This window comes from Blennius ocellaris, assembly GCF_963422515.1.
Source record: "Blennius ocellaris genome assembly, chromosome: 21".
Classification (NCBI taxonomy): domain Eukaryota; kingdom Metazoa; phylum Chordata; class Actinopteri; order Blenniiformes; family Blenniidae; genus Blennius; species Blennius ocellaris.
This window is the reverse complement of record NC_137670.1, coordinates 12565924-12688221: the sequence shown is the minus strand read 5'-3', so window position 1 is coordinate 12688221 and position 122298 is coordinate 12565924. Positions and strand designations below refer to the sequence as shown.

General features: G+C 40.3%; 9 protein-coding genes across 16 annotated transcripts in view; 5 read left to right on the top strand and 4 right to left on the bottom strand.

Annotated features, from left to right (window-relative positions):
* Positions 1 to 1085: 1085 nt before the first annotated feature.
* LOC308145937 (testicular acid phosphatase homolog) lies at positions 1086 to 9994 on the top strand (the record flags this gene model as incomplete). The annotated part of the gene is made up of 11 exons (XM_080517537.1): positions 1086 to 1175; positions 2843 to 2938; positions 4007 to 4093; positions 5937 to 6092; positions 6362 to 6460; positions 7307 to 7402; positions 7863 to 7995; positions 8300 to 8382; positions 8496 to 8602; positions 8887 to 9068; positions 9885 to 9994. The coding sequence occupies 11 exons, from the start codon at positions 1086 to 1088 to the stop codon at positions 9992 to 9994; spliced, it is 1239 nt and encodes a 412-aa protein (XP_080373663.1).
* A 169-nt stretch (positions 9995 to 10163) lies between these two features.
* On the bottom strand, positions 10164 to 32096 carry LOC308145613 (myosin-binding protein C, fast-type-like). Of its 3 annotated transcripts, XM_080517079.1 has the most exons (29): positions 31941 to 32096; positions 25534 to 25554; positions 24666 to 24683; positions 19859 to 19927; positions 19627 to 19775; positions 19392 to 19509; positions 19232 to 19280; positions 18979 to 19035; positions 18711 to 18880; positions 18349 to 18481; positions 17466 to 17590; positions 17235 to 17340; positions 16379 to 16548; positions 15941 to 16106; positions 15713 to 15819; positions 15578 to 15607; positions 15335 to 15477; positions 14957 to 15116; positions 13762 to 13866; positions 13467 to 13655; positions 13238 to 13372; positions 12934 to 13101; positions 12742 to 12830; positions 12319 to 12514; positions 12093 to 12232; positions 11760 to 11919; positions 11514 to 11650; positions 10678 to 10864; positions 10164 to 10353 (listed from the first exon to the last, which is right to left on the bottom strand). In XM_080517079.1, the coding sequence occupies exons 1-29, from the start codon at positions 31960 to 31962 to the stop codon at positions 10328 to 10330; spliced, it is 3345 nt and encodes a 1114-aa protein (XP_080373205.1). In that variant the 5' UTR covers positions 31963 to 32096; the 3' UTR covers positions 10164 to 10327. The 3 variants fall into 3 exon arrangements, with proteins under 3 accessions (XP_080373205.1, XP_080373206.1, XP_080373207.1); XM_080517080.1 differs by lacking the exon at positions 24666 to 24683; XM_080517081.1 differs by lacking the exons at positions 24666 to 24683; positions 25534 to 25554 and having other exon boundaries at positions 31941 to 32090.
* Positions 32097 to 41455: 9359 nt separating this feature from the next.
* On the bottom strand, positions 41456 to 42815 carry LOC308145869 (tripartite motif-containing protein 16-like protein; the record flags this gene model as incomplete). The annotated part of the gene is made up of 5 exons (XM_080517460.1): positions 42717 to 42815; positions 42409 to 42441; positions 42229 to 42291; positions 41965 to 42107; positions 41456 to 41878 (listed from the first exon to the last, which is right to left on the bottom strand). The coding sequence occupies exons 1-5, from the start codon at positions 42766 to 42768 to the stop codon at positions 41456 to 41458; spliced, it is 714 nt and encodes a 237-aa protein (XP_080373586.1). The 5' UTR covers positions 42769 to 42815.
* Positions 42816 to 45765: 2950 nt separating this feature from the next.
* Positions 45766 to 49942, top strand: LOC308145863 (stonustoxin subunit beta-like). Its single transcript, XM_080517450.1, has 5 exons — positions 45766 to 46096; positions 48057 to 48089; positions 48262 to 48324; positions 48420 to 48562; positions 48887 to 49942. Exons 1-5 carry the CDS (start codon positions 46048 to 46050, stop codon positions 49313 to 49315), a joined length of 717 nt encoding a protein of 238 aa, XP_080373576.1. The 5' UTR covers positions 45766 to 46047; the 3' UTR covers positions 49316 to 49942.
* Positions 49943 to 60123: 10181 nt separating this feature from the next.
* plekha4 (pleckstrin homology domain containing A4) lies at positions 60124 to 75023 on the top strand. 6 transcript variants are annotated; one of them, XM_080516793.1, is made up of 24 exons: positions 60124 to 60333; positions 62779 to 62848; positions 62964 to 63062; positions 63185 to 63257; positions 63370 to 63470; positions 63582 to 63700; positions 63792 to 64004; positions 64126 to 64435; positions 65035 to 65094; positions 65278 to 65418; positions 66100 to 66159; positions 66269 to 66349; positions 67724 to 67876; positions 67988 to 68086; positions 68230 to 68338; positions 69205 to 69278; positions 70149 to 70253; positions 70336 to 70423; positions 70677 to 70732; positions 71198 to 71338; positions 71427 to 71828; positions 72886 to 73007; positions 73099 to 73203; positions 73362 to 73497. In XM_080516793.1, exons 1-23 carry the CDS (start codon positions 60293 to 60295, stop codon positions 73172 to 73174), a joined length of 2793 nt encoding a protein of 930 aa, XP_080372919.1. In that variant the 5' UTR covers positions 60124 to 60292; the 3' UTR covers positions 73175 to 73203; positions 73362 to 73497. The 6 variants fall into 6 exon arrangements, with proteins under 6 accessions (XP_080372919.1, XP_080372915.1, XP_080372914.1 ...); XM_080516789.1 differs by having other exon boundaries at positions 60126 to 60333; positions 71201 to 71338; positions 73094 to 73203; positions 73362 to 75023; XM_080516788.1 differs by having other exon boundaries at positions 60128 to 60333; positions 73094 to 73203; positions 73362 to 75023.
* Positions 75024 to 84439: 9416 nt separating this feature from the next.
* Positions 84440 to 101202, top strand: LOC308146059 (liprin-alpha-3-like; the record flags this gene model as incomplete). The annotated part of the gene is made up of 31 exons (XM_080517702.1): positions 84440 to 84775; positions 86699 to 86800; positions 87296 to 87460; positions 88926 to 89000; positions 89106 to 89165; positions 89375 to 89503; positions 90345 to 90437; positions 90789 to 90841; positions 91373 to 91466; positions 91584 to 91718; positions 91859 to 91942; positions 92038 to 92169; positions 92254 to 92316; positions 92449 to 92528; positions 92949 to 93117; positions 93196 to 93371; positions 93462 to 93705; positions 93802 to 93941; positions 94036 to 94184; positions 94815 to 94911; positions 95220 to 95301; positions 95489 to 95689; positions 95797 to 95859; positions 96284 to 96310; positions 97754 to 97929; positions 98074 to 98171; positions 98435 to 98610; positions 98721 to 98789; positions 99249 to 99411; positions 100928 to 100996; positions 101132 to 101202. The coding sequence occupies 30 exons, from the start codon at positions 84440 to 84442 to the stop codon at positions 100978 to 100980; spliced, it is 3684 nt and encodes a 1227-aa protein (XP_080373828.1). The 3' UTR covers positions 100981 to 100996; positions 101132 to 101202.
* A 4806-nt stretch (positions 101203 to 106008) lies between these two features.
* On the top strand, positions 106009 to 106859 carry fgf21 (fibroblast growth factor 21; the record flags this gene model as incomplete). Its single annotated transcript, XM_080517066.1, has 4 exons — positions 106009 to 106147; positions 106226 to 106303; positions 106395 to 106498; positions 106569 to 106859. 4 exons carry the CDS (start codon positions 106009 to 106011, stop codon positions 106857 to 106859), a joined length of 612 nt encoding a protein of 203 aa, XP_080373192.1.
* A 1881-nt stretch (positions 106860 to 108740) lies between these two features.
* LOC308146070 (potassium voltage-gated channel subfamily A member 7-like) lies at positions 108741 to 113758 on the bottom strand. The gene is made up of 3 exons (XM_080517717.1): positions 113543 to 113758; positions 112660 to 113418; positions 108741 to 110130 (listed from the first exon to the last, which is right to left on the bottom strand). Exons 2-3 carry the CDS (start codon positions 113335 to 113337, stop codon positions 109231 to 109233), a joined length of 1578 nt encoding a protein of 525 aa, XP_080373843.1. The 5' UTR covers positions 113338 to 113418; positions 113543 to 113758; the 3' UTR covers positions 108741 to 109230.
* A 4696-nt stretch (positions 113759 to 118454) lies between these two features.
* Positions 118455 to 122298, bottom strand: part of LOC308146068 (voltage-gated potassium channel KCNC1-like) — a 51060-nt gene continuing 47216 nt past the window's right edge. The window contains 1 exon segment of the mRNA XM_080517715.1: positions 118455 to 122298. This exon segment is cut by the window's right edge and continues 1353 nt beyond it. The gene's annotated coding sequence lies outside the window, so the exon portion shown is untranslated.

Here is a 122298-nt window from a genome sequence, read left to right as displayed (position 1 = left end):
ATTATATATTTAAAACATTTATGTTCTTTTGACAAGCCACCTCTGTGAATACTGTAAATGACTTTGTACAATAGATCCTATCTCATGCTTATCAAATATGATGTCAAGGCTGTATAGCTCTGAATCTTCACACTCGCTAATCCCATTGTATCCCATAAAGCTGCTTTGATACTAACAGATACTTACATGTGTGCCAAGTAAGGGAAAACACTCCAGGCCCTGTAATTTTGGGGCCAAACCCACGGCAGATGACATAGCATGTTATAATGAGTGTTTGTGGCCGTGGGCCAGTGCCTAAGTGTGTGGATGTGTGTTTATGCACGTAGGAGTACAATTTGAGAAGCCAGGTGGCCACATCTACACTTAACCCATTTTCTTTGTCATATTGTCGCTGCGAAGCCACCGACTGTGGCTTGAAAGTGGAGTCGTCCATTTTTTGAGGGGGCCAAGCATGTATTGTTGAGATCATGAGCTGAGACAAAAACATCTGCCACGGTGGGCCGTCATGTCATGAACACAGCGGCCGAATTGGCAGAGACAGTGATTTGGACTAACGTCGACGACCGAGGAGATTGAGACCAGAAGAGAGAGAGAGAGAGAGAGAGAGAGAGAGAGAGGGAGGGAGAGGGGGAGAGGTCAGGTAGTAGGTCTATAAAAGCCCTACATACCTTCACTGATCCATACACTTAATGCCAGTCTGGGTGTGACAGAGGATTTGGGATGCACAGCCGCCCGCATGAGTCCGTAAAGTATTTTGACTTTAAAAGCAAAATGTGCAAACAAGCATGCTGAGGTAAGTGCAAGTGTTCATTCACACCATTTTCTATTTTTTCCCCCATTTGTGATAATTTAGTTTGCTTTTTGTGACTGTATTTACAATGCTTCAAATCATGATTTCATACATCTTGAATTGTTTTAAACTAAAAAAAACAAAACACATTTGTTCAACAGATCTATCCAACACAACCATTGCTTCGCGAAAAGGTATTAATGTAGCCCTTTTTATAATTTACATTTCTGTAGGTTTTCCTCTTCTGCCAACAGAGAAGCTTTTTAAAGCAGGTAGAAATCAAGAAATCAAAAAGATGGAGAAGATGCAGAGGAGCTTGTGCTGTTTGTTCCTCCTCTGGTGCGTCTGCTTGACTGAGTGCCGAGTGCTGAAGTTTGTTGTAGCGGTAAGTTTTCCCCGGTGCTTGTAACCAATAACACTTGGAGATTTTATTGCACTTATGTTCTCCTTCTATGTTCTGGAGCAGCAACACAAGGCGATCACACGCAAGATGTTTGTACAACTTTTATTTCTTGAATGCCACCGTTTGAAGCTGCTTTTGCTATTTTGTTGCTTATTCCGCTTTTTTCTGCGTAGTGGATATTATTTATACACACTTCTGTGTGAGACAGGATTACCTTGGGCCTAAATTTCAACATATCCCTCCCAGACACTGCAGCTTTGTTCATAAACCTCTTTACATAACACCTCATTAGACAATTGAATTATATAAGTGAAGAAAACATATATTCTAGTTGTGTAACGCTTAAAAAAAGAAATAAATGTGCTTGATATTAATTTTTAACTGTGACTTCACAATTACATAAACATGTTTATCTCTGATTGTGGATCATATAACATGTTTGGCGCATTGCCACTTTGGATTGCGGCTTGATAGAAGAAGATTATACTTCAGTGAGTGAAGAAAATTCAGTACAACACAAAGCAGGTGCAGACTTTTTTGATAAATACCACAGCAAAGGTGTTTATGTTTTGAGTTGCGTCACAGTTTAGATTCTCTTTAAACACTCACTTGAGAGAATATTTAGAAAAAGAGACCATTGAAACCAAAGTTGGAACATTTAGTCTGAGAGGTGACCATCACAGGAAGAATGTGAGGCTCTGGTAGCCTCAGTCTGATGGACACGCTCATAGATTCTATTGATATTCCTATTTTAACAAGTAAATCCGTTCATTATGTGTAATGTGTCACATTTGTGAATTTGTGAAAATTCAGATAACTCAAATTATGTTTGTTGTTCCATACAGGTAGACAATTATGAATAGGTTGATAGAAAGACAGGCATGGCGATAAATCAATAATCAAAATGAAATATTAAATTCCTGTAAAAATAAAGACACATTGTCTTTGACAATATTTTCATTCAGTTTTATCTTATTCAAATGATTTGATTTTGTCGATATGTAATTCTGATGAGCTCCACTCTATAAATATGAGATTTAATCTATTTGAAGTGCTTAAAGTTTTATTCCTGCATATGTTCTTGTAATTTGGGTCCTTATTGGTTAAAAATATTCGGCTTTCTGAATAATTTCTCAGCCATGCTCTGTTTTACTTTAGATGATTAAAGTTCAGTATGATTACCTTTGCATCTTGGGAAGGTGGCTTGAATCCAAGGACGATCCATGTTGGAAAAGTAACGTTTAATTATGGAAACCATAACAGGTGATCTTACTCTGGTGTTTGGTTGTTTCTTGAGGTTTGACAGCAACATGGTTTGTAAAATGAGCTCTAATTATTGAGTTGTTAGCAGGAGTGATTCAGATGCGTCCATAATCTAGTTAAATCCACCTCTGAGTTGTGTCACCACTCAGAAAGTCTGCAGGTTAATGATACCAATGAAGCGGCTCTGGGTTTTGTGACCTGATGACATCAGTAAAATGACTCCTGTGTGCTTCAAATCCGCTGAAGTTTCCTCCAGCACAGGTTTCTGTTTGCGGCCTCTGTCTCAGGAGGAATTGCTCACTGAAGCTCACAGTTTAAGAGCAAACTCGGCTGCAGCATCACGTTTGAAATCAAATCATGTGACATTTTCTGCTCTGACTTATTAGGTGTTTCGACACGGCGATCGATCGCCCATTGAGTCCTATCCCACAGATCCCCATGGGGAGGAAGTGTGGGCCCAGGGCTTCGGACAACTTACCGAGGTACTTGATGTTACTGTGTGTGTGTGTGTGTGTGTGTGTGTGTGTGTGTGTGTGTGTGTGTGTGTGTGTGTGTGTGTGTGTGTGTGTGTAAATTATACTGATTAACAAACTGGCATTCATCCTGGCTGTTAATCTAGAAAAAGAAAATACAATGTTTTGGTATTATTTGGCAAATTTGTATCTGTTTCATCTGGTGGTTTGAGCAGGAATTCCACATTGATCAGTTATTTCTATAACAGTTTGTATTATCAAAGATGCCCCCCCTGGTGCTGCAGTGGGTTAAGTCTTCACATTGAGTGTGTAGAACCTGAGTTTGAATCCTCGAAAACCAGTAAGAAAGAAATCTACAGTTCAAGTTGCAATGACTTGCAGTGGTGACCCCTGTAAAATAGAAAAGAGAAATAGATTGGTTTTCAGTTTATTATATCAAAAGTGATTTTAAATTCATATTAAAATGTAATAATCTTGTTAATGTCAATTTTCTGTTATTTGTCTTTGCATTACTATTTTCTTGTTTTTACTGTAGTTTGTGAATCAATCATAGTTGTGGTAGAAAGTACATCCAGTTTAAAAAGTGTACATTTTAATGTCTTGCAATGACGACTCCTGTAAAGAAAGAAAGAAAGAAGAAGCAGCTGTAGAGACACACTGACACACAAAGCAAAAAACTAGTTGGTCAGATTTAACCAGAAATCCAGACGTTTGAGCTTATTGCCCTCTAAAAAATATGCACGTTATGTTTTTTTATGTGTGCGGTTTGCATGCTTTCCCTGTGCATGCATGGGTTTTCTCTCCATCTCGTGACAGGAGCAAAGCTATATTTGGAGGTTTGATTCCAATTCTGGCTGACATTGTTCTGCTCTTGGACGATTGGCTGGTTTATAGTGGATAAATGTAGTATTTAGTGTTCTTGGAAGCTGAGTAGAAGGGTTAAAATGTGTGATTTTTATGCAAATAAGATAAATTATGCCAAGTGTTCAGAAAAAAGAGGTCAGTTTTCTTAAAAAAACAACAACAACAAAAAAATCCAATAACAACCAAAAACATCTCTGGCAACTCTCCTTTCAGATGGGCATGAAGCAGCAGTTTGAGCTGGGCAGATTCCTGAGGAGGCGTTATAGAAACTTCCTCGGTGACGATTACAACACAAAAGAGGTAAATGCATTGAGGAGATGAATACAGCATTTGTTTATAAGTATGTGTCTGCATGCATGTGCATGTGCGTGTTTTTCCTGACGTTGTTGTCATGTGTGCCCTAGTTTTAACATGTGAAATCAAGTTCATATGGTCAGTCACCATCTCTAATAGCTCTAACTACAGACAATAAGTTAATGAGCATGAGTCATGTTGGCGATATCACTGCAGTGGCCTCGTAATATGCTGAAACATGTGGGGTAGTGTAGCCCCTGGGCTCCATGCACAGTTGGCAGCATGCATGTAGATTCAATGTGGCCCTGGGCTGCATGCTCAGCATACTGTCATGATGAAGATAGCTTTCTTGTCTTGCCCCTGTTTTTACACTCACCGCCTTCCTTTATGCTCTCACTGGCTCTCATCCTCCCCAGCTCTCCATCCTCGCTTTCACTCCTCTTTTGCCTCCCTTGACTAACACGCAATTACCACAAAAATAACAACTCTTCTCAGTACCTGTCACTGACAATTTGTCTCAGTCAACTTGTGCCGTACCTTTCCCTGTGCCGCCATGTCTGTTCTAATTTCACAAAAGGAGGGAAAAAGAAGCATTCTTGGTTTCACAGGAACATCCAACCTTATCAGCGTGATTTACTGTGTGCAAAAGCCTGACACAGAGTGACAGAGAGATATAGACAAGTGAAGGCTGATGTCAGAAGAGATCACAGCAAGACAGATCTTTTGTCCCCCTCCCCCCTCTCAGTCATTTGGATCTTTCCTGCCTCCCCTCCTCTTTATGTTAACCTTAGTTGACTTGGGATAAATGGTGCTCATTCATGGCACACTTCTGCTTTGGAGAACACATTTATTTTGCATTTTTCATCTTGAAAAAAAAGAAAAGAAACCGAAGGAATAAAAAAATTACTGCTTTGAGATTGCAGATGCAATTTCTTTCCCGATTCCCAGTGCAGGTCATTTTCTTTTTTCATGAACAGCAAACTAAGCCTTATTTATAATTTTGGAATAATATAAAACCAGCTTCAGACACATTTTCAATATGAACATACACATCCCCAGTGAATGTCGTCATCCAAGGATAATGCATGACAATTAAAAATAGTTAATAAAAATGAAAATAGATAGTATAAAAATAAGTATTTTGATAATGAAAATGGCCAATAAATCACACACAACAGCAATAATATCACTATTACTAGGATTGTTTGTGATCATAATATTATACTTACAGGTAAAGTGAATAACACTTTATCTGGCACCTGTCAGTGGCTGGCACACGCCACGCAGCAAGTGAACATTTTATACTCAAAGTGAATGCGTTGGGAGCAGACAAGTGGGATGGGCAAAATGGGAAATGTGAGGATCAGAGTGATTTTGACAAGGACCAAATAATGATGGCTGGGGTCAGAGCATTCCCTCCAAAACTGCAACCCATGTTGTGTGTTTCCAGTCTGCAGTAGTCAGTTTCTATCAAACATGGTCCAGAGACGGAAAAGAAGTGAAGCAGTGACAAGGTCGTGGACTGACAAAGCTCACAGATGTCAAACTGCTGGTTCTGTTTTTTTTTTTTTTTAACGTGTCCAAATATAAAATTGAATACAGTTTGTTTTATTTGAGAACAAAAGGAGGACCGACACGCTCTTGTTATGGACGATTGATGTGGTATATTGGGTTAACTTTACTCTACTCATCCACAACTTCGCTTGTGTTTGTCACTACTTCGTTTAAAAAAAAAAGAAAAAGCTTTTACTGAGATACAGCTCTGAGGAAATGTAACACTCAGATCTATTTAACATTATGTACATGCTTTATAATTCCTTTCCCCCCTCCCCACTCGTGTTTACATCAGTTGTACGTACGGAGTACTGACTATGACCGTACTCTGATGAGCGCCCAGGCCTGCCTTGCTGGGATGTTCCCCCCCACCAGACGCCCACCTCCCATCATGCCCCAGTTAATGTGGCGGCCAATTCCAGTGCACACCATCCCCAAGGTCCAGGACAAGGTGGGTTGCCGCGCCACATAAATATTTTCTTTCCACACAGCCATCACACACACACTTGAATGCATACTTTTAAAAGTTCATGTGAGTCTCTCGCTCTGTCGCTCCGTGTTGCTTTGTGTCCATCTCAGCCGTGAACCTGGCGGCCTGAAATTCCCCACAGTTTTTAAAGTGCGAAGTGAACACATAATTGTGCCCTGTAGACTTGCACTACCTGCAGTGGACATGCATTATGTCTTCTGATGTTTTGCTGCTGTTTTCGATTTGTCAAGCTGCTGAAGTCTACGGGAAAAGACTGTCCAAGGTTCAGGACTCTGATGACAGAGACCTTTGAGAGCGGGTCTTACCAGAGATTCCTCAGGAGTCACCAGGTGAGATGGACCACGGCAGAAGGCAGGTCTTTAAATACACTGCACCGAAGCTCAAGCTCAGCATCTGTTCCTCTCACTGCTCACTTCTTCTGTGAGTCACAAGCCTGATGACGAGAGAAAACTTGCCTGTCACTCCGTTGTTTTGTGTCTTCAGATTTATATAATTGAAATTACTCTGAACAATTGGTTTCCTCACGCCAGCCATTTCTGTTTTACCTATCCATGCCTCCATTTCTAAATTAACCAACACTGCAAAATGCACATTTCGGGGAAATATATATTTCACAGTCGTCGTTGCCAACATAATCAGCACCTCCAGTGGACGTGTTAGATATGCTGTAGACATTATGTCCTCTCAGTGATTTTCTCAGGCACGGTGACTCCGTTGCCTGCGAAAAAACTGCACAGTACAATTTCTCTCACATTCTCTGAAACGCTAATTAACGGTTGGATTGAATTAGATTGAGAATTACAATAAAAAGGTTTTAATTAAACCGAGTCCCAGTGCTGCCTATCAAGGTGGTGTTTGAGATCAAGCCAGGGCCTCCCGCATTGAATTTTAACACCCTCTGCTGGAGGCAGAGTACCTGCAAGGTGTATGCCAGAGTCAGATTGGTGCCATTTGTCACTGTGATGTCTGAGCAAAAGTTAAACTCGCAACAATCGTTACTTAAAGTAACAACTTTAGTCCATTAAATGAATGCAAGTTGCACTGCAGACACCTGAAAATAGACATTTTATCTCTGTGAATGGAAAAACCACCCCAGAAATGTCTATTGTTCATCATGAAATGGTTTTTAACATGTATTCCCTGGATAACTTAATGTCATTTTCTTTGTTATTCAGCATTTTGTGGAAGGATTGTCCAACCATACTGGCTACCCCGTGTCCAAACTGGTTGGTAAAAAAATATGGAGGGTCTACGACACACTCACCTGTCAGGTATGTTTTGTGATTCAAAGCAAATAGATGTGAAACCTGGATGACGCTGATTACAAATTGTCTTGCAAACAAGAGCTGCTGTGTCAAGAGTGAAACAGAAAGCTGGGAGAAAAGAAAAAATCTGCTTTCTTTGACACATGTGCAGAGAAATAGATCATTTGAGAGTGGTGGGATCGGTATATATAGTAAATCTTGACAAGAGTAACATATTGAGATGATAATTAAAGCATTGTGATGGGTGGATTCTAGGCCAGGTTGAATATCCTCATTCACACCAGCAAAATGAGCATCTGTTCTCCTCAGACTGGTGCTAAAAATAGCCGGGATAGCAGAGACTATGAAATAGAGCCTTTTTAAACCTCATTTGTTGCCATTCATTTGTTGTGTAATGTGATTATTAGCACAATGTGGGGCAATGAATAGTCTTTTTTTCTTTTTTCTTTTTTTTCTTCTTGTGCAGAGGATCCATAACTTGACTCTCCCACGCTGGGCCACCCAAGACGTCCTGGGCACTCTGAAGAGAATCGCATCCTTCGAGGTCAAGTACAGCATCCTCAGCCACAAGCGGAAAGAGAAGGCCCGGCTCTCCGGAGGTGGGAATTCACATTAGAGGCAATTAATTTAAAATGCAATTTGAGAGAGAGAGAGAGAAAAAAAAAACTGTCATTAGAGAGAAAATAGGGAGAAATAAGTATCTAGTATGTGACTGCTGGCTGAGGCTTTGTTTATGTTTCTGATGGTGCAAAGCGCCAGGTCTTTCCCAAAAGAATATTAGCACGCATGAGCTAATGGGACAAAGATGATTACAACGCCAAGATGCTCGATAAGGTCAAAGAGGGTGTGTGGATATTTGAAAGAAAATTCATTAGCGCTGTTGACACTGAATTAATTTACTAGGGGTCCTATTGAACGGCATCCTGAAGAATTTCTCCAAGGCTGTGGAACAAGGGAGCCCTCTCAAATTCATTATGTACTCAGCTGTAAGTTCACTGCTCGGATGCACACACATTGGTAATCTCTTTCACAAACTGCTGTTTTCGCATACTGTATCACTTCATCTCCTCTTTGCTGCGATGCTTGTTCCTCATTCCAGCACGACTCCACACTCATCACCCTCCAGGCAGCTCTGGACGTGTACAACGGCCTTCTCCCTCCTTACGCCGCCTGTCAGCTCTTCGAGTTCTACCAGGAGTATGATGGGTAATGACTTCCTTCCAGTTTTCCTCGGTGCACATTTCTCTTTGCATAGCCAAGTATCCAATCTAGGTCAGATGCCCCCCAAAAATTGCAGGACATTTTGAGTTATTGCACTCCAATGTTTATCTGCAAAAACCATTCTAATGCATTTCTCTTCTCCACTCGATGGGGATTTGGCAGCAGGCCAGGGCTGCAGTGGCCAAATTAGCACATGATATAAATCCATTTACATAACATGAACCACATCTGTGTTTCAGCTCATTGTATGTGTGTTAATAATTACCTAGATCCTATTCTGTGGAGCTGCATTACCGCAATGACTCCTGGCGTGACCCGTATCCCAACCCCGTGCCAGGATGCGACGGGCTGAACCCCTGTCCCTTGTCTATGTTCACTGAGCTGGTGAGGGAGGTGACGGCAGAAGACTGGGAGGCTGAATGCGGCCACAAGAGAAAATGGTCGAGCGCAGGTGAAGAAGATACATTGTGTTTGCATGGTAACACTGGGGATTGCACAGCATTGTATTGATGAGCACTCTCGGATCTTGAGATTCCCAGTCTGAGTCGAGGTTGGGCTTCGGAGTCTCAAAGTGCAAAGTTTGCATTTTCCCCCTCTGTGTGTGTGTGTGTGTGTGTGTGTGTGTGTGTGTGTGTGTGTGTGTGTGTGTGTGTGTGTGTGTGTGTGTGTGTGTGTGTGTGTGTGTGTGTGTGTGTGTTTGTAGGTGTGAAAGTGAGTGTCTGTCTCTCTTTGTTTGCTGTGTGATGGACTGGCGTCCTGTTCAGGGTGTACCTGCCTTCACACATAGTCAGATGGGATCAACTCCAGCATCCTGCGACCTTGAGTTGGATAAATCATGAGGATGGATGGATGTTGTTTCTGGCTTCTATATTTTGTGGCCTCCTGTATCGATGTATATTTTGACAGTGCTGTGAGGTTTCACAGAAATTACTGGGCTTGCTGCTTGGTGAGGGCTTTTTGTGTGGCATTTGCTGTAAATGTTCTTCCTGTGCATGCAATAGTTCTTTCTGAGCCCTACAGTTTCCTCTCACAGTCTAAAAAACGTGCCATAGCCAAATGGGAATAGTTTCAGCACCATGTGACCTAAAGCTGGATAAAACACTAAAGAAGATGGCGAAACAGATACTTGTTCCTACATTTACTTGTTGGCTAGTATGGGGATTCATTAAAAGAAAACAGGCTGCCTGAGATAAAAATGCTGAATGGGAATGTTCCAAATGCTCCATATGTGCATGTGTCTAAACAGAATCATTGTCCCCCCCCACAGGTGTCATAACAGCTCTTGCAGTGGCAGTGGGACTCCTGGCAGTGGCGCTGTTGTTCAGTATAGGGATGGCTATCCACAGGCGCAGAGCTCACTACTCCAGGGAGGTGTAGTGCTGAAGACCGATGTGCCAAACACACTCCCCTATCCGTGGACAAAACTCTAATGATTGTGTTTATAATTCTCATTTAAGCTCTTTACTCCCTCCAAGAGATTTTTTTTTTTTTTTTTTGTGAATAAAAGAAAAAACACAGTGCACATAAATTATCACAGAAAGAATTTTTGACAGAGAAGAAAACTGTATTCCACATAAGCAACATCTATGGCAGTCATTGCTAAAGTTTTATTTAATCCACTCTTGTCGGTGTGTAGTCTGCATAGTGACAGTTTTCTGTTCATTCACTGTTTTGGTTTGTATGATTTCACATTCTTTGCCGTTCGGTTTCTCACTTCTTCTCCGGGTCTGTGGCAACTGTGGGATATAACAGGACAGATGATGAGTGTTAGGCTGTTTTGGAATCAGCCCAGACGTAATGACAAGTATTGCCTTGCAGTTTATCTTATAACAACAATCATGACATTATTTTCAAAGTCATATTCAGACTATGTCTTGAGTTGCAACTGTCATTGTAAACAGAGAACTAATTTTGTTAGCGCATCTATTTCATAATAAGACTAAGGCCTGGTCTGTGTAATCCAACGAGCCTTATCTTGTACTAAAGCAACTAGAGCGTTGTCTCCTCCTTAATCCGCCCCCTTCTCATTTGTGGGGTCTTCTCCTCTCCTTTGGTCTTACCTCTGACATCCAGTTTGCACTCCACTTCAGCTTGACCCAGCTCATTAACAGCCCGGCAGGAGTATTTGCCGCCATCAAAGGGGCTCGGCTTACGGATATTGAGGGTCAGCACACCTTGGTTGTTCTGCATCAGGAACTTGGGATCCTCACCAATGATCATTTTGTTCTTCATCCAAACGATCTTGGGCTAAAATGCAGACACGTAAAGTGAGGATATATTCTAAGTAGTGCATCATTTGCATTTTCTTCTAAATTAACACTGGTAAAAAAATTTTTGTAGTATTTCTTATAATAGTTTAAACACTATAGTGATTTCCACTTTGCTCTAGCATTTCCCTAAATTTACCTAATTGAGGCTTTTTTTTTTTTAATAAAATGAAAAACTTACATACAAATTATATTGCTTTGATAGCACTGTACACAGGGAAGCATCTGGTTTCAAACATACACCCAATAAGTCTAGTAAGTCATATTTAGTTAACCTTTTCACAGATATTACATTGTATTGTGATACCATAGCATCAATAATATATAAATATATGGTGAAATATGAGTGCTATGAGGTTAATGCTATGATGAGTTATGATGATTCTAATCGACATGTTCTGTATATTTACACTGACTTGGAAGTCTTGAGGTGAAGAAATATCTGACACTTTAAGGTTAAAATATTTGCTTTACACATATTCTGACTGCTACATAAAGGGTTAAACATGACCTTTGATGAAAAAATAAAATAAAATAAAGCTATCATCGGCACAAGTCCGGTTTACAGTGAAATGTCTGCCTCCTCAAGTGAATCTCAATCTGAAAGGTGGTTCAGAATGCACATTTACCTTTGGGTAACCTTTAACAGAGCAGCTGATGGCAGTGCTGTAACCAGCTACTACAGATCTGTCTAACAGCGGCTGAGTAAACTTGGGCATACAGGACATGTCTTTCTCCTTGTAGGGGTTCGGTTTGTAGTCCAGACCTAAGAATGGATGTGCAGGGAAAACTTAGGCAACTTCCTTGAAATGTTTACATTACAACTCTAAATCTGCAGCCTATGCATACCGTCAAGTCTGCATACACACACACACCTGTCTTTGAAATTGTAGCCGTGTTCTTGCCCTGGCCTGGTTCCTCGCTCAGGCCGCATAGGTTTTCACTGTAGATCCGGAACATGTACTCGTTGCCCATGATGAGATCTGAAGATGTGCAGTTTGTCCGCCTGTTGTGCTCATAAATGGTGAACCACTCCTAGAGAGAGAGAGAGAGAGAGAGAGAGAGAGAGCGATAGAGAGAGAGAAATGACATCAGTAAATATATCACCAAGAACAAGCAGCAAACAGGCGTTGTTTGAGAGACACGTCGTGACAAGATATTGAGTAGATTACTGGAGGGGGAAATACAAAGTGTTTTTCTTTTCAAACCTTGGTCTTCATGTCTGCCTTTTGGATGGTGTATCCAGTGATCTCACTGTTACCGTCGTCTCTGGGGGGCTCCCACTCCAGGGCCGCATTGAAACCCCAAACGTCTGTCACCCTCACCTTCATAGGAGGTCCAGGCCGTTCTGTGATGGATAAAATATATTTCTGTGTATTTCCAGTTATTTTATTTGCCTATTTTATTTGATATTTCCAATGTGGTGATTTTTACCAATAATCCTGATGATAATGGTGGCCCTGTCCTCCATATTCTCAATCTTTAGAACCAACTCGTACGTTCCCGAGTGTTCTCGTTCTGCCGCGCGAATGAAGAGGATGGTGTCCACGTTTGAGTTACGGACATTGGCCATCTTGGGGTCGATGGGCTGACCGTCCTTGTACCAGGTTGCAACGGGGCGTGGTTTACCCTGTGACACAAAAGTAATGAGCCGGTGAGACGATAGATCTGCTTCAGGCTGCTTGTTTCTGTGACTTTTCCACACAAATGGAGCTTTTCTTTCCTGCAGCTGACGATCAATTCTGTGCTGAGTGTGATGGTTTAAGACAACAATGGCACAGAGCCATAGTAAGATATGCTTCATGTTCCAAATCACTCAATGATCTTAGCAGCAAATTGAAAACAGCCTCTACAAACCTGGAAGGGGATGGTCAGGTTGATCTTTTCTCCTACTTTCCTGATGTACTTTGTTCTCAGCTCACGGGGAAGTCTGATCTTTGGATGTTCTAAAGCAGAAATACACATTCCATTAAAATGAGGCACCTTAGGTATCAATTCAGTGACATAGTCTGCATGAGCCATTACAAGTAAAGAACCTGAGTGACTCACCGACGATCTCTCGGATGGTGACCGGCTGTCCCAGTGTAGCAGGAAGACTGTGTCCGGCGATGTTTACTGCCACCACCCTGAAGTTGATCTTCTCTCCCACAGGGAGGTCACGCACCACATATCCCTGCCTCTCACAAAGTTCCTTGTTTGCTACAACCCACTCAGTGCCTAAAATAAAGAAAAGTATAATACGCTGTAAATCATAGCCTCTTCCTACCACTTATGTTTGTGTTCTCTTCTACATTTGTGCCAGCATCATAGCCTAAATCATTATGATGCTTGTAGCATTGTGTGGTCTTATCACCTCCTTCCTTGCAGTACTCGATAATGTAGCCATCCAGACCCCCAGCTCCAATCCTCTCCGGGGGGAGCCACTTCAAGCTGCATGTGGTGTCTGTCACGTCGTGGACTGACAAGCGTGTTGGCTCACTAGTTGGGGCTGGTGGTGACAGAAAGAGAGACTCCTGAGAATCTCTGACTGGCTTTGGACGAGGAGTAACTTGGTAAGGGGAAGTAAATGTGCTGCGACGTACCAATGGGCATGAAGGGTTTAGAGTTGAGGCTTGGCTGAGAGAGGCCGATGCTGTTAACAGCAAACACCCTCATCTCATACAGAACTCCCTCAATCATCCTCTTGGCCTCGTATGTAGTTGACTCATAAACGTCAAAGTTGAGTTTTGTCCATCTGGAGGAGCCTTTCTTCTTCCTCTCCATGAGGTAACCTGATGGCAATAGCATACACACATTTTGACATGTTTTTCATGAATAGTAAGTGGAAGCGTAACACGGTAAGTGAGGTGAACCGGTAGAGACAGATCCATTATTTACCTTTGATCGGGGCGCCACCATCAAATTTAGGAGGCTCCCAAACAATGGAGGCACAGTCTTCTCCCACCGAAGTGCACTTCACATGCTCAGGGGGGTCAGGCACGTCTGGAATAGGAATGAGTCGAGAAAAGCTCAAATACAAGGTGAATTGCAAGAACAGCATCAAGCATTCATTTTACTCATACCACCTACATAAAAATCTGCCTCACCTCTTTACATTCATACTGGCTATTTATGTGGTTGGACGTCGACAGATGTAGGGAAAAAAAGTTAACTGTGAGAGAAGGCGTCTTGCTGACTATGTTCGTGATATTCAAAATACAGCATATTGATTTGAATTAAGATGTCTTCACCACGGTTACTATGATCTATGCAGATCTCATCCCACCTGTTTCACTGAAAAGCCTCACTTCTTGGCCTTTGACCCAGAGGCAGGCCAGAATGTATAATAAGAAGACATATTACTCTAAATCTGAAGCATTCAGGGCATCTTAATATTGACAGTATGAGTAATTATGTGTTAAATGTTTGCAATTGTTTTCCCTGTTACAGTTTAAGATAGTGTATTTCACAGTAATTAACTTTTATTCATCACATTTATTCCATTATGTTATGTTTTAATAAGGCTCTCATTTCTGAAATGTCTGTGTAACTAAAAATAAATATAAATAAACAGTTTTACCCTTCTCTTAACAGTCAAGGTTGCAGATTCAAATCTACGATACATGTTAATTTATGATCTGTCTCATCGCTGACAATTATAAACTGGTGATAAGCACAGTTTCACAAGCAACACTGTTCATCCATCATTATTTTAAAATAAAGAAATCACTTCACTTTTTTTCTTATGTAATCAGAAATTGAAAGTGGTAAAATATGGCTATTGTTGGAGGTTATTACTTTAAAGTTTGAATAAAGAAAAACAATTTTATGTCAATTATATCCCAAAAAGATAGAAAATGGCAAATGGACTAAATTCACATTTTTCTCCTCAATCAATTCACGATTGAAATGTTACTTAATTTAGTATATATTTTTCTGGAAATATGTAAAGTGTTCATTTATTTGTGTCCACAACCTATACCTTAAAGAGTCCTACATTATAATGTCTCCGGTGCCTTAACCTCAACCTGTGGAGACTAAAATTCCATCTGCGACTTCTGAACCGATACTATTCTATAAGGCCTTAACGCACCCACAATCTTGACGAACAGCATAGCCTTGTCCTCTCCAGATGGGTTGGTGACACAGATGGTGTAGTTGCCCTCATCCTCCCTCTCTGCCCCCTCAATGACGAAGCAGCTGAGATCCTTCCTGGCTTCCACCCTCACACGCCCCTCAGAGTCTGTGATGGGCTAACACAGGGATATAATGGAGGCTGAGCAGCTTGAATAGACGAGTTATAGACAAACAAGGACAAATTAATGCATCACATCCTGGTGAAGAGAAAAGAAAGAAATTCTCACAGGGTGACAGTGTTTTGCAATCTTCCCTAAAACTATCTACAGATGAGGACGTTTCCTCCTCTTCTCAGTCCTCTGTGGTCATTAGTATTTGTACAGTAGATCTTTACCTGATCTCCTTTGGACCAAACAACAGTGGGTGCTGGCTCTCCTGTGATCTCCACATCCAGACGAAGCTTGTTCCCTGCCACCACAATGATGGTGTTTTGGGAGACCATGTTTCCACTGGTGTCCAGGTGGATCTTTGGAGGCTCTGATTAATAGAAGGGGTTTATTTTAGGGGGGAAATAAACTCATTGTAAAGCAAATGGTTTTTGATTATTTGTGACCTGTGGCAAAGCAAGCCAACCTACCTTGTCTGGGCACATAGTCAATCTTAATTTCTGTTTTGAAATGGGAAGAAAAGAAAACGGTTGATAATGTTATGCAGGCGGATGATGATTAATGTATTTAGAAAAGCAGCTTTAAAATCATTCTGTCATTCTCACCCAAGAAGTTCAGTTTGGCGGAAAGTGACAGAGCATATCCATCTGGGACAAATGTGTAGTCTCCTGCATCCTCTGGCTTCACATCATTAATAATGAGTCTGTGAAACCTGAAACAAGCATCAGAGGAGGGATGATGCAAAGAAAAAAAAATTCAAACAATAACCAATTTTGTTGTGCTCACGTTTTAGCTTCAACAACAACAAAGAATGACTTCTGTTGTCTTCGTACCTTCCTATGTGGGTCATCTTAATGCGCTCGCTTGGGAGAACCTCCACTCCATCTTTGAACCACTTTCCTGTGACCTTATCATCAGACACCTCACATTTGAACATGGCCTGATCTGTAGCACGGACAGTCAGGTCGGCGATGTCCTGCAACACCTCCAGTTCCTTTTCTGGACGAGACATTGAAAAACAAAAAAAGTCAGTGAAGCGACACTGACAGGAACAATGAGGTTCGTCATGGTGACATCTTGACATCCACTGCTATCAATTGTAACTTTCTTCATAGTGAGAGATTAATGGAATTTCATTGTTTAACAAAAAATATTTAAGACATTTCAACTCGTTTAAAGGTAAAGGTTAGAAATAATCCTCAATCGCAATGTACTGAAATATACACTGTATGGAGTTCTGATGGGTTTTTTTGGTTGTTTTTTAATGGTACCTTCCACCTCCAGCTCTCCCTTGGTGTGACCCCCGTTCGTCCATGCGTGGTACATTCCAATGTCATCCAGAGTGGCCTCCAGGATGATAAGTGTATGTTTCCTTCCATCCTTTTTGAAGCGAAATTTTGAGGACTCCATGTCTTTATGGAGCTCCACATCCTCAAAGAACCTGGAGATCAACATAAAATACAAATCTTTTTGAAAACTGTCAATGCTGATTATTATAATAAGATAATCAGACAACAAAACAAGGAAAAGTTCATAAAATTCCCAGTATTCACTGACCAATAGACAATGATTAATAAAAACTAAACCATAATTTTATTTCTCATTATTTGGCAGTAACACTTCATTTATACTTTATCTACAACATGTGTGTATTTCTAGCTATTAAATTATTCCTCTTCATAAGACAGTTCAAAAGATGATGGTTTAATTTGCCAAGATCATTTTAAAACAATCAATTAACAAATCCTGACATAGAAAAAAACATTGAAACTCACAAAAAGAAAATGGAAAGGCTTTGCCTAGTTTTTATCAGATTTCATTATCATTTAATAACACTATATTTCTATTAAAATTTAAATGTATCTTTTGCAGGGGCATAAAGTATGCAACTCACTCATGGTTGCAAAAACATTAAATTATAAACGCAGAGCTTTTCTTTAATGACCAGAAAGAAATGAATATTTATCATATATTAATAATGTCAATTACATTAATTCCAAAAACTACACTTCACATGCTTTTGTTTAAAGATGTATGTGGCCTTCATCTGTGTGTTAAATAAAACATGTGCATCAAAACAGCCTATGTGTTTATTTCAGTACATGGTATCTTCTGAAATATACTGACCACATGACATGAGCCCCCTCTTCTGACACCTCGACCTCAAACTCCACCCTTTCACCCACAACCACGTGGTAGTCGTCCATTAGTTTGGTGATAGTCACAGGGGGTTCTGGGGACAGGAGACGGAGATATAAAGATTTGCACGCAGTGGACATTTCAGTATTTACAATCGCACAGTTTAAACAGCTTGTCATGGCTGCCGGCGACAAATTGTCAAAGAAAGAGACGCTCCACCTTTGACAAACACTTCTGTGAAACACTTGTCCTCTCCAACCACACACTCATATGCAGCGTCATCAGCCAGGTTGGTCTTGTTGATGGTGAGGGTTCTGATATTTCCGTTTGCCTCCATGATGTACCTTGAAAAGAGTGACAACGTTACCTCAAATAAAGGCACTATAAATTGAAATGATTGAAATGTTATTTATTCATATGTATATGGTGTCTGCAGATATTCCAATTTACTCCCGCCATCTAAAAACACAAATTTTTACGAGTTATTCTAAATTGTTACAACTTGTTAATGTGAGAATGTCACTGTCTGTCTCTGAGAGTATGCCCTGTGACCCTTCCAAAGAAAGCTCGTCTTCAATCATAGTCAGCTGCAGCTACAGTGCCCTCTGACCCTGAGCTCAAAAAAGTGGTCTAAAAATGTTTGGTTGAGTGGTACAATTTAAAAAACACAATCACAATTTTAAAGGATTGCATGGAGCAGATTGAGATTTGGTTTTCTACAGGGCAACACTGCTTCATGCTGAAGTCTTCAAAACAACCAAGATCTTTGTCCTGGAGCGGGGTCTGCACAAGGGATTGTGGGAAAGAAGATGTCTTGGCTTGCTTGACTTGCTTAATATCCTGGGGGGCTCCTTATGACCATCTAAAAATAAAACATGTTGAGGACAGCATGGTTTCCGAGTGACTGTGGCACTGATACTTTTAGCCTGATATTTTTACAGCACTGCCGATCAGGCCCATCTCAGCTTGAATCCTGATACCATACTGAGAATGGTTTAATTAACTCACATCTTACGTGGAACCTAATTCTATGGAAGTACAGTGATAGGAAATCATAAAGCCAATCTGAGTATTTGTGTGTTAATGCTTTTAAACATTGTACTTGGCTGATGGTTTGATCTCCTGGCCGTTCTTCAACCATTTGACTTGGACATTGGGGTCAACCACTTCACACTTCAGGACGATTCTCTTGCCCTTCTCCACTGAGTAGCAAGAGTCAAGCTTCTTCAGGAAAGCTGGGGTTTGCAGACAAAGAAGACAAAAATGTAATTAACTCATCACTTTGACTCATTTTCATCTGTTCAGCGTCGCAGTTCTTCCACCTGCCTCCTCTCCGCTCTCCCCTGCTGTGACTCCCTCTGCCTACAACGTCTTTAATGTGAATTCTCACCACCTAATTCATTTCGTCTGTACTTCAAATACTACTTCTTACCCTCCTCTCACCTCTGAGCTGACCAAACTTACCCTCGCTGTGCTTGGGCTCGGGGGCCGTCATCTTTTTCAGACGTTTCAGCATGCCCCTCAGGTCGGTGATGCCATACTGAAATGCGATTTTCTCATACTCGCTTGGATGGGCACTCTTAAGCAATTCCCACACATCTATCTCAGGTTCTTCTTTTTGAGGTCTCTTCTTCCTGCCAGTCACAGAAAAAAAAAAGAAAAGTATTAGATTTTAAAGAGAAACAATATTTTCTCCTTTAATATATTTCAAAGCAGATATTCTGCTCCTCACTTGGTGGCTTTCAGCAGGGCGCTGAAATCCAGATCTCCATCATCCTCTCCAGCATCCCTGGGTGCAAGATTAACACCGTAAGCAAGAGCTGACAGCTTTTCCAACATGGGATAGGATTAAATATAGTGTCATGTGCCTGTGCGCTGAAAGACACTCTCACATGCATTGGAAAGGATCTAGAGTCGTTCATACATGCATTTTCACTGTCACACTATCGTTACGGACTGAAAAACAAACCCTCTGAAGTACTTACGCCCTCTTGAAGGCAGAAAAAATATCAGCCTGCTCTTCCTGCTGTGCAGCTGTAACACGATAAGTTGCAGAGAAAGCACATAATTACCGGGTCGGATCTAAACATCAGCATGTATAGAATCTTTGGCAGCTTCAGCAGGCCAGAGTCTGTTTTCACTCACCCTCCACAGAAATCTCGAAGGTGGAGCTGTCACACTTGTCTTTTGCCGTCACTTCACACCTGTAGCCACCGGCGTCTCCGGCAACCACTTTGATGACCTTCATTTCATAAGTATAGATCTGCGAGAGAAAGTATTTATTTATCCCAAATCTTAAATAACTATGCATTCCAAAAAGGACACGGATCAAAGCACATTGCTCATAAAACACACGCCACTCTGTCACATGCTCACACACCTTCGTATTTCTGTCGTAGGTTTCTTTGAACTGCATGTGTTTTCCAGCTTTGCTGCCGAGGTCCAGCCACTTGCCCTTCAGCCACTTCATGGTTGGCTTCCTGGTCAGGGTGGTGGAGTCAACCCGAGCAATGAAAATGGCGTCCGTTCCTGCCATTCACAAACAATAATCAATTCTGGAAAGGCGTTACATAAAAAAAATTAACTGCCACAAATTTGTTTGTGTGTCGAACCTGCGACCACGACCACACTATCTGGTGGCTTCTCCACAAAGAGCCCAGTAAGCTCCGTCTTCTCAGGCTCTGAGAAAGGGGGGGAAATGAAATTAGGTCGCGTATTCACTAAGGTTTATTTATCATTCTGAAGGACTGATCAAACCCAAACTTTATATACTCAAGCCCTTACATGCCAGGGCAAAGAATTCCATGTCATTGTTCGGGGACAATAAAACATAAAAAGTGCTCAAGACAAACTGTCTGGGGGTTCACCAAGAGATAATTCGATTTTTTAAAGTAAGAAAAGTGCAGAACTCCCTTGCCCACACACGCTTTCCACTTACAAGGCACTGGACATCCACAGTGTGCAACAATGCAAAATGCAAAGGAACAGTGAAATGATTTGACATAACATATAGAAATAACCACAACTACTAGTGCACACACAGGCTGTGCACATACGGTAGAACATAAATATTACATTCACAGATATAATAAAGCAACAAGAACAAGTTCATTGACACCCAAGTGTCACAAGTACAAAAAGGATATGGTTTCGGCCCAACATGTACAGCATGCTAACATAAACAAACCTACCTTGAATTCATAACAACAAATGTTAAATCAAATCCACAGATTATTATGAGTTAATGGATCAAATTAATTAATAATTATTCATATTTTATTTTTATAAAATTCTTGCTTACCAAAAACATTTAGACATGACTTTCTGAATAAATGATTTAAAGCTGTTAAAGCTGTGAATAACTTATTTAAATCAGTGCTCTGCTTTGTTTAACTACCAACATTCACAATGTTTCAAATCTTAATTCATTCATTTCGTTTGTCCTTTTCCCTACATTGCATCCATTCACAGTAGCACTTAAAAAAAAAAAAAAGTCGAAGTAGCTGGTGGTTTCTCAGATTGTTTGCTATGAGAAACAGAGGATCGTTTTCCATAGTTGGACCACATTCAGTGTTTATATGTTCAGGCAAACCAGATTTACACACTGACATTGAATTCCCCCCCCCCCCCCCCCTCCATGGACGGCCCACTGCGGTTCGGTTTAACAAATACGGACTGTGCCAAATATAAAAGCAAGTCCATCTGTTGACCTTTATACATCAACACTTGTTACTCAGTCCCAGATCTAACTTTACAAACAATGCACAGTCATATCTTGAAACTGAGCTCTGAATATTTTTGTTGCTATGACGATACTTGAAAGAAACTAAATCAGTCGTGTTTATGGCTGGAAATACCATAATCAGAAAGAAGAATGGTCGGCGGCTCTCAAACATTTATTGAGCATGCCACTTGACTGACACATGTGACGCACACGAATGCCTCTCATGACACATTTTCATGCACTAAGTTGTCTCAGTCCTAATCTGTACGTCTTAACGTGCCCTTACCCTCCCCTGCAGCACTTTCGGTTGCTGGGAAAAACAAACATTCCCATTTACCATATGTGTGTACAGCACACAGTCGTATTGTACTATTAGTTAGTGTTAACTCAGGAGTTAAACAGAAGGGAGTGAACATCAATCACAGAATGGCTGTTCTGTAGATTTATCACATTAGCACACCACACAATGAAATACAACCCGTTTTATTCATGATGGTAAGATCATGACTGCTATTAATCAAATCAGAAGGTAATCAAATATATTGATTACTCTACATGTATTCATCAAACTTGGGAAAAAATATTTTGAAATAACTTTGACTACTTCTGTTGGACTGGTTTGTAAGGCTACTTTGTTTTCCCTGTACCACTGAGGTGGGGCTCTTTCTACTATTCATTGTTCATATTACTCAATACAATATGAATATTAACTGTTTTGTTTTGCATTCCTCTCTTACGATAACATTGAAATAAATCCAGTTCAAAGGAAGCTGTCAAGTCAAATGAATTCCAAGACTGGATTTTTTTTTCTTTTTCTTTAAGAAAATGCCAGCAACTTCCTGCTGACATTCATTAGCGATGCTGGTACGAGTGCCCGAAAACAGACTGCAGTTGGCCAAGTGATGATAATCCCCCCACATACTATACCCCCGTGGGTATGACTTTAAACAGACTTGGTATGATAAGCACTTCCCACACAGAAATTCCACATTTAATCGACGCACTAACGGAAAAGTCAATGTGGTGCAATACCCGCTCTGGCGTCAGGACAAGGGATCAAACAAATTGCAGACGTGAAGAATAAAAATTAACTGATGGTTCCTGTGTTTGAAGGACACTTGTCCTCCCACACTGTTTGCGTAAGACTCATTGTAATTAAACTAAGATCCCCATGGTGGATTTCTGCACAGCAAATATAACCTCTATTCAACCACCAGGAGACAATGTTTGGATATCCATCAGGTCAAAAATGTGATTTTTCAAAAGCAGAATACACAAACTGCTTTTCTGTTTGGGACCTCAGCCACTTCTCAAGTTCACAAAGCCATTAATGTCGTTACGCAAGAAATACCATGTAAACAGTCTGTCTTCAATAAATCAAAGCTTCGTCCTCCAGCAGAGCGACATTTTTAAAAAATGGCTTGGAGGAATGAAAATTGTCTCTGTGAATTTTATGGCAACTGGATTGGGGGCAACGCACTTTCTCACCAGGTTAAGTGATGCATTAAGTCTATTCCCCTCCTCAGGTTTCCTTTTGAACTTCTCCAAGTTGTAATCTTGGGCTGGGTGTGACTTGAAAGTCATGCTTCCACTTAGCTAAATGTAGCTTCCTGGATGCTTTATGAGAACCATGGGTACCAGTGTCAGAATAACTACAGCTGAAAGTGACAACCCCAAAGTGTTCCAGTTCCCACTCAGAAAATCCTTGCACTTGCTCAGCCTTTATTTCCCCCTTCCTTTGTCCAGTTTTCTTCCTGGTCATGCTGTGCCCCTGTGCCGATGTTTTTTCACACTCTCACAGTTCCTGCTGGGTTACTTCTGGATCATCTGCAGCACAGTATATGTGTCACTCCCTGTGGGTGAATGTTGCCGCCGCAGGAAAAGCTTGCTGATGCCCAGATTAGGTGATGAGCATTAAGGGCTGGAAATGCTGCTGCAGTGCCTGTTTCGCTTCTAAATCGAATTCATAGAGGTGATATTGGGGGCAGTATGACCTCTGATGTTTAATGATATCTGGTTGACCCTTCTTTTTTTGTTCGGAAGGTCATCCTTTGGGCTCGACTCTTCCTCTACGTTTCCACGACAGCAGCAGTCTTGATGTGAGGCCAAGTCACCTTAGAAGGAAGCAGGGACTCTACTCACACTTCCTCTGCATACTCCTGGGTGCATCAGCTGGCTCTCATCAAGGAGTCCAGAGAGGAACACGTTGGCCATCACACTGGTTTTCTTTACCAAGTTCCTTTGACACTGATAAACATGTGACAACTGACTGATGGAACAAGTGTCCATGTGCTTCAGGAAAGATCTAAAAAAGTGTATTTACACTGTAGCGTGAGCGAGGGGATGCCATTTCACACAAAACTGAAAGGAATTAGTGGCCCCCAGCTCCCGGAGGCCTTGGCACTTCCATAACCCCTCTCCGCCCAATCATCTACGAGTAAGTCGAGCAGACACGCAGTCATCACTCAGGAAGCAGTGGCCCTGAAAGACTGTGGCACACGGGGACAGCTTTATAACAGCAGTGCTTGAATTTCACTTGTAAAATCTGAACTGCAGTGCAGCCGAAACATTTTTCAGACATTTGACTTGGGACTCATATACTGCATGGCTGCGGTGCACAACAACACTGGTGAGTTGTGTTGACCATCTCGGGACCTTCAAGCTGACAAGATGTGACACTGCACACAGAACTTGGCGTTTGGCCGCACCGAGTTTGACAATTTCTCGGATGACTTCACTGTTTGACCCCCTCCATGGCCTTCCTTAGTGCAGCATAATGTTAAGATGAGAAGGAACCACAACAGAGTGTCATCACATCAGATGACACTTGGTATGTTAACAGCAGCAGCTGCCATTGTTGCCCAACGAATGTTGCACATGAACCACAGCTGTGTTTCCACTCTCGCTGTTTAAAGTGCCTGAGGGACAGAAGCAAGAGCGAGCTGGTATCATAGGTCACAGATGGAAAGGACAGGACTCTTCACACAGAGAAACAAATTCTCAACTGCTGAAAGAGCATTAACAGCATAATTTGTCGGGAAGGTGTCCGGCAGCTTGGGAGGATACCAGCAGTAAGACACAAAGAGGGAAGGAGACATGAATAGCATCACGCCTCTTTGTGTTTTCTGTTTGACACCAGCCATGGAGCTCGTGGTTTACAGGCCTGAGGTGCATCTTATTCTGAGGGGAGCTGCTACTGAGCTGCAACAAGCTGCTCGCTCCACGTGGGACTTGTGCTACAGGGATTTTTTTTCTTTTTTTTTTCCGAATCTATAAAATAGAAGCGCAAAGGCAAGCAGAACCTATTTGAATACTTTATATATTGCTCTAAGGCAGATAAAAGTTTTGTTCAGTTTTACATCTTGGTCAAGCAGTGTCATAAACATTTTAAGACCACTGCGATAAGACCTAAATTGCCTTGACAGATGACACATAATGTGAAATTTGTTTTCATCGAATTTTGTAGAATTGGGAAAAATAGCCTTCAATCAGTCCAAACGATAGTACTCAAAATAATTTAAAATAAAATAGACCATGGACCACTTAACACTTGATATATTATGTGGCATCTTGACTAGCACATAATACCAAAAATCATCATCAAAGTAATGTTATCAACACTCGAAGTGAACTTTTGGAGGGACAAAAGTAGAACTTCAACAGACACGTCAATATGAATGTCGCTCTTTTCTTACCATCCCCATCGTCTGTATCTGCGGCAGACAAGGAAGCAAACAACACTGAAAAAAGCAGCTTGGAAGCAAATGCTTGTTGCAAAAGTAATAAGCAAACAGCTGTAACAAATGCACCATCAACCATCATTTCATTAAAGAATTCTATCAATATTAATCATAAATATTTCTATTTTGATACGTTTGGGGTTAGAACATGCAGAAATAAAATGTTTAAACTACACACAAAAATGGTTGTGAGACTTTTTTTTGTAACGCATTCCTCAGATCTTAACTCATTTCATTCTGAATGCTGCCACATGCATTCATTTGTGGGATGTGCAGCAGGTGATTTGAGTATAGAAAATGTGTCAAGAAGATTTGTTACAACAAAACAGCCACCAAACCAATTTTTTGTGTGTAGCTTAGAAATATGCCGGAGGGGAAACTTTCAAATAAATGTATTGTTGTGCATTGTACTTTTAAACAGAACTGTAAAATGATCTGTATGCAGAAAGCAAGACCAAGCAAGAATATAGCCCATACATAGTACATTATAAGGTACAGTGAAGAAATAAAACATAAACCATTCATTGCAAAAATGAATGTCCTTTAACAGCCATAAGCCTATCCATTAGTTTTACCAGTCATTCTAATACATTCATTCAGTTTAATCCACATAATTACACAATGGCAAATTATGCAGGTCTCCCGTGACCAATCTGAAAAGATGAAGGTAAAACATACAAGAGTCATGCAGATACTGTGAATTTCACACTATACGGTTTGATGTATACACATGTATGTGAATACATTGAGTGGATTACATAGATGCATATATTAGATCAGTTCAGAAACTGCATGTCATTTCAAACCCAGGATTCATCCTTACCTCCATCGGCAGGGGGAGCATCTAAACGAAATGAACGGAAATTAGTGTTGAGTTTGGATATGCATGCAGTTGTTGACTAGCTCTGGTCACTATTGTAGAGTCTGTTTTATGTCCCAAAAGTAGGAGGTGCCTACCCTGTTGTTCAGACTGTGGCTCAGCTGGACAAATAAAAGGCAAAGTTAAGCGACAGAAAACATAATAATGATGAGACCTGGAACACATCACATTTGACAATATCAGGGAGAACAACGGGGGGAACAGAGGCATCCAATCCTTCACATGCGTAACCCGGAGGTCACTGTGAGAAACGGTCACAGATGTGGAAAATGCAATCCAGGAGTTGCAGTCATTTGTTGTACATGAACCTCCACTGAAGGCATGAACTGCCTGGTTTCAAACGAACACGATTCTTTCACAATCCAGAGGTAGACATGCTGCAAAAACCCCAAAATCCTTCAGGTTGTTTGTGACAAGGAAACAAGAGGATCAATTCTTATTAAACAGGTTATCAACACACAACCAAACAGAGGGCGAACTATTGAGACGACACAGTGCATACGTGCACAGAGAACATCAACAACTTCTCTGCGTTCCGGTATGGGATTATCGGGATTGTGGCAATAAAGACGTCTCCCACTCACTTGGGGAAGTAGCTAACACATGGGTGCATGCTGCAGGTTTGCTGGGAAATGTAAACATGCCGAATAAGAGTGGCATAATAATTACATTTTCCTCTTCAGCAGCTTCATGTTGTCTCATGATGTGATTGACTTATAGGCCTATCTTCTTGACTCAGTAATTGCTCGACTTATTATCTATAGCAAAACCACTTGTTCTGTATTATTCAGATAATTACCCTGACTGATTAGTTCAAATGCATTTTCCAACACTCGGTTCAAGTCAAACCCACTCCATGTCACTTATTAACAATGTGTAAATGCACCGAATCACTCAAAGTCATAGAGGATGAAACAAAAGAAAATCAATGTCCCCTCACCCACTTCAGCTTCCTCCGCCGGGGCTAAAATTAGAGAATCTTAGTTAGGCACAGCAAATGAAAAGTAATACCCTGGTAAGCCCCGCTGGAAAACGAACATTATTGACAGCTAGCAGGTGGAGAAATAGATTTCAGTGTGTAACACGCAGAATCTAGACCAGCGTCACATGGTCACCCAAGACTGCAAGTGGTTTACTTGGACAGTTGTTGCAGACCTTTCTGGTGATCTCGTAATGTACCGTGTAACAGATTCAAAGCCTGAAGGTAAAGACCATATACAGACGAGTAGTATGCTGGCATACATGAAAAAATAAAGAAGCTCTCCCCACGAGAAATGTATGAATAAATAATAGAGTGCATGCTGATCGCAAAGCGTGAAAAGAGAAAAACCTGTGCAGGCTTCGCACAGGCGCTTGACGTGACGTGTGAGCGAAAAGTGAAAATGTGAGAGCTATAATCATGTCACCGTGTGATAATGTAAGGCACACAAAAGGTCAGTATGCAAAGGCAGCGAAGCAGCTGACTTACCCTCCCCCTCTGGCGTCGCCGTGTCGTCTGAAGGAGAAAATGATTAGAAACGTGTTTGCACATTCTCTGTTTGAAGCAGTTTGGTGCATGCATGCATGCATGCGTAGGCACTTAATCTTTCCTTATTTAAATGAAGAAAAAAAAATGCTTGAAGGAATGTTTGTCAGAAACTGATGGCCATCTATAAAATGGCTATTTGAGCAACGAGTAATGTGCATCTGCTTGTGTGGCGATGTGATTAATCTATGATCATATGTCTGAAATATGAACTGTCAAGTAAGATGATATAATTTATAAATTGGCTATCTTAGATTTTCTATTACGGTGCACCAACCTCTGGCACTTACAGTATCTCTGAAATTAATACCTTATCTTAATCCATTTGACGAGGTTCTGCGGCTAAACTAAAGCTTCAGAGGGTGACAGACAATTTTTATTTTCACAAAGCGGATGCGGGTCATTTTTCAAGCCTAAATCTGGTGAATGAAAACGGTCAACTGAAATGGAGGCATTCAAGACACCCAAGTGTCTCTCCCGTGGAGAGGGGTCACTGGCGTGAGCTGGAAAAGGCCAGGGACGGTGTCTTGTGACCTCCCTGAAGTGGTGCCACGTTGCACGCAGCTTCCTTGAATAGTCATCTCTGCCTCTTATATTTTACTGGTCACTTGGGGTTTGTTATAAATGTCTGACTAAAAACAAGTGCTTGATAAAGAAATGATCTTTTTTTGTTTTTTGTTCAGAAAAATTGAAAATTCTATGCTTGTTCATTTATTTATTTTGTTGTTGTTGTATTGTGAGAAATAATTATGCTTAACTGGCTACTTAAGAAAAGAGCTAGAATCCTAGTGGTGTTGTATTTATTTCTCCAAGTGACATGTGCACACATCCCACATGAGCTCTTGTTTATGGTCAGAATATGCACATGAGCCCCTTGTATGTTTGTTACAAAAAGGAAAATTATCCAGCACACTCACAAAACTGGAATGCTTATGAGCGCAAAAAGTCTGCTGCATAAATACTTCACACTGTACACCCCGTTTGAAGATTTAACACCTGCATTGAGTGTAAATCTGCACCAACATCTGCTAAGTCAGTCCTCTTGAGGTGAGAATCTTGATCATCTTCAACAAGTTTGTGATAAAACAGCGTAATGAACTTCTGAACAGCTGCTCCTCACAGTTTAAATGTTCCCCTCAGAGACCGTCTGTGGTTTCATATGCAGAGGCTGCGCTAGACGTATAATTAGTATGGTTTTGTAAAAAAAGAAAGAAAAAAAAACCTCTTTGGGTGTATGTATGAATAAAAAGGAAAACCTGTCAGAAAATAATTTTTTTTACTTGCTCAATGGAGACTCCTCTCTTTAATTTATGTTTGAAAAACAGTAAATGTTCTCCCCCTGTGGTGCTATATGTTGTAAATCTTTGTCTTCTCTTATCTTCGGTTTGTTTTTGAAGCCACAATAACTTAAAAATACATTTGGTTTGAGTTCCTCTATCTTGAATGAGTTTCTGCTTTCAGTTTAGACTCTTCAGGTCTTCACCTCACTGTTTATCTATGTCTGCATAACTCCATCTGACAGCCTGATTTATTGGGTGTACGAGTCAGACTTGAGGACAGGTACAGTTCCTCCCAGTGCTGGGCCTGACAAATTCCCAAAGATCCCCTGTGGTCACAAGACAAGCATGTAACTGTATGCACATTGACGAGGCATTTTAGAAGATATCTGATTAACACATCATTGCACCAACGCTACTTTAGAACGACCATAAGCAAAACATATGGATACATATTCACTTCTATTAGGTTACAGGTATTTGCAAGATCAGCTTCAAAGTCACGCTACGACGACAATGCTGAGAGAGTCAGAAGATTTGAAGCTATCTATTTCTTTAACTCTTCCCAACATTATAAAAATGCCATTTCCCGGCAAAAGTAGCTGACTGGATATTGTGAAGGACATTTTATGGGTTTAGCTGTTGATTAAAAGCCCAAAGATGTATTATTATTACTATCCTATCCCATATATCCAGCCTTAGAGAGGATTATTCATATACAAAATTAATGTCGTCTCATGGTACTTACTGCCACAATGCTGCAGAAAAGCCTCATATTTACTAGAGCTTGTACAGTGAAGAAACGGCTTCGATCCAATTCTATTTGAACCCTTTTACAGTTTCAACATAGAGCCTGTGTTTTTGTTACCATCGGACTCATTACACAGTCTACAAGTATTTGGTAAAGCCATAAAACTCACAGCATACGTGTTTTTTGACAAACTAACAGCCGCTGACTGTTATGAATGCTACCTCCCAGTGTGGCAGCAGGTTTTGTTGTTGCTGTAGAGATTATGGATTACAGAATGTGCCTTCAGGAGTGATTTAAAGAAAACATGATTCACGCACTGACTGGAGATGAATCATCCCATCATCTCATGTCAAGGTTTTTGTATCCTGGAGAATTTAAACAGAGCTGATGGACTGTAGAAACTTCACAGAGCTGTTTTGGTGCAGCTATGGCCCTCACAGTGTTTCAGTGGGACACGGCGATGAACAGAATTACGATCATGAATCATTGCATCCCATCCAGCCACTGACTCGAAAACTGTCACGAGCATGATTGAAAACACTGGAGTAGCGCCACATTCGGGAGGGAGACCGGGGCCTGCTGACCAAGACAGAACTTTCTGGATGGAAGTGACAGATTACATAATGATTTATCTCATCTCGGACTGGAAAAGTGTTACAGTGAAACCCGATACAATAGGGTGTGTGGAACTTCATGGACTTTGAATGCTGATGAAAAGCAAAGTGGAAAAGGTCAAGGCTTAATGCAGAGTATTTTTAGCTGTTGGCTGAGAGCGGGATCCGGCAGATATCAAGAGAGGAAGGATGAAAAATCTTGTCAAAATAAATGTTGTGGGTAAAAGAAAAGTATGATTACAGTGCAAGAGACAAATGTGGTCTCTCTTCTCTCATGAAGTTACAATCATAAACGTAAAAAAAAAAGAAGAAACAATTTACCCGCAGGAAATGCAGAGCACACCTAAAAACTAAAAGTTGGCGGGTTATCTGACCCTCAAGCTTTGCAGCTCGGTTTAGCTTGAAGCGGCAGAGCAGTGGGTGGAGCAGACGGAGCGTAAGCACAGTGGAAACGTATCCATATTACTCAGATAAACTCTGTGGCTGTATATGGTCATTAAAGAACAGTGCCTGGTTATGCTTCAGGGATAAAAATAAAAAGAGCCGAGCACAGAAGTTTGAAAAGACGGCGTGCAAGGTTTTATCCGCTGAGAAATCAAAGGAGAATCGACTACTGCGAGGTGGAATTACGGACAATGTGCTAACAACTCCAGCAAAGCCTGTCACATTCACGACATAACGTGGCCGGTTGGTGACGGTGGAGGATCGGGTTTGAGAGGCTCAACAAGTCCTCTTTGCAATCTTGGCTTAAGAAAACTTAACTGCACAGAATCCCTGTAGGGGGAATGTTGATGCTGTTCACCGACTTACACTGACACTGGGAGTGTTGGAAACCAAAATTCCGGTAACATGATATGCAGTTTTAGCATACAAGAGTGGGGAGAATCTTTTTTTTTTTTTTTTTTTTTTTAATGAACTGATGTGTTTACACTTTGAAGTGAGCCACTTACAGTAATGTTGCCTGGCCTTCTCTTCAGCATGCACATGCTGCAGCACTTACATCGCTACTATTACTGCTTTACGACAACTGCTACTGGAGACTTTCCAATTTAGCTAACTCGACGGTCCTGTCTGCACTGATGTCATGAATTTACTAACACCGATGATGTAATTACAGCCGGCTATGAGATTATCCAAGGCCTTTCACACATTCTTTATGAGCAGGCAACAATGAGCGGGGCAATGGTGGAAAATGCCGCCTGATCTCCCCAGCAACTGCGGTAATGGCAATGAATCATCAGATTTAAAAATTGGCAATGTTATAATTTCTAATGGTATTATGGAGTGTGCAGTGAGCTGGTGGCCTGTCCGGGGTGGAACCAGCCTCTCGACCAGTGTCAGCAGGGATAGGCTCCCTGTGAGTCAGGAAAAGTAGAGTTAGTATGATGACTGGATGAATGGATGGCATAAACGTTATCACTGGATATATATTATTTCAATACTCGTCAGTGTTTTCCTGACGGCATTATCACTAGAACTTCTCCAAAATAGGAAGAGACTGTAGGAAAAACAAACATGCATATTATTTGCAAAGATCCTCCAGGTCACGTGATGTACCTTCACTACGCCGCTCCTACTGCCGTTGGGGAGGGGGGGGGGGGGTCACCTGGGGTTTTGAATCGTGAATTTACACCCTGTTAAACTAATCACTGCTCCAAAACACAATGTCTGACTTAACATTAACAACCAAATTACTCCATGGCTATAGAATGTTATGTTGTGCTTGTTAATTAAGGCCGTAAAAGTCGACATCGAAAAGCACAATTCACCAGTTAAATATATGTATATATGTCAAATCTGTGTTCACCTCAACAAATTCACCCTTATATTAAAAAAAAAAAAAGTATGGAAAGGATGTATGTTTTCAAACATAGTATATTTATTGATACAATTATCATGTTTAAACTATGTTTCATGCACAAAGAAGTGATGGATGACTTCAATATATATCCAAAGAAATGTTGAAAAACAATTAGAAAATAACAGTCATACAATTTATTACCCTCTACAAACATGCTATGGTAAGATTATTACCTCTATACTATACTCACTATATATTTCAAGTCAATAAACTTCTAACTAAAAACCAAGCTATATAAATTCAAGCATCAACATCGCCAATGAAAGTCAGTCTCAATGCTAATTAAAATGAATTATGCTGTTACAAAAAAGTATCTGCATACCTGCAGGGACTGGCTCAGGCATGGTTATTCCTGTGTCTTCTCTATGCTGCTGGGAGACTGAGAGCTGGTGGGGCTTATTCCTTTTATTTCTCCCCTCTCTCTCTCTCTTGTTATTCAAAGCTCTCCTGGCACTCAAGACACCCACACCCTCCAGTGAGCGAGGGGCTCTGGAGAGACTGATGACACCCTTGAGGAGTTCAAGAAGGGAAGCACTTTGGGTAACAGTTTGTTAAGGTGGAGTGGAAAGAGGGTCAGGTGAGGCTAAAATAGGGACTTGGATGTTTACATAGGATGAGATTAATGACCTGAGGTGTTGCGCTTCGACATGCATCGTACAACACAAAACGCACGGAGATGATCAACAACCCATCCTGTTTTTTGACACCACATCCAGGGTCCTGTGGTCTCAGTCGAGTCTTTCAATTATCACTCCATATGGCCGAATCAAGAGATCAACAAGTGTTTACAAACTAGATAAAAATAGTTGGCTTCTTTTCATTGCACTTAACTTAATACTGAGGTGGATGTATTGCAGTGGCGAGGGAGAGCGAATTAAGAAGAAAATGCAAACCGGGACGACTGAGCTTGAAAGTTAATTTACCACACCGCTAATGCTCGAGACACTTAACACTGGTGTAATTGTATTATCTGATCCGACCTGCAATGTCACAACAATTTTTTTTCAGTGGCTCTTTCCAAGTAAATACATATACCGTAGTATCACCCATCTTTTTTCTTTTTTCATGTGAATGTCACAGTGGCTTTAAAACAAGATGGGAAGTTCTTATTAATGCAAATTAAAGTACAGAGATGCTATGAAACGTCTAACAATAGTGTGAATTACTTCAAAAACATTGCATTCTGTGGTAATTGTCACTGTAACGTGTAAACATTTTTTGCATCATATAGTCTAAATATGTCATGTCTTTAAGAGTTTCTGTATTTTTATGTTATCACAAATAGTAGCTGCTCTCAACTGCAGGCAAGAAAGTATCATCTCCTAATACTTGTGGAACAAATGAGACCTTAAAGCCAAAGGCAGAACTCAAATCAGACTCAGACTGAAAATGGTGGGTTGGTCACACCCAGTGGGAGTGCACTCTTATTATGCTACCCCCATGCTGCAGCGTCAGTCTGTTGCTCGCCAGTCACCACCACCTCATGGCCCGGGTTCAGGTCTTAGGCATGTCTTCATTACTTGTCGTCATCTCCCTCTTCGTCGAGCAGAAATGTGCATGCATCAGCCGGAGCCGCTGTGGAGACAAGTATCCTGCAGACGGGGTCAAAGTGTGAATCCGTGAAGGGGCAGCGATGTCAGTCGACAGACACCACCACACAGGGCTGTCGGCTATCTATAGCATGAATGTTATACCTCGAGTGAAATGCACGGCGATAAATAAAGCAAGTGGGGCTGAGAGCAGGACAGATGTCATTGTTTAGACGGCAAGCAAGCGGGCTCCATTGATCCAGTCTAAAAGTAACAACCTGCAGGTGCAGTATGTTTATACAAGGGGTATTGATCTTCACGTCTCATGTAAGAAAGCAACAAAAAATAATAATGTTCCTGTAATGTCTGCCTGTCATCCTTGGAGAAGTTAAAAAACAACTACATCATGCTCGACTGTAGCTGTGAGTGGATTTTCTTGCGCAGTGATAGTGACAGAGCAGTGAAGTGGTGAACCGTTAAGCACCTACATGACAAGTAGAGTGAGTCATTTAAAATAACCTTGATGCAAAAAATAAAACCACAAAGCATTTCAGAGTGTGGCATTGGTGAGGGAGACCGCGCACGCGCGGTAAGAAAGACAGATGGGGAAGAGAAACAGGTATATTAAGTTTCTCAGAGAGCATTTTGTGCAGTTTAGCTCCTTAGAAGAGATGAAATGGAAATTCAACATGGACATAAATCTTCTCCAGTCACCATGGCATGTATGTAATGTGATTAGTCCAGAATATGCAAGGATGCAGATAAATGGAGCCCCCGCAAGAACATTTGATATAATTTTTTGCTTTACATGGTGTAATTTCCAAGTAAAAAAATCCTGAATGTGTGTACTTGTATTTCCTATTATCACTCCTGTTTAGTATGACAGCATGAGGATTCCCCCTCATGTTGTCATTGACCAATGCCCACACCTGAATACCTCACCTATGACACAACAACAACACCCCTGATGCCCATCAATCTTTAGGAGAATGCTGACTTCCTGGTAATGAAACATGGTGATGATTGCATGTTCATGCGTATGGATTGCAATTTCAGTTTCCGTTTGTTTTGCGGCGGATCAATAAGTATAACATGATTACCAATATTGACGTGAGGGAGCATTAAAGCCCATTGACACAGGAAACAATCCGCAGAAAACTCTATCGTTTCTGTGTTTGTTTGGTTGCGTTCGCGACAAGAGGAAACTGAGGAAATGCACTTCCTGTAAATACATCAGATACCAAAATGTGTGCATACAATATCAGGTTTGTGGCCATTTTTTTTGTACAAAAGAGACTTTTTGCTACATTGTATTTATATCAAAAATGCTATAGGTATTAAGGCAGTTAAATAAATTACAGATATTATTATTAACTGCTGTTGCGATCTAAAGAGAGTTTACTTCTGTACAGTCTTTATAATTAGTGTTCATGTTTCTGTCCAATGTCTACTTCTCCTGCAGTGTCTCCATTCGTATGCACGTCTGCCACAGCCAACATTTGGGCATCATGTTTCTACATGATTCTGGCAGTTTTAGTGGATCACAGAAGGAGACTCGACTGTGTTGTTGGTGACTTTGTGTCATGGTGCAATAAATTTTTTCGAAGTTTACAGGCTGCTCCAAAACCCACTCAACAATCTGATAAGAGAATTGGATCTGAGGCCAACTATAAATATCAGGGGACTCTTACAGATAGCTCACTTCAGAAACAGATATAATTTGGAATTTGCTTTTCATTTTCCCAGCAGAAAATGAAATCTTATAACATCTGCTAACATTATGACCTTGTTTTACCAGATTTTATTGCTCTCGCTGTGTGTACTGCAGGTGTTGACGGGAGTTGTTTGTATGGCTGCTGTTCAGAGCTTCACATTAACAGCTGAAATCTGTGAGAGTCTTGTGCAAGAAAAAAATAAATGTGTTTTTTTTTTTTCATTGGGGGGGGGGGGGGGGGGGTTAACAGAGAAAATGATGCTGTCTGGCTGGTCATGCACACTGAATTCATTTTATAGCAAAGAGACCAGAATAATTTTTTAGCTGTGCTGGATGGTTTAATTTAAACATGAAATCCAGCAGCAGTGTCTTTACACTGCAACAGCTTGGCAATTTACACTAAAGACTGACCAATTATTTCACTGTCTGGTGGGCAATATGGGTATATTACATTGATTTGTGTACTATGGTGCTTTTACATTAATTACTATCACTATCCTGTGCTTTGTGTGTAATTTTATTGTACTATGTATTTTTAATAGGGTCTTGGCTTGTTAAAGTGCTACACAAACCACAGATGCTGTCAGAACAGTGTGGCTGCGGTTATTAAGCTACAAATGTGGTCAACTACAAGAATTTGCACAATACAACTGAAAAAGATAAAAAAATAAATAAAAAAAAAGGTTTGGAGGCTTTTTCTTTTCATTTCACGACTAATCTTTCAGTTAAGAGGATTTTAAATCCCACACATGCATACATGTATAGTGAAATAAAACTACAAATATTGTTATTCTATTACATACAATATGAATTGTATTATTATCATTATTATTATTATTATTATTATTATTATTATTATTATTATTATTATTATTATTATTATTTAAATAATCCACACAAGAAGTCTAAATTTGAAGAAAGACAAATTAATTAACACGAGTTGTAGGCCTTGTTGCAGTTGTGCTCTGAGACAATGGCTCCATCTTGTGGACACGTGAGTAAATGTCATATAAACAATTACCAGAACTAAACGACTACCAAACTGTCAACCACTACTCTATTTACAATGTCTCCTTAAAGGTTCTCATTTAACGTGATTTTATCAACCTGACGTTTTTGTTGTGAAATCATTTCCGTGTCCACTGTGTCAATCAGACACAGAGATACAGGCACACGCACACTCAAGCTCGCACCATTATTCAATTAAGAGTCAGCATTTAATCACAAATGTATGTTTTTGAGAGCAATTTCAAAATTCAGGTATTTGAAGAGAGAAAATGTAATCCCACACCTCTGTGAAGTCCTATAATATTTATAATAGCAAAAATCACCATGAGTAGCACAGCTAATAAAAACTTGTTTCATATCAGGGTGCATGCAAACTTGAGCTCTTTTAAATTGATGACAATTAAAAGAAAATAAATAAAAATGCCACAAAATATAATTGAAGTGATGTAGTGGTTAAAATATTTGCTAAATAATGCCGTCATTCCCTGGTTTGACACTGGAATTATCGAGTCTGTGTGGGGTGTGCATGTTCTCCCCAGGGTTGGGACGTCAACTAGTGGGTGCTATTAGTCGTCAACAAGTTGATTTGTTGTCGACTGAGCTGTGAAGCTTGAAAATTGACTTTACGTAAGGAGAGGACATGGTATGGACACAATGGACTATATGGAAACGTTGGTGGCATTATAAGACATCATGCAAGACCTTAAATTGTAAATCAGTTCCATGATGGAAATATAGTATGCATTAACTTCTCTCTGTAAAACAAACATGGAACCCATACACATACATCACCTGAATAGTTATTAAACAGGTTTTTGGGAATTGCTTGACCTTAAATTGTAGGGAAAAAAAACATGCTAGTTAAATTACCTAGCCAGGCTATTAGTGGAAAAAATGAGTCGTCCCAACCCAAGCTCTCCTTGATTGTGGATTTCCTGTGGGTTCAGTCCAAAAAATATATAAAAGGTAAACTGGTGATTTTAATACATAGGTGGTAATGTGTTTGCCACGTGATGGACTGGGAACCTGTCCAGGGTGTATTGTTTCTTCAGCAGGGATCAGCCCCAGTGCCCTGCAGCCCTGGATATGACCAATCAGTATATAAATTGGATGGATGGATGGATGAAAAGTCATAGAAAATACAACCCTGCAGAGGAAACAAACACCTGCAACACCTCATTGAAGTAGCCACTCACACAAACTGACTATTCAAGTGTACACATGTTAGCAGAAGCAAATGACATCATGTCAAAGTGGAGCGGACAGGAAATACTTCAAGTCACTCTGACTGTCATGAGAAGATACTGAGGCAAAGTTGCATAAGGCGTTGCTGTAAAACTCACTTTGACAGAATTCCATCAGTTGTTCATTATATGCTTGAAGCATCATTGGAAATGTTTAAACATGATTATACCTTTGCTTTACAATAGACTGCATTGTTGCGTTAAATTAAGAGCGAGTTGTGAGACACCTGGTGGTGGTTTGATGAAATTATAGCAGCAACAACAGTTTATTGAGATAAAAAGGCAAAGTTCAAAAATGGTAATATTAATTAGCCAACGATAATGGTATTGGCAAGTAACATACAGATCATTGGGGGATTGTATCTTAATCATGTCAACTGGATTGAAGGTAAATGGTAAATTAATTTCTACCTATGTGCTGCTTAGCATTAGCCTCAGCGGTTGACTCCACCAAATAATTACTCAACTAAACTCATGTTTACTGGTGGAGAAGTGCCTTAATAATCTGAATAAACCTTCCTGACAGCAACAAGATGGATAAATCTGCTTTGTCAGCATCAATTTGAGCTCACCTTTCTATGAGTTGTTGGTTTCAATTCCTTTTTAGAGGCTGACAAATTATATATAGATGAGGTGCGTTTTTGTTTGTTTGTTTGTTTGTTTTTTTAAACTTATTTCTGTAACAAATGTTACAGGTGTTTTATGGTCATGCAAAACTTTTAAAAGTAGCTGGAATTTAAAGTTATCGTGCTTGTAGGTTTATGGCATCTCTCTCTCGCTCTCTCTCTCTCTCTCTCTCTCTCTCTCTGTGTCTCTGTCTCTCTCAGCCTGGGATCATTGGGTGACATTCCTGTTTAAATTCTGTACCAATATATACATATTTGGCCCCAAAATCAGTCTCAATGGACTAACAGTTGTCGCTGGTCCTTTTGTATTTCCCAGTCTGCTAAAACAATAATTTGATCAAATAAACTCTCTGTTTTAATAGGGCCCTTCCATGCATTTTGCATGCTTCTCTTGACTTTTTAAATGAAGATAATAACTTTTCTTAATATGTCCCCTGGGTTCTGAGGACATCAAACCAAACCGAAAGCCAGAACTGAACTGCATGATGGCAGCCAAACTCAGACTAGTTATGTAGCAGTGACAGCTGCCTCATTGCTGGCCAAATAGCATTAGCAGGAAAGCCATACCGCGAAGGAGAGTTTGTGAAAACACACTGAACGGGAGCTTTTTAAAAATCAATTACTTTGCACTTAAACTAATCTATCTGACTCCCCTGGTCTACACAAACAAATCCCACATCTTTTGTTTGCATTTTTAGAATTTGAATATAAACATTCAAGAATTTTGAGACTATGACATGTTGATATTATTAAAAAGTGTAATTGGTTGCACAGTGCATAGAGAGACAATAGGCTTCTGAATGCATCTGTATAGAGTCTGCGTCCTTTCCCTGTGCATGTGTGAGCTTTCTTCTCAGAAGAATCAGAGGCGGGTTTAATTGCCAGGAATAGTTTACGACAATATGAGGCATGTGTTCAGGTGGGATTGGTGCAAAACAGTAAATACCATAAATAATGCAATCACGAAAGTGTAAAACAAAAGTCGATGAAATATCAAAATGAATTCAAGAATTAAAGCGTCGAAAGAAAAGTGATATTTACATTGTAGATTACTGTAACATATTTTGTTACAGCAGTTTCCCTCAACAGTCCAAAACATGCAGCTGGAGCTAATTGGTTGATACTAAATTGACCATAGTTGTGTGTGAGTGATTATGTGTGTCTCTGTTTCTCCTGTGTTGGACTGACCATCTGTTCAGGGTGTATCCTGCCTCGTGACTCTGACGACACAAGACAGAAGATGGATGGATACTAAAATACACACAAACATGATACGTCAGGAAACACTGACAATTTCAGGCCTGTTGTTTCCAGTGATAGTCAGAGGGGGGAGACACAGACAGTTTGTTTTTGCAACCCATTGAATAAGCTTGGCTTCCATCTCCTGAAAATAAATACTCAGTTAAGTGCACAGACACTTGTCTAATCCCATTCAACCTCCCACTATGAAGTCATACAGGATTCATAAGAAAACAGAAAGACAATTTACTCATCTGTTTTTAATTGCATTTATATATATTCTCACCTTTACGTCTCACCTTTCTTAATTATTCTGCCTTTGTTGTGTTTTATTTAATTTTGTCTTGTTTTTTTATGTTGGTTTTAACTTTTGTGAGGTGACCTTGACATTATTATTATTTTTTATTATTATTATTATTATTATTATTATTATTATTATTACTACATTACATACATTTTTTGGGAACTTTTGTGTGGGGGGGTTCAGCCAATCTAATGTAATTGTTCAATGTCTTTATAGAGGATGCTTTTAGTGTGCTGGTGTATGTTTTGTTTCACTTGGTCTTCTGGGCTTCAATTTGTTGTTTTAATAAAAAAAATTTCAGGGGGTTTTCCGGATGTGAGCATTCGCCTCCCGGCACTGCTTCCACAATGTCCTCACAGCCATCATTGTCACTAACCATGTTGAATATTTACAATAGGCTTTTTTAGAGTTTCATTACAAAGTGCTACTTTCAGACACATTAATAATACATGTACCAACTAGTTTAATCTGTAGGACAACATCTCATAAAAGGCTAAACATCTGCTTTACTTTAGCTGCTGAAACAAGGTTTTTTTTATATGTTTAAAGTCACAGATTTGAGGACCTTTGTGGGATCCAGTGCAGAAATATATCAGTAACACACTGAAATTCATTTTCAATGTTTGATTTTCTTCTGCAAATAAAATTGGCTTTGGGAGTTTAGGATCTTCATGTTTTTATTGAGCGTATTTTCAGAGTGTGATGCCATTAATGTGGCTTCCACTGAGGAAATAGAACTTAATATAGAACTTCAACTTCATGATTGGCTTTTTTCGTGAATTGATTTTGCTTGTGAGAAAGACCGTACAGGTATATTGTAAAAAGCCACAAGCTTGGAGAGTGTTTGTATTTTGCCTTCAACCTCCCCGGTTTACTGAGTGCTTTCTTTTGCTGCCTGTTCACTGGGGGAATTGATGTTTGTCTGAGAGGTAACGAGGCATCTAACACCAATTCTGAGGTAGTTCGCTCATGGTCCAGTTACCCAGCTCCATGTCTGCAGGAATTACACTTGGCACGGATGCATGTTGCATAAGTGCAGTTGTTGAGTCTCATTCTCTTCTCTGGAGCCACCAAAGGTTTTACTGTTCTTGGTAAAATGAGACAGGTAGATAACACCATGGACAACTGTCATCTGTTTTAGTTGGCATAATGAGAATAAAAGCATTAAGTTTAGTCCACCATCTTTGTGGAGCTCATCGCCTCCATGAACACTCTCTCACTGACCCTGTTTCTTCTAGTCACATGTTGCCTTGTTTGCGGCTTTTCAGGATCTCCTTTTACGTCACCGTTGTAATCCTCCCGCTCTCGGTGTTAACAGGAGGAAGGTGAAGAATGAAAGTTCCACAGCAGCTGAAGTTATGGTATAGTTCAAATGCTTGACTTGACATTGATGGATGGATGTTCCACTACTGTAAACTTGTATTTATACATCATGACTTAGCGTTCCACGGAGGATGGATTCTCCCTTCATATTCTGCTGAAACACAGTAGCATAGCTCCTGTGGAGACGGTTATGTGTGTACCCATGTACATATATAGATATGTATTTATACTTTTCATGTCAACGGTTTTCAATGAACAGGTCATTATTGCTTTAAATCATTTGAAAACCTATGAAAGCCTAAATAATTAATATTTATCCAGGACATAATAGCCATTTCATATTATTAAAAGGCAGAAAAAAAATCTATGTACTTAATAAAAATAACACATGCCATTAATATATATTTTTTCTTGTAAATGTTTCATAATGACCGATGGTCCAGAGGTTAAACTTCAAAATGAGTTTAATTCAGATGAAGGGTTGCAAATAAATATTTCTTTATTTATAAAATACAGATTCCAACATGCCTGTCATGCCAGAATAAACAGTGGACAGTGCTTCAAAAATGTACTATGTGACAAGACTACACTATAAAGCATATAACATTCAACTTTGATCAAACAAGCTGTGGATACAGAAACACTCAAACAACAAACAGTGCAATAAAATAGCTAATTTTCCAGCAACAGATTTTGCATATATGATCTGCAAATCTTTTTTTTAATATATATATATGTATATATATATATATATATATATATAAAACCCCCAAACAAACAAACATGATATGTTAAATATACCTTAATGGAAATGTATGAAAATGGTTCTGCAATAGACCAATGCCTCTCTTTACTGATCTTTCTTCACCAACAAACATGAGGATTTCTGTCCAACCCAGAAACCGGGCAACATTTTGCCCTGAAAGGAGCTCTTGATGTTCCGCAGCAGACGGATCTCCTTGTGCACGTCGGCTCCGTCTTCCACTTCTTCAACGGCGTAGAAATTGAGGACGCCGGCTGGCTGGTCGAGGTACACCCCCATCGTGGTGGATTGGGGAATATCCCAGATTTCTTTGCTGAGGCCGTTGTACCAGACTTGATAGTGCGACCCCCCCCACCCGAGACCCCAGGACTGCTCATTCTCCCCCAGCCCACACTGCCCGTCGCCTCCCCTCCTTCCTGCACCTTCATAGGCCGCTCCGGCAACAACCCATCCTGTATATTTCACTTCCCAGTAAGCTCTGAAGCCCAATATGCCTTCTTTGCAAAGAACCTTGAAGAGAAACATGAGCTTATTAGTTTAGGCCTTGCAATAATTAATAATTAATAGGTCATTCAAGAGGACTGTTCCAGACGTACCTGTGGGACATGCTCATATCGCTCTGGTCTGTCCAGCACAGGACAGGTGACAGTATCCGTCATACGTGACACCTTGGATCCTTCCTCTGTGATCCATAGCATCTTATTGGCTGTCTTGTCATCCAGGGAGAGGTTGAACCAGTCTGTAGGGTGTAGACATTTTACAAGCAAAGCCAGACAGAGAGAGGGGAAATAGTTATTCTTAGAGTGAGGACATAGAAATGTGGCTGAGTGCTGCAACACGAGGGAAATGATTCATTTTACATTTCAGAAGATCAGCCCGGCAGGTAGGCTCGGGGGCGTTGGGATCGTAGTCGGGGGTCTTCTCTGAGTATTTAAAAAAAAAAGAAAGAAAGAAAGTTAGCAGAGGTGAGTGTGGTGCAGTGTGTTTAAAGAGTATATAGAAGTGTTTTACTTTGCTTGTTCCATGCAAATGAAACTAACCTGAAAGAGAATCCACTTGCTTGTTTTTTTTCCCTGTGAACATAACGGAAGCATGAATGTCATTGTTTTGCATTACTTTGATCTTGATATGAAAAATAAAACAACAAACGCAATCAATTCTGCAAAAGCTTTTAGTGCCAGTGAATCAAACATAGAAATTCCATCGCCCCAAAAAATGAAGATACATTCAATGATTTAACTTCAGACTCTGTATTAGCTGCAGCTCTCTGAGCTCCACTTTGTATTTTAAACCTCCCTCATAATCATTATTATCTAATGATAATTGTGCTGAAGGGAGGTTCACTCACCAACTCTGCCTGCTGCAGGCATGATCCTCGTCGTCGGAGCACTTGTCGGCATCTTTATTGCTACTTGCCCTATAGAGGTTTCCTGAATGTCTGCGTCTGTCAGTGGTGCTGTGTTGCGATGATGCAAACTGCCTCTTTATATACCCCCAGGAAAGGGTAATAAGGTATTGGAGGCCCCTGGGACTTCCTTGTAGAAATTTTGGTCAGGTATGCAGTCATAATGTGCTCGCGAATGGGCGTGCTACAGACACTGGCAAACCAGCACATGAGCGTCAGCACCAACACCTGACCCCCTGACCCACATTTTATTCAAGTATCCCTACATTTCTTTGTACAATTAGCCTGTCATCTCTTTGTGGGCTCAGAAATCGATGCCTGTTCAGGAATGCTGTTGTCTTGGGGGAACAGGAGGGTTACATGCTCGAGGGTGTACAATTCAACCACATAGTGATGGACAAAGGTTCATTGGAAGAGCAGTTCATTGGTGAAGATCACTTCAGTGCAAGTTCATAATCCTATTCCAAACTATTTTACCTTGCAAATGAGTTCTTTTGAATATCTTTAATTGTATTTTTGTTGCATTTTTCAATTCTTAATGCTTGTTTTAAAAAAAAAAACACATAAGTTTTTATGGTAATTTAACTTTATGCATTTATAGCAATTACATTAATATTTGCTACATTCAAGTCTTCTCCAGACACCGCCATTCAGAGCTGCTTATACACATATATATTTGCTTAATGTCTCTTCAAAGAGCACATTATATTAAGATAAGATAATCCTTAATTCATCTCACATTACATTGGAGTTCTACACATTAATAAGCATCTGACATGCTTCACCCATTGACAAGCAAGTTCACACAATCTTCATTAAGCCCGTCACCATCAGACACGTCTTCATTTATTTCACATGATACAAAGTTTTGAAATCAGTGTTGCGGTGCAACATTCCCATGATGGGCAGAATAAAGCACACTGGGAGCGCTCTGGGAGCACCACATGCAAACTATAAAGTAAAAGGAGCTATTTCGTGGTGGCTGTGGCACTCCAAACAGTTTGTGGAAGCCACAGAGGAGCTTGTGACCTGCCACAGTCAACAGCTGTTTTGCAATTGACTTCACAGACAGAAGGGGGAGACAAAAGTTTCCCACTTCAGACCTAAATGACCAATTGGGACGTTTAATATTAGCTGCAATCAGCTTGATAATTAGAGAAATTTGCTGTTTTTTTGGGGGAAGACGTGCTGGTGAACCTCCAAAGAGAACAGCTGGTGAAGCTCAGTGACACAGACAAACCCATTAACTTCTTGACCTTAACCCTTCTCTTTTTACTGTCAAAGTACACTGTAAGGGATGGTTTGGACATTACAGTGCCTGGTATGTTCGGTTCAGTGACTTGGCTGCACTGCAATAAGTGCCTCAGTGGGTCATTTGCTTGGACAGGCAGGAACACAAGAAGGACGAGAGATCCTTGACATGAAGTTTGGCATTAAGCCTCAGACAGTAAACACCTCATATTCACAGAGGGTGGTGGGGACCTGATCACGACAAGCAGTTTACAACCAGCGACATGCTTTTTCTCTTAACCCAGGTACATGTGCATTAGGGCATTTATGGTTGGACATGCTGGATGTGATAATGCAGGGCACGAGTGTAGTTAAGCCTGGTATGGTGAACCTAGGAACCTCCTCCTTCCTTGCAGTATTTAGGTTAAGCTATGACGTGAACCTATATGTGTCTGTAGCCTCAGATCCTGTCGTGGAAGCCTTGTGGCCGTCTCAAAGTGGAGGCTGCAATCCAAAGATGATCCCGCATTTTCCTTCACGGCCTGTTTCCTGCCTGAGCACTTCACCTCAATCTCTGAGTGGCTCTTGTTTTTGTTTTCTGTTTGTTGTCTGCTTTAATATTGTTGTTTGTCCAAGCACTTTGTAGATATACCCTTTAATGCATCCTTGATAAAATTATGTAACAGTTTATTTAATAGCAATTTAACTGAATTTTGTGCACACAAAAATATTTACAGTACTAATTGTTTTCGTTGTAGTTCACAGTAGTTTAAGGGAAAACTAATTTAAAAATGCCTTTCTATTCTTGGTTGTGGCTTTTATGTGATTGCAGTCCCCAGCTTGTCTTTTCCCCACCATCAATTTTTACACCTGCTTTGAATCACTTCCCATAATCTTCTTGGGTTGTTTTTCCGGCCGTGACATTTCCACATCACTCTCTGCAAGCTAGCAATATCGAGGAGAGAGTGATGTGTAAATGAGTGAGTCATCTCATCACTTTCTGGTGTATCGTATCTCTCCTGTGTTTCCTCAGGACATCAGTGATGATGTGGATGTTATTGACAGATGACAGAATGAATAGTCACTGTTTTTGATTGGATTGAGAGATTTCTGGTCTCAGTACAAAAACTCAGCAATACATTTTTAAGCATTATAGATTGTAAGTGTTTTGTTTGTTTTGTTTTGTTTTTTAAATTTCTGAGATAAACTGTAGAAAGCTTTATCTGTTTTGAGTCTAGTGGCAAGATATTTGTACGTCAATGGAGACACTACAGTATAAGTTACATAACTTTGTTCTGTAATCTGAAGTACATATTTCTTTTTTACACTTCCAAGAAGTGGATGAAGTTACGTAATTATGCAGAAATTTATAGCATTAGCACCTGTCGGACCTCACATGTCTTGATGTCTAACTCTACCAGGAACACACCCGCGTAGATTTAAGTCTTTGCAGCTGCATACTCAGGATTTGCGAGTGTGTGTGCACCTGAGTGTGTGTGAGTGCCATTGTGTGTGTATGTGAGAGAGACAGTAAATCAGTAGGAAGTGTAGAAGTGTGTGTGTGTGTGCGTGCGTGCATGCGCGTGCGTGCATTTTTGTGGGGGTGTCAGTGTGTTTGCATAAACCAACCACCTCATCCAGCATCAATGCATCAATGCTGTCACTGGGCAATGTGAAGAGATCAGTGGTTGTGATGTCCAGGGAGTGAGAGGGGAGGGGGGGCGGGATTTACTTGGTAACCGGGGGTGACCTGAAAACATCGAAGCATCCATCTAACCTTTTTAAGGAAAAAAATATACATAAGCAGCTCAGATTACAAACCTCCCACCTCTCCCTCTTTTCCATTGGCAAGTTTGACCTCACGCTCTTGTCCACGCCACCAGTTATGATTTCTTCACCTCTGTCCTGCATTAAAGGTATATAAGAGCGGCATTAAGTTGTCAAGCAGGGGAGCCAACAGAGACTCAGCGTACCCGAGAGGACCGGTGACATCAGGCCAAGGGAGACTCTCTGCAGCGGCTTAAAAAGGGAGCCACAACTCAAGATGCCTACTACCAACAGGATCATTTCTAACACCAGGAATTCAAATAAAGGTAAATTTCTGTTACATTTTGCATCAATTTTACTCATTGGTCTTGACAGTGGATGCAGTTGGCTTTCCGAAAAGTCACATTTTATGTAATTCTAGCTCCATTAGGAAAATATAGAACATCTCATGAGTTTATGTAAGATTCTGTCAAATGACGCTGCTGCCTCCAGTGCAGCTGTACTGCTTTTATGTCCTGATTTAATAACCCCAATGTGTCTTGCAGCGCTGAGGCTTTTTATCACCCTCTGAGGCAGATCTTGAGTGAATGGGTCACTGGGGTTTATGTCTGTGAAAAGAAAACTGCAGTAATTCACTGAGTGATTTCATGCTTGTCATTATTGGTGTATATAATGTTTTTATTGCCTGGGACCAAAGGTCTGCAAGTGTCAACACCATCTGTATTCAAAAAGATTTAACGTACTCAGGTGTATGTACAGTGTGACGTTGTTCTTGAAAATAGATCGAGATTTTTGGTTTCAGCCGTGAGAGCCCTTGTTGCTGCGAGCAAAGGCTGTGGGAGACGTCAACCGAAGCGTCGGCCGCAGTGAACTCATACGAACCCGCTCAGCAACCTGCTGAGGAAATTAGAAAAGTTTAAAATAGACTTCCAGTATATTTGCTGACTTTTGATCATACTGTCACTATCCAGCCTGTTTAAAGCACAAACATTGATTTTATTAAATGATTAAATGTCACAGATGAAGTTGATGTTACTTATCACCGAATGAGATTAAGTGAGGAGACGTTTCCAAAAATCAAATGTCAAATCATTTCCCCAGCACTGCTAACAAGCCCCACACGGAGCTCCCCAGTGGGATCGGGAGTGTTTTTCAGCCTTAAATATTTTGTAGGGTGTCAGGTTGTAATGAGGCTAGACAAAACAGTTATTTTCATCACCTTGTCCTATAACCAGACAGGTGGCTTGGCACTGTCACATAGTCTCTTTCAGCCCCTAGTAGGCAGATGAATATCACCTCATTTAGACGTGACGCGCATTCTGCGCAGCGTGAAACCATCTGTTAGGTTGGAAAAATGCAGATAATGATGTCATGTAGATTTACATGTGCTGGCTCACTGCAGCGTTACCTTGGACCACGGCTCTGTGTTTACCACACAAAACCTTTAATCCTGTCAATAAGTATTTAAAGTGTTTATAGTTTGTCCATTTTTTTTCAGAATTTGCAGGGATAACCCTAATGTCCTCAGTTAGGTTTAACGTGTCAATGAAACAAGCCATTTATTTTAGGGGTTGCTTGTTACTATAAAAAAAACAAAAAAACACCCACGTTACTTATGTTTGTCAATGTTGACATCTTAATGCCACGAGGATAAAGTGTCCCCTCTTCGTGATCCGTGTCCTTAACAAAAAAACTGGACACTGCATACTCACACATGACACCAAAGTGTAAGTTACAATACTGGCATACATACTTAGCCTGGTATGTAGCTTAAATTCATCATTTATTACTTCAGGAAAAGCTATGAATCAGTGTGACTGTTTGTCATCCCACTTGGCTATGAAAATTTGACAACCATCTGACAAATTTTAATGAATTTTGAACTTTTAGGATGACGTTCCTAACATATCCCGGCTGTTATTTACCGCCATTGGTTCTACGTAGCCAGCTTATCTGATTCAAACCAACAGATCATGTCTCTCTTCTCATCTGATAATCTGCTCCGAGCTTTACACTACAGTCCAGTGTGACTGAAGCCAATGGCACAGCATGGGATGTGGCTCGGTAATTCCAACTGCCTGCCATGAATCAACTACTGGCTCCAACAAGCATGCGGTTGCTGATGCACTGATCTGACAGAGGCAGATGGTTTTCTAAGTATACTCCATTTTGCAGAGGTTCATCTCACCACCTCTTGAGACAGGCGTGACTTCTACCATAGCGAACAGCTTTCATCGCAATGCAGGTCGTTCAGGTTAAGATCATATTTTCTGTGTTGTTTTTCAGAGAAAAACGCCAAACCTGTAGATCCCCTTGCAGGTAAAAACACTTTATCACAGTATTCATCATATATATACACGCACACACAAACATATACATATATATATATATACACACACAAACATACATATATATATATATATATATATATATATATATACACACTGCATCACTAAAAATGCTATAATATCTGAGTATTTGCTCTCCCTAGAGAGGATCGCATCCTACGACCCAAGTCTCCCCGAGCCCAAATGCAGAGCTGATCTCCTCAAACGTGAGAGCACTTTATCTAAGACCTGTTGATGTCCCTGTACGACTCGGTGATTCCAAAATATTCTGTTAAAGACTTGTTTATTCCTGTTTGTTCAGACTGGATCAACCTGACCTTGGATGAGAAGACGGCCAATAAGAAGCTGTGGATCACTGCTGGTGGGGTAAAAGTGGCCCGTATGACTGATGACTTAACGTGCCCTGTCTTGGACAGAGAGGAGAGATATGAGTATTCCCCTCAGGTACAATATAAAGATTAATTTAAGTTGCTTTTGCTTTTTTACCGTATTTGAATCTTGGTTCTCCTGATTTGCCCAGTTGATGATGTGTAAATTGAGACGAGAGTATGTGGTCATTAACATGCCTTCTCATGTGGAGACCGATATGATTATAAAACACCAGCCACAGCATTAAATATCAAAGGTATCTTGAGTTTATTTAGGTCTTGGACAGATTGACTTTCTAACGCGATGCATTAAATTTTCCCCACTGAGAACAGTCGTAAATCACAAGTTATGTTATATCTTCTTTGAATCATACTGACGTTCTTGTCCTCGCTCCAACAGGTTCTCTGCAAAGAAGGCATCTTCGGCTTTCGAAGCTACTGGGAGGTGGACTGTTCTGGATGGGTGGTGGTGGGAGTTGCATACGAAAAAGCAGGAAGGCGAAACTCAGCGGGGTCCTGCGGCCTGGGAGAGAATGACGAGTCGTGGGCTTTAGGGTGGTGTGGTTCTAGCTACACTGCCTGGCACAACGGCCACAGCAAGGAGATCAAGGATTTACCTCGATGCTCCACAATTGGTGTTTATCTCGACCAGCCTGCCGGTGTCCTCAATTTCTATGGTGTGTTTGATGCGAAGGAGGGCGAGGAGGCCTCAGACGAACGGGAGGTCACCATATTGCAGGAGATTAGGAACCCCTTTACAGAGAACATGATCCCAGGCTTCTGGGTGGGAAATCAGTCTCACTGTATTGTCATAAAGAGAGAGGATTAAAGGCTTGAGTTCTAAAATTGTGTCTCAAAGTGAGCAGTCTTGTCTAAAATCTGTGGACTGAGGAGGAAAGATTTTCATCTCATCATAATATAGCTCCCAATATCGCTTATCCTTAATGTGCCTTTATATCTTACTAACATAGAATAGCTTCATGTCAGTCCTATGCATGTCACATCGACATATAAACAGTAACGCACAAGTATAATAGGCATTTTTCTTATTGACAAACTCTTCAGGGCAGACATAGTCAGTATATGGCTCTTGCATATGTCTAGAAAGGGAGCAAAGTTCATTAGTTTGGGATTCAGTGAAAATTATTTCAGACCGTTTCTTCTCTCAGACTTTCCTGAAACCACCGGACCACTCAAGGTGTATTCTGATGTATTTGTACATATTTTGATTCCTCCATTGTTATTGTGTGCTAAAGATGTATACAGTCATGTTTTATGTATTAATGTATGTAGACTAGTTATCATTAGAGTTTTAACTATATGGAACAGCATTGTGTAAAAACTGTATTTTCCTTGTTCCATCATCTAATGCATAAATATAGTGGGGAAAAAAAGTGTTGAAAATAGTCCTGGAAATATAAAAAATCACAAATATTCAATAAAATGATAACAAAGTCTTTGTCTTCTTGTGGATCTATTTTTATTAAGAAATCTAAGTTTGACATATTTTCAAACTGGTGCACAACCAGTGGTCATCATCATTGTCCGAGGATATCACAGACAAACGTGCCAAAATACTGTAATGGTGAGAGTGGAGATCTACAAATGACTGATTTACCACCGACAGAATGGGGGGAGGAGGGGAGGATAGGACATACCACCAGAAGCCCCCCCTCAAAATAGTCGGGCTGCGCAATGGGTGTGCTCCACCGATAGAGGTGTCCAGCTGAGGAGTAACTGAAACCACACTAACCTTGTGGAGCTCATGTTTTATATGGCCCACTTTTGCACACGCATTTCCCCATTGCCTACTTGGTACCTCTCTTAATCATAATCCTCCACACACTTCAGTATGAAATACTACCAGTATTGTGGAAGTTTCTGAAACCTGGTACAGCTGTTTGTGATGTGCGGGGTCAACCTGACGGTTTTTCATAAAGTTAAGCAGAAATTAAATAAGGGGAAACTGACCTGATAACTGGTTACGTAAGTACTATTTATGAATTATTAATTAATAATAAAGATAGAGACATCAGCTTACCAACACCAACAGACAGGTTGTATAAAGTAAAGGCTGAATATTTGCCAAGTCACCTTGTGTATTGTACAACAACTAAAGCTGTTGTTGTTACAGATGTCAGGAGGACTGAGTTGATATATTCTCTAGTTAACATGAGTTTAGTGAGACAGTAACTGTAAGAACAACATCCTCAGCTGACCAACAACTCAGTGAGCAGGGTAGAGGGACACAGGAACTCTATGGCTATACAAATTCCTTGAAGATCCCCAGTTTGAGTCCTGATTGGGTTGAGGGACCTTTCTGCATGGAGTTTTTCATGTTCTCCATATGCACGTATGAGTTTTCTAAAGGTACTCCTCTTTTCTCCCACAGTCCAAGGATGACATTATACTGGCACAATGGCAATACATGGGCCACATGTTGGTGAAGTGGTTTGCCCTTTTGCCTCATGGAGAACATTTCCAGTTTGAGTCTGTTCGTTGGAACATTTCTGTGTATGTTTGAATGCATGCTTGGTTTGCTCACAGTTACAAAGTTACCGTAAACATTGATAAGAGGTTAAATGCTGTGTCTATTGCTTGTGTGAATGTGTGAATGTGATTATGTGACTGTCTCACACTCTCCGTTTTTCCTTTGGTGGACTGGTGACATGTGCAGTGTGTACTCTGCTTTCACCCATTGTCATGCGGGATCAGGTACAGCACCTACAAGACTTAAATGAGATAAAATGGTACCTTAAACTAGATGGTTAGTTGTTTCAACTGTAGAACAATTGGTAATAAGTTACAATGTCCTTTAAAAAAGAACGTCTTGCAATCCATGAACAAATTGTTCGGCGAATGAATTATTAGTTAAAAAATCCAAAATATGTTTTAAAGTTTGACATCTTTGTTGAGTTGGTGTGTGTTTCTGCTCATTTGCGTCCTGTTGTTCCACTCGTGTCAACAACAGTGACAACACCACTTTTTGAACGGTCCCTCAAGGCATGGTGGAGACCATCTTCTTGGTCTTTTGAACAGACGTCTCAAGTTTCCTGGGGATCAAATAGCTGTGGTCGCCCCACTTGTACCCATGTGTCAGAGTCAAGCGTGTGCCTCCTTGGACCACCTGCGGAGCATCGTTCCACTGACCTCAACATCTTACTCAGACACTCCTCGAGTCATTCTCATCTTTCCTGAAGGGGTATAAAAGTCATGTGACGGGGGGGAAGTCTTAGCACCTTTTCAAGAATTTTGAAGACTGTGGACGCAGATCTCGAACACAGCGGCCTCAAGATGCCAAGTAGACCCAATTCTGCAATAATCCTGTCTGAGAACACCAAACCAGGTAAGAATTTTACATAATGTCTTAGAAAACTATAATATCAAATGTGAAAAGTGTTTGATTAAATCATGAATTGTGCTAATGATTTTTTTTTTTTTTTGTAACTACAGCCCCTCCCTTGATTCATAATGTATATTTTTCAAATATGTACATCATCTCTCGTGTTAGTGCCACTGTTGAGATGGTGAGGAGTAACTTTTTAATGAGAGCCTCAAAGTGAACTTTGGCCGGGTGTTCTAAAAACATTCACTTCAATATCCATAATGTCTGTTTGACCACTCAAAATGTTTTGGCATTCTTTAAAAAGTCAACTATTAGTTCTATAATTGGTCAAATAGCTTGAAAACTGTGTGACATTGTAGGATATAGATTTGTCAGAGCTTGTGTTTGTGTGAGAGTAGAAACAATGCATACTTTAACCATTACGATTTACATTTTAAGGGAAGAAAAGCAAATCCAAGAAGAATGAAAAGACATATCCAGGTAATGACTGGGACATTCATTTTTTAAAACCACGTATATGTTGCATACACAGTTAAATATAGGCCTATCTGTGTTGAAGTTTACTCAATTTACTTGCAGAAAAAGTATCTGTGTATGTGCCAGGAATCCCCGAGCCGACAACCAGAGCTGAGCTCATGAAGTGTAAGAGTAGAACTGGTTCTTAACTCTGTATTATCAAGCAATATTTTGTAAGATTCATTGGTATATTATTAATGTACTGTGAACATTCTCTTCTTTTTCATTTATTTAATCTGTAGACTGGCTGACTTTGACTTTGGATGATAAGACAGCCAATAGGATGTTGTGGATTTCTGATGGTGGATCGAAGGCTTCTCGTAAAACTGTGGAAGTTTGTCCTGTCCTTGACAGACCAGAGAGATATGAATGCTCTCCTCAGGTACATCCAAAATAGACATAGCTATAATGCTGATGTTACAATTAAATGACAACTATATCGTCTTTGTACTTATTTTATTGTTTTCTCCTTTAAAGGTGTTGTGCAAAGAAGGTATTTGGAACATGAGGGCTTACTGGGAGGTGGAGTACTCGGGATGGGTGGTAATTGGAGCAACCTACGAAGAATCGGGAAGGAGAGCAACTTCTGGACAAATTGGTCTCGGGGAAAATGAAGAGTCATGGGGTCTGTGCTGGTCAGGAATGCGTTACCAGATTTGGTTCAATGGCGTTGACAAAAACATTAATGATATGCCGTATTGCTCCACAATCGGCGTTTACATCGACCAGCCGGCAGGGGTTATAAACTTTTACAGTGTTTCCGGTGAGGGGGCAGAGCGAGAGGTTAAGCTGTTATACAAAGTTCAAACCTCCATAGAGAAAAAAGTTCTTCCAGGATTCTGGATGGGAATTCAATCCTCAGCCACCTTGCTGAGCAAAACAGAATGAGTCGATATGGATAAAATGAATTAAATACTGTAAATGTTACCAATACCAGAGTATTTTCACTTAAATATTAGAAATGTGTGTACAACACCCTTATTATTTTATATTTGTGTGTGGCCTACTTTTCTGAAACTCCCTCTGTATAAACTGTACAACTTGTTCAATGCATAGGATTTAATATTTATAGGAGGATTATTTTATACATAGCATATATGTTGCTATCAAAAGTTAATATCAAACCATTTGAATGGAAACTGTGTAACCTCTTGAAATGTAATTACGACTGAGCTGCGTTTGCGCCTTTGCTGTCATAGGTCACCGTCTAATAGGCTATAGCCTTAATGTGACACTGAGATTAAGTTGCACGTATAGTGTAAATAACTCATAACATTGATCCGCTACACATTCAGCTGAGTAAAGCAGAAGGGAGTGAGAAATACTTCCTTCTGGGTCAAAGGGGCCCGCTTTGATATGTGAGCGGCTCCAGCTTGTAGATCACTTTCCTGCTATGACAGGTGGGCCGCTGTTCCAGCTGCCTTAACACCTAAAGCATGAGTTTTACAGAAGGGACAAACACAAAACATGTTCCCTCCTGCAGGCCCTATGCATCACTCAACTCTATCACAGGCACCAAGAAGCTGCTTCAGTAAGCGACTACATGTGAGCCATACCAGTGTTAACCACCATTTAATCACCACCATGTGTCCTACATACTGTTCAATGTAGGCTGTACTATCATAGCCACATGAGGCATTCACAGCTTAGTAAAAGGACATGTATAGACAAGGACATTTAGCAGCAAAGGTCATTATAACGCACATGCTGTCACAAATGGATCAAATGTATTGTGTTCTGAAGAAAGATTAATGTTCTGATTTTGTTTTTTATTAAATGCACACCGTGCATACCCATAACTGTGTGCTTTTCATTTCAAACATTTCAAGCAAAAGGTGTCAAACTCACATTCAGAATATTTTTTATCTGAATTGGGCTCAATGAGTAAACAGGTGATACAACAGCCTATAAACAGTGACATCTACTCATTATTTTATTTTTCAAGTGCAAAGAATACACATTTTTTTGTCTGAACTATTAAACATATCTCATTTTTAATAAGTGCCATCGGTCAAGCAAGTATCTCGCTGGATAAATCCAAAATCACAGTTATACACGCATATGAAGCATTGCACTTATTATCATAATAACTTTTAAAGGTTGCAATATCATCATATATTGCAGGCTTGTTTTGGTATACTGGACTTGTATTTTAACATGACTGGTCAGTGGTTGAAGGACTATGCTGCAAATAGATTCAAGCACAACAGAAAAAAGCACTATAGAAAATAGTGGCAGGTCAGTGGCAGTTGTATCAATTAGCTATAAAAAAAAATAAATCTATATTTTAGGATAGTAGAGAAGATGTCAAGACAAGCTAAATCAATTTTGAGAGGGGTATAAATGACTATTGACAATTTGGGCAGCACAAGTCACATGACAGTTGACATGCAATCACTATATATATATATATATATATATATATATATATATATATATATATATATATATATATATATATATATATATATATATATAGGTGACCTACTTTCAAAACAATTTTGATCAAATTCACCAAAGCTAATTTATGCCCAAAAGCAAACAAAGCATGTGGGAAAATTGGGGCAGATGAAACAAGGTCACTATTACAATGAAATCATATAACCCCGATTAACCCTATTAAAAATAGATTAAGAAATGCTTATATAGATCACTGTATGCATATAAAACATAAGTCAACTGAAGCACACCTGTGACCATACCGAACCGTGTGGTTTATGCAGTGCTGAGCCCATGTGAGAATTTACAGTCTGTGATGGTTTAAATCTATATGACAGGTACAATCACCCTTCATGGACCAAAGAAAAACAAAACTGGTGACCAGAAACTAATAATAATCACGCCCTACATGTTTGTGTATGTATATCAGCGCCTATGCCCGGCATGTGAATGATCTGTAACTCTAAGCTTATGCCACAGCTAAAGTGGTATCGGCTATATGTGTGACACATATAGCATGACTTATAGGTGAGGCAGGAGCGTGTCCCCTATTTCATGGTGCTGCCTGGAAAGATTTTGTAAACAATGCAGTGTGTTTTAGACTGAATCTTAAGGTTTGTACGTTCAGCAGTTTATATGTACTTCAATGAAAAATTAATCGATAACCTGGCGGATCTTTTATTAGTTAATATACATTGTGAGGCTAAAGAATCTTTTTTCTATCCAGTTCTCATGTCAGCAAGTCTCCCCAAAAAGTATTTATGGGCTTCATTTGAACGCGTGTGGACCAGCTCGATGAGTAGCAGTCAGTCGCTGCTCCTAAATTACATTTACTCCATGTTCTCTCAGGATATTATTCCCATCTGGTCCAACGCCACCCTATCGATGATATGCTACACTCATTTATTCTGACACTATTGGTCCCAGCAGAGTTTCTGACTTGCAGCTGCTGGCCTACATTCAAACCGTTCACAGTCCATCTGCAATGGTCAGTGTGATCAGTCACTGTCTTTATTATCAAATTAAATTGATTACAACAAAATGGCAAAAGAAATCGTGCCACTGTTTTAGTGAGACAGGTGTTTGCCTATTTCCAGCAATTGCATGGTTTCAAAAAACTTTTCTCCCGTTGCTAATTCCTCTTGTCCTTTAGGTTTCTTCATATTATTGAACATCTACATGTAAATATGCAGAGTTAATTCTTACCATTCTCATCATACAGCTCCTTGGCCACAGTACTACACAATATTACACAATAATAACAATATCATATTGTGTTGCTTAAATAAAAATAGAGATTTTAAGTCATTAACTTGCTTGATGGGGTAAAGTCTGCAGAATGTGCTGACCACTCCATCTTTTCAAACTTATCTTGTTCTAATGCAGTCTTGACATTGCCACTTTCTAATTTGGGGACTTCGGAAATCACTGGATCTTATTTTATGGTATCAGAGTACAGAAGGCTGAATACTTTTGCACACCACACCGTTCGATTTTAATTAAGTAAAGCTACATATCATGTTCCTTCCATTTCACAATTGAGCAGCAAATTGTGTTGGTCTATAACATGCAATCCCAATAAGATTAATTTACATTTGCGGTTGTAATGTGACAAAATGTGGAAAAGTTCAAAGTCCTGAATTGACACAGATATTATTAAAATAATCTCCTCCTGTTGCTCGAGCAAAGAAAATTGACACCAAGGGTCTTAATCATGTAACATTGAATTCCTTAACTATCGAGCAAAACATTGGAAAGTGCTGGACTGACAGTACCTGTTCTTGTGCTGCCATGATTAGTTCCTCCGTTTTGTTTAAGAATAAGGGCCATTTAGGCAAAGGTCTACTGTAGTTCAGACCCGAGGTGCAGGCGGTCCAGCATATATTGCAATGTGTAAGTACAAGCAGGATCGGCCTACATGGAGAGACACAAGTGGCTGGATAGTACAGAAACATCAATACCTAGTATTGACTCAAAGTACCCAAATCCCAGTGGTGGGACATCACCTCAAAGGTGGTTGAGAAAAACAGAGCGAAGGTCCTGCGTGACTTCAGCTTCCAAACTGAAAAACAGCTGCTGGGTCACCAACCGGACATTGTGGCAGTTGACAAACAACCGAAATGGACAACAGTGATAAATGTCATAGTAGCAGCTTACAGCAACATCACAAAGAAAGAAGAGGGGAAGGTTGAGAACACTAAGGATTGAAGATTCCCATAGTAGTAGGAGCACTCAGGGCAGTGACTGCCAAACTAGGAGAGTGTCTGCAGTGGATCCCAGGAACAACATCTGAACCCTCAACCCTCACGCTCCCAGGCCTCTGTTAGAGGATGGAGCTTGAGGATGATGCAAATACCATCCAACACTAGTGAGAGGCACCACATGCACTATGCATTACTGAAACCCTGCTAGTTTAGGCAGTTTTGACTATGATTTGGTGGTTCATATTTAAAATGACTTAGGCACCCATGTACTTGTGACTCCTGTGCTGGACATGTATTTGCAGGCTCTAAATAAATATAAACTTACCTTGTTAAGAGTTGTCTGCATGACTGCTGGGAATTGTACACCTTCACAGTCGTGTGTCCAGTGGAGCGAGTGCATTTTAAAACACTGGGCTTCATTGAAGACTGATTATCTCAAGCAAACAATTTGACTTACAATGAACAGATGTCACTTTTGATCGACCCATGTTCTTTATCAGTTGATCCAGCAGTGTACTGAGGGCAGGCTGCCAGTCCATCACATGGAGTCACCAGTTAACTTCAAATAACCTCATGATGGAAGGAAGAAAAAAAAAAAAACCACACCAATATGACTACATGCACACTGTTAAGAAATAATAACTAATACTTCTTCTTTTTTTTGTGTAAAAGTTAGTTTTCGAAGTACACTGATTCATAATTAGATGATTTGTGATAACTAAGAACACAGCGCCATCATCTGTCAAATCAATGCATCAAATGCTCGATGACGTTGCGCTACCTTTTTGTCAAGTTAGTCAACATCCTCACCTGCTGGATATTTGCTGTCACTACATCAAAAAAGAAAACACCTTCAAGTATCAATACTGTAAAATATTTTTTTCCTAACCTGACCCTTCGCTTTGACACAGTAGGTACACATATACCCCTTTAATCTAATATAAAGTAAATTAGAAAGTATGGAAGATGGATAAATGGATCAATCTTGTGTTTGTTACATTGTATATGTGAATCAATCATTTATATATCATATTTATATTGTGAGTAAATATTCTCGTGAGCACAATAAATGTGTGAATATTATTTCAAAACACAAAAAAATTGAGGATTGGGAGTTTATTAATCAAACTTGACAATTCTTTTCTTTAAGATTACATATAATACCTAGTCACATCTTACGTTTTAGTGAATTATCAAGTTGCAGAAAATTATTTATGAATACCAGCAACTCAACTAAACTTCCCTTTAACTGTCTGTTTAATATTTATACCACACATATGCAGTAGAATTTGATTGTAATATATCTTTTTCATTTTATATTGTGTCAATCCTTTTCTTGTAATGCAAATATGATATGATATGATATGATATGATGATTTGATATGATATATTTAAAACCAGTTATTGCAGATTTATGAGCTAGAACTGTTAATTAATAACAGAGAAACAAACAACCTACATCCAATGAGCTTTTAAACCACTGCTCATGCTCACGCTGAGTCCAACACAGCTTGTTTAGTGTTTAGCAGGATGTGATAAACAGCTTTGCAGCTGTCACTCACTAATTCACATTTAGCCAAGTCATTTCAGACCGTCATGAAAGCATTAGTTTTGTTGCCACAACAAACAGATCCCCTAAAAGAAGCAGAGCTGTTTTAGACTGTTATTTTTCACCCTTTGTTTGATTTTATTTGGAGACAAACTGAAGCCATGTCTAAGTCCTTTGTTGCGTCTAATGCTCATTTACACAACAGTGTGCAGAACAGCTGAAGTACACTTAAGAACTCATTGTAATGTTTGCAGCTGTGTGACGGTATATAATAGAAGCTAAGTTCTTCATCAATCCCGGAGGCAAATTTCTTGACTTAACATACATAACATAACATGACAGTTTTAGGGTTGTCCCTGTGTTACAGCGCAGACTACGTTTCCCATGAGCCTTAAAAACCATTGGTCTTGGTTCCTGCAGGAGGAAGCCCCCTCAGGTTGTTCGATGTGTAACAGGAGACGATGAGGATCCATCCAGCTGGCTGCCATCACGGCTGATTGTGTAGTATGCTAAAAGGGAGGTGTCACAAATATCTGCTGGCAGACAGATTTGTACCCGTGTGAGAAGTGGACATCCTGGGCATCCAAGGTCACAACCTTCCTGGTTAAAAGCAAGTGGCCTGGACATGTGAGATACTAATTTTAAGTCAGCATGAGGACTGTGGCAGAGTTCGGCAAGGCCACGAGGGCTTGGTGGACTCGAGTTTGCGACGAGGTTGCAGGATTTTCAAACAGCAGTGACTTAAAATTAAGTATTTATCACAACTGGCACACTGGTTTAATTTTGTTCTGCCCACCCACCATGCCAGGAGGCCGCTTTCCACATGAGACTGATTTTAGAACCAACCCTTCTCCTCCCGTCACTGTTTTTTATCACACCACTTAAAACGCCTTTGATATCTTCTTCTTGTACGACACCAGCCCTCCAGAGCTATGTGTGGCGGCACAAAGCCAAGGACCAACTCTCACTTTTCTTTGGAGTGCTTTCCTTTATGTGTAAGTTTTTGATATCCTTGATAACTTTCAATGCTCTTCGTCATTTCACCTCAAAGCACTGTGCAGCCTTCTCTCTCCAGCTGGATTAGTTGAGCACCACTTCATCTACCGAGAGAATTTGAAGAACTCCACAAAATGCTGACGCAGACGATCCCACTAACTTGCAGAAATGCATTTGCCTAATTGTGGAAACATTTTAAATCTAGACTAATTATGAGACAAAGGGATCTCTGATATTTTAATAATTCATCAACTGTGTTTATCAGTGTATTTATCAGTCAAAGCATTTTTTTTACAAAAAAATATTGACAAAGAGATTTAATTGAAATAATCCAAAGAGCAAAGCAGAATAATGAAACTACAGTTGTTTCTTTCTTCCTTTTTTTTTTTGTAAATTCCTGTGTCACAAACCCACACTCTGCAACACACAAGCTATGGAGGGCAGGGTGAGAGGGAGGGCCACTGTCGAAGAAGAAGAAGAAGAGGGGGGAGAAAGAAAGGAAGGGGCTCACACACGGCGCACTGTTAGAGTACAGAAAAGCAGACCAAATGTTAAACGTCAAGCGTAGGTACAGCACTGGACCAACGCGGTGAGGACGGGCCAATATAGCCTGCAATCGGAGAGAGACAGAGAGAGAGAGAGAGGAACCGAGGGCAGCAGAGGAGCATTGTGACCGTTTTGGGCAACAGGAGCTTGTGGTATCCAGGAAGAGGGCAGCCAAGCCTGAGGAGATGCTGTGAGGAAGCCTGCCAAGTGATGGAGCTTGAAGCAGCCAGCAGGCGGGCGTATTTAGTCAGGTACAACAATATGGCATTTTTTATAATGGTTTGTGTCTCATGTGATTCTTGGTGTTTTGGACATTTGAACATGAGGGTGTCAGAAACAGAAGGATTCGTCTTTAAATCGGTGTCGATTTTCACTCATTTGACAAATCTATTGGTTTTATATGTTCTGCCAAAACTTTGTTTCTCATTGTGAAGCATTGAGACTGATATGATGCATTGTTTAGCTGAAACATGGCAATCCAGATAGAATCTTTTTAAGCCATGTCAATGTTACCAAGCACATTTGAAGCCTGTGAAAGTGTTACTTTACTGCTTTTATCAAAATGTAATGTGCCACATGTCAAAAATCCATGTTCTCATCTGAGAAAGTCTCAGATTAGTAGTTGATGATCATGATGTGTGATGACGTACGTCATTTACTTATCAAGGTCAAATGCATTTGGATGAATTTGTGACATTAAAACGCATGAGGATGTGGGAGACATGCAAATGTTATTGTTGATGGAGAGAGAGCGGATTATTTTCCACGGCAATGTATTCAACACGCTCTGCATCCAGCTTCACATGATGCTCCAGAGTCCTCGGGCATCACAAAGCGCACTCTGTGCCATACACAGACCCACCATTTGTCCTCCGTTCTATCCCTCTCCAGCATGTTAAGTCCTCTCCTCTCCCTGCAAGTGACCCCCACTGATTAAGAAGGAGATTTTCCAAATATTTCACAACGCCCACCTAACCCCCAGTGGCTATGACATTGTTAGCTCCTGCCTCTCATCTCATACAAACACTTTATTGTTTTCTCCTATTTACTCCGTGCTTCACTGATAGAAGATTGTGGTTGAGACTACCACAGACTATGGATGTCAAACCATGGCAAACCTTTGGGTCACCCACGAGTGCTTGTGGAGGCTTTGTGTGAGATTTTCTCATGATTTCTTATCTTCAAGTTCATCTGTATCACTGTTTTCACAAGTTCAACAAGCGGCCCTGGGTTGAAAAGGCTATAAAATAAGGTTTTGTTAGCAGAAAATCTACAAAGAGAGAAATGTATTTAGAATTGAGCAATTGTGATTCGGAATCTAACATTGTCCAATTTTTATACAACTCTTTCTCTTTTAATTTCTCTTTAAATACAAAGATTGAAAATGACTAAATAATTCCTTAATAGCCAAGCACAGCTGCAAGTTATTGCTTTTGCATACATTTGGTTTGTTTTTCCTGCTACAATTGGGAGTCAACTTTAGGTACCCCGCAAGCCTTAATCCAATACACCATATTAAATGCATGCTTAATAACCTGCATGCCTTTATATATACACACAGTGTGCAAAAAGAATAAATGTATGTATTAGTGCACCCTATTTGGTTCCCAATACAAAGTATAAGTTAGGAAAAAAATTATTTTTGGTGCCATATAAAGATTTTATTTTTGGTATAAAGCTTTGAAATCGATTTTTTTCATGTAAAATTTGTCATTACTTATGATTCTTTTGCTTGTTTGTTTATTTGTCCGCAAATTCCAGATGACCAACAGATTCAACTGCATATAAAGGCATCTGAGTAAAAAGAAAACAAACAAAAGTCAATATTTCTGTCTCGATATGCAGTATCAGGGAAGATTATGCTATTAAAAATGACAGCAGGTGCAGATAAGAAAACATGGCCCCATACGACCATGAGGTGGGCCGATTAATCCTTGAGACACGCCATGACTGATGGGAAGAACACACTCATCTCACACGGTGAGATCTGCCTCTCACTACACAGTGTTTGTCTTCAACATGCCACTTCACTTTCTAGGCAGCAGACTCTTCCTCTGGTTTTTCTGTCCTGGGTGGCCTGTGCATTTAGGGACACGTTTTCAGTCCTGCCTCTCATACCGGCCCGGCCCCGCTGCCAGATTGGTTTTCACACAGTCCGGGCCCCTCCTTGCTACCAGGGCGACACAGCTGTCACCTGTCAGTTTCATGGTGGGGATGCGCACCGGCCTGTTATGGCTCAGAATAGCATTGTGGGAGAGTTCTGCTGGAAGCGGAAGAGCACAACGCCGAAACTCTGGGAGAATGAACAGTTGACTCGGAGAAAAATCTCAGCTGTAGGGGAATGTGACATGTGTGTGTGCTGGGAAGTTTGCGGGGTGGCCTGAATGGGAGGGACTGACTGCTTCTTCACAGGGACTCTGGTTCAGACTGTACTGGTAAGGGCTCATGTCTCAACTAGGTCATTTAAATGTGTCTGCTATGCTACACTGCAGTTTACTTCTGCTGGTGATTCATAATATTGACTAGGTTTTATCATTTATTCTGAAGAGGCATTCTAATTTAAACTGCAGTTTTGTTCGCTTTTGTATATATAATGGGTTATTTTTCTGTGATCATGATATATTAATCATTCTGTTATAATCCTAACAATTCTTTTTTCTAATTTTGACTGAATGAATTTGTTTGTTTTCCTGCAGAATGGAGGACCAAGACAGAGTAAGCCAAGCATCGAGTGTGGCCACTATTTCCTACTTTCCTGTTATAAAGGTTTGATTTTAAGAGCCTCCTGTTTTATCTTTATTGTACAAATGACTCACTACCATGACACAGTTGAAAGATACATTTCTGCATATTGACGCTAAATTGTCTGTTATGAATGCAGGATAGTGATGGAAAGGTGCAAACATTTGGGAAACGATGTCATGCTGCCAAGAGAGATCCCAACTGTCCTGTCATCATAAGAGGATGGCTTAACAAAAAGGTCATTTTGTTTGATTGTATTTGACTTAAAATAAACGTTGTCATTGCATATAGAAAGAATGGTTTTCTTATGGAATAATAAAAAAAAAAAATGAATGAGTCATTTTAATCTTCCCTCTGCAGGACAGCTCAGGTTTGAAGCTCTGGAAGAGAAGATGGTTCGTTCTCTCCAACTACTGCCTGTTTTATTATAAAGGTAGGACCCATTATTGGAAACCTTGCACTCCGTCATGGTAAGTCTTTCATGTACTGGGAATGTAATGCATTTCTTTCTTTCTTAATTTTTCTTTTTTGGTCCTTTTTTTCAGACAGTAGAGAAGAGTTAGTGCTGGGGAGCATCCCTCTACCCAGCTACAAAATCCTCTTCTGCAGCCCGAGAGAATGCAAGAACAGAAAGTTTACCTTCAAGGTCTCTTCATTCATCATTGATATAATCACATAAATCAATGTCGTAATACATTTTGGACAATAATATATAAATATTTGAGTGACCGTGTGTAAATAATGTCTGTGAAACTAGGTGGTGCATCAGGGGATGCGCTCCTATTTCTTCAGTGCAGACACTCAAGAGGATATGTTGGGATGGGTTCGAGCTCTCAGCCAGTCTGCTGCTATGGAGATAGACAGCTCCCTTCACAGGTTCAACTTTATTCACCATATCATGCTTAATATGAGGCAACATTAAAGGACTGCTCCTTAATCAGCCATTTTCTGTCTATGATCCTTTCAGGCGCTGCTCAAGTTATCAGGATTTCACACAGATAGGTGGCAGCAGTGAATCAGTGGACTTCCCGAAATCCCCCTCTGATGAGGAGGGTCCCTCCCAAAAACACAAGCACGTCAGCAGGACTCTGAGTGAACCGAGTCAACTCAGCGGAGGGAGGATGGGGATGTCTCACTCAGAGCAGAGGGGGAGGCGGGGTGTACGTCACAGAAACAGCAGGTTGTCGAGCCATTTCTGTGTGTGAAATGCAAATCCCCGTGGTTTACTTAAAGGGAGAAAAACCTGTCTGAGCTTTGTCCAAGTTTGGCATTCTGTTCTGCCTTCTCTGCTGTTTTCACAGCCCGTCACACAGGACGCCGAGTCCTTCTGGTTTCAGCCGGAGAGCTCTTGGCGGTCTGCACAAGGATGAGGATTGTCACCCCGGTCAAAACACGCCACCAGAAAAAGAAATCACGGGAACAGGTTCTTTGACCTCAAGAGGTCAGCTGGGGTCACGACCCCATACGCCGGTGGGAAGGGTCGACATCCGACCACACGATGACCCGCACATGGTGCCCCAAACGCTTTACTATGCACCTGCTTCGCCTCAGCTGGAGTTCAAATCTGCTCCAAGTACTCCGGGCACAGAAAGGTGGCAAAGCGTAAGCAAGGTCAGTTGTCTGCATTTTATTTTCTGTAGTGTGGATCACATGTAAAGCACAAAAAAACCATTGTATGAAAGGTCAATGAAAACAACTTTTGAAATTGCTAAATATTCGGTGTCATTGCTTTTATATATTTGGCAATTTTTTTAGCCCCATAGCCGTGTTTATTTAAGATGGAAAGTTCTAAAACAACTCTCAACATCTCATGAAAATCAAACACCAGTGTGCAAAAAAAGCATGATATAGAGCAGAGATATTAACAATTTTAAGGCCAAAAGAATTTTATATATTCAACCAGAGGGCCAATATATGATGAGCACCTATTTCACAGCGATATATGAGAAGTATGGCCACTAATTTTCTTTTTAAACAACATTCAATCATGTTTTTTGTATTTATCACATAAGAATGTATTTGTTTTGAGGAGGTTTAAGTACTTAATGCAAACGGTGCTTGAATAAAACATTTTTTAATTACCTTCCTGCTCCGAATATCATTTGTTGAAATGGGTTTGAGAACCGTAAAGCATGGGGATGATATTGAGCAGCCAGTGGCCAGTTAGAGTTATCATGTTGATCACGTTTGGCCTTTTTCTTTAACTCTAGCCTACTCCTACATACGGCTCTGTCCATCATACATCAAGTGGACGAAGGCCTCTGGGAAAGGTAACTACATGAGAAATATCTGTAATATTCTATATGAAGTATTGAAAATTACATTCATAGAAAAATGTATTGACTAATCTGCCTTGATTTATGTTCAGATCAGCCTTTAACAGCATGAATTCTTGTTATTCTGTACAGCAGCACTGCATCTTTTTTTCATGTACACACTGTCTCCTCCTTCAGAGCTTCTCTACAGGGGCGGCTGCAGACTTACTGCCCCCTTTACCTCCTTCATCGAGGGCCGCACACGCACCACAACACCATCACCACCACCATCACCACCACCGCAACCATTTGTCTGTTTGTGTGCTACCGCCAGCTATGGTACAGCCACCGAGGCTGAGCTCTGCTCTGTCTTGCTCTCGGTGCTTCTTTTGTGGCCCAATTGAGTCAATGTTGTTGTGGTGGTTTTTTTGTGTGTCTTGTCCCCCTTTAAACATGTCGTTGTCCAAGCGTATTCTAAAAAGGACACTAACAACATTAGCAACAATAGACAATAATGAGCCTTGTTTATCATCTTGTCCATCACTTCTTTAATATTAATGTCTCGTTTATTTGTTTTGTTTGTTTGATTTCCGACAATAAGTGTGTCTAATAAATATGTGTTTGTGTTATACTGTGCTGTTGTACATCTGAGATTATTGCATTTATACAGCATCTTGTCATGTTTTTGTCCGCTAAAGTACTGCTATAATTACATATCATACATTTAAAGAACATCACTTGAATAGCTATCGCGAACTTACAATGAATCATCCATAATGTACATTTTTAGTGTGTTTTATCGTCACATTTATGCTGCAGTGTTGTGTTGAATCAGCTTGGCATTCACTGTTAAGGTACTAACAATAGAGCTTTTGTTTTTAACCAGCACATAATTCTCCCCAAACTGGTTGAAAATGTAAAACTATATAGATCCATATTTTATTTTTATCATGTGTTATAAGGCTTTAAACAGGAAGATGCAACATGAATAAGCAGCTATTGAATATTGATGCTTTCCAGGCCACAAAACCTGATCCTAGAGATGCGCCAGCACTCAGGCCTCTTGAAAACGATGCAGATGTGAGTATTTATAATCTTAAGGACAACAATCATTGCAATACAGTGTAGCATTTATAGCCATTGCATCTTTCTGTTGGGAGTACAAGTGAGTTTGATTTTCCCTCTTCAGACTGTGTTGACGAGGCTGTGTGGGTGTGACAAGCTGCTTCAGGCTCTGTCTGTGGAACTGGCTCAGCTACAAATGGACAAGGTGAGTAATTAATACAAGCCTGCACATTTCAGGCCATTTAAAAAAAAAATATATATATATATAGCTGGTCAATGCCATTTAAAAAAAGAAAACAATAAAAGCTATCACATCATTTTTTAAATTTTTGTTTGGTACACTTGATAATGCTGTGCTTCTTGGGAATAAATCCAATATAATTTTTTTTAAATGTATGTAGCACCAAGGAAAGCACGCTAATCTACTCATTTTAGACATGAGGCTCAGGTGGTAGGAGGCTTAGATAGCAAACCTCCAGTATAAACTGATGGCAGCTTTACTAGAAAATGCTCCAGGTTGGCTTGAACTAGCCCTAACTGAAAGCTTCTTTAAATAGGGAAGTTTGAACCTTAACAGTAGAGACTGTGTTGGACTCTCAAACTGAAATTTGGAGCTGGTTCTACCTAAAAAGGCCTGATTGCAAAATTGTTCTATAAATCCTGCACTATTGGAAAGCCTGTTTAATTAATTTGGGCTTGTAATGAGCAGAATAAATATGGGTCACAACCGTAAAAGCTTTGCTTGATTTTTTTTTCTGCCAATCCCAAACAGCTTTTCTTCGCTGTTGCTATTGACTTTTTCCTTTGAGGTCCTGGTACCCCCAGGCGAGGCTGGGCCCTGCAACAGTGGTCAGCGGGTGTCTGCTCCAGGAATCAGCATGCCATGTTTAACTGATCTGCATCCATGTTATAGGGCAACTAGCACCATCTGCAAACTGAAGGCTGACTTCCATGTAACAGAGGGTGTCAGAGAGATGTAGCAGAGTGGGCCTCCCAAGAGGACAGCATGACAAGTCAGCACTGAAGAACCAGAGGGTCTTCTAAACAACTGACGGCTGCATTCAGCCAATGTCCAGCCCAGTTGAACACTATGGGATGAGTTTAGGCACACTGTTTGTTCCAAAGTGACCAACAACCACTTTGGCAGACTTGCTTGAAACACTGGTTGAGAAATGGGATTCCATCCCACAGACAGTGTGTGACCAGGCTGGTGACCACTACGAGGAGGAGGTGGCAGGCTGTTGTGGCTGTGTATGGTTCTTCCACACACTACTGAGGCCCAGGAAGAACACATTAAGTTTCCAATATTTCTTATTTTTTTCAGTTCATCAAACTATATCAATTGAAAGAATAGTTTTGTTTATTTATAAGGGGACCAACCCACATACATTGCTCTGCTGCTCATCCCACACTTGTTCTGTGTAAATCATGATAATCAGGCTTTCAGATAGTATACGTTTTTTTGTTGTGCTCAACTATAGATGTTTTTCCAAAGGCAACGTTTTCAGTGATTTTTAGAAAGTACATTTACCAAAGAGGAAACTCTGATGATCACATTGATGTATATTACCCATTGCAGGAACAGGTCCATTGTGCATTGGAAGTATCGAGACTTCAACTGGAGGAGTGGAAGAGTCAGGGGCCCCGGGTCCAAGATGAAGTACTTACCCAGAAGGCTTTGCTGCAAGAGGAGCTGGTCACGATCCGAGCCAGGATGTGTGATGTATCACTGGTGAGTGCAAAAAGACCAAATAATATAAATGATGAAAACTACGTAAAGAGATTGTTTGTACGTCCTGCAGCAGTTTGGTTATTTCACTGTTATTTCAATCTTTGTCCTCAGGAGATGGAGCGGGTGTGGAGTCAGTATGAAAGGATGGAGAGTGAACTGTCTGTTATCCGGTCACACCTTCAGCACATTTGTAACTTTGGAATGCCTCAGGTATTTATCTCGTGGAAATACTTCTTTTTTTTTTTTTATCAATTCATAAACATTTGCCATAGTGCTCACCCATGACTTGAAATCCTACCAAAGTTCACATGGAAGTTAAAACACTTTACCCAAGTCGCTTTGTCTCTTATTAGGAGCAGTCCCAAGCTCAGAGAGAGCTGTGGATGATGGAGGACATCCTGGCCGGACTGAAGGTCAACAGGGATCATTTTCGCTTTCTTCTGGGGCTTCAAAAGCACCACAGTAAGCGTCAGAGAACAACAAAAGCACAGCAATCGCCTGCTCAGACACTAGAAGCATGGCGGTTCTAAACATGACTAAACTCATCCCTATGGAGAATTCAAGAACAACTTCTAGCTTGAGACTCGTGCTCAGACACTTCCTGCATGTATATCAGAAACTCTTGAACCCCATTCTAAAACTCTACTCACATGTGATTCAAAGAAAGATGCATGGCAGTTTCATATCAAGCAAATATTTACACATAACAGATATATGTAATCACTCATCTTCATATGGACAGTGGTATTCCATTGACATTACAGATTGAGTGTACCAATAGTCAAGCTATAAAAATCATTGCAAAAGCAAACTCATTTGTACACAAAAGGGTGCTGTGAACAAGTAATATCTTTGGAGGACAATTTAGGTTTTTAAATGGATATATTTGACCAAAGTTTCTTGGACACTGGAGCTAGATTGACAGGTATTCCATAATTTAATACGGTTTCAAATTATAGAGTCTTTTGATGGTTCTTTGTCTGGATTTGCAGTTTGAAGTGTGAAGGTTTCATTTCAGTAATTTGTCAGAAACAAAACATGAAGTGTTCACATTTACGCAGCCCCAAAGGAGACGTGAACGGAAAGAAAACATCTTGTAAAATCTTTCACAGTCTCTATTGCTGAATTCTGTTCTGGTTTTTTGATCAGAAAATACATATCATTCCGTTTTCATTTCATGTATTTGAGGAATTTCACTGTACATGCAACTACGTTTTCACCTCTTAAAGTTCATCAATGTGTAAAATGATGTGGTAATTCTTGATTATGCACATACAGCCTGGCAATAAACAGCGCCTGCACAGTGACACTTTTTGTCTCCCCCTCAGCGTTCCAGTCTGCAGCTCCTCATCCTGGATCCCCGGGCTCTCCCACAGAGAGGCTGCAGAGCGGACTGCCAGCGGTACACAACTGCACTTTGTTTTGTCCCTTTGTAGCTGAAAGTTTTTCCTTTCATGAACTGGCAAGAAATTGTTGCTTGCATCAAGCAAATCCCAGGTTCCATTTGACTCCACTTTCAGTAGGTTGGGTGGCTTTGTAAAATGTAATGTCACTGAAACAAACTGCCACAATATTCAACATAAAAGGCAACACATGAGACAACATTTAAAAATTAGGCTTGTGAAAGAGACCCAGGACTGCTGGAATCCTACATAGGACCAGGATAATCTTCTCCTAAAAACTTGAGCAAGTGGTCTTTTCACATTGCTGGTGTTTACAGGCTGTTGGTACAAGAAGAGAAGAGGCTACACATTAGGAAACATGATTATGTCTCTTCTTTTTGAGTTGTGATCAGGTGTGTCACATGTTTCATAAATTGGTAAAATGCCTGGGCCACAAGGGAAAATCACAAATCCGAGTTATGTTCTTGAGTGTTTTTCTACAGGTGTTGCAAGTTCTTCCTGTGCTTGTAGAGGTTATCTCCAGTTACAATAGCTTCCACCAACAGTCCAAAGACATTCCCATAGGATGAATGGTTTCCCCTGAACTGACTGTAGCTGAACATTGATGCATCGGTTAGCGCTCTAGCCTCACAGGGAGAAAGTCAGGGGTACTGCAGTTTCCTCCCAAGGTCCAAAATCATGCATATGAGGTTAACTGATGAGTGTGAGTGTAAGTGTATGTGGTTGTCCGAAAATACAATGCAATACCAAGTTGATCCATTAAAATGCATTGTGTGTCAACAAAACAAGATCCAATGTGACCTGTCTGTCGTAAACAATATGGAGTTTTGAAGTTTTGATGATGTTCCATGTTACCTTGATCTCTTCAGGACATGGAACAAGAACCACCAGCTCGTCCACCTTTACCTCAGGAGCTACAAGAACTCCAGCAGAGCAGGGCCCAGAGTCACGGCTGGACCGAGTCGCCATATGAAGTGGGGATATTTTCAAATCATGAGTGACAAAAATAATCAGTTTTGACAATTTATTCATGTTTTTCTCTTGTCTGTGTTTCAGGGAATCTACAGTCACAGAGTTGATCCGGTACACAGACGAGGAAACAGCCAGCCTGACCTTAATGTGAAAGCACAAAGAGACGCATCTGGTTGGCACAGACACATTCGATAAAAAATACAGTAGATAAAAGGAGTGAAATTAATACAATGGGCTGTATTAATGTTTGAATGAATGTATGCTCAATATATTTAATGTTTTATGCAAATAATTAGTCATCCTGCTTGTCTTTTCTTGTCTTGCTTTAAACATTTTTGTTCTTTTGTCCAATTCTGTTTGTCCTCCACTCTCCCTGTCCCGTTCCATGTATCAACTTCATCCCTCTCTTTTGGTTTCATGTCTAGAATCTCATTCTGGTTCAAAGTGGATACCACCAGACACAACCAACCAATCAACCAAGGTTTGATTCTTCATAATGTCCTGCGTGCTGGAATGCATCGTGATCCAAAATCCTCCAAATATAGAAGCAGTCAAAGCTGATTTTTTCCTCACTGCAATCACAGCCAAATTCCGATTCTTTGATTCTCTCATCTTCCTTGCAATTAGGGCATGTTGCAGTGCCTCTTGTAGGCAAAAGGGGGAGGCAGAGGCTCATGCCACAAAACAGTGATTCAGTCTTTCCATTTCAGCTGCCCAACCCCCCCTTTCTAACAGGGGCATATATTCATACATATATATAAGGCAAAACATACACGCAGCCTCACATTCTCTCGTGTATGTGTACAATTCTGCACAGATGAAGACACAGAGATATAGTAATTTATTTAATGATTGTCATGGATTCAAGCGTTACACATGCATGTGTGTGTGAGGTGCAGAAGCCATTTATGACTCACACAGTCTGAAAAGCCTGTATCCTTTCTAGAAGATGAAGATGAAGATGAGTGAAGAAGAGCAGATTGAGAGGATGAAGAGAAATCAGGAGAGGTTGACCAATAAGAAGAAACCTCCCCTACCTGCTCAGTCTGCCCAAACCCAGATTCAAAGTTCAGAGACAGGAGAGGAGGTCTGGCGTGTGATTAATAAGAACATTTCACTAAACTACTATATTCTGCTGTTCACTAATTCACTAATCTATTTTGGTGTTTCTTCAGGCTCCCTTTCCCTTGAGGGTGACACGAGTTGTTACAGCTGTGCTACCGTCCTCGCTCGTGGCCAGACGGGTCTCTGTTGAGGATCCCCCAGCTGAGCTTGACACTCCTCTGCCCGAGCAGATCCCGCCAGAAATGCAGCAGAGAAAGGCTGAACACACCAACAAACTGTTGAACAAACCGCCCAGGCGGCTGTTGTTAGACAGTCCGGATCAAAGCCACTCTCCGGCAGAGATGCACCAGGATCAGCTCATGAAAAAGTCAAGCAGACAGCAAGGAGCAACCAGGGCCTCCAAGAGGGAGCCGAGATCAGAAGCAAGCAGAGCTGGAGGCGCAGACACATCAGGTGTTCCAATTCAAGACCAAGCAGCTGGAGCAAAAGAAGGTGAAAATAGAGATGTTAAGGTAAGAAATATTTAAAATAACCTAATATTTACATGGTTGATTTACAAAGATGGTGTCATATTGCAAATATCCATCCATCCATCCATCCATCCATCCATCCATAACACCCATATCATGTAAATTGGGCCATGTACAGTTCGCCTGTACATTTCAGGATTGACACGAAAACAATTACTGACCCAGTCACACCTGCAGTCAACTTAATTAGAAGAGTCCTTCACCTTCAACAGAAGAAGCCAAAACTTTTTTGTTTTGTGTTTTTTATTGTTAATTGACTTTAATTGTTTTTATTTATTTGTTTGGTTGGGTTTTTGTGTATTTATTTATTATTTATTCATTCATTCATTAGCACTTTGAGATTTCTGAATGTAAACTACAAATATAATGTATGTATGTATGTATGTATGTATGTATGTATGTATGTATGTATGTATGTATGTATGTATGTATGTATGTATGTATGTATGTATGTATGTATGTATGTATGTATGTATGTATGTATGTATGTATGTATGTATGTATGTATGTATGTATGTTTGTTGTTGGCCATAGTAGTAGTAGTAGCATTAGCGATACACCTCTGTGCTACCCTTAAATAAATCTGCAAACATTTACTTAAACCTGACTTTTATATGTTGAAACGTTGAAAAGACCACAATAATAACAATAACTGAAAAAGCATTAAATGCAGAGGTGGTAAAAAAAGATAAAATGCCATTATTGCAGTATCTATTGAATTTGTACACATTTTCTTGCAAGCACTTAAAGTATGTAAACAATGTAAACCTTTTGTTTTATCACTGGGCCACTCTAATATCACAAATGTATTATTTCAACATATTATTTCTGTCATTCCATTCTGAAGCACCCATATTTGTAACACAATTGAGTAATTCTCTGAAAACATATTTAGTATGCTAGTAGAAGAAAGGTATGGCTGCAATGGCTCAAATAACACAGGGCATTAAAATGAACATGATCTTCATTGATACAGTTATACAACGAGGCGAGACATTCGTGACTGTGCTTGAATTTTAACATGACACTGCTTGAACAGGCAGAGGAACAATCGTCTCCCCTTCTGACCCCTGACATGGACCCTGACCTCTGTCTGACCCCTGAGCAGCGAGAGGCGAAGCTCCGACGAGTGGAACGAATACGGGAGCGAGTCATTCGGAGGTGGGAGTTTATGCGATTTTTCTGTCGAATCATTTGTACGCGGGTTTTATGCTGATGAAACAAATTGGCTGTTGTGTGTTTATTAGTGCAGCCAGAGAGATTGCTATGACACACGATCAACTCCCAATCAGGGGACCAAAAAAGGACATTTCCCGGGTGACCCCTGACACAGCGAGAAAACTCAGAATGAAAACAGGTATTTACTCAATTTTCAATGCAAAATAAACGTGATTCAGCTCCAGCTGCTCAAATAGGTTTTTCTTTTTCTCAACAAATATGTTTATAGTTTGGATTATTTACTGACAACACTCTGTAGGTTCTTGCTGACAAATTGTTGCTGTTTCCTGTTCTCAGGCCAGGAGACATTTGATGTTAATGGAAGCTGTGGGGGAAATTTCACAAGTTCTGCAGCTCTTCAGATTTCGAGTCCAACATCTCAAGATGAAGATGAAAAGCAACAACATGTCAAGAAATCAAAAAGTCCAGCTAAGTTTGGGTACAGAACACAGCTCAGTGGGAAACAAGGGGTTGCCAAAACTAAAATGAGACGTCCAGCTTCACCATATCATATCTCCTCCATGACGGTCTATCAGAAAGATGGAGGTAAAGGGTTCGTAGGTCATGAGGATATTGAGCATACAAACTTGGGAGAGCATCTGGCTGAAGGTGATGAGAGTAATTCTAAGTGCTCTGATCTCAGAGCCAAATGGTTTCTCTCCACCAACCAATGGCAAGGGTTGATACCTCTGCAGATCCCTGACTTAGAGACACTGTGCAATGAGGGGGCGGCAGACACAGACAACCAACCAACTGGTTCCGACGACATGACGGACTCTAATGAAATCTCATCAGCAGTGAGTGAAAGCTTAGAGAAAATGAAAGAGAACCATTCCCTCTTCTATAAGATTGCATGTGACATCAGTATTTCAGATTCAGATTTACCCAAGAATGAAGGAAACTTTCATAATTCACTGAGGCCAGAGGACGAAGAAGCGCTGTTGATCACTGAACCTTCACCAGTTGAAGCCAGCAGTTATGAAGAGGCATCAGATAATCAAGAGAGCCACAATTCATGTCAATCTTTGTCAGATGACCAAAATGTTCACAGTCCAATCCAAGAGAAAGCAGTGATGTTAGCAGAAACGGCAACAAATAAGGCAAGTGTTCATGAGGAGATCACTCCACTTCAATGCGAAGACAGCTTGAGGCAAGAAAGTCAGTTAAAAGTAATAGAAACTACTGATGGACCTCAAGTTCAGGATGAAGATTGTTGTCAGACCCAGGGTGGTTGGGCAGAAAGGACAGAGGAAAATAGTGGAACAATAGAGTCAGAAAATGCAAAGGTAGACCAAGAGGCGACTCAAGAATTAAGAAAATGTACTAGTTTGAGTGAGGAGACTGACAAGATTGGGCTCAAACAAGGAGATAAACTCTCCATCACTGTATCTGGTTCTGCTTACGAAGCTGGGAAAATGGTCCGGAGTGCTTCTTTTGCAAAGGCGAGAGTAACGGTGTTAAGGACAAGTTTGTAGAGGCAATAACAGAAACACAGCTTAAGGAGATTAAGTGAACAAATTTGAGAAGGACAAAAACAGCGAGTGTCTTATTGTAACAGAAGAAAATGTCAGAAGAAGAGGACTAAAAGTGTATTATGGGAACACACAATATCATAGATGTAGTATTTTGGTGAACTTGAACATTTCCATTATTAATGACACATGTTGGACAACAATGCAAATACAATTCAAGGTCTTAATATATGACCAACACTGGGACTAAATATATTTTAATTCTTGAACACCAAATACATAGCATAGTTGCTGTCAAATATATTCCATGTATTTATGGTTAGCTCATTCATTCCTCTTGAGATATGCTTCTAACACAACATCATATATGGTGACTGCTTTCATTTGGTGGCATACATAACCCCATTGTTCTCACTGTAACAAAATGTGTTTTGTACCTGAGATTATACCTGATTATACCTGATTAATAAACATGCTGTATGCTACATCGAGACACAGACTCCTGCTTTATCCGTGCAAGAATCTCCTATATGTTGCCTCCCCCATCACCGCCGATGCAGATTCCCCCTGGGTGCGTGGATGCTGCTGGTCTCTGAGGGACCTGATGCAGAGTTACATGGAGCGCCTGAAAAAAGCCTTTGTCACTTTAAATCCTGACCGTGTCTCAGCCGATGACATCATTGTCTGAGAACACATTACATCACCCCTTCCCAGGCTCTCTCTCTCTTAAAGACAGCACCACCTTATGTTTACTGAGCCACACACACACATGCAGACAACACACTCACACAGACCTACTGATCTGTTTACAAATGGGATATCAATATCAACATGCATATTAATACCAGATTACGTTTTTGTGCGGGACTGTGGATTTATTTTATTGTGGAGAAAGCCATATGAAGTACTCCAAATCACAAACGAGACCACTTCCAGAAGTGTAATAAAACAAAACATATTTACTTTTAACATTTTCCTGCTATTATTTAAAACTATTTGGATGCACTCCCCACAAATCTGCAAGTGGATCCTGGATGCACCTTCGCTGTGAACTTATGTTTACTTCACCATTTTCATACCTGCAGTTATCTTTATACTGCGGGAGAATCTAGAGAAATTGAAAATACCTGCGAATTATGGAGGCTTCTACCTAAGGATATCTATATATCTATATAAGGATTGCATATGATGTTGTGTAACAGTTGTAGCACAGAATATTTAAGTTTGTCTTTCCTCTGATGGTTTGAAAATTGGACAGCATAAAGTAATACATTTGTTTTTGCAGTGCAATTTAAAAGAATAGTGTAAAACTGGAAGAGAAAAAAAAATGTATGCCTATTCCTCATATATGCCTTGTTTCCGTTGAAAGGGTGAATTTTCGCAGCAGAAACGCCAGAGTGTGAAGGAAATCGTCTTCAGTTAGTCGGTTAGTTTGCACTTGTCTCGGATATACATACACACTGTATAATTAATCAAGTGTTTGATTGGCCTGCGAGCGTGCGTGAGAGCCGTGGCACGCGCGCGTAAATCACAGAGATGCGGAGGATGCTGAGAGAATGTTTCTTTAAGACCCATTACCTTCCAATCCGACAGAGGGGGAGTCTGTGGTAAGGTGGCGTATCGTCTCTCTCCTCGTCCCCATCCTCGCCGTTTACATGTGGAAAAGCGAGGCAGGGGCGAGAGAAGACCGACACTGAGCTTTTACTCGGGTTCTGGATGAGGGGCGCGCACACCGAGGCGGGATCCGCGGAGATGGACCGAGGGGTTATTTTAACATCAAACATGGACACTACAGGCTCCCCCCGATGACTGTGGTAAGGATGCAACTTCACACCGCCCCATCGCAACCCAGTTTCCATTGAGAGGGAAGAGAACCGTGTTCATCGAAAGACGTGGAAGAGGAACGTGCACGCACGGATGTACCGTGAAATGCATGTGTGCGCGCAAGCGTGCGATAACAAGTAGGATACCTAAACATTGTGTTGTCAAGGGTGGGGGGGGTAGGGTGTGTGTGTGTGTGTGTGTGTGTGTGTGTGTGTGTGTGTGTGTGTGTGTGTGTGTGTGTGTGTGTGTGTGTGGTGGGGAGCCGGAGGTGAGGTGGGGGGGGGGGGGGGATCCATTTGCATAGAGGGAAATAAGCTTATATTGGATAGACTATGCAACGCTCGGTGCCTGTGTCGGTGTCAGGCTTTGACAGGTGTGTTGGCAGCGCACAGCACGATTTATTTAGGGCGCGCTTTGCTCGCTCCCGTTTGCATACAGTTAGGTGAGGTGGTACTTGAAGAGAGAGAAAGAGAGAGAGAGAGAGAGAGAGAGAGAGAGTCCTCGTAAGATCATAAGATGCCACTGTATGTTGGCCTGCTATGTGTTGTTTGTGGCTAATTAATCATGGCCGCAATCAAGCTCTTTTGCCGTTGGGAGCTTTGTAGTCAAACCACCCAGTTCGTCTGTCCATGGCCCTATGGGGTTGCTTATAATTCTATAATGTCTGGAGAAAGCAGGCCCTTTGCTGAAAATGTGCGGTGAGTATTTTTAGGCCATCCTCCTCCTGGCCTGACGATTTATATCAGACATGAATTCATCTCCCTCCTATCTGCTCTGTGATGGCCACACGAAGGGGGACAGTATTTGTGATCTACCTCCAATACATAACTACCAAGCTGGGCTTTTTTTTTTTTTTTTTTTTTCTTACTATAAGAATGTAGATCTGCGCGTGCGCGACTGCGCGCCTATCGCCAAATGGTCTTCCCCCCCCTCCTCATACATTCAGAAATGGAGGTATAGAATATCCACAAATTGTCATCGGTAGATTCTCGTCGTCTTTCCTCCCCTCAGTGTGCAGTGTGGATGCCTGTGCAGAGAAAAGAGCGTCAGTCCGGATCCCGGTGCTTTTCATTCCCTCTGCCCAGCTGCCGACAATCACTTATCGATTCCAATGATGCGTTTCTTTGCCCAGGGGGCACCGTTTCATGGCATTAAAGGAGGGGAGAGGATGCGTTCATTATTGATCGCGATATGCTCTGCATTTATTGAAATGTGCAAAAGAAAATGCATTCGACGTGCGTGCATTCACAGGATGCACAAACCGATTGCAGAAATCCCCCCCCCCCCCCCCCCCCATTCTTTAGTTTCTCATTGTCGGCGGCTGTGGGAGCCTGCAAACCTCTCTCCACACCCCAGTGTCTGGTTTTACTGATCTCTCTTTATCTACTACAATTCACACAGCATCCTACACCCAAGATTTTCCCCTTTGCCCATTTTTCTGAGTCAGTATTTAGGAAAATGATACATCTCTTAATTGAAGCCCATGTCTTATAATAATCGACCATTTATCCACCAGATACTGTGATAACCAGGGTATGGTGACTGCGAGCGGGATTCAGTGTGACTTTGTGTGATGATGATGGTGATGATGATGTAGGCACTCATGATATGAAACCACATGTGCATGCACAAAGACTCTTAATACACACTGTGATCGATTACTGAGCGGTGACACTGTGACACAAGCTCGCCCATTACACAGATGAATCCAATGAACGTGCTTGACAATGGAGCTGTGCAGTAGTTTTACATTATGGGGAAATGTTATCACCAGCTCGTTGTTTTCTGGCGGCCTCTCGCCCAGTGTCTGTGGCACTCGTCTTTAAGGCAGTAAAAAATAGCAACTATTCAAAGAAAAGACCTGGGTAATGCTCATAAAGCTAATGTAATGGTATGATAACTACTCTACAACACTCCCTCTTGTTTTCCAGCTATCCCCCTCTCTCTCTCTCCTGCACACACTGAGGTCCTGAAGCCCAGTGACCTCACAGCTGACGCTTCAGTCAGAACTGCATTCTGCACTTTTATGTTTTGCCTGAACTGAAGTTTGTTCTGTTTTTTTTTTTTTTTTTACTTTTTTTTATTCGACATGCAAATATATCACAACACAGTGAAGTATAACCGCGAGATGTGCAGTGAACAGTGTTGTAAAAGAGTCTGCAGTAATCATGGCTCTCCTTTTTTTGTTGTTGCACAAAAGCTGCTTAAAATGATCCAAGTGGATCCCACTCGATGGGGTTGAGAGTTATTCATACAGGCCACCTCACACTTTGCTGTTGAAATTTTTGCTGTACTTTTCTATTACATTCAGGAGAGCTCATTTTTGTCAATGACAAGCAATAGTACAAGTCGGCTGCTTGTGTTGTATCTTTGGTCTTCAACCTCTTTGGGACTGTCTGAGAAAACATCAGACTTTGTATGTTGATGTCAACAGAGTATTGACACATTCGGATCTGACTCAATATCTCAGGCCAGTAATATAGAATAACTTGAATAACTTAGAAATAATATAACATTATACTCCAGGTTGATTTATGACATCCAAAAGTGAATAGATACTTATCAAAGTTGACACGGACGTTTTTGTTCATTTATTTTTAATCTCGGTTTTGACATTAAGGGTAACTGTACAATTTTGCCACACAATTCAAAGAAACTAGAGAAAGGCCACATAGTGAGAACATGCAAGCTCAAACCAAGGCCGACTGAGACTTGACATTTCCAATGTGAGAATAGACTGCTGCTCAACTAGATGCCCCGGCCACTTTCATTTATTTTCTGAAGAGCTTCCCAAATTGTATTTTAATTTCGACGTTTTCCACCCCTGGGTGAAACATTTAGAGTAGATCTAGTATGCTCATGATGTTGATGATAATGGTGGTGATGACGATGATGTTGTGGGATTACTAATATGTATTATATCCACACATGTGGCAAGAAATATTCAAATTGGATGCCATTTATGTTGGCATCCAACAAACTTACTCAGGTGTGATTAAAGAATAATTCAACTGCTTATTTCTTTCCATTTCAGACTTTTCAGGACCAGTTTGAGAGAACTCTAAATGTTATTCATATGTAATGAAACCATCTTGAAACTGCTAAACTGATGAAAATGATATTTCAAAATGATAATAGTTGAGATAAAATCTATAATTAGGTTCAAATTCATACTGATTTGACAATTCCGCTGTTGCATCCTAATCGCCACATGACACTACGGTCCTGCAAAAGAAAGAAGAATATATGGCTTGCCTCATAAAAGAATTAAACCACCTGTTTTTTTAATGGCATGCTGTCAATACAAGGCCAGGTCACCTTGCATCAGTAATTATCCATCAGTGGAGCCTGAAAGGAATGAATCTAGAGATGTGTCAGTCCTCCACGTACCATCTTGCAGTCATCTCATTCTTTAGATCCTGGATGCCAGTGGATAGCCCTGTCATAATGATCAGCAACGGTGTTGCACAAATCCACGGCCTCCTCATATTTGCAGTCTCAGCTCCCCTCGTCTTGTACAATACTTCACCCGTGTGACAAATCAGATCGGATGTGCTCTCTGCAATCAGAAAGAAAGGGCTTTGAACACATTCGGAAAAATCTGTAAGGTTTGTACCCATTGACTTTTCAGCACATATTTGGTGTATTTCTTGAAAACACAGTAATTGTTGTGTGAAGATGTGTGTGAGTTTATGTTATTCTGATTGCAGTTTACACTGTTATTCAATCCTAAACACTAGGTGAAGGCATGGTTCAACTCATTTTTTGGAATATGTTCAAGCAGGTTTTGAGATAGTAAATCTAATTTTATATTAGCACATCCTCTGAGTCACTTATGGAAATAATGTGAGGGATAAACACTATTTTAGATATCAGTGTACCATTGCATCACTTTAATAAAGGTCTACGACATGTATCAAAGCTTCCTTTAATTCCGTGGATTGCTCAGTTAAGTGAAATGCGATAGGTATGTTGAAAACCAAGGGTTGCGGTATTTTCTGACGACCAGCAACACAGAACAACTACAGTCTACATCCATCCACCTTGTTGATGTACTGTTTTGTCCAATTTAAGGCTGATGCCAGTACATTAAAGAAGGCAAGCTACAGCCAGTCAGTCATCACAGGGCAAACGTACTCCCCACTCAAACTCTTCAAATCACACACAGTGAGTACAACAAGGTGGAAGATTTATTATTCTTGCCCCAATCTGATAATACAAAAAGATTGATTGCTACATCATTGTGTATCACAAAGAAAGAAAATTGATCAGGGTCCCACTGGACTCCAGTTTATGTAAAACAAAATAAATAAATAAAGGTTAAATAGTCTTCAAAAATGCAAACTCAGAACATTTCAATCTATAAATAGCACAATGAACATTTGTAGACAGAATTATTAGATTAAAAAAGTTAAGTAAACCCAACTGGGCCCATTAACAGGTAAACTACTAACTGGAAAGGATAAAGGAGCTCCTAAACAGAGTTTATATGGTTGTTGAATATCACACTCCAGCCAGCATGCAATGTGAGTGGAAAAGAGTGAAATAACCAGATTCTGACTTCTTCAGTAGTAAAGTGACAAAAACATTATTATTTAGCTCAAAAGCAGCTCAATTGTTACTAACTAGACAAGTGGCTTCTTCTTAAAGTCTCTGCAAATACAAAAGAAAAAAAAAATCTCCCCAACCAGTTTCTCATTGTCATTTTATCTCCATGCTCGTGATTGGCTGGTCAATCAGGCAGAGCTCAACGATCATCCCACAGGTGAACTCAATCTCCCCTCCAATGGAGCTGAGGAAGAACACAATGTTAAACAGCGCAAAAACAATTTAAACACCTTTCATTCTTCACCTAAAAATAACACTGATTGCATTTTGTGTACATGCGGAAAAATATATATATATTCAAAAATAAAATCCAATACAAGAACTTTAAAACCCTTATTTGCTAAACTTCACAATATTTGTATAATTGTGATGGCGAGAGGAATGTGCACCTTCCGCTGCACATCTGCATTTATCCAAATGAAAAGAATCAATGACATTATCTTACTAGATTATTACAATGATAAACAAAAATTTACCAATCAGTCTATATTTCTTTAAGCTATTATTTGTTTGAAAGCCCACAGTAGGAAATTAAACAATAACAAAAGAACACCAACAAAAAAACTTCCAATCAGAAGAGAAAAAATATTATTTCTAAATCACTCAAGTGACTTAACTGACATTGGCCAAATATTGATAATATATTAGTACCGTTCAATTAAGTTCATTATGCCTTCAGTTTGTTTATAAGAATTTTACGTCTCCGATGATGACGAGGGAATCCAGTTGAAACATGTCAAAGGTATGAGACGAAGGAGAAAATATTTACCAATACAATTCCTGTTTATAATTTAAAAGCACTTTTAATCAAAATGTGGCAGTTGACAAAATTCATAAAATATTTGTTATTATTATCTCATTGTATCTTTGTATGTTCTTCTCAGCTGTCTTGTTTTGGAAAACAACTTGAGCCGATGGTGAAAACTGCAGCTGATTCTAAAACCGAAAACATAGCATCTTCATTAACAACATACAGTAACTATTGTTTGAGTGATAAACTCATGATTTCATTGTCGTCTCTTTTGTTACTCACTTGAATCTGTATTAGCATAATAGCTTCAGAGTTAACCAGCATGAAGGCAATTGAGTACACAATATTAAAGGATGTAAACAAATATCATACACACACAAAAACAAAATGCAAAAGTTAAAAACAAAAAAATTTGAGATGCAAGTGTAATTCTTTTATTTAATCTATCTAAATGTCCTCCATGTATTGTTTTGTGTAGGTAAAATTAGATCTTCTTTGCCCCTCACCACATTGGTCCTGATGATGCTACCATGAGCAGGGGTCTATTTTAACACACATTAAATAGATCAGCAAATTAAATTATTTTGTTTTGTATTTTACTGGCCAGTGTCGCTGATGTGGAGAAGACCGCATGCTTCACTAAATGAGTCTGAACCACTTAAAAGTATAAAGGCCTGAGCAGACCCCTGAGTACTCGAGACAAGACAGTGAAGAATACGAGAGAGAGGGAGAGGGAGAGAGAGAGAGAGAGCGAGAGAGAGAGAGATAATGCTGATTCCCTGAATCTGACCCATTTGGGCCTTGTTGTTAGCAGGATACAGAGGCCTCATTCAGTAAGAAAACAAAAGTGTTTTAAGACTCGCATGGTGACATCACATCTTTGAATCATAATATAATTTTTGGGGGGAGATTATTTAGAGTAATCGGTTCATATGGCTGGATGGCTGGATGGATGGTTGGATGGTTGGATGGATGGATGGATGGATGGATGGATGATCCATCATACCTTTGATTTTTATGCTCATGACAACTTCTTTAAATGCATATCATTCTTTCGTTTTTGACCAGTGATTGTATTTAATGGAGGAAAACATTTTCTTTTTTAATTATAAAAACAGAATCAAACCTCTTTGGTCGAGATTAAATGTGTCTCTATGACACTTATGACAAGAATTTAGCAGGAAAGGTGTTCGTTTCAGGAAATAACTAATGGCTTGTTCCACTATTTATCACTTTTATCATGATTTAACAATCTGTTGCTGTTACAATGCCAAAGCTGTCTAATGACAATGTTTCCAAGAATCAAGCTGGAGTGGATATCACCTTGGCCTCACACTGAAAACATCCCCAGGATGTGTCTGAACCTGGAACCTGGGGCCTTCCAGTGTGGAGTTTGCATTTTCTCCCTGTACCTTTATGGAGTTCCAAAGTCCCCTTATCACATAAAAAAACCCAAGTGTTTTCGGCTAATTGGTGATAGTTGATATGACAGTAGATGTGTGTGTGTGTGTGATTGTCTCTATGTGCTGCATTGGCAAAGTGTCCTGGGATTAAGCTGCTTTCATCATTGACAGCTGGGATTGGCTCAAGCCAGTAGTGATCCTAATTGGGATTAAGCAGTATAGTAGACAGACGATATAAATCTTTAACCAGCTGACTTAGATTTGTTTTAGATCTCGAAACTATGCAAATGTGCTGCTGTTAGATAGTTCTCACGTTTACATCCAAACCAAAAGTCTATTTTCCATAATCATTGTATGTTGTCTCTATTCAACAGGTTTGACTTTTTCTGTGTTAATAGTCTCAGTCCAATCTCAATGAATATCTATCATCTATAAAATATATTGTTATTCTGATATAAGAGGGCATATCAGCCCACTTGTGTAACTCTTGGTGATTTCTACACTATTAACCAACTGGTTGAATAACCAGAAGTCCATTCAGGGGGTTGTGTTATTCGGGGTCACGGGTTCCTGAGACTCCTGCAGTTTGCATGAAAAGCAGCAGCCTTCCTAATTTTGTGGGACTTGTTGTCACATTAGTTTGCTCCAGGTCAACACATTTGTTCAAGTTAATTGCACGTTATCAGTTGGTATCACTGTCACATTCCTATGTTATTGTCTCAAACTACCAGCTCATGCCCACAGCGTTCTTTCTCGTCTGTAAAGAAGAACTTACTGAGGGGGAGCTAATGCAGTGCCTGCTCTGTTTTTCAGCTCTGACCCCTGGTGCTGTGAGGAGCGCTGCCTCGTGGACACAATTTAGGAGCGTCGGCCCTCCTTCATCCCTTCCTTCCCCATCGCCCCTGCCTCTCCTCACCCTCCGCCAATCCTAGCAACCCACAGAGCGGCTTTCCTGTAGATGCTTCTTGCTCTTGCATAACAGGGAAACACATAAGCATTCTGATCACTTACCATGCAGGTCGAAACTCTGTGAAAGAAGACAAGTGAGGAAAGACATTGAGAGGCAGAAAGTAGGAGGGAGGGGGGACAGAAAAGGCAATAAACACAGGAGGTTTGAGATGCAGGCATGACCAAAGGAATCATATTTTTGGAAAAATTGAAGATGTAAAGGTTTATATTTTGTACATTAAACTTTGAGTACAAGCTCATAAAAAAAAAAAATTCCAGGCACGACAACAGACATTTTGCACGTACAATCCCCAGTTTAAGTTTTCTTTATTGACTTGACACCCACACACACACACACACCACGGTCTCATGATGATGTGCGAGGTGATGCCCACCATATCTGAGGATGGGCGGAGCGGGAGCGGCGGAGGCCCGTCCTCACCTGCCGGCACCGGGGTCGGGGGCACCGGAGGCGCGATGGGCGGCAGTGGATTGAGCGGCAGGGAGCCTCGAGGTGGAGGAGACGAAGGGGGCAGCACAGGGAACCTGGAGTCTCTCATGGTCAACATGCTGACGGAGCGGGAGAGGCTGCTGGAGAACCTGAGGGAGACACAGGACAGCCTGGGGACGGCGCAGCTCCGCCTCCGCGAGCTCGGCCACGAAAAAGAGTCACTTCAAAGGCAACTGTCCATCGCTCTGCCACAGGTACAGCTGCGCGCGCATGCGTTTACAATTTGCATGGAAGAATTAGCCCAGTTTGAACGTGATGGCATGAATTTTGGAGATGTGGAGGACTGAGAAAGTACTTCTCCTCGTGACAGTGACCCTTTGAAGTGCCAGAAAGTAGAAGTCAGACACTACTTCCGACCTCCATTCTCTTTTTTTTCTCACAAATTTTGTTTCTACTAATGCAGCTGGGTTTATGTTCCCGTCTACTTCTGCCTGTCTCGTCCCAGTTACCGCTGCTGTTTTTCCTTCATTGTGTATTAAGGTCTTATTATGTTTGTTGATCATATTGTTAGTGGATGATTCATGGTGCTGAACGATAATGTTTTTTAAGGGGCTCAACTCAATTTGAATGTTAAATATTTAATTTTGCAAGGATTTTCTTAGTTTACTGGGTAAACATTGCTTATTGATAATAACAACAATGTAAACATTTATCAGTTATGAGACCATTAGTGATGTTTTACCCCAAAGGCACAAATCTGCATTTTGAACTGAGGATATTTACAATAAGTATACTTTGCTGTCACACTTCGATGTCTTTTCCACGTTCCATATGAGATGTTTGCTTAATCTCTGGTGGATTAAGTTGAATCGACCTTGTGACATAGTGATCAAACAAATGATTTTAATTCAGCAATTTCGGCAGGGCACGCAACTATGAATAATAGTTAGAATAATGAGAACTGGGTCTGTTCATCCTGCTGCGATGATACTCGTGAATTACGTTTTGCATCAACACTGTTTGTATGCTGAAGTGAGTGACGTCACATAAGCTTGAACACATCTCTCTGCAAACTGAACAATTATGGGTAATTTTATAGTTTGATGAAGCATTATTGGACTCTTTTTGCAACAATAAGCCTGTGCCTGTGCAGAAGTTAGAAAGCATATGATTCCAGAGAATGCGAAAACATTACAGAATTCATTCTTTATGAGCGTAATTCAGTTTTCATGTACATGATGAGTTGCAGTGCAACATGAATGCAGAATAGAGACAGAGTGAGATGAAGCTGAAGAGAAACAACAAGAGGACAAGGGAAGCTAACTGAGAAGCTGACCCCTATCCAAATAAGAAACAATCCCATAAGGCCAAGAGCCAATGAACCTACTGTGTCTCCATCTGTACAGATCTCTTTCTCTCTCTTTGGCGTTTTCGCTTCGCTCATTTTGCAAACAGGCCCGTTTCATATGTCTACCTTCAACAGTTTTTGAATCATAAAGCAAGTGATCCTCGCCATAAACATCTGCACATTCTTGTCATTCTCATAAACAGCAATTGTCTTTAAGCCGAAGCCTTGGCTGTGTTTTATGGCGACATGAAGCAATAATTGACCATGGATTCTGCAAGTTTTGCTCATTGCATGTTGAATTTTTTTTGTATATTCTAAGCAAAAACTTGTCAGATACGCTCTCCTGCTTTTCCGTGCAGGAGTTACAAACGTATTCCCAGCAGAGTAGTAAATGTCATATCAATGCAGGTTTTTTTTTTGGGGGGGGGGGGCTTTTGTGCATTGCTGAGCCATTGTGTAACAGTGTGATGTAATCCATCCATGAATGCGAGTTCACAGACGAGGATGAGCGAGAGTGAGTGGTGTTGGAAACTGTGTCAGTGATTTACATGCTCATTATGGAGGTTTACATCATGTGCGTCCGCCTCTAGCTCTGGTCTCAGGTGTTTCGCAAAGCGTGCTTCCGGAGGCCCTTGGTTGTGTGCACGTTTAGCAATATGTGTGTCTGCATTTGTGATAATGTGTAACTTCAATAAGGAATTATAAGTTCTTCTTTAAAAGCCTTTTTTTCCGTTCCAGCTGGCTGTCCAGAGCACTTGAATAACTAAAAAGCGTACATTTGAACAGTTTGCCTTCTTGCCCCCTTGAACGCAGCTTGTGTGTTCCACAGGAGTTTGCTGTGTTGACTAAAGAGCTGAACGTTTGCCGGGAGCAGCTTCTGGAGAGGGAGGAGGAGATTGCCGAGCTCAAGGCGGAGAGAAACAACACACGTGTAAGATGTTTAGCGGCCATTTTGCTTATTAGCACTGTAACAGTCTCTGTGTTATCTTCCTCACCCATTGTGGATGTGTGGGTGTGACAGCGTTTCATTTGCCTCTCTTTTTTTCTCTCTTCTTCTCTTCTTTTTTCTCATCCACATTCTTCTTTCCTCTTTATGACTTCTTTTTTTTTTTTTTTAATCTCTATCGGCTTTCCTTATCTCTCCCGCTCACTCCTCATTCCTTTTATTTTACTGCCCTGGTTGCTTCCTACCACCCAACTTCATCTCTTTGCCACTCTTAAAACCGTTCACTCCCCTACGCCTTTTGTGAGCCTTTTCCTTGTATTTTCTCTATCTCCTCCCCGATTGTGCACTCCCCATTTCTGTGTTATTTGCTTTCTTCACCTGCACTTTCCATATCCTTCAAACTGCTTTGCTTACCTCTCTCTCTCTCTCTCTCTCTCTCCACCTCCATCTCCTTTGGTATAAACACACTGGATCCTGTAGCTGCTGCTGGAACACCTGGAGTGTCTAGTGTCTCGCCATGAGCGCAGTCTGAGGATGACGGTGGTGAAAAGACAAGCCCAGTCCCCTGCAGGCGTTTCCAGCGAGGTGGAAGTCCTCAAGGCCCTAAAATCCCTTTTTGAGCATCACAAGGCCCTGGATGAGAAGGTGCGTCAGAACTATATATATATATATATAGATAGATATATAGATATATATATCCACTGGGTTCAAGCATTATTAACATTGAGATTGGGATAGTTAAAAAATAAATCTGAAAAACATCTGATCTTACATTGTAATGATTAAAACAAAAAAAAAAGGATTTTACAGTTTATGCATGATAAATAAACAAAAGTAATTTTCTTCCAATAACATTTTGTAGTTTCAGAGAAAAATAGGTCACATGGTGGTTGTCAGAGAGCAGAAGTGGAGTGAAGCAGGTTTTGGAATAAGTCAATCACAAGAGACATGACACTATTTTTCCTTCTAGTGATGAATGACTATCTATCTTTTGGGTCAACTTAAAAGTTAGTGCCACGTATCAGCCCTGTAAATGACTTTTGAAATACTGAAAAAATGTAAACTGTGTTCACCAAAGACTTAAAATGGCACATTTTCTTCAGCAAGCCACCACATTGATATACAATACCTTAAAGGCCGACATCAGACAACGGAAAACACATAAATTATGGACATTCTGATTCATCCTGCTCACCTGTCTTAAAACTATTACCTCTTTGAATGCCTGAGTAAAAACTGTTTTAGTTTTAACACAACAAGGCCTTAAAAATGCTGCATCACTGCAACAGTTATATTGTTTAACAACAGACAAACAACTGACTTTTAGAAAACACATACTGTAAAGGTACAGATTTCATGCATCTCAATAAGGTTTTTGAAAGAGAATCAGTGGAGATGAACTGAGAGAACCAGAAGTACTAAAATGCTGGTATACTTTGGGCTTTTAGCACAACCCAACTGTTATCTGCAATAAATTTAGAAGGTTATTTGTCAGCATGTTTCTGCTGAAGCCAGGAATCCATAAATTGGCTAATCCAAGTGAGAGGGTTTGTTGAATTGCTGAAACTATACATTGCTGCTCGTGATGCAGTGATGAGTCACAATGATGCATTTCTAAGTTGCAGTTTGGGAATTTGATGTCATTATAGTGTTTTTGTGCATTTAAACAACACTGTAATTGATGGTGCAGCCAGGAGAGGTTTCCTCTCAGAACTCACTACAAGTTGGAGTGTTTAATAAATGTCTTGCTGTCAGTCTTAGCAGAAGGGAGTTTTACTCCTGAGCTGGCACTGGGGCATTGTTCAGTCGTCCTCTCCTGAGGCTGATCACACTCATTGCTGGTGTGAGGTCAATTGAAATGATGTAGAGTGTAATGCAGCTCGTGTGATGAACCACTGTTGTGACATGAGGTTTTTGTCCTCCTCTGATCTGTTTTATAATCAGTTCTACACAGTTTGTCGCATAGCAGAATGGGCAGAAGGCTGTAGTTACAGCGGCATGTGAACAACACATTGCTGTAATCCGTGTGTGTGTGTGTGTGTGTGTGTCACATGTGTTGCAGTACAAGTGGGTTAACTTGTGTCGGCCCTTTTGTTGCTTCACCCTGCAGGTTCGGGAGAGGCTCCGCGTGGCCCTCGAGCGGGTGTCCATGTTGGAGGATCAACTTGCAGCATCTTCTCAAGAGGTAATGCAAAATAGCTGCTGCCTCATTATTCTCCGGCTGGTTCAAATAAAATCGGCGAATTTAATTCAGGATGCCATTCCTCTCTTTCTGTCTCCCTCTTTGCAGGTAATCTCTTTAAGAGACCAAATTAAAAGACGTCAACAAGGGGTGGACGGCGGGAAAGATGTAAGGGAGGGTTTTATGCATGTTGGTTCCAGTTGTTTTTGTGTTTGTGTTAGCGTCCAGAGAATCAGTAGAGAAGTAGATAATGGGTAACACGCTGTGCCAGTGTGATTTTTACCTCTCATCACATCAGGTGCAGTGCTAACTAGTTCTAACAAGTTTTGTTTTTCTCCATTTCTTTTTTTTTTTTTTTTTTGTGATACTCATTCTAGCGACTACCCAATGGGCCCTCCTCTGGCATCGAGGACGGAGAGCTCGATAGACAGAGAGAAGGAGAGATAGAGCGGCAGAGAGCTGAACTCTCCCAGCTGAGGGAGAGGCTAGCCCTCATGTGCCGGCAGGTGAGTACAAGAGCAAGGCTTCAGCCACTTCAAGGAATATTGAAGATGTAATAAGGAGCAGTCGCCATACTCCTTTAACGAGGCAGTTGTTTTGGACAAACGTCCCCCAAGTTGACGTCAAACATGTGTTTTTTGTCAAAGAAACCAGAGTAGCTGAGGAAAATACAGACAAACTCCACACAGAAAAGCCCCAAACCCAGACTCAAACCAGTAATGTTCTCACTGCGAACCAAGAATACTAACCACTACATGACCATGTGGGTATCATTCATATTATTAAATAGACAGTTACTCATCTAACTGATCTCTTCCACTTTACACCAGAGTCACCAAAACACATCATAACTCCTTTCTGATTCAGTTTATTGGTTTGCCTATCAGAAAAAGAACTTCAGACGATTTCAATTGCACTTCTAAAATCTTACTATCCTAAATAAGTGAAGACCTGTGCACAGTACAGCTGGTCATCCTCTTCCCTCTTGTGGTGTGTTAATACTATTGCAACTTTCCTAGCCATTTTGATTAGATCATTGACTGGCTTCCTGTGCCACTGTGTCAAAGATCAAGTCCACAAATTGATGTTTTTGCTCTATATTAAGTTACAACACAAAAAAAGCACAAAAGGAAAAAAATTAGACCCATACTGTGTGTCTCTGATGTGTCAGACTCCAAATCACCATGTTACCCTATGTCAGTAGTGCTTTCAAGTCTTATGTTGACCAGACAGATATTTGTAATCAATCATTGTTGAGCCTATTTACACTCGGTGCTGTGGCTGTTAACACTGACTCATGCAGGTTCAATCTGTGTCATCTCGTGTCCCTTTGTGGTGTCGCGTCAGGTTGGGGAAATAGAGGAACAGCTTGCAGCCGCCAGGAGGGAGGTGACAAAGTCAGAGGAGGCCAATCAGAAGCTCCAACGGGAAGTGAAAGAGGTCTGTTGGTCCAATCTGTCTCTTCCTGGCCAAAACCCTGAGCTCCCTCAGTACCAAGGGGGGTCCAAGTGTATATTTGACCACAATCAGCATATGTCCTGATAAGTGGTATTTTGGGACAAAAAAAGAAATGAGAGGAAAAGCCAGATAGATTGAACAGTAATCAGATTTTTGCATTTTGTTGTACAAACCATTTAGAATAAATTGTATATTTCAGAAGACTATAGATTATGTAGACTTCTTTTTGTTCACGTCTTGTTAGCAATCACTTTATAATTTTTCACATAATTGTATTTCGTACAAAATGAATTTTCTCCCTGTCAATCATCTTGTTTCATGTGACATCTGCAGGCTCTTTGCCAAAGAGAAGATATGGAGGAGAGAATTACAACACTAGAGCGGAGGTAACCTTTGCTGTTTTATTAGCTGTCACTGAGGGCTCTTTTTTTTTCCATCATAGTTTCATACGTTAATTAAAATGCATGGAGCAGAAGGACCATATGTTTCACCTGTTGTAGCAATGTGTTGCAAAGGTTCAGGGGCAGCCTCTTTATACACTCAACGACAGTTTTACATAATGACATTTGCTTTACACTACATTATTATGATTGCAGCTGCATGCATATTATAGAAAGTAAACTTTTTAGCACCCAGTACATTTGAATGCCTGAATAAGGTCAATATTAAAGAATTCAAATATAGACATAAAGAGTTTAAGAAGCCCAGGTTCTCTTCAATCTGTCACTCTTCATGAAACTATCTAAAATGTGGCGGATGAGAAGATAGGAGTGTCATTAAAACTTGACACTTTTACTGAACTGCCTCAGACATCCTTTTTATGTTGAGTGGATCATGGAAATATTTGGCTATTGCTGTTTGAATTACGCCTGCTGCAGTAATCTCGCCATTTCATGTTGGTCTTATGTCCCATGCAGGTACCTCAGTGCCCAGAGGGAGGCGACTTCTCTCCATGATATCAAAGACAAGCTGGAAAATGAACTGGCCAGCAAGGAGTCCCTGCACAGACAGGTAAAGGCTCTGATAGTATGGCCAACTCTTGCTGTGTTGAAGATCCAGAAACTGGACCTGGATTTCCTTATTCCAGTCACAGAGCTTACAAGTTTGTGTTTTGTTCTGCGTGTCCAGAGTGAAGAGAAGAACAGACAACTTCAGGAACGCCTGGATGAGGCCAAACAGAAGCTCCAGCAGACCCTGCAAAGAGCAGAGACATTGCCTGAGATTGAGGCCCAGCTGGCTCAAAGAGTGGCAGCTCTCAATAAGGTACCTGGATGAGGATCACCTCCAATTAAAATCACAGGCTAATACGTTTTGCTTCTACCAGTTCTACCAAAATTGCATTCAGACAGCTTTGAGCAGCATTAAAAAACAAAAATTAAAAAAAACCTGAATATCTTCTGTAGGCTGAGGAGCGCCACGGAAACTTTGAGGAGCGACTACGACAAATGGAAGCCCAGCTTGAGGAGAAGAATCAAGAGCTGCAGAGGGTAACACCATCTGCATTGATGTGCTTAGTGCGCCAAAATTTCCCTCCACTTTTTCGCTCCGCTTTGAACGCGTCTCCCCGCGGCTTCATTTTCAGGCGAGGCAGAGGGAGAAGATGAATGACGAACACAACAAACGCCTCTCAGACACAGTGGACAAGCTTCTATCCGAGTCCAACGAGAGACTTCAGCTCCACCTCAAAGAGAGGATGGCAGCGCTGGAGGATAAGGTAAGCGTGAAACACATCTGCGGGGAAAGCATATTTGTTTTAGAAAATGCATCAGACTGTGAATGTATCCCTCTGTGTTACTAGAACGCTCTCTCTGAAGAGCTCTCCAATATGAAGAAAATCCAAGATGATCTGCTTGCTAATAAGGTATTCACTATTATCTCACTTTGTTAGAATGTTTCATGTTGACCGTCACTGGTGTGATGCCAATATCCATTGTCCTTTAAAAAAAAAAAAAAAAAAAGTTGATTATGGCTGGTTTTCTTCTCTGGGTTGTAGGAGCAGCTCCTAGCTGAGCTGGAGCGAATTCAACTGGAGTTAGATCAGCTGAGAGGCAGACCAGGCTCGTCTTATTCCAGGTAAGTTCAAATGAACCCTAATGGAAATACATTTATGTAATAAGCCTGAATAGAAACAAATTGTCCCAAGGGAAATTGTATGTACTCTGCTCCCTCTGAGTGCAAACTTTTGTTTACTCTCAGTTAGTAATTGTGTACTTTCATACGAAATCTACTTTCTAAATTATTCATACTCAACCTGGAGGCTATTGGTCTGGCTAAGAAATATGCAAATAATTCATACATGCATTGTTTATATGGACACAGCTTTTTAAATGCATATCCTAAGCAGGAAAACTTGTGATAACGTCGCGGTTGTAAACACTCACCCAGGAAATGGGAACGTTTTCATGTTTGAAGTACTGTTGCGTAACTAATGAATTCTGGATCTCATCATAGGGCGGGCAGCGTGAGCTCACTTCCCTCCACACTTTTTCGAAGATCTCTTCCAGGGAGTGCCTCGGAGCTGCGGTACCCCCAGGGTGGCGGCTCACTCCCGGCGGGCTACGGCAGCTCCTCTAGTGGGGTGGTGGTCAGGCGGCACCGGGGCCGGTGGGGGGCTTCTAGAGACGATTGCAACAAGGTGCTGATCTCCGACTTGGATGACGATGTGGATAGATTAACGTCAATCTAATTTTAATGATTTAATTTCCTGTATGACTTCCACTATGTCCTTGTCTCCTTTCAGTATGGAGAGTGGGACAGCGGCACAATGCTGGTTCCTGGGTTTGAGGGTGGTGTGGACGGTGGCTGCTCTGATGACGAGGACGACAGAGAGCTGCTCTCTCCCAGCGGACAGACAGATGTACAGACTCTGGCTATCATGCTGCAGGAGCAACTGGAGGCCATAAACAAAGAGATTAAGTGAGTTTAATCATTCGCAAGGACACATTTTAGATCATCTCTTGTGTGACGCATGAAAACAAATTATATCTCTCGACTTTGTCCTGTCAGGCTGATTCAGGAAGAGAAGGAGAGCACAGAGCTGAGGGCGGAGGAGATCGAGAGTCGGGTCAGCAGCGTGGCTCTTGATGCCTCCTCTCTTCCACCTTCCTCTCTGGGAGGACGGGACAGTGTTGGAAGGGGCTACATGACTCCCTCCATTACCTCCTCCACATTGGCCTCCCCCTCGCCACCCAGCTCTGGACATTCCACCCCCCGCCTGCCCCATTCACCTGCCAGGGAGACTGAGAGACAGGTGCTGCGATTACGCTTTTTTTTTTTTTTTTTTTTTTTTTTTTTTTAGAAGTTAGGTGCAGTATGTTAATCCTCTGATTTTATTTCCGTCCTGCAGAATAGCAAAGAGGGTGAAGAATGCAGAGCACTTGCCTTGATTGATTCCACCCCTCCACCTGTTCCTCGAGCTCTACGGCTGGACCGGATGACACACACTCACCCTGGGGCCGGCCTCGATGACCACCGGGAATTTCGCAGGTATTCTCAGAAGTGATGAAGTTTATTAGATTAGACAACAAAAAAATAAAACATTTGTGCTCCATTAACCACTCATCCTCTATCTCTGTGTTAGTCTCTCTGCTGATGGAGCCATCACAGCCAGCCAGGATTCGCTCCACAAAGCCAGCAAAAAGAAAAGCATCAAGTCATCCATTGGCCGGCTCTTTGGGAAGAAGGAAAAGGGGAGGATTGGTGCACCTGGACGTGAATCTGCTTCACTGGGTGTGTGACCTGGTGACATTCCTGCTTTCCAAGTGACAGTTTTGTCTGCTTGATTAGCAAATAAACAATTATCAATAATGGAAGATAATTATCAACACTGAGGCTAATATAGAAAATAATGAGAAAAACCATTTGTGATAAAAGCAGAAGCGGTGGAGCAACATGTCAGAACAATGAATACACAACTTTTCTGATAAATTGAATATGATGAAACAACATTATTGACCATAATAAATGTTTCAGGTGCATCAGTTTCTTACAGAGTCTTACAATAGTTTTTTTTTATTTTAAATGAAAGCCTGTAATTGCCAATTGAGAAGCAAATGATTCGCAGTGTGAGGGTGAGTTTAGAGTTGATTTCATGAGTTTCACTCTAAATGCAAGCATTACTTAGATTTGTTTTGTCTGGTCTACTCGTTGAAGAGGCATTGATCTTTGTGCTGTGGTTTAGTCTATACTCCACCTATGAAAAGACAAGAGGCAAGAAGAGGCAATACAGATACCATGGAGAGGGCATGTGTCAAAAGCTTCACCAACAAATCACCCTTTGAGAAAATCCTAATTAAATAAATCTATATTGACAATGAAAAATATTATTTTTCAATCTTTTGATTTTTTCTCTGTGTATAGCGTCCACTCCTTCTGATGACTTGGGCTCTGCAGACCCGTTAGGCCTGGCGAAGCTTGGGACTGGAACAGTGGAAAAAGATCGACGCAGCAAAAAGAAGTGAGATCAGTCATTTGTCCACACACTTCTCGTGTGTTATACAGCGACATTTGAACCCGAATGTAGATCATTAAATCACATTGACAGGTGCTATTGGTGGGTTATGACACTAACCTGGTCCGGGACAATTATTTTTATTCCTCTTGGTGCCATAAATTGAAATAAAAACATGCCTCTGTGGTTCCGCAAGCCACCGCCGGTGTTCTATTTACATATCGTGTTCAATGTGAATTTCTATTTATAAAAAGAGACAGTGGTAAGGTGAGATACGAAGAAATGATTCCTGTGTTTTCCACTCCACTTGCCAGGCACGACTTGTTAGAGGAAGCCTGCCGTCAGGGTCTGCCCTTCGCCTCATGGGACGGCCCCACTGTTGTTACATGGCTTGAGGTACATTTGTCAGGTTGTCTCCTTCTATGAAAATGTCGGACAAAGATAAACGAGAGAGGGTCGGGTTCATGTTTGTCAGTGCTACAATGTCTGTTTACAATAAACACAAGTGTGACATTTGGTTCCCGTCACCTGATCGTCTGCGAAGGATAATCATTACAAGTTGGGCTCTTTCCTGTTTATCCAGCTGTGGGTCGGGATGCCGGCGTGGTATGTGGCAGCATGCCGTGCCAACGTGAAGAGCGGCGCCATCATGGCAAACCTGTCTGACACGGAGATCCAGAGGGAAATTGGAATCAGCAACCCTCTGCACCGACTCAAACTCCGCCTGGCCATCCAAGAGATGGTCTCCCTGACCAGCCCGTCTGCACCTGCAAGCACACGCTCTGTAAGGCTCATCGGAAAGCAGGGGGAATGAAAATACAACATCAGCATGCGAACAATAGCTGTTGCTTTAGCAGAGAGACTGATGTGATTTATTTACTGTGGTTACAGTCAACCAGTAATATTTGGATGACACATGCTGAGATGGAGTCCCTCACTGCTGCGACTAAACCAGTAAGATCCAACATTATTTTACACTTATAATCTGTTAGTTTATCTTAGTTAATTTCATGCCAGTTTACAGTTTCAGTCAAGAGCATTAAAAGCAAAGCTCTCTTTGTTGACAAGCTCTTTTCTCTTTCTTTGTCTCTAATTAGGCATGTTTGGCTACACCTTTCCCTTGCTATTCCCTGAGAATCTGTTTTGATGTAGTGTTTCTCCAACTAATTCTCACTCACTAACATAGCTTTTCCTCCCTCTGCCTCTCCTCTTCTCCTCTTCATTCTGTCCTGACACTGATTTACCATAACAAAACACAAAACGCACACTCACACACAAACAACACACTTTCCCCTGGTGATCTTTCCCTCTCTCTGCAAATATCTGTCCGTTCTCTCTCTCTCTCTCTCTCCACGTTCCTCTCTGCCCGAACCACAAGGAGCAGAAGGAGTTCAGCTGGGATCAGGTGAGTTTGGACACACAGGAAGATGATATTTAACGCCAAGTAGTTACATCACTGTGCAAACAAGCCTCGAGTGTGAAGTGCTCAGTGGTTATCTGATCAATTATTCAGTGTTGCTTATGAAGACGGTTGCAACATTTAGTCAAGTACAATTTCTGGTAGTTGATGTTAAACTCGATTCATCCATGAATCATTGAATATAAATGTTAAAAATAATAATAATAATAATAAGGAAACATCTCTGTGTAATATTAGGAAATTGAGTTGCCAATTATTGGTGTTCTTCCGAGTCCACCAATTGTCTTTTAAGTTTACCGTTTATTGGAAGTTATTTTTATGTTTTCTTTCAAATCAACTCTGGTTAATTCAAGTAAAAACTTAAATATAGGGGGAAAAAATACAACTATTTGCTGATTAATGCATTTTTCTTAAAAATATGGCAAAAAATTTAACATCAAGAGTGTAGACGGAAAACTCTTGCAAGTCACAATAGCTAGTTATAAACACACCCCAAAAACACTCAACTCAACTCAATAAACAACATATCATTGTATTATTGGACAGTAAGGCTCAATAACACAATCTTCTAGATTTAGCCTGTTTAGAGGATTTTAAAATGGAAAAAGGAAAATGTATGTACTAACTTATCAGTTTTATTCTACCTTCTACAAATTTGCATTTTTTATGATATAAAAGAGAGAGAAAAATTCTCAGTTTGCACACATTTTAGTGACTGTCATAAAAAGGGTTAATGAACTGTTTAAACAAGATTAAGTCAGTTTTTTAAGTTGGATATACATGCGTTTCCGCTCTAATTGGTGAAACTGAAGCCTTCAAATAAAAGAAACTGATGCCAGGCCTTTTAAAAGCTCATTAACAATCTTGAAAATAATTTATTAGTGGCTAATAACACTTCTAATAATAACTCAGTCAGTACATGACATATTTATTGTGTTAGAACGTGAAATAAAGCAATCTCAGCTCAGAGTCTTGCGCATATAGGGAGAAGAGACATTTATAGAAAGTGAACCGCCGTAGATGGTCGTTTCCTGTTGCCAGTGACGCATCCTTTCACTCAGCCAAGAGACTGTTTTGCTTAATTGCTGGCAGACCAGCAGCGTATATACACGACTGCAGTGTATATATACTACTGCAGCGTGTATACACTACTGCAGTGTATGTAGAGGAGCCAGGATGGAGTAACAGCTGGACAAAAACCTGTGAGCAGAGAAAGTGTTTTTACTTTCATGGGTTTCATCTGTTTATTTCCACCATACTATCAGGCAGCACACTACATTACAGCAAAAAAATAAAGACAAAAAGACTGTATTCATGTTGGTCTTTGTGTGAAACTCAAGCCAAATTGTTTTTTTTTTTTGTCTTTTCATAATTCTGCAGCTTGTTTTTTAATGGCTGCTCATCTTTATCACCCCGACTGTCCTCCAGATCCTGGCTTATGGAGACATGAACCACGAGTGGGTGGGAAATGAGTGGCTGCCCAGTCTGGGTCTGCCACAGTACCGCTCTTACTTCATGGAGTCGCTGGTGGATGCACGCATGCTCGACCATCTGACCAAAAAAGAACTGAGGGGCCAGCTGAAGATGGTGGACAGTTTCCACAGGTCTGAGGAAAGACGCAAATACACATTTTTATCCCCCTTTATTACCTCATGTTTCCTCGGTATATTTCTATGCATTTCTGAGTTGTTGTTTTTTTTAACTATGCTGTGACAAACTATGTAAATTATGTCCTTCCTGACCCACAGGGTGAGTCTTCACTACGGCATCATGTGTTTGAAGCGCCTGAACTACGACAGAAAGGAGCTGGAGAGGAGGAGGGACGAGAGCCAGCATCAGAATCAAGGTGAGGCATCCAGATTTCAGTGTCCATTTACTCACTCGAAAGGTATAATACTGGTATAGGAATATGAAAGCCCCTCACAGAGCTCCATACCTCAAGCACCTCCCAGGTTAGATCACTTAATTTGAAGTATCTGGAAACTGCTGTACCTGTTTTACTAATACGTTCAAATGCTTTTTAAAAGCTTATGTTTTTCATTTTCTTGAATATCTCCGACACCCTGTATTGCACTATTGTTCATTGTCCGCCCGTTGTTTACCCCACAGACGTGATGGTCTGGTCCAATGAGCGAGTGATGTGTTGGGTTCAGTCAATCGGTCTGAAAGAGTTTGCCGATAACCTGTTGGAAAGTGGCGTCCACGGAGCTCTCCTGGCCCTCGATGACACCTTCGACTACACTGACTTGGCTCTCCTTCTTCAGATACCAAATCAGAACACACAGGTGATTATAGACAACAGTGGAATCATAACTGCAGTGTCTCTGCTGACCAGTAACGTCTATCGTCACAAATACACATTGATGCTCCGTCTCTCTGTTTGTGTCTTTTACAGGCAAGGCAGCTCCTGGAGAAGGAGTACAATGCTCTCATCTCTATGGGGACGGAGAGGAGGCCAGATGAGGTACGACAAAGCAAACATTCATGCAAAAGTCAATCTTAAATGATCTTTCCCATCAGGAGACTGAGGTTTGGAGTCTCACTATTATACCAGACAAAATGACAGATTGTCTTAAATGTTGATAAATCTCTGAGACGTTTTCTTCCAGCTCCAGCTAAGAAGCAGTAAAGAATCTCTTTGAGGAGCCTTTATGGGCTCAGTGCATGTACCACTCCAACAGCAAACTGTTTCCATGACAAAGTGGTTCAGCTGTGTTTAAGCGGGTGCTAATTGCTTAGTTACAGTGCGCAGGACTGAAAAAAACTGTGCAACTGTGGAATATTGTCACAACAAATCCCGCTTTGTCAAATACCAGCCTCTGTAACCCCACTATTGCGTAATGAGCAACACCCCAAAATGCACAGCCTCCACTGTGAGAGCTGTTGTTTCTAGATGGCTGCCATCATTTCATTGCCTCTGCAGGACGGCACAAAGACATTTACCCGCTCGCCGTCTTGGAGGAAGATGTTCCGGGAGAAGGACTTGCGCGGCGTGACCTCCGACTCCTCAGAAACATTACCTGCCAACTTCCGTGCCTCCGCCATCTCGACCCCGTCCGTCACCCTGAGAAAAGTCCAGAGTGAAGGTGAGGAGTCGCAGCTCAGGCATAAAGAACCTTAATTAACCCGGTAGCTGCTGTTACTGCAGTTCCTTAAATGCTGTTTCATTACAAGAATAAAATACCATTGTTCCTGTAAAAATATTCTTCTCAAAAACTGATCCCAAGTATTTATTATTTTTGACCACATTTTACCACATCATCAATAGCGGTACCTATATGAAATTTAGTTATAGATGATACATTAAACTCCACACTGAGGCCATTGAATCTCTTTGGAGCTGCACCAGTAAATTAATGTATGAGCCAACAACTTCTAAGTTTTTCTTCTGTTTAAGCATAGATTAAATAAAATACATACATATACATCCTGAAGATGGTCACATCAGCTTAATCGTTGAAGTTACATGTCACATATCAAGGCATTTAACACGTTTTCATGAACTCGTGACGGTAAGTCCCGCTGAGAAATGGCAGTTAATGTCTTCTTCACTATTTTCACATTTTCTCATCTCGCGGGGAAACCTGAACACTCGTTCTCACGCTCCATATTTCACTGTGCTCAATCAAACAATGGCGCTTTGTTTTTGAGAGAAAAGAAGATTTGAAACAAGAAAACAAGAATTGTACTTGTTGATAGATAAATAGATAGTTTACTTATGTATTTTTTTTTTATTTATAACTCACTACCTCCACACCCGGTGCTAATATAATCCAGCCACACTTGTATTTTAATCATTTTAAAACCTCATTTGTTTTTTGATGATTGAATATAAAAGATGAGATAACATTATGCTTCAAAGAAATAGGAGGCTAATAACTCAAAGCGGCTCACTTATTAAATTCAGTTGGACTTAAGTCATTGAATGCTCTGTAAGAAGTCACCATGTCGTCGGAGAATATTGTCAGATAGTTTTAAACTTGAGTGATTTTTAAAGTCAGGAAAGGTGTAATTATATGTAATTTGTATTTGATAAAATCTTATCTTTAAAGGTTCTCTAAATGAGGAAACAGAAATATGTGTTGATGTGTGATAGAATCCTTTTTGCACATGAGACAGACTACAGAGAGGTTTTCTGCCAGAAAATGGCCTAAATAGGAGTTTTTAGAAACAATGTTTGAATAGTTTTATGTGCTCAACATGAAATATGGTGTCAGATGAGGGGAAACACAGTGTTGTCCGTGCTGTTCTGAGGACCGTGAGGCAATTGTGTTTTCATAATCCTCACAAATTCCGGAAATCCTGCACACGTTATACTTTTCTCCAGAAGTCCAGCAACACTGCACTTCTGCTGAAATCAGTTATAGTTAATGGTACGAGAGTGAGGAGGCGCCTCATCGCTGTTTTAACGTCTGGTCTTAACTCTTAACAACCAGATGGTCACTATTTCCTTCACCACACAAACATGAGTTGATGTTTTCAAGTAATCCTCAATTGAGTTTTTGGCTTAATGTCACTTTCTAGACACAAAGACGGCACAGATACTTTATCTGGTGTGGTTCCACTGGTTCTGGGTTCTAACCGTCTCTGTCTTTCTGTCAGTAAACTCCGGTCCAAGAGGCGAGTCGGGGTCCGTGAGAACGTATTCCTGCTAAAAGAAAAGCACACCAGGTGAGGAAAGCGCCTCCACTGATGGCCGTATCGGTGGCTATAAATAGCTTTGTCTGAACAACAAATCAAACATCTTGTCACTGCGGGAGATATTCAGTTTTTCTCTCTAAATGTGTTTTCTTCCCTGTTTTGTAGAACCCCCACCTCCGTCCCCCACCCAACCAAGGAATACAAAAAAAATATATATATACATTTTTGAACAAGAAAAAAAAAAAAACGGACTAGAAGATGACCAACGACGTTCAAGCTACGCGTCTGGAAAAATCAAAGACACTGAGTGAATGATTTCTGAAAAGATGATAAAATATTGAGTGAATGTCTGTTTATCCATCAGCCTCTCTCTCTCTCTCTCTCTCTCTCTCGCTCTCTCTCTCTCTCTCTCCCCCTCCATAGTTGTGGCATGATGCTGTTTGATTCTGTAGAAAGTGGCCTGTAGAAAGTGACCATTGCCTATTGTGAATTCATCTTCTGTTTTTGTTTTTGTTTTTTTATCGAGTGTGAGATGGCAATATTGACACAATGAATTTACAGTTTCTAAAATGGGAGAGGAAAAAAAAAATGCATTCCTGTTCAGATCAAGAGAAAAACAAGCCCGGCACACACACTTTCAGTTGATCTGACTATTATTTTGGACTGATAAGAGAACATACTCTGACGGGGAACATCACAACACAGTACAGACCAGGGAGGAGAGGGAGGGAGGGAGGCAAGTGTAGACGTTCACGAGGGGAAATGAAGCGTATGTTCTTAAGCCATAACCGACATGAGATGCACAAATGTGAATAGGACAGACAATGAGACAAAGCAAAGTGCTTTATGACAAAATCCTGTCAAGCTGGGGTTCAAAAAAAAAAAAGAGTTTAGTTAGAGAGCATTTGTGTTAATATGCATGCCAAAATCAACCATTTTAGAGTGAACGTCATGATATCAATCATCTAATGATGTGAAAGCTTGGGTCAGGACTTTGTAAAATGTGTGTATTTTATTTTTATCTTTTTTTAATGATAACTGCTATTGTATGTATGTATGTACAGTATGTATGTATGTACGTACGTATGTGTGTATGTGTGTGTATTAAACTGTATGTTCATTTCATACTTAGTTATAAGATTGACTGTAATTTCATTTTGAGTTGACAAAAAGGAAATATGTTTTAAATTATGGACATTTAAGATATGCTACTTGTATGTGTACATTTTGAAAAAAACAAAACAAAAAAAAACAAATTGTGTTATGATTTAAATTCATATAATTGGAGAGTAGTGATGATAATTGAATATAATATGATAACAATAATGATAATGATTGTAAAAGCTGTAATTAAAAAAAAACATACCTGTAAACACGTTGCTGGTGGAGTTATTTCACATTTTCTCATCTCAGCAAGAGGAGATCAAAGGTAGGAGGTGAAGCATTAAAATGCAGTGTGAAAAGTCTGAAATTAGAAGTTTCTTTGAGACGGATAGATCGTCTTTTTCCGCCTGTGACAGATAAAACTGAGCACCTGAGAAAAAAAACCTCAAAACGGTAGAACATGCAAACTGGCCCCACCCACATGAAGATGAGGGTGCTGAATGCCATTACATATTTGAAAAATCAGAAATGCGATTTTAAAATGTGACATTATTCTGTACCAATCACCTTTAGATTGGAGACAGTTATACTGCCAATATTTCAAAAATGGTCAAACGGGATTCATTAGATGACTTAAAAAGTCTTAAAACTATTTGCATGTCTCAGCTAAGCTGCATTAAAGCTGTTATGTCACTCGATGCTGAAGAAGCTATTGGCAAAGTTAATTGTTTCATCCTCTTTGCTGCCCTTCACATGGGATCCTTTATTCATCTGTTATTCGCTCTTTATAACTCACCTGAGCAGCCACAAATAATGGAATAACAGGATCAAGTATCAGAGTTTCACTTTGCAGAAAGTATCAAACTGCTAACGACAGCAGTACGACAGATCACCAAAATCAAAGGTTCCATATTTCTTCATCCAACTTTATCCGAATATCAAATGAATATACGCTGCAGACATCGTTGCTAATGTACTTTAATCAACTCTAAGATGACAAGCTCTTAGAGTTAGTCTAGCTGAACTTCATGACATTTGTGACCATAAAAACATTCTTAAAATTAGAGGTTTTGGGTTTGTTTGTTTGTTTTTTTTAAAACAGAAGATTAATCTTCGTATTGACCTTATAGAGGATGTTACTTCTACACAACCAATTCGTTGTCACTAATATGAGACTTTATGAAGACAAAACCCATAAAATCAGTGTATCCACAGAAGGTTTTCCCCGTTATTGTCTATTCTAATACCTGGGCATCCTTTTTCTTATTACACACATACACAACATGCTTTTGCTCAGTGGAGTTTGAACTGAGGCCTGGAGGCAAGCCAGCACAGGAAGAGGAAACCCTAGAGCTTTTCTGGCTCGGCTGAGGGTTATAAATAGTACAGGTGTTAGTTCAACCCAAACAGGTAATGAATGAGCAGAGGAGCTTGTTTTGATTTCTTAATGGGAGTTTTAGATTTATTTTTAGCAACACAGTCGATCTCCCTGCAAATGTACAATCAAATGACCATTAAATTTCACGTCATATGAAAGCCAAACCAGATTACATATATGCCAATTACATGGTGTATATTGGTGATGTGATGGCGAGTGTGTATATCGTACAAAAAAAACGACAAAAACAAAGTCCGATGGCCTGACATGAAGTGGGTGTGTGGCGGTGTTTTCTCCACTCTTCCTCCCTCTGACAGGGGCCTCATGGTGCTTTAGGAAACACACGAACAGGAAAACACAACATAAACATGAAAGAGTATTTTTCTGTAGAAGAAACGTTCGAGCTGCTTATATATGTGTGCCGTTAAACTTTCAGCCTGGGGAACACAACACTGGAATATATTAACAAATAAATGTTGATTTGTCCATGCAATATGTATATTATTCATTAATTCTGTGGAATTATAGCATAAACGCTCATCTCATCATTCAAAGATGTTTAATTAGAAATAGCTATTTTAACCGCAGAATAACTGAGTCCGGCAATTAAAAACCCACGTTGTAAGCTTGGCTTTAAGTAATAACATTTTATAAATAAATTTTTTTTGTGATATGTTCTATTTGGTACTTTCCTATTGCATTTAATTTTGATTGTAATGTCGTTTTGGAGCCAAACAACACATCTTAACACTTTTTTTTTTTGCACCCAATTATGAATGATAAAACAAGTGTGATTTGATTTCTTGGTTATTGCATTACAATGACCTCGGTGGTGATGTAGATCAAAGGGAAACTGCCCCGGTGATGCACAACATTTCTTCATTGGTGGAGTTTACAGTCTGACGTGTTTCCTCGTGACACTGGCAATCCACACAGCTGCAGTCCAGTAAACACTTGTCCCGCATGTAAATCAGTTTCTCCCACTCTCTCCACTGATCCCCTCTTTCTCACACACACGCACTCCAAAATAATATAAACACAGGAAAACTCAAAACACTCTTAGTCACTGCCACTTGTACACACGTTTGCTGTAATTTCTCCAGTGGATGACGCAGTTCTCGTTACATCTTCTTGCAGTGGTGGAATTTGTATTTGTTTATAGAGGAAGTCTGAATGGGAAATAGCCGCCTGGATTACAGTAAGTGTTTTGTTCAGTATGACAATGCATACTGAACATTTCATTAAGGTTTCATTGAAGTGTGTCAGTGGACACTTCCTTGAGAGGTCAAGATAATTAATGTGTTAACACGGGATCAAAGTGGAGTTTTTTTTAGCATGAACTATCCGGATGAAGACTAGAGTAAGAAATGCTGTACATATTGCACTAAAACTGTGAAAATCACCATGGTGCTTCAACCTAAAAATTCAATTGCTGCCTTATAAATGTGGATGAATTCAACTTCAAGACAATTATTATCAAGTCAAAAAGGTCATATATATGAGTTGCTTGATTGTTTATTTAATATGATTCACCAAAGAAAGTCATTGTTGCCTTGTTTTTAGGAGGGAAGCCCATCCTGCTGTGACCTAAATTGATAATCATTCATTCATTCTTTGAACTTGATAATTATTTATAAAATATGTTCCATTCAAAATTCAAATAAACTTGCTTTGCTTTTGTCAATGAAACTCACCAATATGTACTTTTGAAACCCACAAAATCCATAATTATTTGTTTGTTTGATCTAAAACAACTATAATAAATCATACATTTGATATAACTGTGTGTTGTCACTTTTGATTATACAGTCTTTCAACTCACGTTTTCAAGTACAATTGAAAATTTGTTTATAATGATAACTTTTTCCAGCTAAGCTAACCCAAGTCCATCCATCTTCTCTATTGCGTGTTTCAACTTACAGTCCTACACTGGCTATATCAAAGTATAACCTAACATTTAAAATGGTGAAAGATTTCCAAATAGGACATAATTATTAACTGTGTCACTACATGTATAGTTAAAAAGTAATATATGTGCTATTTTACTCCTTTATATCAAACAACTGTAATATCACATATCTTATCATGTAAATGATGCATTATTATCATCATTACATATTCCATCCATTCTCAAAGACCACCATTATAAGCATATACTCAAAGAAACGTTTGCAAGAACAATCAATATTTATTCTTATCAGTGTCAGTTTTCACATTTTTCCCTGTGCTTCTTGGCCCTGAAGAGTTTTAACCCTTCCTGAGCCTGTGGGAGTCTGGAAACACAACTTTACAAGCACCTCTGACTGTAAACAGCAGACTAACCCACACATAGTGTGAGAAGACAGGTCTTCCGCTTCATCCAATGACAGTTTAATAATGTACAAATGTCTGACTCATCTCAGAAGAAGAAGAACCTCCTTCTCCTAACTCCTTTATAAGCACTCCAAACTTGCTCCGAGTCCAAAAGTTGCTCCACCAAGCTGTATAGTTGTTATTTATTTTATTTATTTGTATTTATTTTTTTCCGTGGAACTTTTTTTTTTCCAAGTATTTTGTCCAAATGTTTTTGTTTGCAAACAACCATTTTTCTTTATTTTTCTTAATCATTCCATTTCCTTTCTCACTGTCGTTTTATCTCCCTGACTCCAATCCTCTGTTTTCCTTCAGTAGTGCAGTCAGAGAAGGGCATCTCTACACAGGTATTTCAAAAATACTTTTCACTTCAGCTTTTGCATCGACTTTTGTTCTGCCATCCTAATTTGTTCCCGTTGACACAGATAACCACAGACGTGGGATGTACATGCAGATTTCCCAGGATGGGAGAGTCTCGGGCAGCGATGCACAGACGCCGTACAGTGAGTATAACATTGAATAAATCAGCAGCAGATCCAAATGAGCAGGAGATGTAAAGAGGACATGCAGTTATCCATGTTTCTGTGTCTCCAGGTGTGTTGCAGCTCAAGTCTGTTCAACCAGGACACGTCGTCATCAGGGGACAGTTGTCGTCCCTCTTTCTGTGTGTTGACGGCAGAGGTCACCTGAGAGGGCAGGTAAGTTCAAGAAGAACTTCAAACATTTGTGTTTTGTCCTCTGAGAGTTCATGAAGGCTTTTAATTCCAGAGCCACTACTCAGAGACTGACTGCACCTTCAGAGAACTGCTGCTGGCTGATGGGTACACCCGTTTCATCTCTTCACACCACGGCTTCCCCGTCTCCCTGGCTTCCAGACGCTCTCCAGACCAGCCCTCAGTCCCCTTCACTCGCTTCCTCCCACTTAGAAACACTGTGACAGCGGAGACGGTCTCCGCACTGCCACCAAACAGCCAAACAAATTTCAACGTGGACTCTGACGACCTTCTCGGGATGGGTCTCCAGTCTGTGGTCAGTCCTCATTTCTCTGCAGAAAAGTGACCACAGGAGTCGGAATGGATCTCAAACTGTATGTGTCACTTTAGATTTACAGGTTGAGCCTGTGTGTTGACATTTTCTTGTTGAGTCGCTTGCACTTTGTTGGTTCGCAACATGTTTCTATGAGTGTGTATTGATGTAAATTATTTATTTATTATATTTTTTTTCATGCTGTTATTTAAAAATGGGCCACCCTTTTTTTTTGTTTAGTTTGAATAATAATTTATCTGAGAAAGAATGAACCACGTTGATCATGTTGATCTTTATGATTTAGACTTTCTAAACCTGGAAAGTCAGCTTACACTTGTTCAACTCAAGTTCTCTTTATCATGGAGGAGAGAAAGATTGAGATCATTAAGATGATATGAATGTCATCATACACCTATTGTTAAAGAATACTTTGACAAACCAGAAAGGGAACATTGACCACATTGGAAGTGGAAATGAGGTGATTGTGGGAGCAGGAACACCCTCTGGTGGACAAATAGTTTATGAAGAAAATGAAGCCATAATTTCTTCTACCGCTTTATATGTGAGTATTAATAAATTATTTTTTATTGATTTAAAAGTTATCAGTTATTTCAGAGCATATATACTGTGACAGTAACACATAATGACATTTTCCCCAATGCACATTGCACTTAAGACCACTTTTTGATTCTGACAAACGCAATGCAATACAGTTTAAATTTATTGCCACGTGTTTTTCATATCTGTATATAGTTTTTGTGTGAAATTGACACTGTGAGTCAGTGAGTGCAAAACTCTGCATACTTGACTTTCACAGTTCTGTATTGTAAATCCTTTTTTTGACTGAACTTGTGAAATGCTGGATATTTTATAAACATCTTAACCCACAATTATGATCATCATCATCATCATCACAAAAATTATCTAATTGTTTTGGTTTCTGTGTAATTAATCTGAAATGTCGAATTAAATTTGATGAAAAATGAACTTTCAGTGAGTTGAGCTGCTTTCTCTCAAGGAGGCGTGATAAGCCTTTTTGACTCTTAAAACTGCTTTTTACTAACTTTCAATTTACCCTGACTGTACATATTACAGCAGTATTAAACACATATATTGAAATAAACAACATTGCTTATTTCAATATATGTGTTTGAAATTCAATTAACACATGTCCGATCATTTAGATATTTCTTGATCATTTTTATTACTTTTGGTTAAATTAGTTAAATTTTTAAAAACTCATTTTTTAATACCACGTGTTTTTATACAAGCCGCTATTTTTAGACTACTGGCTGCTGGCTACTCCGAAGGTCCCTGCAGGCTAGCAGGTGCCCGTAGGCACCGCGTTGGATGCCCCTGCTCGGAATGACTTGGAGCCACAAGAAACCATGGACAGCACAAGCTGCAATTAAGAAATATAATAAAATAAAGTCTTTATTTAAAACACAGATTGGTGCAGATAAATACTTGTCAAACCAACCAAAACATTCCTCTTTCACACAAATATTTTCGGCCACTGCCAGTGGGTAACGGGATAGTCTTGTGGGCGACGCCAAAAAGGTCACGTCTGTCGCTTCAGGTAACATAAGCCAAAATTCTAAAATGTGTGCTCTATGAGTTGCCCACAGAAGGCTATTGAGAGTTGCTTCAAGAGGTATACGAAGTATGTCTGCAGCGACGCTCTGCAGACGGATCTCCGATGGGACAGAACGTCTACGCGATAATAATCTGCTTCCACTTCAAACTTTAAGGCACAAAGTGACATTACTAAGACATCATAGTAGTTTCAGACATTCAGAAAGTCGTGTGCATCTCAAACACAAGCTGACAACATGAATAAATATATTCATTCAATATATAAAATATATCAAATATATATAATCTTATATTACATTTATGTCATAACCCTGAGAATGTAAAACAATCACTGTGTGAAATGATATCATACAAAAGTTGCTTTTCACTGACCTTTGACTGGAAAATTGCTGAAAGAAAAAAATAGAAAATGAGAAAGATAATAATGAGTGTTAGGAGGAATATTAGTGTAAAATGTTGCTTGTTTCTTTACCAAGAACTAGGGTGTCACAGAACACATTATTTGACTTGCACATCATCGACCAAAGGCTGCATGGCGCTGTAGGGCTCAGTATTTGGGGGTGATTTAAGTTTGCAAGATCTACCTGTGCATGCATGCTTTTGTTTTCCCTTGGGTACTTTAGTTTCCTGCTACAGTCCAAGATCGTATACAGGTGACTCCACATCGCTTGACTCTGCGCCTCTTTGTGCTTCCTGTATAATGGACTGGAGATCATCTAATCAGTTTAGAAGATGAATGGTTGCTTCATCAACCAAAATTCTCTGTTATTTCTGTGTCTTGGTGATAGGACACACAAACCCATCCACCCTAAACCTGAGTAACCAGTGGTTCCCTCAGATATAGGTTTCCCCCTTTATACTCTCCGTCCTGTCCTTTGCACAGTCCACCCAACAGAGTTCCATTCAGCGGATTACAGTAGTCTTCGATGGCATAATACTCTCCCTCTGGGTGTGGATATCCTTCCTCCGTTTCCTCCCCCTCCTCATCAGGCTCCTCATCCTCCCACAGGCCAGTCTGGACATGATTGTACTCGGTGTGGTCCTCGCACTCGGTCTCTCGATGATAGAAGTAGCTAAAGTTGGACACTATGACCGGCACGGGCAGGGAGATGGTAAGAACGCCCGCGATGGCGCACATGGAACCCACCATCTTCCCCCACACCGTCGCTGGATACATGTCACCGTAGCCCACCGTGGTCATGGTGACAACAGCCCACCAGAAGCCGTGTGGTATACTGACGAAGTCTGTTGTGTTGTGGTCGGCTTCAGCGAAGTAGACGGCACTGGAGAAGAGGATGACCCCGATGAATAGGAAGAAGATGAGCAGGCCCAGCTCACGCATGCTGGCCCTCAGTGTCTGGCCGAGGATCTGGAGACCCTTGGAGTGGCGAGACAACTTGAAGATCCTGAAGACCCTCACCAGCCTGATGACTCTGATGATGGCCAAAGACGTGGCGGGAGATGCATCGTTATCTTTAGCCAGCTCCGTTCCCAGAGTGACGAAATAAGGCAGGATGGCAAAGAAGTCGATGATGTTCATGACGTCCTTGAAGAAGTGGATCTTGCTGGGAGCACAGGCGAAGCGCATGACGAGTTCAAAGGAGAACCAGCATATACACATGGTTTCCACCATGAAGAAGGGGTCCTGGAAAATACTTGGCGGAGGGGGCATGCTCTCTGATCCATTCTTGGGCGGAGAGTGGGATGGCTAAAGTTCAGGAGACAAAAGAGAGGAAAAACAATTTGCTGAAGTAAAGAAAACCAGAGGAACGCAGCAGTTACACCATAAGAAGAACATAAATATGCATTTGAATTCAGTTACTCGGAATAATCCCTCTTGGGAAGTAATTATGAAGAAACTAGCGTGATTGTGTGTTCTTAAATGATTATGTAATATTGCTTCAGGGTGAATTTCAAATTGATGTAAGGAGGCTTCATTCATTCAATGATTGACATGTTGCAAGTTGGGAAATTTTAAAGTTGTATTCTTTGCAGACAAGTTAATATATTGATGAACGATAACGACAAGCACCCACAAAACTACTGGGATAAACTACCAACAGGATTTCATAAGAGGTAACAGCTTTGGAAATGATAATGCTTATGCTGAGGCAATCATAACTGTTCAGGTTTAAACTCGCTGCCAATTATTTTATTTTGTACAGCTGCTGGCTTGTAGTGATGCAGTAAGCATGTACATTTAATGTTTACCATGAACATGAGTTCAATCCAATGTTTTAAAACCACATTTGTAGCAAAGAAAAATGTGGCACATAAAATATGACTGAACTTCGGAATAGTTTTACCTGTTAAATGAAATAATAAAAACAACAATTACCATGGTTTTTATTAACAGACTAAAAATGTTGGTGGAAGATTTATTTTGCTTTGAGAATCAGACGTTCTGTTTCTTGTCATGTCAAACCAATTGCCTACATTTAACACTTTTATAATTGTTTTTCATGTCATGTAATTGCATCTCTTTAAGATTTCATGTATTAAAGAAACCACTAACGACTGGGCTGAAGAGACTGTCAGGATGTTGCATCACCACAACGTACATCACATTCATGTGCTTTGTCTTCAAAAAGACTGAAGCAAAATACATGTGTGTCTTTCTGAAGGTAAGCAGGAGAAGGCAAACCTCCAGGACACATCCCACATTCCTGCTGCACTTTGCAGGGCCAACACATCCTCATAGCTGAGCGACAGGAAATGCCCTTTTGCAAAAAACAGCATGGAAAGTTACCAGGCGGAGGCCGGTGACCTATATGGCCGTGTTTTAGAAGAGGGCTGTGTGGCATTTGTGGTATTCTAATAAACTGCTGTGAACTTCGGTAGGTTTCCCAGCATCTCATTGGTTCTCACTTTGGCAGCATCATAAGATGAGACATCTGCGGGTTTCCATTAAGCTGTACCAATCTCTCTTTCACTCCACCTGTCGTTATATCCTACGTGTCAGCGAGCACTATCATTGACCATTTGATGGTGGCTATTTGAAACATCTTACACCTAATATATACTTAAAAGCGCTGGAACAATCTGTGTGGTTTTTAAAGGGTCAGTTTAAACATGTTGTAATGAGTTGTGTGCCATATATAAAGTTTCCGGGTACTTTAAATAAACTCAGGGTATTAATCATGACTTTCAGTAGCAGGTCAGTGACAGTGTTTATTACGAAAGGTGGACGTCTATGTGTTGATGTGCTCCAAGGGCTCTCCTAAGGCTAAATATAACCATGTGAGATCTCCAAAGAGAAACATGAGTGTCGCGCAGCACCGCTCATCATCCATCTCCACCTTCGTCGCTATTCCCATCTGCCTGCCGGCTGAGGCCCGTGTAACACTGCCAGTGTGGTTCAGTGAGTCTATCACGGACTTGGACCGGAGTGGGTTACAGTTGTTTCCTGGCAACTACCTTGTGCAAAGGCAGCCTGGCCCAGCACAGCAATCCTGGAGGAATGTGTTAACATGACCCAGTGTGCGCTGCTCATCCTGCGAGACCTTTTAGTCCCGGCCTCTAAGCCACCACAAGGCCTTGGCTCACCTTTGCTTGTGTGTACGGTCACTTGTGACCTTTCATTTACACACCTCACGGTCTCCTGACCGCCTTCCCTTTCTATTATTTGTATCCAAAGCCAAAGCTGTTCCTCGCCGTGCCCTTTAGCACTTCCTGCATCTGAGTGTATCAAATTTTACAGCGGGCTAAAATAATCGCAGCATAAGCTTCCTGTAGACTTTCTCTCACTCTCTCTGGTCTGCTTCCAGATATATTGGCCAATAGTTTCCCGTGTCACTACTTTTCCTTCAAAGCACTCCGTAGTACTCTCCAAGTGTGTGTTTACCTAAACACCTGCTTCCCATGATATCTGCTTTCCTTTGACCCAAACCGAAACACATAATTCATTCAGGAACTCGTACCCTAGTGGTTTTGATTAAGGTTTGCTTTTAATGTCTTTAGCCTCTTTCAATCTATATTTTTGAAAAAGTTGACACCAAATTAATTACTGTAAACATGTGTGTGTGTATATATATATATATATAATTTATTATATCTTTAGGTCTAGCTGCCATAAGTTGAGCTATTAGATTGTATATTTAAACACATATATGTACCTGTATTTATAATCATATCATTTTAATTCACTTCAAGAGCACCAAAAGACTTGGACCCTCCATCCTTCACATCTCAATCTCAAAAGACATAAACATGAAGTGCAAAACATTACAGGTCCAACCTCTCTGTCATGCCTGAGGTCAGGCAGAGTCTCCAGGCAGAAGATGAGGATGGACACCACGATCACCATCACACTGATGATGGCTATGATGCGAGCTCCTGATGAAGACTCCGGGTGCTCGAACAGCATCCACAGGTTCCTCTGGATTTCATTGGACGGCAGCGGCCTCTGCTCCTCCTTCGGAAAACCCTCATCCGCCTTGAAGCGGTTCATGATGTCCTCCCCGAGCTCGTAGAACAGCAGCTCATCCATGAAGATGTCCAGAGGTATGTTTGTCGGCCTCCGAAGCCTCCCGCCCGACTGGTAGAAGTACAAAATGGCGTCGAAGCAGGCCCGGTTTCGGTCCAGGAAGAGCTCGTTTCGGAGCGGGTCGAAGTAGCGTAGCCTTCTCCTGGGGTCACCCAGCAGGGTGTCGGGGAACTGGGCTAAAGTGCGAAGCTGAGTTTCATATCGCATCCCTGAGACGTTGATGGCCAGTCTTTCGCTCAGAGCCCAGCCACTCCGCCACAGGGACCCTGAGCGCCGTCGGTCCTTTCTCTTCTCCTTCTCATTCCCTTTGATCTCCTTCTCTCCTTTCTCCTCGATGTTCAGCTGGTTCTTCAGATACTTGTCTTTCTCTCCATTGCCCTCCTTCTCTCTGCCTCCGCCTTCATTGGACAGTGGGTCCCCGCTTTCCATCCCTGTTTGGATCCCGAGTTTGGGAAATGCTGCAAGCCTCCCTCCTGAGAATCCTTAGAGCTCCTTGGAAGGTAAAGCAGTCTGAAACCAGAGCAATAGATCCATCAGAGATTCACGCCTTCGGTTTGTAAGCTGTCTTGGATGGTACAGCAGCGATATCATATTAACACATGCTTGACAAGAGGAAAGAAAGAAATGTACTCACTGGGTGTTAAACAGCTGCTGACAGAGACTAACGAAGGATGAAAAGTCACATTGTTTGTCTCCAGAGGCTCAACAGGTTGTTGCTTTCCCCCTCTGTCATCCTGTCTGTCATACAAAGTTCTTGTTTGGCTTCAGCCGGCCCCCCAACACACACACACACACACACACGCACACACACATACACACAGAGACTCCCATACACACTCACACAGGACCCGCTCCACTCGCCTAACCAGGTTGTACACAAACTCTGCCTCCAGTTGTTTGCTCATCTGTGATCCTGCCCCGTCTCCAACTGCCTTACGTCGTCCTTCTTGAGATTTTTTTTGGGAATGCTGTCGTGTTGAAATTTGAGCTCTCCCAGACCCCTCCGGCCCCTCCCTGATGTCCCTTCCCTCCATTTTAGCTGTGGGGCGAGACAACCTTCAACCTTCCTATCAAATGTCACCTTTGCTGGCACTGCATGGTGCTCGACCCTCTCTAACAAGCATGACTGATTACTGAGCACAATCTCACAAACATAGGATTTATCAAAACCTTGTTACAATGTATTGATTAGAATGACTGAAATTGAAGTAGGACTACCGCTCTTTTAACTGACTTGTTCAAATCAAATCATAGGTATCAAATAACTATGTTTAAAACAAATAAGAGTAAATGAGAATTATACTGGATAAATGTAATAAATTTAATTATTGGCTCCAGAAGTATCTAAAAGAATAATTTTTGAATTAACTTAAAACCCTTTGATATTAAGGTCCCAATGTAGATTATATTTAATGACAAAAATGACATAGAACTCGGAAAGCAAAAGTATTCAAGTGCAATTACCAGAAATACTACTTAATTATAGTAATTTGAGCTATTTGCTTCATCCATCCCAATTTTAGCTATACTCCCATGATTTGGGCTATAGGTACATCCTTCTTCTCACCTTTCTCATGGTCAAAACAATAATTCATAAAAGCACCATAAGTGATTGGTAAATCTGACAAAATATACATGAAATATATTAACTTAGTTTAATCTTGTATGCTTTTGTGAATTTCACCAAACTGTTCGTTATACTTGTTCCCAATTTTAAAACCACTTTGAATTTTGGTCTTGCAATTTTAGTTTGCGCCAGAATCTTTACTTTAAGCTGATTGATTCTTATGTCATTATAAAAATGCTACCTAAGGGACGATAATATTGCACGATTTTTTTAATTTTTTTTTTAGTTTATGCATTCATATTTCAAAAGGATATGCATCCAAGTGAGTTTTAAACAAGTGAGTTACCCAATAAACCTTATATTCATCATTTTTAATAATCATCTGACTCAGTTTTATTAATTTGTTTCAATAACCTGAGTCACAGTGTCTGTATTGACAAAGCTTGGGTGAGTTAGTGGCTCCATCGAAGGATTTGTGGAGCAGCAGGATAATATTTTTTTATTGCCAGTGAATGTTTAATTACCTTTTTCTTTCACACTGAGGGATCCAACATTACAATTACATGCTGATCAGCTGACACCAGCCTCTCAGTTTGTTTTGAACACAATAACCTTTTTTATTACCAGGGTGATTTAAGGAAGGAAAAAAATGAAAAAAAGAAAATCTGTTAATTTTGAGGGTACAGGCTGAATTTCAGACATATTGGTAACTTTCTGGTTCACACATTGCATCCATACAGGATGATCTAAAAGGCTTGTCCCTCATTTTGATTATTCTTTGGATTATTTACAGTTCGTCTTTAGTCTGACGAGATCAAATGTTACCAGGATCTAGTGTGTTGCATTCAATGGCACAGAGAGACTCTTCTGACGTTTAATATCCTGAAAAATAAAAATACATAGCTTCCTTGATTTGTAATTGTTTTTGTTGATATGCACTTTTCTGTGTACTTTTTTAAAGCGTGTGCATTTATAATATTTATATATTTTTTTAAATGTTTGTATAACCATATTGTAATATACTTGATGTATATTTATGTTTTGTTTTTCTGTGTTTCAAAAATGTGTTTCAAAAATGTGTTCCAAACATCGACACAGTACATTTGAGTCCAGTGCCTACAATACACACTGAAAAAAGAAACTTGCCCGACCAACTTAACTGAATTATTTCAATTGGTCAAATCTAAATGAATCAAGTTCTTCAAACTTTCAAATTCATTAAGTTTGAAGCACTTGATTCATTTAGATGTTACCAATGGAAACAAATCAGTTAAGTTGCTCCATCTAGTTTCTTTTTTCAGTGTTAATAAATATAAATCTAATTGTTTTATTTAATAAATGTGGTTTAAAAAAAAGAGAGTACTTTGACCTGTTGAGTTTTTGTAATGAAAATAACTAAGTGAGTAACTAAGTGACTGAGTACACACTGAGAAATGTAACTGTAGCTGTACTTTAGTAAAAATAAAATAAAAAAAAATAAAAAAAATGGAGATTATCTAAATGATCAATCCAAGTGTTTAAAGTTGTCTTTTTTTATTTCACTGCATAGTGCTTATTCATGTTCAAGCTGTTTATTTAAAGCAAATACTGTGTGTTACCACCAGAGGGAGGTGATGGTTTTGCACAGTGCAGAAAAAAACTGAAAGAGGCCTGTGCCGACATTTCCTCACTGCTGCTCTCAGTCACATAGAAAACACACAGCTCACTGGGCTGATACATTTCATTCCCATCTGTTCTCATGTCATCAGTCTGTTTACTGACGACCCTCTGTGCAAATATGCTCTCGAGAGTGTGCACAAACTCATTCAACAATGGAGAAATAGTATCAGATTCAGTGCAGTGCGGAATTCACTAATTTCGTTCTATTAGTGGTAAAAAGCCAACGTGAAATCCTGTTGGAAAAACAAAAAACGAAGCCATGTTAAAGTTAAAGTGAGATGCAGGTGCGTCTGGTTCCGTTCTAACTCTGCGGCCTGCAGCTCTGCAGAGCACCGCCGTGTGACTCCCATGAGATGGCTCCACGCACCATTACAATTTCTACACCATTTCTACACCACCACAATCTCTACAACACAGTTTGAGACAAACAGTGGGTAACCAGGAGCAGAAAATACATGACTCACCAGACCACAGTGCTGTTTCCTGGCGTGTGTTCCTCGCTCTGTCTTTTTCTGCCTCCATCATTGGCATTTTCCTCATGTGTGGAATATTATCAATAAAAATGCATTTAATGTGCCTTGTGCTTCTCACATTTTATCCCGTATCAGTGGAGATGTCACAGCTATTTGATACCAAGCAGGAAGTGTTTACATTTCTTTTTAACATTAGTAAACCTGGAACATTCAGAAATCTGTGGACTGAAGCAACTTTATTGGTTGAAATATATTGTGTTTCATATTAGGCCCTTTACATTAGGTTGAAAATATTTAGTAGTTTAGTGTGAAACAGTTCCTAAAACTATGATAAAATAACATTTTGTTGTCATGTCTGAGGGTCTGCAAATACTCTGGTTACAGGTCTTTTCTCATACAGTTTAAAATTATGAACTTGAAATTAAATGGCAACATTAAAATTGCCATGTTAAGTGTTTTCCCTGGGACTGACTTCCTACCTGTATGCCATGCCTTCACCCATAGTTAGGTGAACAATTACGCATAGCTGAGGACAAAAGCTATTACACAGTACAGTTTAATAAATTGTGGATTATGTTCAGTGAATGTGGTAGTGGCAGTGGCATTGATGTAGTATTTCAAACTGAGGCCATATCCTTAAATATAAGTGATTTTATTTCACCGTGAACTTCATTCCAATTGGTGATTATTCGATAATATAATTTCATTTAACATGTTTTTAGTGTTCATGAGTTTAAATTGACAAACTGAGTTAACTCAACACAACTTAAGTCAACATTACATACAATTCAGTGAGATAACCGTCTGCCTGAAGATCTCAGGACAACTTCAAGTAATAAAACACTTAAAAGAAAGCTTATGACATACCTCTTCATCTTGCTATTAATTATTGATAGGTTTATTTGAATATCTATATAAATAACTTCAATTTACTCTGTTTTTCTTTAACTATTTCATCATCCTCACTTCTACTTTAGCATACATAATTTTCTATTCAATCTGTTATTTTATTTCAGTTGAAACATTTTGGAAAACATATATTTCATGTTATAATTTGAGAAGGTTTAAATAGTTTTATCTATATCTGTAAATAAAAATGTGTTTTATTGTTTCGTTGTCTTGAAGCTATTTCTTTTCTTCATTCTTGTTCTGAATTTTCTGTTTCCTTATTTGTCCTTGTTCTGGTTTAAGACAGCATCAATCTTTCTATGAGGAACCAACAGGAACAACACAATAAAAAAAAACAGATTACCTCATGAACTCATTATTTGATTAAGTGATATTGCTTGAGAGTTACAGTTGTTTTTACAGTGTATAGATGACCACTGTGGTTTGAATGACTATAACGTAACACCTTCCTTGTTTTTTTTAAGCTTCGTTAAGGTGCAGGTATTACAATCAAGCAGGTCCTTTAACGCTCAGATTAGATGCGTCATCTTTAAGTTTGCTGGAAGACTTCAGATTTTCTGTGTTCCCTCACTTCAAGTCAGATTAAATCAGTCAGTGTTCAGTGGCGTCCTGCTCCTGACAGGCTGATGAATTGTGTTAACTGTGACAGTCAGTGCTGAGCATCATAGTACCCGTCGTATTCAGTCAGCAACACACAGAAGCACACTTTTTGTTTTGTTTGTTTTTTGATCACAAACTCTAAAAAGAAAAACCACACACCACTGACGTTACTTTTTCATTTATTTTAAGTTGATTTCAATGATTTTTAAGCAATTTGTAATGTCTCTGAAAAAGCATCTCATGACTGTTAACCAGTTATTTCATTCAAGCTGCTATGGAGATCGGTTCACATTAGATCGCATTGACATTCATACATTTTTAAGTCTCAATAGTAGAAATATGTTCAATTATGACACTTTATTGATATGTTTCTATTTTTTCTTCAAAATATAAAAAGATAGATCATGAACATTCCATTGAAATATACTTTATACAGTTCTTGATGAGTTGTTCTTTGTGTCCCAACATTTCAAAAAATAAAATCCGGCATAAGTCACAACCAGATACTCCAGTGACCACCTCTTCTCCCCATTCACTCTCCTACTAAGACTGCAGTACAATGGACTAGTACTTAAGTCTGTTTTATACAGCGTGATAGTGTGTGGAATGGATCTTTTTATCTTTGGAATGCTTACGTGAATGCTATTGTTTATGCCAGTATGTGATATCAGATGTATGTATATCGGTATGATTTCTGCATTGTTGATCACATTATTTCTAATCAAAATAAAATATTAAAATATATAAGAAAAATCTATTCAGTATGATAGCATCTCTTCTAAATCAACTCTGATTTCATCAATTTGTAAAATAAAATCATTTTTTTTTGTTTTTAGATTGGCGTGATTGCTATGTCACTATATGGTAAAGCCAGAAAGCGAATATATGTGTGGCAGCAATCATCTGAACTGATGACACAGCGTCTGCGTCTCAGGGAGCCGTGTGGTGAGTGTCAATCAGTGGCATTCGCGGTGCGGATTGCATACAGAGTCCTCAATTTCTAGGATAAAACAAACATATTAAAACAGAAACAAGCGCGTAAAGAAAATAAACAGGATGCCATTGAGGACGTGTCGTCCCAGGACCACATGACCTGCAGGGGACACCTCATTATATCCTCCCTGCATTGGCGCCTACGTATCATGTAAAGCATTTATGTCCATTTGGTTGACTGTTTGCTTTTTACATGAAATCAAAACTTTTTTTTTTTTTTTTTTTTTTTTTTTTACAACAGATTGCAAACTTTGGAAAATAAAACAGACTTAGCACTCTCAACATTGTAACCCGTTCTTTTCAACGTGTCCAAATCAAATGGCAGTATTATGCATCGGAAAAGGAAAGACATCTTTTTTTTTTTTTTTTTTTCTCAGCCTGGCATTGGCAAAGCAATCACAATGTGAAGAAATGAAGAAATGGCAAACCAAATCAAACAGTAAAAAAAACAAGGGAGTAAAAGAAAAACACAAAGAGCTGGGTGAAGCACAATATTTTTGCAAGTGTGCGCACCATCGCTTGACGGCTACTTCTGAAATATTCATAAACGTCTTCGTGACCATCAAAGCCAGAGCAGCTTAATGTCTTCCAAAAAGGGAACTGAAATAGGTTGTTTTTAAGAAGATACGGGACTAAAACAAAATCTCATGGACCATTTTTGCAAGTAGACAAAAGTTCTCGACCCTGTAAAACCTGCGTAGACTTGACAGAATTTTCTTGAGTTGTCTCTGTGGTCTACGTCACACCGTTGAGTCTCGTACTCTGGTGAGCCTCCGACTGCAATGTACAAGGAATGGACAGAGGACCATTCAGCTGCCTGAGCTGTGCCCTGGACCAGCAGGGCCTGAAACTCACTTGGAATACCGAGCCACGGACGAAGCGCTTGAATCGCACTCAACACTTGAGATCCCTCCGATTTTCTTATTATTAGATTATCTCTCTCCCCTCGGTGGACACTGGCATTTCTCATCCTCTCTTCTCTCCCTTTCTGACATCATTTTGGAAGCTCTGGGTCTCTTTGATTGGTGCTCACATGACGTTGTTTTTGTGTGTGTGTGTGTGTGTGTGTGTGTTGTGTGCTGTGACGAGCTGCCGACTTAGCCAGCTGGATGACGGTAACTCCACAGTAAATGACGGATGCAAAGACCTGACCATCTAAAAAAAAAAAAAAAAAATGAAGACGAGCTACCTCTACACACTCATGCTGACACTGCGAGTGTGAGTAGTTTTCAGTTGCCTCTCGGAGGAAGACGTTTCTGCTCTACAACACGGCACAGTGTTTTTCTAGTTATCTGGACTGGATTCAAGACAAACAATGACGGGAGGCTAAGGGGAAATGTCAAGACTGTCCCCCCCCCTCAAGAGATTATCAAGTCATAACGCATGCGTTTTTTTACACATCACTGTGAGGTGTTCACATTATCGTTGTCTATATACTAGAATTTATTATGTTAGAAAGAAAATAGCAAAAACACCTACGTCCACGCACACCATCAACACACCTGAGTCCTTAAAACCACACACAGACTTTGGAATGGCAGTAGGTTCCATGCAAACCTGAAATCTCTCTTGACTGTTCACCGATACAATATCTCTCAAAAGTCTTATTGGTCTTGACTGGACAACCTGTGCTTGTACTCCCATTTTTTTTTTTTTTTTTTTTCTACGTGGGACGAGTGGAACGGGGCTGCCAATCCCGGCAGGATCCCGCCATCCGTGGGACTTCCAAGGCCTTTAAGAATCTCTTTTAACACTGAGGCTGTGAAGATACTCGAAGGACTCGAGGTTCTCCGTTTGACCTGCTACAATCATGTGACAACGCTTGTATTATTGCCAAAGAAAAGAAAGAAAGAAAAAGCAAACTATGAGTCTTAATCAAGCTGTCAACGTTGTGTTATGGGAGAGTTTCTCGGATTGCTGCTGCTGTTGCTGCTGCTGCTACGGAAGTTGTGCAAAATGACTCGAGGAGGAAAAAAACGTGGACTTGTGTGACTAACAACAAACATCCTTTGCACAGATGCTATAGGCAAAGTCTCGAAGGGTCGTTGTCGACTGGATAGTAAGAAAACATAATGCATTGATAAAATAAAGCTATGGCGGAGGAATGAAACATGTAGGGCAGTAGTAGCAGAGAGATTTCATCAAACAAAACATAGTTCAGGGTGTACTTTGCAAACATACATGTTTCAATATTCACATTTTTTTTTTTTACTTTTCAAAACAAAATATAGCTCTTCTCTTTCATTATAATCTTTTTTAAAACATTAATTGCATATAACATTTTTTTTTAATTCATTTTATATATACTTTTTTGTATCTCTAGCACCCTTGTCTTCAACTAAGGGCTTGCAGAAAAGACAGTCATGCAAAGTAGTCATGCTGGTAAACAAAGTTACAAAAAATGCATTATCTTTTTTTTTTCTTCATTTGTTTATCTCAGCGTCCATCCTTTGTCATCCCCGTGTCTTTATAGGCAAAAGTCATTTTTCATTGTCTTTCAGAAAATAATTTCCCACAACTTTTCATCCATTCATGACGGAATATTCATTTTCCATCTTTTCTTGAGACTTTGACTTCATTTCATGATGCCACATATTCTTTTCATGTTTGCATTTATATATATTTTTTTCTTCTTTTTTTTTCAGCTTTTCACTGCCATCCTGGACCGTTTCTGCTCGGAAACCTCTTCCAAAGTCATGGAGAGTTGTAGATTTGTTTATCAAAATATAGATTTGTTCTCTCTGTACACTTCCACGCGTGCTCTACTCTTGGTCCTCTTCTTACTCGTTTACATCCTCTGCCTAAGGGCACCGCTGACGGGCCATCTTTAACTCGACACCGACCTGCCAAGTGAAGCAGCTTGTTGGCAGCAAGAAGGACAAAAACGACAAGGGGCAGTATTCGTCTGGGTAGTCTTCTGCCTGATTGGCAGTGTTGGACTGTTTCTTGAGGGGGAAGGTTTCTCTGATTGGTCCCTTTTAACTTAAGACAGAAATTTCCAGCTCGTCGGCAGTTGTGTGCATCCTAAAAACAGTCCTTTGCGGTGAGAGGAGGGGGGGTTTTGTCGTGGGTTAGGCATTCCAGTGTCCTCCGACCGACGGGGTTCTGGGAGCAGCTTTGCCTTCTTGGCTCAGTCTTTTTGCTCCTCGTGACTGAGTCAGTCAAACATGGGGGGGGATAAAACCAACC

Coding starts and splice junctions, on each gene's coding strand:
- LOC308145613 (XM_080517079.1), bottom strand. CDS start 31,962: ATGCCTGAGCCAGTCCCTGCAG. Junction 16,107..16,378: donor GGGAGAGCTGGAGGTGGAAG/GTACCATTAAAA, acceptor TGTCTCGTCCAG/AAAAGGAACTGGAGGTGTTG. Junction 13,102..13,237: donor CGAGTACTGCAAGGAAGGAG/GTGATAAGACCA, acceptor TCTTTATTTTAG/GCACTGAGTGGGTTGTAGCA.
- LOC308145863 (XM_080517450.1), top strand. CDS start 46,048: ATGCCTACTACCAACAGGATCATTTCTAACACCAGGAATTCAAATAAA. Junction 48,090..48,261: donor ACCTGTAGATCCCCTTGCAG/GTAAAAACACTT, acceptor TGCTCTCCCTAG/AGAGGATCGCATCCTACGAC. Junction 48,325..48,419: donor CAGAGCTGATCTCCTCAAAC/GTGAGAGCACTT, acceptor CTGTTTGTTCAG/ACTGGATCAACCTGACCTTG.
- plekha4 (XM_080516788.1), top strand. CDS start 60,293: ATGGAGCTTGAAGCAGCCAGCAGGCGGGCGTATTTAGTCAG. Junction 64,005..64,125: donor GTACGTCACAGAAACAGCAG/GTTGTCGAGCCA, acceptor CTGTTTTCACAG/CCCGTCACACAGGACGCCGA. Junction 70,424..70,676: donor AGCACAAAGAGACGCATCTG/GTTGGCACAGAC, acceptor TTTCATGTCTAG/AATCTCATTCTGGTTCAAAG.
- LOC308146070 (XM_080517717.1), bottom strand. CDS start 113,337: ATGGAAAGCGGGGACCCACTGTCCAATGAAGGCGGAGGCAGAGAGAAG. Junction 110,131..112,659: donor ACCTCAGGCATGACAGAGAG/GTTGGACCTGTA, acceptor CCTGAACTTTAG/CCATCCCACTCTCCGCCCAA.